Here is a 132775-nt window from a genome sequence, read left to right on the forward strand (position 1 = left end):
ACTGATCTGTAGAGAAAAGACGTTACTTCTGGAAGCGCTGTCACCTCTAATGCCAGTCAGCACATGCTGTTGTTGAAGGTGCGTGGGTAGCTTTAAATGGAAAAGGATTAAATCTTCCTGGAGAAAAGACTTTTTGCACAAAGAAGAAATGTTCTATAGACTAAAATGACTTCAAAGCGTGACATCTGGCACGTGGAACGACGTGCGTTAGCTTGGGATGAGCTATGCTGAATCACACATACAAAATACCTTTGCAAGAGGCTCCTCATGGGCCACAGCGTCACACACCAGCCTGCTCCACCGTCGCACCAACACAGGCATCCTGCAGTCTGCTCCTCCTGCTTCTCCGAGAGGACTAAGAAACGCTTAAATATGCATTTTCCAGGCACTCTTTGCAATACCAATTGTGTCTCAATAAATCTTGAAGGGCAGGGACTTCACGCTCTTCCTCAACAGTTCTGCCTCTTAGTTTTTATTGCTGGTGCACTCAGGCAATTACTGATTTCTGTTTGTCCGTGGGACTGCCAGAGGACCGCAGTGCTCTCCACTGGGGACACAGCTCCTCAGAGCCAGCCCTGCAGTGTGAAGGTGAGGGAAATAAATGGCTTTACACACAGACCAACGAGCAGTTAGTGAAGAGCAGAGGTTATAAAAGCAAGGTGCTGCTGCTTTTAAAAGCCCTTGGCCAAACTGCCTGGGATTTGCCTGCATGAAGTAACACCCACCTGGCAAAACCCACACAGATATTCCCTTGTGTTTGGAAGAGGGAAAACACCAAAAGGCTGACAGTGATCTCAGAGCTCCCAACAGTAAGCTTTTTAGGTTTAGGTTAACCTTTCTAGGCTAATATTACAAATACAAATCAAACGACAGGCTGAGGAAATCTTGCAGAACGACATTCAGGAAGCTGAAAGCACACACTGTAGGGACAGATGATAATAGCAGCAAGTAAGCAGATAAAAAGGAACATGGTTATAACAGGTAGGACTTCCTCATGTCGCTGTGAGGAGGGGATTCTGCAGGTGCTCCCTGGACTATTCCATGGGAAGCTGGAAGCAGCTGGAAAAACAGGAACCATCAGTGCCAGTGTAGGTTGGTACCGACCATCAGATTGTATTTCAGCTTTGGCTGCAAACTCTTATTCCATGCAAATGAAAAGATTTTAATTTGTTTTGCAATGCCTACTAAAAGGAAAAATCCCAGCTTTTGTCACTGTTTGCTAATTCCATGCTAAGTATCTCCAGCTCAGTCTAACACAGTGACACCTTTTTTTCTAGTCTTTTGAAGAAAAGCACATGAAGGTGTTCGTATAATTGCACTTTATTTCAGCATATTTATCCTCATGGGAACCTCAAAATTTCACAGTCTGCTAGTCCAGAACTAGCTTGCTGTGAAATAAAGTGCTTCATAGAGACATTCTTTATTAGCTATCTATCACTAACCTGATCTCATAATTCTTTGTGGGAGCTGCAGCGAAGTGAGAAACAACGTTTCATAAACCCATCAGCACTCAGGCAGCTTTAGTGCCTTTGCAGCTGTAATAGCCTGCCCATCCAAGACAGCCCTCTAATCATATTAGGGGAACCTGCACAGGCCTTTACATCTTAGTGGGAGCAGCACTGCTTTCTAAAGCTAGGACTGCAAGGTGGCTGTCACCCAGAATCTACTGTTTCAATAGAGTCATTTGAGGTTCTTGGGACAGAAACGCTGCTCTCCAAAAGCCCCGTGCTGCCAAAGCCGTCCTGGGAGGAATACACCCTCACCACTTCTTTTATTTTAATCAGAAATCAGACTATGTCCATTTTCTTTACCTTGGGACCAGTGAAGACTCTGCCCTAGTGTTTTTCACCACCCTTCCAATCTCCTCAGCGTTTTCTAGGGTGGCACAAACTGAACCTGCTAAAAGCCTTGAACTGTCACAGCTTTTGGCACATACTCCCCTGGGAAATGTTTCTGTGGCTAAGGATCATGGCACAGTCTTCCCTTAGGAGCATGCCTTGTGGTCCCCCAAGAAAAGCCTTTTCATTCCTCCACACACGCAATTTTCACACATGCTATTGCTTATTTCACTGTTTTTCACCCCATGGAGTTAAAAGGAGTGTTGGGAAGGCCACAAAAAGAAGTGCAGTGGTGACAGTGCTGAGGGCCCTAAATGAGAACATGAAGCAGGGCCATGAGCAACACCTATAAACCTACCTCATCTTGGGCTGAAAGACTGCTCTCCATGCACAAAGAACACAGAAGGGGCAGCGTGCTGTTAAAAGCTCCTCCCCTGAAGAACAAGGCATAAAATGGATCTACCAGTGGTTGATCTCAAGGCAGACACGCAGAGAGTGACAGCTTTATCCTACCCTAAGCTGGGCAATAGTGGTGTGATACTGAGTTCCCTCAAAGTGCATGAAAAGGCAGCTCAGTATAGGTTTGGGTGGCTCTAACATTTTATTCTCAAGACCATCTCCACAGCTCCCAGCTGCCAGAACCTGCCACCGCGCTCAGGTGTGAACTTGCTGGCTGCTCATGCACGAACACAGTAAATCCAGTGGTTTATACCCAGAACCTTTAAAGGGCAGCCGAGAAGGATGTTTCCCAAGGGGGCTCGAGGAGAGCAGCGCATGACGTGACGGGAAGCCTATGCTAGGGAAACACCAGCCCAGGGTAATTAAGCTTATTCTTGTAAGAAGTAGAGAGAAGGGAGATCAATCACCGCAGCAAAACAGGCAGGGACAGTCATTTCTGCATAGACTGTTTCAGAAAACACATTAAAAATTTATTTTAAATATATTATAAAAGGAAGTCCATTCAACTTTAAAAACACTAGGCATTCTATCAATGATTCCCAGTTTATGAAAGCCACTACATTAAAGTGCTACAAGTCCTTTACCACCCCCAGATATTAGGCTGTTGGTCCTAATACACACAGAAATAAATATACACTGATTCAAGAGGCACCATCCAGTTTTACAGATAAAATGCATGCAGTACAAGGAATAAACAAACTTAGACCTTATCACCAAGATCCTGGAGAATGCATTTTGCAACCAATCCTTTTCTCCACCCTAGTGGCTAAAGCTATTTGTTATTGTTATTGTAAGGGCTAACATTTCAGTCTACTAACTTGATCAGGTTTTATCTTGTTTTGTGGTGGAAGTTCACATTCGCTTGCTCACTAATTGGGATCAAGACTTTTCATCTAGAGTTGAACTTGAATCTAGAGATTTAAGACTACATAGATCCAGTGGCTTTATATAAAACTCCCAAATCCCTCACATCTGCTGGAATCACTGAAGCCTTTTGGGTCATACAGAAGCATCAAGAAAACTCAAATGCAGTGAATAAAGGAGCATACTCAGCTAGCACAGACAGAGTCAAAAAACAGACATTGGATTTTTACTAGGATTCCCATACTCTGTCATTGCCTCGTTTCATACACAGATCTCCAAGTGTGACACTACCACAGAGCAATCAGAGCAGGAAGCGATTTGCACTTTAAATTTATAATATGAATAAATCACTCTGGTTAATGAGTAATATGAAATGAAGTGACAACCGTGTGTTGAATGCTGATGGAAATTTCAGATCTTGGCTTTCCCATCCTCCACCCATTGCACCTCTCCCCACCACTCGAACCAGGTGAGGACTTGCAGCTCGTTATAAAATACAGCCTCAACACTCATTAGGTCAGCAAATAAAGCATTTAAAGCTAAACCTTACACGGGTTGGAAAAGAGCAGGACACAGCCTTTCCCTGCTTAAAATCAAGTAGACTGGGAGGCAGGACCCAGTGCTCCCGACTCCCAGGCCAGCTCCTCTTCTGCTATGTATCCCGTGAAAGACCTTTTAATCCTACCCCCCCCAGACTCTGACATTAACCTAAAGCTCCTCACCATTCTGGCAACAGTTTGCTAACTTTTTAAGAAGCTTTTCATGCCAAATGATTGTTAAAATGGAAAGCTAGATTGCTGCTTTTTACATAAGGACTGACAGGCACCACCAGACTCCTTTATTGAGAGTGGTTAGAAATACAGCAAGCGAGCAGGAACATGAACCACAGTGGCTGGATGTGGGATGCAAGGTACGCTTGAACCCCTTGTGCTAGCAGAGCCAGGCTGTTTCATGCAATTTTACCAGGGCTCTTTTGAGTGAAAGCATGACAGGCTGACTGCTAGAGGCTGTCTGTTCTCTCAAGTCAAAACCATTCAAGTGTCTGTCCATATCTTGAAAGAATTTAAAATAAAAGCTTCTCCCTTTTTACCCAGCAGTTGTGCAATTGCCCGGTATGACTTGTAGGAGATCTCTCTCCTCTCCCCTCGGTGATGTGAGCCAGCACAGCTACTCTAATGATCCTATGGTAGCTAGGAGAGCACTGTGTTCTTGCAGCGCTGGCTGCTGGTGATGCCTGTTTGGCTTTCGGTACATTGATGTCTCAGTGCAGCAGGCAGGAAGCAAGTTTGCTGACTGGAACTCCCCAGTAAAGGAAAGCAAAGCTCTCTGGGGAGACTACTGTAAAACAACCCAGGAAGAAAGTTAAGCTGAGAAATTGCTTTCTTGCTGCTTCTGTATTAGAGATTTGAGTACACCTTTCAAAGTTTCCCAATGATGGAAGGCATTGACTTTCTGAAAGACACTTCTGCTACAGATTTTCCATGTCTTTGGGACTATCTATGATTTCTCATTAGGATACTTAGAAAATAAAATGTAGGATTTTGAAATGAGGGAGCCTTCACCATGAGGTGAACATCCAACAGCTAACCAAGACATCCTCTGGTCTAAGCTTTAGTTAGCATACCAAGAGGAAGCTGCCATCCTTTCAGCTCTTCCTATTAGGAATGACACCCCCACTCCCGCCGACGAATCATTAATGATATTAACAGAGGAAACCCACAAACTTCTGAATTACTGTCCTTCACACAAATTTTGCATTTGAAGTAAGACACTTTAAAAAACACACACAAACACAAACACTGCACGAGTCAAGCTTTCTCTTACAACCTTATCTCCCAATCTCTTCCCCTCTTGTCCAGCAAGGCACTAGGAAATGGTTCAAGTTTAAGCATTTGCTGTACATTTACATTTAAAAAGGCACATCTTTATTTTAATGACGCTGTATTCCTCTTTCACTGAGGCTCACACACTTCTATTATGATGTGGAAAAGAAAGTTAATTTCTCAGGCATGAAAAACACAGCTTGCACACATAAGAGCCCCAAACCTGTTCATAAGTGTTTGAGATTAGCACCAGTATAAATCAACAACGGCTTCAAGAACAAATCAAATTTGTATTATTAGACATAACACACATCCAGGGATCCCCCTGTTGTCTGGGATTCTGATACTTAAAAGCAGCAGAGTTTATGCAGCCACCAAGAGAGGGGTGTTTCAATACATTTGGGAAAAAAATATGAAAATATTTATTTTCTATTAGATAATCACTGGTATTTAATCTCCAGTCTTGACTCGCATGCAGATGTGAAGATCTGCTTATGTATTCAGGCTTCAGCAATTTTACTTACAAATAACCAAGAGTAATTGGAATAATTAACCAGATTGCCCAGCAAAGGCTCAATTAAAGTTGTAGATGATGAAATACAGCTCCTATTTCTCAATCGGTGAATGGTTGGCTATATTAAGTCTTTTCATTAGTCAGCACAGCCTCTAGGGTATTGAAAAGTATAACTGATGTAAATAAATTAACAGCGCAAAGCCCAGTGAGCCAGTCAGAAGAGTACAGAATTTGTGGGGACCTTATCACACTCGGATCCCAAACCTTCAGAAAACAGATCCAATCAACCATGCTGAGAAGGATCCAGCAGGACCACTCACACTGAAGTTCCAGTTTCCATGTACTGGTGAGTGGTTTTGAAATGGAAACTGCCTCAAAGACCTCATCTTTTGGTGCAAACTGCTAAGAGCTGTCCTTTTTCTCCAAATTAAGATCACTAAGGGGTAAAAGACCTCTTCCTTACTGCAGTTCTCTCTGAAGCAAGCATCCTGCAAGCCAAGCAGCTAGGACTTTCTTCACAAGGTGAGCCCAAGTACAAAGCAAGCCATGCATTTTCAAAGCAGAAGCTAATCCTCCCATGAGAAAACAAAGACACACAAAGCTGCAAGCAGAATGACCTACAGTCCTTTTATATAATTGACTCATTGTTTCCCAATAAAAAAAAAAATAGCACTGTTCATGGACAAACAGCTTCTTGTTCCACAGGTATTAAAACATTCATAAAGACACGTAGTCAGGCCCCCTAGTGATCCGCAGACAGCACTACTAGACTACTAAGAGCATTAATAACTTAAGGAAAGCAATAAGGAGACACAAAGCACTTTGTCTCCCATAGAAATGAAAAAGGATCCTAATGACAGACATATCGTAGTTACCAAGAACATAAGATGTCAACTCTGCTGATGCTGGTCTTGCTTCCAGAGCGATACTGCTGCAAAATTGTCACAAGGAAAGTCTAGGGCTTGTTTTCTTTCTTCGCTTCTGAAATGCTAGACACCAACACATTTGGTAAGCCCATTCCCAGCTGCAACGCAGTGCCCGTGTCTCCCTTGCCTCTTGGCTGCATGGGCCAGGTAAGTTGGCAGGAGAGGTCAGATAAAGCCTCAGCTGTGAGGATGAGAGAGGTGGAAATGGTTTTGAGCCTCACAGTCAATACATCAGACTTGAGAGGCAGATAGTTGTGTCCTAGTTTGTTCCCAGTTACCAGACACAACACAATACGGCCTCAAAGACACCTGAAACACAGGCAATGACGCTATGATTTGCAATATTAGAAAGGGCTTCTTACTTCCAGAGCTCTGCAGAGAGAGACAGCCTGCTCGTTGTCTCCTTGCCTTCATGAGTGAAACACACCTTGGAGTAGAGTTTCCTTACCCCTCCAAGGAAGGGAAGTCCATTAACTGAGATCATCACAAGTCCCAGAGGGGTGCCCTGCTTCTACCCAGAGTGTTTCAGCCTTCCACCCCCAGAGCTGGCTGCACACTGCCTACTCTTGCAACGCTCCTGCACAGGCAGTTGGACAAACCGTGGAGCTGGGCAGTTACAGGAGAAGGGCTAGTTTGATCGATTTACCTCTTTGCAACAGCTAACTGCACCCCATTCACACCTGGTACTACAAAATGCCACTGCTGCTTTCAGCATAGGTCTACGTCAGCTGAAACACTAAATCTGTTCTCCCAACAACTTAATTTTAAACTGATGTGAGTTTTTTAAATGCTTACTTCAGATAGACCCGGAACTGATGGACCTCTGTTCATCCTTTAGTGTCAGTACTTTTTTTCCAGCTCCTGGGATGAGACAATTCTAGTTCGGTGTCTGGCAGATCCTGCAGCCAAACCAGAAGGGTAATACCGTGCACCGCTGACTGACTACAAAAGGGTTAGGGTACCTGTGAAACAGGCCCATCTATTCCACATCTCCGCTTAAGCAAACAGGTTTCCAGCCACAGTAAACCACAGTGCAGTGCTGTGGATGTTGGGAAAAGATGAGAGATTAATAGCACATTCCCACAAGCCTAGAACTCTACTGACCACAGAACTCATGACTGCAACAAGCTACAGACTGAAGAACAAATGGACAAAGACTAATGGCTAAGCTCAGCCCTGACTTAATTATCCTGAATTAACCTGCTCACACCAAATGTGAATTAAGTTAGTCTTCAAACCTCTAAAGGAAAAATGGAAGTTGCCTTCATGAAGTAGATTTAACTCTGAGAAAACTACATGTGTCCATGATAAATCAATTCTGAATAAGAGGCAAATTGGGAACCTGACATCCAGAGGCTCTTAGCAAAAATCTTCACCTGTAAGAACCGTGCTTACTTAAAAACCCTCTGCTAATCTTTCACCTTGAAGACTCAACAGCGAGTGACAAACTGACTGCAAAGTGAATGGACCGGAAACCAAGATTCCTCATCGCTAATAACTACAGCGATATTCCCAACACTTGGCTGCACTTCCACTGGAGCTCATTCCTTTATCAGATCTATGATTTGGGAAGTAATAATACTCAACCTGTTTGGAATATATTTTGGTTCAGGGCAAATTAAAAAAATAGATTTAATTTTACATTTTCCTGGTGCTTTTTTTTTTTGTCTATGACATCAAAATATGAAATTTTGTGTTCAAGACTTTACTTAGATGGACTTTGGAAGATAAAGCACCTATGTGGGAATGCTTCAGCCGGTGGTATAGCAGCTACAGAAAGTCCTGGAAGGTCCTGGATAACAAAATCATTTAACACCAGACCCAGGTGGGAAATAAAATAAGAAAAAAAAAAAAAGCAGTTTGAATCACATTCAGACTCCTCTGAAAACAGAGTGTCTGTTCCAGTCTCAGCACAGGAGTGGCTCTGGCAAAGCCTTTAAAATTCCACCATCCCCAGAAGAGAAGGATGCAGCATCTTCACAATAAAGACTGGCCTGCTAGTTAACCTTCTCCTGAGAGTCTCCCTTTTACCTTCATTAACTGTTTAAAAAAAAGTATTCTTAAAAAAATTTTTTGTAACCCTCCCCGGTAAAAACTATAATTGTAAAATATATATATATATATATATATTCTCAGTCTTTTAAAGATCAAGATTTCTGTTAAATTTTTCCAAGACAGTTGAGTTTGTATGTTCAAATATCCACTGCTGCGTTGGAGATGAAGGATTGCAGCTATTCATAAAGATCTTTCGGTCACTCTCACTGCAGTCCATACAGCTGCTGCTTACTGGGTGGTAGAGGGTCTTGTCCTGGAGAAGAGAAATTTGACATGAGGTTGCTAAGCAGAGAAGCAAAGCTTTTTGGAAACTAACAGAAAGAAGTCTTAAAAATTAAAAAACAAATTGTTTTGTCACTTGGATGTATCTGAAGAAGTTGTTCCACAATTCCCAATCCTACAACTGCACTGGGAAGCTCAAAAGTGATGTCTGAAGCCAAGTTTTCCAGCCTACATGCTCATATCCTACTGCAAGCACCCCACAGCATGGTGCACGCAGACTGCAAGGACGAGGACAGGACATTCGGTGAAGAATTCACTTACCTGTTGCCCACAAAAGCATTGCTTAGTAGGAGAATGAATAAATCCTTATCTACTTCTAGCCTATCTTCTAGTACTTAGCAAACCTCTCTGCAAACAGCTTTTGCAAGGGTGTTGTGTCACATCAGTGCCAGCTGTGGACAGGACTGCAAGGAGAGAGTCTTTTTACTTCACAAGCCCCAGAGAAGCATTTATTGCACTGGAAGAGGGGAGTCACATATTTCTAATCAAGAGTAATTAATGGCACAATGACAACAGATTGCCCTCAGATTCTCTTATCACAGCTAAATGAGCAAAGGAATAAAACATGAATGGTGACATTTTAAGGAAGCGTAAGTGCCTACAGGCGACTTGACACCCTGAATGAGCATATGTGTATTCCTGCGTGTGCACACACACACATACAGACTCACTTTTCGGTATCTCCAGAGCTGATTCCCCTTCATTCCATGACAATCATAGAGGGTCACAGGGCTGCTGTGGGAAATGGCATCAAAACAAAACTTCTTGGTATGCTGAGGATCCCCGGGACGGATGTCTTCTCTCCAGCTGAACGTGAATACCTGTCAGGACAAACAGGACCCTCAGGGTGGCTGGTACCGAGCACAGTGGTTTGACCAGCAGAATGACCTGCCCGCAGGGTGGGGATGGCTTCAGGGAAAGGACAATGCCTTCTAGAGAAAAACTACTTCCACCTCTGGGGTCAGGGACTGCTGATTCGGGGAGTCTGTTACAGCCACCCCGTGGACTGCCACACAGCATGCTAAATGAGACTGTGCTGCTGCAAACAGCCATGCTAGTTAGCCTGGGTACTAATAGCAGCCTTGAATGTCTCTGCAATGCAGACATACATCATGGATTAAGTGAGCAGCTGACCAATTACAGCACTTCACAGCTAGCAAAACATGCAGAGAGCTACAGGAGTTCTGAGTTAACGCTGGCAGTAAACAGCCAAGCCTACATGGGCAGCCTGCAATCACCTTGTACGGAGTTTGTCCCATGCATTTTGGGACAAGAGCCCAGCATCCCACAGCTCTCCGCCCCACTCCACAGGAGGGCTGGAAGGGCAAACACCAGGGCAGTGCTTCCTGATGCTCTCTTCTACTGACCCTGCAATGATCTCTCAGCACTTTGGGGTGAAATGAAAGAACGGATACCACAGAAAAGAGAAAAGGTTTTAGCTCTAGTAACCAGGTACAACCTATTCCTGGCAATGCCGTGGCCCTGAAGAAAGCTGCTGGATGTTAGCACATGTGGTCTGAAAATTCCTGAGCCACAGGGTTGGAGCATGGTTAAAGAATCTGTGGAAGTATCTCCACATGGCATCTCTGCTCTCGCCCGGACTCGCTTTTGGCCATGGCTTGAGGCAGAGTGGTCTAGTTGCACCTTCAGCCTGATGATCATGGCTTAGCTTATGACATGTTTTATGTACTGTAGGACTAAATCCTACAAAAGACACTTGTCTAAAGGCAGGCACTGGTGTCAAGCTTTTGCTTTCTGCGTTGACAAGAACAGCATCTCTGGCAAGGGTGCAAGTGTCCTCTCTGATCAGGACTAGCAAACGTGGTTCTGTAGCGCTACCAGCCAGTACCTCACCCTCTCAAACCCTAAAGGGAAAGGCTCCTATGGGAGCCATGTGGAGGAACGGTCCTGTCTTCAGAGCTGTCTCATGGGGCAGTAATGAGCAGGGTGCTTCTACTCGAAGCAGCGTACCCAAAAAATTTTGCACTAAGAAGCTACTTTGTTCCTATTTCTATTTTAAACCCTTCCTGTGAGAGAAATTATCACAATTAATTTGGCTTAACACTACAGAGAAGTTCAAAATACATTGTTCTCCAACACATTAAGTCAACACTAATTGTTCAAGATCCTCCTGACACAACAGAGGTTTAGTTTTGGCCTGTGCCTGAGTAAATTGGTTTTGTTTATAGTTTTCATGCATCAAAACCGATATGCAACAACCCTCTGTCTCCTACTACTGAAGCCATGCCCTCAAGAAGTTATGCATGGTTCTATAATAGAGGCATTGTTTTCTTGATCCTTCCTCAATTCAGCTGCTACAGTTTAGACAAACTAATATATCCCTCCCTTCTGTTACAATAAAGCTATCATTTTTGACACTTTGTATGTTGAGAGGGTGAATCTATAGCCTAGCCAGTTTCATCTCTCTCCAGCAATGGTTGGGTGTTTATAATGCATTTCCCTCTGTCAGAAGGATGATAGTAAGCGGTTATTGAATGCTCCTGCAGGTTCATTAATATGCATGATGCTCCTCTATCACTTCCTTCAGCACAGCCTTTGAAGTTAATATTCACTTTGTTACATATTACAGCTGCCTTGTTACTGGTTTATTATTCTGGCATATTGTTTTCTCCCGCGTTCTTTTGTTTGCTCCAAGAACTTCAAAGTGGAGGGAAAAGCTCTGCACAAAGTCTGCCAGGCTCCTGACCCTGCTAAAAGCCCATCGAGTGTAATTAGCACACGAGCCTTTGGGTGCACAGCACCTTCTGTTCACCTGACAGAGTTCTGCAATGGTCTTCCTTCTCAAACATTTGCTCTTGTAACTTCTCCCTCTCTAAGTTTATTTAGGGGCTGATGATTCAGAGGGATTGTTACCTGCACGTTGTTCCATGCCGCCTCTCCTCTGTCCTTCACACAGTTTTCCAGCCTCAGTGGGGATCCCAGGGCTCCATGCTTAGTATCCACACACAATCCTGTCCCTACATTGCGTATCTGAAAGAGTAAATTAGTCACTGAATCTCCTACGCTTACCAAGCGACAGAAAAGAAGTCAGTGGCAGCCACTCAAATAGTAGCAGCGTTTGTATGAAGAAAGTTTTAAGATTCCTCACTTATCTGTGTATCTGAGCTGGCAGATAACAGCTAGGAGAAAGCATAGGAACTCAAATGGGACCCATTGCCAGCTGTACAACAACCTCCAGGACACAGCAAAACCAATTAGCCACAGGACTGCAGAGCCCACGATCTTCTTGTGTGTAACGACACACAGCTTAATTCCTGAGGTGATTCTTCTCCCAGAACACAGCTGACTTACAAAACTGGGGATGGTTTTCCTGGCTTTCAGATGGGAAAGCTAAGGAGCAGAGCAGCTCAACTGTTGCGTAGCCCTTTGGAAATACAACATCCCAACTACTGCTCAGCTGCCACCCATCCCTAGTTGTGCCTGCTGGCATGTTCTGCCTTCTACTAAATACACAGCAGGCCCAACAAGCCAACTCTCTACTGTTTTTGTGGCTGTGCACTAACAGAAACGTCTGCCTGCTTTGGTCAGGCCAATGTAATGGCAGAGGAGTTCTGACCTTTGAAACATATTGAGCAGAATCTCTAAATGCTCACTTGCCACCCTACTTAAAGCAAACCGGTACTGGAGTGGAGGAGTATGGCAACTTTAATGAACCAAGCTGCAGCCTGTTTGCCCACTGCAGATTTCAGAGCAAAACTTGCCTCTCCCCAAGCAGCTGCTGGTGGCTCCACTGGTGGGTAAAACTTCGGCAAGTCCCACGCGACCTCATTCATGAACCACTTGAAACTCTTGCAGTTGAGGTTGTTGCGAAGTTCCTTCTGAGCTGCAACGTCCCCTGCAGAAAGATGCCGGTACTCTGGTCTGCGCTGGTATATGTACTCTGCATATTCATCCATCCACACCTCCGCCACCCGCTTCAAGTTCTGTGTGGGTAACAGCCACGTGTGAAAATGAGGCGGAAAATCACCCAAGAACACTCTGCACAAACTACCAACATTAGCATTTGGAATAGCTCTCATGGTTTTGCTTAGAAAGGATTTTCATTCATATCCACACTTTCTCTCCAGTTTTATGCCAAAGATTATTTTTATTATTGTCTAGTTCCAAGCGGCCTTTAGAAAGCTATTTTCAGCTGAGGTCAAAACAAAATCCTGGCACTTGGCCATTGTATCTAGCTCCTTGTGGCTAAGGAAAATAACTTTAATCAAAAGTTGGTTTTTCTTCTTTTTTTCTGGAAATAAGCTACTCAGAAAATGATGCTGGTAAACATCACTGGACATTCAAAGGTCCCTGACAAAAAGCTGCTTTTTAAAAATCCTTCCTATGGCACCTTTTATGTCCACCTTCGAATGGGATTTGGGACTTCTGAAAAACCTCAGTTCACGAAATTTCTCTTACCACTATTTTTCTGTTTTCTTGGGTAAAAAGCTGTTTAACAGAAATTCAGAGACACAGGAAAAATACAGAACTTTCAGGTGATGACCCTTCAGAACAAAAGCAAAGGGTTTATTTTGCAGCAGCAGTGTATTGCATGCACAATTGTAAAGCTTAATCCACTGTGCAGTTCCAAGGCAGCAACAAACACCATCCTCTCAAGACACTCACCCCACTGCTTGTCACAGCACACGCAAGAGACTGTTGGACCTTGGACTGTTCTCTGGTAACAACAGTCGCATTCTTGGTGCCACACAGTAACGTGCCATGTGCAGTCACAACTTCAGAGATACAGTAGCCCTTCCCACCTTGCATGAAGGTGAGTCAGTTGGGCACTGAGCATTTCCTACTGAAAAATGTACTATGTTAAATATGAGCAGTGCCCCAAAATGCAGCCTACGCACATCAAGAGCAGTTGTTCATCTCAAGGTGACTGTACGATCTGAGATGCCAAGAAACAGCCTTCCCTACACCTGTCTACCATCTCCTTCCAGCACTGTGGGAGTATGCAAGAGCTGAACATCGAATCAAAAGAAATATAGTTCCTTCCTGAAGAGGTGGCACAGACAGGAGAGCACTCTATCGCTCTGACAGGTCATTACCGGGCTGAGTAATAAATCCAAATCTATAACTAGGGCGATGCTATGAAACACTGGGAAACATTTTAACACCGTGCAAGCTATAAGACTGCAGAAGCAGGGTATCTTTTTGTGTTTTGCAGTCTTCCTGCTCCTATGATTTTTTTCTCCCACCAGAGGGCAATACAACCCCTTCTCAATTTGGAAATTAACTGGAGAAAGCTCTCGTACAACAGGCAACAGCTCTTTCCTCTTTGGGCTACACTAGATTAAGAAATAAGATCACAAAGAACGTTCCATAGTGGAAAATTACAGTTTGCCCATTCAGTGATCTGTGATACTTGAAGCTGAGAGGTCTTTCAATCACCAAAACATAATCACAACGCTGAAGCCTGCTGGTCTCGGAGAGCACAGCTATAAAATGACTGAAGTATTATACAAATAAAGCCATATCTTGTTTTTATTGGCAATTCCATAGCCAGTGCCTGATCACCAAGTCCCTTCCCAACACCCAGCAGCGGCTGGTGTCTGGAGCATGGCAGCTGTCTGTGCACAAGTCAGCAGCTCCCCTTTGTGCTGCACATCCACCGCTGCAAAACTGCTCAATTTGACCTCTGTACAAGTACAATTTGTGTACTACAAAGCCTGTATCTGCCTCCCATTATGGGGCAAGAGGAGACAATAGCATGGTCGGTGCAGTCAGACATCTGTCATGGCTTAGGAGATGGAAAGCATTCTGCAGGGCTGGCACCTGACTACATACAAGATTCAGGGGAATGCCACTGCTACTTACTCTTGCCAGGCTGACTCCTGTTGGAACCTTGTATGGAACATATTTTCTGTAGATGTGACCAACTCTAGAGCAAGGGATGTCCTCCATGCGACCTCCACACATCCATACCTGTGGAACGGCGGAGATACAGATTCACTCTTGGTTACATGGAGAAAAATGAAGAAGAAAACAAAGAAAGACTTTCCAGTAATGAAAAGGCTTAACCCAGATTCTTTACTTTAAAGCATACTTTCTCCCAAATACCCTCCCCTCCCTGCCATAGTCTCAAATCCTGTAACTATGTGCTTAGAGCCATGCAGCAAGCCTTGATTTAGCACAAGTGCTATCAAGCCCAATGGCTAAACAGTTCAATTTTGCATTCTTTAGAGAAGAGAACAGAAATAAAAAAATCCAAGTACCCAGAGAACAGCACACTTTAAATCGATGTCTGTTATTACAGCAATAGTAACCACAATAGTTAAACTGGACTGCTATGTAAGACCTGGGTGTAGGTTGTGTAACACAGCAATAAAAGGGAGGACATCTCTGTAGTACCGGTCATGCGTAATGCAAAACACACCGGGGAATTTATGAGCGTGTTCAAGTGCCAGAAACCAGAAGAAACTGCTACTTTTTCCTGTGGTTATTATTGCTCTCATATGGTTTCACTGCCGACATCCACTCCTTGCTTTTGCAGCCTTAAAATTAAGTAGAAATCCCTGCCTGGTGAAAACATGATTAGCTTAAAAAGAGCCCCCAGAAAGTCAATGGAACACACTGCTAGTTGAAGAAGACTACCCTGATGCTTCGTTACCATCTAGATTAGGCCCAGAAGTTGCTTTCCCCATCTGGGAATATTTCCCTCTGTGCCAACATTCTGTGACAACTTTCTTTTATTCCTTATTTTTAGCATGGATGTAATAACTTTCTCCAAGTGAAACCCAAGGAGATTTTTTTTCTGAACCAGCCAATCTGCTTCATTAAGTTTAAGAAATATATTCACACGGGCTTCCCAGAGATATCTAATCAATACTTAAAGAAAAAGTATCCTCCAGTACGCAAAACAACTGGCTTTCTGAATTCCTGAAGCACAACATGGTCTTGCCTTTCACTTTGTCCCCAGATCTTATGTTAAATACTGCTGTCCCCAGATCTTATGTTAAATACTGCTGTCTTTGGGGCATTAAGAAGACCCGCTGGTGCTGCAGGCTGATGCAGTGTTCTTGATCTCTCCCTTCACTGGGGCTAATTTGAGGCACCACAGTTCACTGTACAACAAGCTTAGTCAACAGCTTCACACATAGCAGGCAATTCCATTAATATTCTTCAGTGACAATATTAAATACTTAGCTCGGCAGAGAAGTATTTGGCCAAGGCTGCTGCATAATTATTAGGTCTGACACTAAAGTCCTCTGGAGTTTCAGCTCTGTCTACTGGCCTTAATAATTACAGTCATTTGCTGACTGTGTATAACTTAATGGAGGTTGGTCGCTCTCAGTTAGAGGAATATTTTTCACGGGCAACTTCTATAGCTCAAGGTACTCCACTACATGTTGTTAAGGTGAGAGGGACAAGAAGAAAGTTGACAAACATCCCTTCTACAGAATTTTCTTCCTTTTGTCCCTTCTGTGTCTCGAGTGGCTGGTACAGAAGAGATGAAGATGAAAAAAGAAACAAGCACTCGGCTTCTCTGAAGTTTCTACGGGAATTGGAAATGCTTCTTATTTTGCAGCTGCTGTAATTTTCACTGCAGAGGGCCATAGTGTGGTTTCTCTGCTAGGAAATTAACAGGTAGACTGAGAAAACAAGAATTTGGGGATTTTTTTTTTGTGTTTCTAGGACAGAAGTGGTTTGTGCAAGGCTTTAAGAACAGCAACAGATGTAAGAACTACAAAAATTGCAGGAACAGCTGAAGAAGCCTAAAGCTCAGCTGCACAGGCACACAGCCCTCAACAACCCATATTCTTACCCTGTGCACTGCATCCTGCATCATGAAAGCCCTACTGGTTCACCAGCAGCTGCAGTGCCGCACAAGCCTGAAGGAAACATCAGCTTGCTATCCTCACTGCCCGCCCACAGGATGCCTCACCTACCCCTGATCTCTAAGGAAAGGCTCTCAGTCAGGCCACCATGAATATACATGTCTGAAAACACGACTAACGTGAGAAACAGGACCCTGCAGCCAAAGTGCAGCAAGAGAGGAGAGCACTGTCCTTGTGCGGCAGATCTGGCAAAGCAATCATACAGAGTGCACTTATCTACTGAGCGGTACACTGGAGAGGCAGCGGGTATGGGAAGCCAGAGAGAACTGATGATACGCTGGGCCAAGAGCTCCAAGCTGGTACGAGATTCCAGGCACAGAAGAAGGCATTACATAAACACATGTAACGATACGTAAGAAAAGCTACTTAACTGAGTTTCTGAACAAGTAAAATCTAAGATCAGTTTTATGTACTCTTTTCCTAATCATGCTTTAAAATATTTACTCCCAAACGATGCTGCAATTACCACCACTGTGTTGAGGCAATGGAAAGCTTCCTAATTCCTGCCAGCAAAGCTCAGCGACTCTTTCAAGGTACTTTGCCAACTCAGTGCCTTTTTAATATTGTCTCATGCTGCAAGTGACAGTGTGGCACTTGCAGTACAAATCTAATTTTAAAAGCATGCTTTCCATTCATTCATTGCTGCTTTGATTTATTTTATTAGTGAGCTTTTTTGTGTGGTGACAGAACTCATTACAACCTCTATAAAGACAATTACCAGTCCCTATCTATAAAACTCTAAGAAGGGAGAGAGCAAAAGAGCGTGACGTGCATCGGTAAAAGACAGCTCACAAAAGCATTAGAAAGTTAAAGTTAAAGGTCAAGGGAATCGCATCCAAGGGTCTGTCAAGGAATAACGGTAAGTGAAGCAAACCCAAAATAGCTGCGTGCTAAATGAAAGAATGCTTCCACTCAGTTAGTGATATTTGGCTCTTTTTAAACATGGGTGCAGTTCACAGGCACGACAGGCCAGAACTTACACTGCTAGAATAAAAATAAAATGCTTTTGAACAGCTGAAACAGCGCTGTTCTGTGGGGCAGCACCTTATGCCTTCATGGTGACACCAACTGTCACTTACTATATTCTCCTTCGGCCAGGGGAGCCAGTTTCTTCTTGCTGTTGTTGTTTTATAGAAGGATGAGATGGTGCCTCACCTCCCTGGCTGACAAGACAGTAAACATTAGAGCCTGAACTTGACGCACTTAATTTCAATCAGCCTTTCGTTTTTTGGTTCTTTTTTCACTAGAATGCCTTAAGAACAAGAATTAAAGCTGGTCAGGCAGGCAGTGCTTTATGCAATGATCTAATCAGATCTCATTAGAAGAGAACAGGAAATTTCTCTTCCTTAGGCAGAATTTCGACAATCTGCATTCTGAGCTACGACTCCAGCAGCTGACAGCGCTGGTGGAATTAAGAGCAAACCTGGCTGTGCTGAGGTCAATGGACACACTGCAACAGATTTTTCTAAGGATACAGTCTCACCCTAATAATAAAATCATATAAGAGGGAAGTAAAATAACACCACTGACGATATTACATCTATCTTCTCAGCGGCATGGAGACCCGTAACTCCATATTCATAAAGCCACTCAAGAGCCTTTGACTCAGCTAGTGTGCTATAAAAGAACAAGATAATATGCCACCTATTCTCTACATTGGAATGTTACGCTGATCCAATTCCCCTACTGCTATTTCAGAAAACAATGTCATGTAAGACAGCACCTCTCCTCTCAAACACACAGTAATGCAGTTGGTGTGCAAACACAAATTATCTGGGTAGGTTTATGGTTTCCAAAGACTGCACCATGACGAGCCAGTGCTTTCCAAGGGAACAAAAAAAGACAAAGGAAAGAGGTAAGCCTTGAAAAGAAAGCCACAACAGAAAGAAAGGCTGTGGGATGGACCATGGGAGAGAAGCTGGCTGGTTGTCGGAGCATGCACTGAAAGGTGGAAGAAAAGGACACAGCGGATAAGTCAAGGGGAATCTCTGTGTAACAAGGTAGATGAGAGAATGAAAGCAAGGGCAACCAATAACTCGGGAAAACCACAATCCTCTCTATTGTAAGCATCAGCTGCTGTTGCAGATGGGACTTACTGCTCTACAAAAAGTTAAGGTAGCTCAAAAGGCATTGGAATTTTTGCACAATGCCTTCTCTCAAACAACATACACTAATGTGGCCCCTTCCTTACCATCTGGAGCATTTTAAAGTAATGATAGCACTTTCCATTAATCAGATTTCAGAGAGCAGAGGGGTCCACTTCCCCGTTGCAAGGAGAACAAGGGCCAAAAACTCAAGTCAATGTTCTGAAGCTGATCTCTGCATCACCAGATAAGAAAGGAGAAAGAAGCCACCCTGTATTGCAGCTGAGAGCCTTAGAATTACACAGCATGTGCTGGCTTAAAAAAAAAAGAAAAAAAGAAATCAACCCACAAAAAGAGCCGCAGAATGCCTGGCCTGTTTCAGTGTGGGCAAACGTGAGCTGCTGGAAAGTGGTGCGAGTATGTGCCTGGAATAAGCAGTGGAGGCTCACAATCAGCACTGACTTCAGCGACAAAACTAGAAATGCTGTCATAAGCGATCCCTTGGCAACTGCACCGCAACTACACACCCGCCAGGAGGCCAGCGGCAAAATGTGGATCAGAAATGTGCTGCTGACATGGGGCAAAGGAGATGTATGCATTAGATATGTGAACAGAAGCTATGGAGGACGTAGGTTTGTTGAAAAACACGCAACCTGTTTTATAGTGTGCTAATTAGGAGAAATAATACCTGATGTTTTGAGAAAAGGATGTGGAAAAATGCAGTGGTCTGTGGTCAACAGAATAAACTCAGCGGATGTTTCCTATTGCTGAAGAAAGGAGTGAAGGCCATAAGTACTGCCCATCTCTTTTTGCCTCCCTCTTAATTGTTCTTTGCTGGGCAACTGTCAATATGGTTTCTTTGCACCAAGCCCTTTGAACTTTGTGAAGGCTTTACAATCTTTAAAGTACAAGACAAACATTTCTAAAACTGGCAAGATCTATTACATAGTGAAGGACACTCCAGATGTTCATTCTTTGCTCTTGAAGTACAATATACAACTAAAGGATTGAGAACCACACCACTCAAGATCCAAGGTACAAAGTATATTTATGCCTATACAAGACAGACATCATTTTTTCTTCTTCTGTTTTCCCATATCCCAAAAATCAGAGACTATGTAGAGAGGTGTAAGCAGTTTAGTGAGGATCACATACACCAAATGGAATAGAAGCCACAAAAATACTGGAAAAGAGGCAACATGATCACAAATAAAATTAAGTGTAGATAAGAACTGTAGATAAGAGTAGCATTTGCAGAAAGGAACAGTTTAAATACTTCATATATACTGCTTTGAATTAAATATGTTAACCTCACAGAAAACGAAGTGGTTATGTAGGCAGCAGAATGTAGGTATTTGTTGAGGATGCAGGAGCACTCGGAAAATCAGAGCTATTAAGTTGTGTTTAGAAGAGGAAAGACACATTATCACTTTACCCAAAGTGTTCAATTTTGAACACTGAACTTTCAAGCACTGCAGAAAAATACAAAAGACTAGGAGAAAACCATAAAGAGGAGTGGGGTATGGAAGCAGCTCCCAAAATGCAAAAAAAAAAAAAAAAAAAAAAGCCCTCAAAGAAGTCAACTGAAAGGAGAAACTCAGGCTGTAGAGTTAGGGACAGCAGGAGGGAAACGGAACAAGTGCCGCACAGAAACAGCTGAACATGCTTGTTTCACTTTCTTCAGGAAAGTGAAAGTACAAGAATGTACTCAAAAGTCAGCATCTGGTAATCCAATGAGCTGGAGAAGAATGGTTCTTGCGTCACGCAGATGCACAGAAAGGTTTGCCTGGAGCATTCTGCAAACTGTGTTCACAGGAACATAAGGCTCGTCTGAATAGGTGCAACGCCTGCAACTACATTTGAGGACTGCAATCTTCCTGTTGCATCTGATGAATAGGAAAACCCCTGACCTGCAGAAGTAGGGGGTTACAGGCACTGAACTATTCTGGATACACGCAGGTCAAGAGAAGGAAGAAGCACGTTTATGCCTCTTGAATATGGAATGGATACAGGACTCCATTTCCAATCCAGTCATTTCTCTTTTAAGAGATTGAGAAGACCTAGAAAACTATAAACCAGCACAGGGTCAGAAAGTTTATTTCTAATTTAAAGTCCCCCCAGCACACTGTGTTTTCTAGTGATATCTGGAGTACTCATTTCATCCAAAAAGCAAGGCTTTCATTAACAGAGTTTGATCTATCCCCCATCTAATTGCTTTCTGAGGTGCTAAACACCGAGGATTTCTCTGTTGGCTTCAGTCTGAAAGTTTCTTCTCAGAAGGAGGCAGAACCAGCTGACGACGGAAATACATATAAATCTCTAAACAGAAAGGCAAGAGGCTCCTAAATAAACTTGTTTATTTCCAGTCTCTCAGCAACAGAGCACTGGGTGTTAAAATAAAGGCAAGAAACTGTAAAGCACAGTGCATATGTGGCCAAAAAAGAATATGCTTAAGGAAATAAAATAAATCTACTCCTGGTCAGGCTTGAGAAGGCCAGATCTGATGCAATGGATCAAAGACCAGCAGTACAAAAAAAGTACTTGCAGCCACAACTCTCAGGCACAGGAACAGATTCTTTGTTAAAGCTGGGCTGTAAATTTGGCACACTTAGAATCTGGATTCCCATTAGACAATAAATAATGTGAAGGCAGGTACCCCACATTTAAACCCAGAGCTTTAAATTATTTGACAGTACCCCTTTAACTACAAAATCTCAGTCTGCCTCTAAAGGTAAAAACATAGCTTTAAACTCGCCAGGAAATGTCATAGCTTCATAAATTCTATGAACAAACCTTCTATTCTTGCAATTCCAGCAGAATTATTAAATCTATCAGCCACAGATGAATGTATCAATTTATCTTAATTTCTGAAAATACACTGAGCTCTTTCAGTTTAAACTTCATTTTTTCTGTTGCCCGGTGAAAGAAAAAAGGGGGTCTTTGCAGAGATAAATTAAAGCAAATTTATCCTTCCATAAATTACCATCACTGGACTGAAATGAAACACAGCGTGTTTCAGAGAGGATAAGCAAACAGATGAATGAAGTAGTCTTATTTCCTGCAGATCAAGCAGCGTGACTGTCTGCTGTGGCACTGGAGACAAAGGGCTTCCCTAGCCACTGTCATCACTCTTGGAAACCAACATTTCCAAAGAGGGCCCAGGAAAAGAGACTGAATACCACCACTGCCTCTCCTGCAGATAATGACATTGTTACACTATTTCATTACAGGCAACACAAAGAATAAATAGCTCTAACCGTAATGACATCTCCAAGGAAGGTGTCCCCCCTGTTCCTTCCTTCTACTGTTACGGAGGCCAAGGCACCTCCAACTGGACTTTATTACTCAACTGTTTTTGTAAAGCAAACAATGGAAGAGAAGACATTGTCTTGAAAACAATGTATTATCTTGCATTGTTTGCTGTGCAGCAGTACATGAGATGTATGTGTGGTAACGCAGCTCGCTGAATATAGTTTGTGTTCTTGAAATGCACAGCAGCATCAACAATACGGAGTCTGTTTCGTGAGAGATCAGCCATGACTTGTTTGTTGGGGAAAACGATGAGGAATTTTAGTCGCCAAAGCTAAACTGTGCACTACGTTAGCATCGCTACCATCTTCTAGCCTCGTGCTGAGGCCAATAGCTTAGTTCAGTGGTATCCAGACAGCTGTAAGATTACACATTCAATCTCTGAAAGAGAAACCACGCCATGGCCCAAACCAAGTAAAGATTTCTGTGTTAAACTCTATTTGCTGAAGGCAACAGAAAAGATTCACAGCACTGAAGAGCAGATCAGCCACCTGACTTCAGTGGTCTGAGACATTGCAGAGGGTTTCCCAGAACAGATTTCAGAGTGCCATATTCCAAGATAACACAAGTACCAGCAGTTTTTGTGGGCCACGGTTCCTTGTTACTATGCATTTTTGGTCAGCCAGCTAATGCTTATTTTAAAGCCCTCAGCTGAACGGCTTGGTCAATCTGTAACTGAACTGTCCCCAAGCCAGGCAGATAATGATCTGAAGTCATTGCAACAGCATTATTATGCCAGTTGCTGAGGATTTCTTACAGGGTAATTAATAGCCTCACTTCCTCGCAGCCAGGCATCAGATGGATTGACTGTAGACAGTAAGTTACTCTCATCTCTGGGAACTCAAGCTGAGGACTGAGGCACTTAGCTGGGCAAACCCCGAGATGCCTGAATCCTCCTTCCTCCAAGAAGGAGAGTAATTAACCTCCTTGCCACAGTGAGTACCAAGAAGTGTAGCAGTCAGAGCAAGCTCCACAGAAGCCAACTTACCCTTGCTGGGAAGAGCACGTGCTCCTGAAGCTTGTGACCACAGAATGGGGGACACCTCAGCTAATCACGCTCCAAAACTGACCCTCACAAATGACCGGTCACATCACCACTGCTTCTTCTGCGTACTATCCTAATACTCCCAGCTCTTTCACGTTTAGTCACACGCAAAAGCAAGGACAAGATAGATCATTCACATTCTGCCTCTCAGAACATTTGTTTTGAAAACAAAAGTAATTTCCAGAGAACAAAGCTCACCTTAAAGGATATTTCATACTGCTCTCCTCCCCATATCTCCAGACCTGCATCATACCCTCCCAGCTCCCAGAACCACTTTCTATCGACTGCAAACAGTCCTCCAGCCATTACAGGAGACCTTAAGGAAAAACCAGACTCCATATTACAAACACATTCAAAGATACAGTTCTCTAGCTAAACATTTAAAACAAACAAACAAAGCAAGAGTTGACAAATATTCTTTCACCACCCAGTGTTCCCAGAGCCTTTAAAGCCCTGTCAAAGCATCAAACAGTTGGTTTTGCATTATTTACCAGTTTCCCACTTGCAAATGAGGAGGATCAGACCAGGCTCCATTCAGAACCAGTCAGCGCTCCTCCTCCAAACAGGCAAAAGAGTTCACAATTAAGTGACAGGACACAATCTCTCTCAGAGGGACCCATATGCTGCACGTGGGTGCTCTGTCTGAGAAGTACAATCAAGTTATTGAGCATGACCCCAAAAGGTGTTTTGTTGGGTCTTTTGGAACACTGCAGAAGCACAAAGGACAGCAGAACTGTCTCTGTTGGCAAGCACAGCAACAGCAGAACATAACTTGACCACAGATTTACTTTTGCAATGCGTTGCAATCATCAAAATTGCTATAATTATTCTGCTAGGCTTTCCTTCCCCCACCTGGGAATGACATATAAGCTGCCACTGGTTTGTTGTTTTTGGCAGAATATTAGGGATACTAAGTCATGTTTGAAAGATCTCAGTAATAAATGAACACATTAAACGTTACACATTACAGTTTTAAATGAAATGTTAACTTCTGTAGTAATTAAGGTGGCAAAAATAGCAATGAAAAGAAAAGTATTCACAGCTACTACACAATGCATTTCTTTTAAACTAACAAAGCAAACAGCTGCCAAAAAGCAAGTAGCTTAAACCCAGCTTCTGACTTCCACTACAGTGAGGTGTAAACCAACCCTGTAACTCAGTGTTGTTTTATTAGCCAGCTCTTAGCACGCTGCGTTTCAGTAACTTACTCAAAAGGATCACTGGGATCAAGTTTCTGTAACTCAGGAGGAATAGGGATCCTCTTGTAATACATCTCCCAGTCAAATGCACCTCGCATTGCGTCTCCAGCCTGCGTCTCATATCCAAAGTGGTCATGATCAATAACATCAATCATAGGGCAAACGATTGTCTTGCGGTTTCGGGCAATGCGATCTGAAGATTGGAGAAACATGTTAGAAAACCTGCACCATTTGGTTCCTTTGACCATGAAATTACAGAAAAGAAGATCAAAATATCAAGTTGTTCAAGAATGACAGAACTTTCTTCCTTTTTTTAGGCAGATACTCCAATTTATATAAATTTATCTGGCATTTCTGCAATAATTAAGATACTCAAGCTAGATTGAGAAAAAACACAAGGCACTCACGCTACAGCGACCATCACTCAGAAACAGAAAAGAAAGACATAGCCCCTCTACCACAGATACCCAAACAACTAGGCTAAAACCAGACAATCTTATACTTGGTGAACAGCCCTCATTTTAATGAGCGACCGGGATATGAACCTTTTCTGTGTGGATTCAAAGCCAGAGCAATAACCCATAGTACCACCTAGCTTTCACTGCTATGCCAGAATCCGGCAGGAAGCAATTCAGACTAATGGCATAACTGCTCTCAGCAGGCTCAAGAAATGCAAGCGTACCTCCTTCCCTCAACCTTTTCTTCCAACCAAATAATACAAGACAGGATTAATTCCTGTATAAACATCTGGAACTTCTTAAATACTTTATTACTGAGACGGTCTCTAGTTGGAAGTTAACTTTCTGAGCAGAAGTGACAAATGATGCTTCAGCTTCCAACGCACGTTTAACAGAAATCCTTCCTGTGCTTTAAAATTAAAGCACACTATACGTGTTCTCATTTAAATGGCATTTGAGCTAATTCTGTCCTCCCTCCCTGGGGCTCATGAAGCTGCAAATGTTTTACACCCTTACAAACTCTAGTGAAAGCAACACTATTACCATCCAACACCCCGCTGACAAATCCCACTAGTTTTTCTTAAATTTACGCCTGACTATTGTTGCCACAATTTATTCAACAGTCGCCTCAGAGAGAGCTTTGACAGGTCACTTGCAATAGGGCTGCAAAGGAGTTTGGTACTGGCCAGAGGCACACAGGTACCAGAAACAGAAGGCACTGTCCTTTCAATTACTCATCTTTGAAAAGAACTGGCATTGTAAAACTGATGCCTCAAAGATGAAGCCCTGCCTTGGAAAGGACTGCACGTGTTCTACAAATACATACTAGCAGCTGTCATTCACAAGAAGTATATTCCACAGGCTTGCAGACTATGAATTTAAATATAGTTATATAAGAGGAAAAAACCTCTAAAAGCTACTTAACTGTATATAAAGATGCTTTTTGTATCATAAAGCCAGTTGTTTCTGCAAGCTACTCAGTGACCATGCGATAGTTTACTCATCTAGAAAGCTGTAAATTATTTAAGATTTCATTTAGTGAGGAAACAGAATAATACGATCTCTGTTCTTTAAGTACGAAAAATGCATGACTGGGTTATTGTAAAGTCCAGGACTCTAGAACAGAAAAAAATTCTTGTATTAAAGGCTACAAATGCCAACAATTCACCTAAATCTTGTGGCTGATTGTTTCTGTTTGTTTGTTTTCTCTTTTAAGACATTTCATCTTCCTTTTGTCAAATTACGACATGAGGGGAAAGCAGCTGGTGGAAATAAAACAAATGCAACACCAACAGCTGTTGCCAGCTCTTTAGCAGCCCAGTCTTCAGGCAGATACAGAACCACGTGCTTACCTAACAGAGGTGGCAGCCAGTTCACATTGGCCTCACAATGGGAATCCAAGAAGGTGATGACATCCCCTATCGCCATAGAGGCTCCCAGCATTCGAGTCCTTATCAGCCCTTCTCTCTTTTTGGTTCGGAGGATTCTTACATTTGGGAACTGAGCCATATAATCTTCCAGGCGTTTCTTCAGGTGCTCTGTATGAAAACGAGACATTTAAACATTACAACAACTTCAAAATGTGGTTCCTTCTTTACCAGATGATGTCTTTGGAAATAGGTCCTGAACAGCCAACAAATGCAATAACAGGAAGAAGGAAATACAAATAATTTCGTTTAAACCCAATGTTTAAATTTAACTTCCTATCCAAGTGTTCTGAAGATGCTGCAAGACCTTGTGAGCAATAAAAAAAAAAACAGCAGAGGAAGGTGAAAAGGAATAAAAAGGCAGCTGGTGGGAGAACTTTGTCAGAGCAGACTGCAGGGATTCTCAGGCACTTCTGCAGAAAACCAGTGCAGCTCAGAAGAGAAGCAGGACAATTCACTCTCAGAATAAAACTGCACCCTGTGCATTTAAGTCATATTCGCTTTCTATAAAAGACGACCAACCACTAAGGCATAAATAAAAACCATTAAAAAGCCTGGCCAGGCATCCTCCAAGAGAACAAGGCAGGCATAGCCATTGTTATCTATTTTATAAAATGCTTATCTGAGCAGATATTTGCATGTAAAGATGCAAATATTTACACTACTAAATATGGGCTGGAGCCACATCTGAATCAGCAGAGACACTTGTGGTCACTATGATGAACAAGAATCCAAACAGGAAAGCTGAAGAAAAAGATTACTGAGTGATCAAAACAATGAATAGCTTGTTGAGATGTGGAAATAAAAAGCTTGGTCTACATAAAGAGTGAGGGCCACACAGCTGTCTTTACGTCAAAGAGCGGAGCACCAAAGAAAACCTAAAAATAGGCTAAGAGCTGATGCTGGCCTGATGGACTGGGTCAGTCTTCAGGCATCTGAAGTTCTGACTTACTTGACAGCCATTCCCATTCACGGTGTGCCAGACTCTTCATTAATGAACCAATACTATTTGCTGCCATCAGCAACCGACCAAGGAAAAAAGCCTCGCTAGGCAAGAGCTAGTTTGTCAAATCTAAGGAATTAAATAAGCTTAACAACTCACACGCAAAACCTGAATGAAGGCAATTGCTCAAATATAAATAACCTCACAGGTTCGTTTGCCTTGACTACAGGGAACAAAGCAGGAGCTTTGCCCAGATGCAGTGAGGTGTCCTATGAAACGTACTGTTCCTCCATCACCAGACTATAGCAGACCTTCCTCAGCTTCCAAAGCAGGCATGAAAAGCCAGAACTGAAAAGGCAGACAGTATGAAAGTGCTCCCAAAACAGGGCACCAGGAGAGCTGGATATTGGAACAGCTCTTTAAAAAGAGCAAAGGGGCAAAGAAACTTAACGAAGTTATAAGCTCTCCCACATCGTGCTGACCCAGCAATTGTGCTTTAGGGTTTTAGCCACCAGAGAGGAAAAAAAAAAAAAAAAAGGGTAAAATCATGATGACTAACACACCTTCTGCACCTTCTCTTTGAAGCAGCCACCTCCTGCCTTCCTTCAAAGATCACCCAAATCAACAATTTGGCTTCTGAGGTATTCCTAGCAAGCTCTTTGCCCTTTTCAAAGCTTTATTTAACATTCCCCAGGATTTTTTTCTCACAAATGCACTTTAGTGTTTTGCCTGACAAGTCTAATTGTCTCACAGTATCTACATAGGTTTCCCTGCTCAATAGTGCCTTTAGTAGTTCTTGCTGTTTAGCACGCTTTTCCTTCATCCTTTTCAAGTCCCTTCTGAATAGATCCTCTCAAGCAACCAGAAATTTCGTCCACTCAATTAGAGATTTTTTCAAATAAGGGCCTTCCATAGAGACTGGATACATTATTAGCGCAGCTGCCTTCCTCCCGAGGCAGTGGGTAGACTTAAAAAGCCAAAAAAAGAGAAAAAAGAAAAAGAACAAGAAAAGCAACCAGCACTGTTCTTTAACATCAAAGCTCATCCCTTGCCATTGTCAGCTGATCAGAAAAGATCATTTCACTAGAAAAAAGAAAAAATAATCATCATTTCAAGCATAAATCAGCAAAGCTCAAGCCAGGAGGCACACCATAGTTAGTCTACTCAAGACAAGATAAACCTAAGAGTGTCTGCTGCTGCTTATTATAATAAAGGAGGTGACCATCACAGAGAAGAATAATTGTGTCCAATTCCTCTAAGAGTAGCTACATTAGACCAAATGATATTTATATTATATTTGACCTACACCGCAGTGTAAAGTCTTAAAAAAAAATACAGAATCATTTAAGTTGGAAAAGACTTTGAAGATCATCAAGTTCAACCCTTAACCCAGCACTGTCAAGCCACCACTAACCCACGTGCTAAGCACCACATCTATACATCTCCTAAACACCTCCAGGGCTCCAAAACAATGGAAAACATACAGAGATTTCCTGCAACTCTTTATTTGCATAGAAGTGAGAAAATGAGACTGAGAAAGACCCTAGAGGTTTATCTTCCATCTGTGCACTGGTTGTTTTGTTCTAGCATCATGTATCTTTCTGAACCGTCTTAGTTTGTTGTGCATCTGCTGACACCTGAAGGCATAATAACGGATTCCTCCAGGGGTGTGCCCATGGTACAGCTGAGCCTGCTTCCAAGAAACACTAGCATGTTTTTGGATCTGGTCTCACACAGGAAGACAGACACCAGCTAGAGAATAAAAATTCCCCTAGGAGCTGGCCATAGTTGTAGTGATGATGACAATTCCTCTGCTACAGACTACTTCTCGACAAACTAATTTATAGCTAGTAATGGACAAGCAGTTAAAATCAGATCCCTGATGGCTGGAAGAAGCAAGGACTCATCAGCACCCATGTATTCTCACTGACGCAGGACATACATGTAACAAGTGCTGTCCTTGTGGCCAGGAGGGACTATGCTCAGTTAAGCCATTCCCAATTGCCGCATAAAAATCCATGTTTGATCACTGCATTTTATTAAGACGTGTATCGTGAACTGCAAGTGAGCAGACTTTATTGTATCTGCTTTCCCTTACTAAGGAGTCACAGACTTCCAAGTAGTCTCTCAACAACATACATGGTGAAACGTGCTTTTAAAAGCCAAGTTTTTCTTATTTCCTTATTCTTTTGATATTCCTGCCCTACAGCCTGGCCTCCATAAGCCTCAATGGAAAACAGTTATTTTGTTCTATTACAAATGTTGTCACAATTAAGTCAATTCTTGCTTTTAAGAGAAAATCTCAAAAAAACAAACAAGTGGCATTAACAGCTACAAAATCTTATGAGGCTTTAAAAAATATATTATGGAATCTTGTCACATTGAGTAATTTTTATTACAAGGGCAATTTTCTTTAATGAAAGTTGTTAGGTGAACTGGATGGATTCCAACGGCTGTGCCTACGCGGGGCAAAGCAATACAGCCCAAACATATAAATGAGAGTAAGATTATCTGCAGATTAAAAACTGGGCTGGTAGCTTGCTAACAGACTTTGCAATAAACTTGATAGACAGTGTATACATTAACAGTAGCAGTCAAGAACTACTGCTTTCTTCATTTTGAGCTGTAAATAAAACTGTGTGACTACAGCGGAGAAGCTTCCACAGCAGGCGTGTTTAACATAAACAGTCCCCAAACTTCCCAAATTAAGACCTTTTCTCCCCTAGGGCAAACTCCTGTGTTGGTGCACCTCTCCTTTCCGGCCTCACCACCCAAGCAGAGCTGCTTCAGATGCTCAGATGCCTGGTGACCACTTGTACCAGGGCAAGGACCTTCCAAGACAGAAATTTCTTATGTCCAGCAGAGTTCTCATTCCAGACACTGCACACCTGCCAATCAAAAAGGCACCTAAGAAATGTTACCACTTCACAAACAAACATATGTAGAAGCCGGAGGAGGACAGAAGAGCACAAGGATTTTTGGTTTTCAGTTTAAAGAAGCAAATGTATGAGAAACAAGGCAACTTCGACATGGATCTACAGGATTGGAACGGCTTAAACAGCATTGCAGTTGCAGGGTTCACGGGACTAAACTGTTAAATTCAAAGCAGAAGTTAACTCAATACCATCCCTCATGGCAAACCACACAGCCTGTCTCCATGCAGGAGTATCCAGATCCTCCTCATCTTTCTCATTGGCTTGGCTGCATTTTCAGAGAAGCTTGTGCAGAAAAGCTTGTAGGTTTGGAGCCTGTTGTGAACTGAATTGGCTCTGACCAAAGTAATTTTTCTACAAAAAATCAGTGGAAGGGATCCAGCGATTCTCAAGTTTCCAACATCTTGCCTGCATGCATTAAGTTCAACAGATATTCGCCTCAAGAGCTGCTCTGCAGTACAAAGGAACCTCAATCCCTTGAGGTCACAGAGCAGACAGCACCAGGCCACCGCAGTCACAGCTCATAGACAAAGCCTGGCCTGTTTTGTGCAGTTTTCCTTCCCCTAAATCACACACGTAACATCTTTTATATATGTCACTGTAACATCTCTGCAGTATTTGGCAGGGAAAGGAGAACCAACATTTGTCACAGAAAATTAACTCACTTTAAGTGCCAGTCAGGACTTGAAACTATGACACAGATTTATGTCTGGAGAAAGAATTATGAGGAAAACATTACTACTGTCCTGCTAGTGCAGCACTTCATGGTTCATACGTTACCTTAGACCCTATCAGCTGTGGTTTCTGAATTTCAGACTGTACAGCACACCTGCCCAGGAGTACCATCAATCCAATCCAGAAGGAGCAGCACTGCAGAAATCAAACATTCCCAGACACCTTCCCATATTGCTCAGATCACATCGATGAAATCAAAGTTCCCTCTGCCCTATAGTACCCTGTCTGTCTCCCACTGAAGCTTCAGTTTACACACAGAAGGCTGAAGATATTATGAAGATGCAAGAGTGACCACATTCTGGAAATCTGGGGATTATTCTCCCTCCTGCTGAAGGGGGCACAGGAAAAGAGGACTGAAGGATCTGAAAAATTCTCTTTTTAACAGACAGGATTAGTTTCCCTTCCCTGTAGGTCATTTTGTCTGCTTTCTAACCACCAAAACTTGAAATGCAACTGCTCAGCTGGCTTTTGTTTGCAGGTTATTCCAGCCTCCCATCCCTACCCTTCCACACGCAGACATGCTTGTTTAAGATTACAAATGAATCCATTCATCTTTACTTAGATACTTGGCCCTAACGTGCTGTTTAACAATTTAAGCACAGATTATACTTCTTCCTGAATCTATCACAATGTGCAAGCCAGGCCTCCCTGAAATAGAAAGCTCTACATCATTGAAATTAACTTCTTTCCCTGTTTTGGTGCAGATGAGTAATCTTTTTAAATAACAAAATATGCTGTTACCCAAACAGGCAGCACTTGCACACATTTTAATTTTCTTTCAATGTTTTCACCCTCTGAAGTTGGTTGGGAGGATAATAAACTGATTTAATAAATTGTACTATGAACACCAGTCCCAATAATAGCAAACTGATTAATCTGATCACAGCCTTCCAAGCCGAATCTTCTTACCAACAAAGAAGAAAAGGCCTGGGAGGGAAGAAAATTAATATCTATTGCTCCACTGATTACAGTTCTCTGTCAGACTCTTAAAGGGGATGGGGTCCCATTTCCACTGCCTATTGTGCATCAGTGTTGGCTCTCAGAACATCTTTACAAATGAAAACTGGGAGGGTGGAAAAAGGGTTTCTGTGTATGGAACAGTAGCTGAAAGTGTACCACCTCACTTGCTAGTATAGCAGTCATCACTGTTCAGCTTGTAACAAAGATTAAAAGAAATAGGTTTCTGGAAATCTTATTGACCTTGTTCTCCAAGAGTTTTAAAACTAAGCTTCCATTTAAGGTACAATAAAATGCAGAGAAGTGGAAGTGTGGGACCTAAGAAATAAGTCAGACTGCCAGCTGCTGGGGCAAAGACCACTTGTGTGAGTGTAAGCTGTGCGCTTTGATAAACTCAAGCGCATAAACATCAGCTGACTTCCCTGTACTATCAATTACTTCCTGAATTTGCAAAGGTAACAGCTCATACCTTCCTCCAACCCTACAGCAGACCTCCAAACCCAGCTCAGTAAGGGCTTCAAGAGATACTAGCACTGAACACAGAGACAAAGGCATAATCTTAAAATGAGAAAATTCACATTTACTGGCATTAGCATATAAATACACCCAGACCCTAGGGAAAGTATAGTCAGCTGCATTTACGAACAGGGAAATACACACAGAATAATTATCTTAGCTACAGCATAACCTCTTAATCTCTCAGGAAAGTTTTGTCTGAAAAGGAAGTCTGTTCCAACTGTTTCTTCCTGAGGGAATCCAGAAAAATCCATTTATTCACCCATCCTTCATGCTGTAAGGTTTAAGCACCTTTTGTTTGTTAGAAGCAGTGAAACCAACCTGCTGTGTATGCATCAGTTCTTAAGTCCGACGTACTGACTCCCTGGTCAACTCACAACATCAATGTTCCCTCCTGTGCCATAACCCATCTTTCCCAGGAGGAACAGTCATTCTCATTAGCTTACTCTTCTCCCTTCCCAATTCATTAAATATGTATCAAGATTAAAGCACCCAGTTAGGTTTGTTCCTCTTCTGTTGACTACAATAGATCTAAAGACATGATTTTGTGACTCTCAGTCACGTCTTGTTGATTGTTTTTAACATCAGAGAGAACATTTTGCTGACATATGAACTCGATAGCTGCAGGTTTTGGCCTATGTAGCCTTTGTAGCAGCTGAAACAGGAGTGAACTTCTTGCAGCACACTTAATATTCAGCTCAAGTTTGATGTAGCCATGGTGACTAGCAGGAAGGGTATTACTGTCCCAAATACTGCTTCAAACCAGGGAATCTGTGCCCTCATCTTAAGGTCAAATAAGAGTCTTTGATTAGCCAGTTGTTTCACCAAGGGAACGCCCGCGCTCCTGCTCAATGCAAACGCACTTCTACTAAACTGATAAACACTGTACGGGCAGGCGAAAAACAGAGAAAAACATTAAGACAAGCCACCATACCAATGGCATCACCTCTTCCAGCAGCCAGGAGTCAATACACCTTACCCACACACACACTGCTTATCAGGATCCTGTGAGTTTGTACTCCACTTTTCGTACTAGGGTTAAAAATCATGAGAGATCAGATTAGTCTCTAATTGCCCTTAATCTACACCAACTGCTTTCTCAGCACTGGTGAGACAAGCAAGGGTGCAAAAGCGTTTCAGAATTTTACTGATGGGACAGACCGAACCCAAATGAACACAACTTCTCTGCAACCTGAAGGCTTCAGAACACTGTGGGTGCACAGGACTGAGGCAGAACAACATGCGCTGCTAGAGGGGTTTGCTGTGTCTGCTTCTAATGAGCATGTCTGAATACATTCACTGTTGACAGCAATGTCCTGGGTAGGATATCACGACATGAACCTAAAGCACACAACCAACAGCAAGAAAAAAACTTGCTGTCAGTTGGAGAGAGGCAGAGGAAGCATTAAGATATTTTACACAAACATTTTGGAACATATCAAAGCTGCAAGATTAAAGCCTTGGAAATCACTGAGTTTTGCTGGGGGAAAAAAAAAAAAGGGGCAAAACCCACCAATCCAATACAAAATAGTCCTCAGAGATTCAGCTTTGCCTTTATCAACAGTATTCATGAGCAAAGAACTTCTTGGCCTCAAAGTATTTGCTCTGTGCAAAACAACAAAAAAAGAAAAACTCCAGAAACAGCACAAGAATTAACAGAAAATTCTACTCTGGACTTTTGTCTTGTTAGAGAACACACCGCTAGGTCCAAGATGTAACCCACTTGAAAGTTGCTTTGATTTGGTAGGCATGTATCCCTTTGGAGTCCAAGGGCTTCGATCCCAAGTGTCTAAGGGAGAAAGAACAACTATGAAGCCTACAATTAATAGCACAGACCTACAAAACCTTTGCTTTGGGGTTGCAGCCAAATGGAGTACTGGAAAACTGATAATCCTTCATTCCTACAATACTGCCCATACATTAACAACCACGAAAGGCAAAGTAATAACATGTTTGTCTTGCAGTATGTCAGAGAACAGAAAATGAAGTATTTGGCAAACGAAAAAATTAACAATACAGCTGCAGGAAAAATGCAGACACATTTGACTTTAGTAGCAAACTCTGGCATGTCAAAAGGATATTTTACAAACTTACACTTTACTCTTTTCTTCTGGACCTCTTCACCATCAATTCCTAATGTTTTTATTTACTTTATTGTCAAGAAATGAAACTATTACAGTGAATTACTGACACCTGCCAGAAAGGTCAATAAATGTATTGCATCCTGAAACACAAATCTAGGGCTGCTCACAGCTGTGTTGATACCAAAACTAAAACATCTGATGGACAACATTGTTCTCAGCCAACTCGTTCATTTCAGCTGGATGACAGAGGGGAGATGTAGTACCAATAGCTGAAAGTCCTCTGCTTTTCAGTCTTGAGCCTTGGCTTCCACCATTCAGCATGGTTAACTCTTATTCCAACAGAGACATCCCGGCTTGCTTTGCTTATGGTTAACAGGCAACAGTGGTGCTCATGACATTTACGAATAGATGCTATATTAAGAGAACGAGTGCAGCATTTCTCTACTAAGAAAATATCACTGTGATTAAAATTATATAGAAAAAGAACGTGTTCTAGATTATCCACTTTTATTTTCAAATTGCAGCAGCATTATCTTCCAATTTTCTCAAAGTGAAGAAGTTTCCACCTTTATCAAAGTCCCTATAGGAACAGCTGCTTTGTCAGTACCACCCAAAACGTATTCTTTAATAGCAGAAACTATGATTACCAATAATAGACAACACATATGAGTACTGGCAGAGGGTGTTTGAATCACATTTCTAATTAACTTCTATAAAGAAGCAGCTGTAAAGCATTAAAATGCTGATTCGCACTGCAGCTGACAGATATTTAGATTTTTGACTCCTAGCAGAGGAGGACATGTACTTCAAGGTGAGGAGAATAAAATCAAAGCTGTTTTCCTGCAAACTTCCAGTAACAGAAGCTACACACAAAAGGTTTCTTAGTAGCAAGCAATGCAGTTAAGTTTATTTAATGAGCTGTAATGGAAACTCTGCTCCTCAATTATTTATTGTTTTTAAACTTTAGTTCGCCAGACTTTACTACACAATAATTAGCTTAGAAAGAGGTCATAGCAAACTGGACCTCTTTAATCCACCTCTTCTCCTTTCTAGAAGAATCCTTCAGATGTTAAAGTAATAAATAGAGGATGATGAAAAGTAAACTGGTTAGTTAATTTAGGCTGTCACTAAAAAGCTGAAGTAAACAACTACAGTGGGGTCTCAGGTCCCTTAAACATTAGGGAATATATTTTTAACACTCTCCAGCCACTGCCTAATGAACGATGCAAGTTTTACATATCTCTTTATGAAGGGTATAAACAAGTATAGAAATAGTGTTTAAAGATACATTAAAACATACATTCCAAAAAGGGAAACATAAAAATCAGGTCCTATGCACATTTCACTAGGGACCCAAAGCAAGCTCTGTCAGCAAGAGTTGTCTAAGGTATCCCATGCCTACAAGACACTGCCAGAAATGGAGAATAACAAATTGATCTCTTTTCATTAACCAAAATCTGACATTTGCCTCAAGATTTATTTTATTCCTCCAGTCCATTTGGTGCTCACTACCGAACAGAGTACTGCTAAGTTCACAAATTCACTCCCACACCAGTACAATGCTCTGCTGCGCTCCCTGTAAGTCACACTGGAGTTTGGGTATCAAACCTCACAACTAGACTGTGGGTCACAACCACTTAAATGACTTCAAAGCTTATTTAGCTTTGCAGTATTTGTGCCACTATCAGAATCAACGATATTGAAAGCCAATTCACTTTCTACACTGAAAAATGACATCAGTGTTGCCTTCCATCAGCAGCTTTTTAACAGTGAAATTCTCAGAACTTGACCGTACCCTGAGAAATGCTCACTGTGACTTCACACACTTGATAGTATTAAACCATAAGACAAATGACCAGACCAACAACCTGAGCATCAAGAGCCTCACATTTAGTGATACATAAACACCAAGATGAGAATATTTCACGACAATTTCATTTGAATGAAAGCAAAGAGTACCTTTGTTTTCTGACTTCCAAGTCTCTCCACCCAGAACCACCAGCCTCCTCCCACTTAACCCAAGGGGAGATTTCACTGACAGTTACTTCAAAGCCATTATTTATGAGAGTGTGAACAGACCTGAGATAACGTGCAATGAATTCTAACAGCAAGGAAAAAAAAACTCCCTATTTTGCAACTTAATTTACAACAGTAATCCTTTTATCAGTTGTTTGAAACAATAGTTACCACAATTTCTACAAGAGACCTTGAAAGCAAAGGTTGTGGAGGGGCATAGTTGCCTAAGAAAAGGTTGGCTTTTTCTTTTTTAAAATGTGTTAAGGTAAAAAGCTTTAAAATAATCATATTTAAAATTCAGTAAGAAAGACTGTCACCACTTTGTCCTAAGCGCAGTCACTCCATATTCAGAGATGTACCAACCAGATGCACTTTAGCACATTTAAGAGAAAAAAAATGATTTTTACAGTGCATGTGCCTGAAGATGAAAAGATAATCTCTTTAGCTGCATAAATCCTTTACTGTTCCATTTAAAGATCAAAAAGAATTCAAGTATTAAATCCTTTTCTATTTCAGATACTAAGAACATGATGTCTTTCTATTAAGGTCTGGCAGATGTGGTTAATGGAACAGGGTTGTATTTGCTACATACCTGATGCTGCACCAAACGACACATTAATCACCCTTTGCCTTCTCCCTTCAGCACACTACTTAGTGACTTCTGCCCTTCAGCCCAAATTATGCTGCATGTGGTTCTGCCAAGTAGCCTTACCCACATTTGTTTTTCCATTCAGATTTTCCCATATGGCTACCTCCAGAATTACTGGTACTGCAATATAAAGAGCGATTTAAAAAGTCACGGGGATTTTAAAGGGGGAAAAGAAGGATTTGGCTGCTGTTCCTTCTGACACTCAGTAGCCAGATGAGCTCTGACACTCCTCTGCCAATAAATGTTCAAGCAAGGTACGGGATGGTGTGGAGACAGCACATCGGTGCAAAGCAAAGTAAGATGACTGGCCCTACACGAGGGGAGAGGGTAAACCCAGGGAAAAAAGTTGGTCAAACCAAGTGCTGAGATGACACTGCCTGGAAAAAACACTCCTCAAACTCTTTTACTAAAAAGGCTTAAAAACCTCTTACTGCCTTTCAGAGATGAGCAGTAGCCGCATGCCAGAGGTCTGGTCTCACAACGCTTCGCTGTCTCAAACGTTAGAAAGTAGCTCAAATTCCTGCTGCAAAAAGCTTTGCTGAAAAGAAATACACCTAAAGAAAAGAGTGAGTAAAAGTGGTAAAGTATAATAAAACCAAAAAAAGGCTGAAGAAATAAATATTTTCAGGTCTCCTAACAGAGACGATTTTCACAAATTAAAGAAAGATTCAAGGAGACAGAGTAGTCTTGGAAGAAAGACGAAGCTGAAATCTTGAACCTCCCTAAGGGACAATGAGATGCCAATACATACTTATAACAAAATTTTCTCCTCAAAATCAATTATAGCCAAGTACGTGTGCCTCCTGGACAACCAGGCATTAAAATACACTGTTTAACCTAAAAGCCAGAAAGTTGACTTCACAAATGTCACTGTCATATAGGGTTAAGTATATTCAAGTACTTAATCTGAAACTGTTACTGCCTCACAGTCGTGGGTGCAGATTTTAACTGGTTACCGTAAGAAGGGTGTGAAGTCTTCATGTATTGCCACTGCACGGATATACAGTGTGGTAAGGCAGACCAGCCCTGCTGGATTAATACTTCCAGAACAATCCTGATGTTTCGAGACTGCAGTATTTTCAGTGCTGCCACAGTCAACTTTATTACTGTGGCAACACAGTGCTTTGCATGTAACGCATGCTTTAGAGATGACGGACGCGGCGGTTCACAGTCTTCAACAGGGGACAACGCTTGTTCTAAAACACTGTCATTTATACAAAAGTAGTTGTAAAAATGAGTAAGAACAGGCTGTCAATCAATATGCAAATAACTGAATGCTGAAACGTGACATTTATGTGAAATTTAAGCACTTAGCCACAATGAGGGATTTCTGTCAAGCTAAGCCATAAAATGAGACGTACCAAAGTACTTCTGAACCACCTTTGTGGCACCTACATTTTCCTCTCTGCACAGACCTAGCCCCAAGTACACAGCAAGACATTTCTTTCAAATCACATTCAGCAATTAAGTCGTAGCCTTCTAGCACACAGTAAGTTTACAATGCCTTGAATAATTTAAAAGTTTTGATTGCTGAAAAGGGTGAAAAGGTAAAAACCCTACCCTGTTTTACATAAAAGGAAGGGCTGAAAAACACATGACGTTGGTTTGTTCCAGATAAACAGAGAAATGCAAACAAGTATTTCAAGGTTTAGAGGTATTGATATTCCCTGGATAGTTATTCCTTTCGGTGACTCGACAAGGGAACCAGGGATTTGGACATGCAGGATGCTTGTGTAGCCCATTTTATTAGCTCTACTCTTCTGATATGTTTGGATTCCCTCATTCTGAAGTTTTTCTTACCTATAAAAGGCATCCCTCTCATAATATCCTCACGGACAAGCTGATAAAATCTGGGCTAGATAAGCAGACAGCGAGGCGGACAGACAACTAACTGAGCTCTAAGGGTTGTAATCAGCAGTATAAAGCTGAGATGGAGGTCTGGACTCTCACTAGCTGTGCACCCCAGGGACTGATATCGTGGCTAATACCATTGCACATCTTCATTCAAGACCTGGATGACAGACCAAGCTGTCCCTCAGAAGGTTTCCCTGGGAGGCATGGCCGATAGGCCACTCAGAGGGGCTTTAAAAGGTGAGGGAAATGGACCAACAGGGATCTCATGAAGTTCAACAAAGGGAAATGCAAATTCCTGCACCCGGGGAGGAGTAACCCTATGCACCTGTATGGAGTGGGGACCCAGCAGCTCTAAAGAGACATTTAGACAGGCATCCTGCAAAGAGAAAATGTGCCATCATCTGCCCTCTGTTCCTTCAGCTTAAGGCTGTTCATTTATCTAGTGAGAAACAGAAGACAGCTTTACAATTGTTCATGCAAACACAGAGACAGCTGATACAGCAGAGATGTCCACAACCTACAAGAATTAGATGGAGATCGACAATCCATTTAGTACAAGGCAGACACTATTGATGAACAGCTTGATTTCTCACAATCATAGCCAGTTTCAGACTGTAGGTCTATGGACTGAAGCAGATCCTGAAGAATCATGAACTGTCTGTTTGTTATTCCTTGCCTACTATCAATAATAAATCACCATCAGAGCCGATACAAAAATCTGCAGTGTTACAAACTGACCTGCATTTCAACTTCTCCTCCCCTCCTTCCATTTCTATGGTATAATAGAACCCCCTTACCACTCAGCAGCATTGTAATCAAATAATCAAAAAGCAAACAAATTTCACATCTGACAGTCCCCAGGAGAAAACTGATATACATGAAAAAAAGCATTTTAGTTTACTTAGGGCTATTCTGGTAACAACAAGCTCGGAGGGATACAATTAGTACCCTGCAAGCCAGCATATGAAAAGGCTTAATTTAACTGAGATCAGAACTAAAGAATAACTACGGAAATTAAAAGTGAAGCCAGAAATCCACACAGGGCTGCCGCAACTAAGTGTTTTTATAATCATGAATTCTAAAGTTGTAATTAGCTTGTATTGCATTCTGATTTCCGCTTATCCAGAAGGGTAGGCTTTATTTTGGACCACCCTGAAATAGCTCAGGTTAATCTGGGAAGTCAGTCTGTGGGTCCTGAGCAGTTCTCAGTAGCATAAAGGAAGAGAGAGAGACAACACCAGGCAGGTTGATTCGTATTCTCCTGGTCTGCTGAATGGGTGCCTTCTTCTTCCATATAACCTAATCCCTACGATTGGTTTGAAATAGTTATGGTCAGGAGAAGAAAGTCTTTATATCACAGGTTTCTGAACTAAGTTTGTAGGGAAAAAAAGCATAATCTATCACAATTTTACTAGGAATACTAAGCTGGTTCTAGAGACTAACTATTAGAGAACGTACAAAATAGCCCCATGGTATTTACTGTGTTGTGGCCAACAGCACGTGCTGGGAAGCAGCTTGTTTTTAGGTAACTCAACCTAACAACAGAAGCCCCACAGAGAAATTAAAGTGTGAGCAAAGGCAGCTGCTGGCAGTGACAATGTGGACCTCATGGCAAACTGGGTGCTACCATGGTACTGCACTAGCCTGAGCTCATTGACAGGCAGCCTCTCCCAGAGCACTGTGGAATCCAGCACTAAATTTGTTTGAAGACTAGAATTTGATCATTTGTATTATACTAAAGGCATGTAAAAAAATTTCAGACAGCGAGTTGTTCCAGCACATTTTGATTTTTCAAATGCAGAGTATAGGAAACCCTTCAAAAACACGACTTGTAAAGCTTTTTGCTGCTCTTTGTTAAGATTTACTGTCATCAGGACAGCCTTTTTCATTTGAAAAATGTTTATTGCTAAAGGTCACAGAATTGTCTGTCTCAAACAAATAAAGAAATAAATGGCTGTTGACACTTCCAGATGATGATTCATCTGTGCAAGAGCTCCAATAACACAATGAAACACAGCTGCCTCAGGTATGCTGCAGCCCACAGCAGCCACCAGCCAACCCAGAAATCTGTCTTCACTCTCCCATCACTTTGTTGGCCAACTTCTCAACCCTCTTTGCAGCCACACCAAAATTTCCTCACTCCCAAGTATACAAACAGATGACAAAATACGAAAGTGATATCTGTCAGAAAAAACACTGATGTGTGCAGCAGCCAGGTTTCCACACTTACTATCTTTACTACTTTTACTATCAGCAAAGTCCTCTTTACTTTACGTGAAGCAAAAACTCTCTGTATGAGACACACGGATGAAAGAAGCTGATAGATGGGCACTAACACACCACCTACAGAAACCAGTGCAGTAATAGAAGAAAAAAACAACATTAACAGAACCACAAGGGCAGCTCAGCAAAGCCCAGCGTGTTTAACCCCAACACAGGTCACTACACAAGAAATTGTAGCAAGAGGATTATAATCTCTTTCCTAGGGAAAGTCAGGTTTTTGAAGCGTAGTCTTTTTAAAGGGTTAGTGAAGTACTAGGGGTCTGTCTAGAAAACCCTTGAGTGCAAGGCCATCACGAGGCACAGAGTATTTCTGATATTTTATCTTGTCAGGGTAACTTCTCAATAAAAAAAATTAATAATGGATTTTATTGAGTGATTCTCTTTTTCATCTTTCACTTTTCACTGGAGTTTAGGATGACTACTTACTGATCTCTTTGGGGAAGAAGCTGACATTTACCGTTCATACTATGCCTCTCTGATCTCAAATGCAGCCTCTGCTATCACTATGTGATTCTATAATTTAAAAAGAAAGATGCTGTTACAATTTTGTGGGACTAGCTTTTGAAACAGAAGCACAGCATCCCACCTTGCAGAGGACTATCATTTCTACATTTCAAAGAAAATCAGGAAATCTCTCCTCATTCTTTTTACTGCTCACCTTTTCTGTGGCACAGCACTGATGATCACCAGCTCAGACACAGGGCTTTTACCACACACCCAACCGAATCACAAGAAACAGATAAACAGAGCAGTGGCCTAACAGCGCAAAGCCAAGAACGTCCCCTTTTCAAACACACAATACGTCAAATGAAAGTTTTCCTGGAACCTGTGCTACTTCCTGCAGTTCAGTTTGAGGCATTCAATTATCAGTTGTGAGGTATCAGGTTGATGTATGGTGTGGTTTTGTTTGTTTGGTTGGTTTGGTTTGTAAAACATACACAATGGGCAAATTAAAACCAGAAATGCATAACCAGCAGCCTTTCAAGTCAAGATTATGTGTTTAGGACTTAACTGCCTCCTCAAGACTATTTAAACCCAGGGAGGGATGTAGAAGCCAACCCCAGTGTGGTTAAGGAATAATGCTGACTGCTGGAAAAGGAGCAGCAGTCCACAGGAAATGCTGCAGTTTCTGATACAGATAAAGAACTGACAGCAGCGAAGGAAAAAATATTTCATCCTAACCAGTAATTGTCCCAACACGCATAGATCAACTGAGCTAGGAGGAAAACACTGGTTTACTAAAAAAAAAAAAAAGGCTTTTATTAGTACTCTGTGTCATTCTCTTCCCTCCACGCTTTAGATCACTTTCCAACACCACTAGTCTTTTATATCCATCTATAAATAGATGCTGCACGCAAATTAATCTTCGCTACTCCTTGCAACCTCTGTATGAAAGATGGATGACTGATGCAGAAGAGCTTGCATCTTATCAGAGGCTGGTGGAACAGAGCAGGAGCGAGCTGGACCAACAGCACGTGCACAGACAGGAGGAGCAGGGGTGGGAGGGCCAGGAGTGGTTTCTTTCACCTGGTTGGAAGGGCACATCTAGACAACAAGGAAAATGGATCCACAGGAAATCAGATTTCAATACTTTCAGTTCTCTCAAAAGAAACTTGCTTGAACAATTCAGTTGTGGTTACAGCATGAGCTTGTCTAATTTGCTTCTACATTGAGAAGAAATAAAAAGACCTTGTGGCAGGGTGGGTTTTTTTTTTCCTTCCCAGCTTAGTCTGAAAATCCTCTAAAGAAATATTTGTTTTATATAGAAATATTTACATTTTTATATACATGATTTGTTCAAACCTGCATGCCTTGCTTTCAAACTGGAGACGTACTGTAGAACAAATACTACAGCTGTTTGGTTTTGCTTATTTGGAAGTCAGTATAGGTCAGAACCGCAAATACTCACGAGCTTGTTTCCAAACTCATCTTAGCAGCTCCGTGCGTGTCAGATTTTTGGAGGTGTATCCTTTAGTATCTGTGAAGAGAGCTCTTTTCTCTTTTCCTCCAGTTGATTAATTTCAGTGGCAGAACCTCTGAACTCTGCAGTTCATAAAGCTAAATAGTCTTAGTAATTTTAAAGGAGAAAATAGGATTGCTAGATTTGATCATAACCCCTTAAAATCCCTGCAGCCTTTTCAACACAGGAGAGCACCAGCTACTTCAAAGGACTTTCCAGGTGATATTTCTAGCTATGCAGTGCCTACATGATAGAGGCATTCATTCCTCGTTCCACTTGATCACCTTTTTTACCATAGCAAGGGTGTAAACTACAGGACATGGATTTGCTGGCTCCTCATGTACCGGAGCACGGTTCACCTGAGCTCTGCTGCTGGCAAGTAAAACAACCGCAAGTCATACACACATTTTCAAGTCCCTGGATCCCTCAGGTATGTAAGCATAGGTAGGTAAACGTAGGTGGAGGTTTGCATACAAATTACCATACCTCTGTCGCTGAAGTCATCCACCAGCACTATCTCTGCTATCAGCTCGGGAGGGGAGCGGTTTAGGACACTGTGCACTGTTCGGAGGAGAGAGGACCATCCTTCATTGTGGAACGGTATTATCACGCTAGTGTTCGGAAGCTTCTCCAGGTACAGCTTATTCTTGCAGCTGGACACAGGTAGAGTAAGGTTAAAAGGTGGTGCCGAAAAACATCAGCACTTCCATGTTAATTACCATCAAGTAAGTTAGTTCATCCTTTACTTCTCAAATTGATGCAAAGTGCCTGGAAAAAAAAACCAACCCAACTTTCAGGCCAGTATTGACCTGACCTAGTTTACCTGGCCAAAAAAAAAGAAATTCCATTCGAAGTAAGAATTGTTAATAGCCAGTGACACTTAGCAACACAAAGTCAAAAGGACCTATAAGCTGCTAAAGTTGCTTTTAAAGGAAATTCCAGTTAGAGCTTGAGATACATAAATCTATGAGATACTTGTTTTTGCTGTTCTTATACCTCAAAGATAACCAGGAAGAGGAATTTCTACAAAGTTATTTCAGAAGTTGAATGTATCTCTTTAGGCACTATCAGGAGAGAAGCAAACCACTCTACTTACATGTATAACTGTCATTAAATTTTTTTAGGCCAAACATAAGGAAGTAAGGATTTTGTCTGACTGCATTTCCTGAAAGAGTCCCAGAAATTCAAGACATTACGAACAACAGGCAGAAGAGAAAGGATAACTGCATGGTAAGAACTACTCAATAAACCCACCACTCTCAGTAACAGATCCAACCTCTACCAAAGGCTTCCTTTGTCACGTTGGACAAATGATTCAAATCCTACTTTTCCTAACCAATCAGTTTGTGTTCCTCATTTTTCAGCAGGTCTAGTTTGACAACTGGGATCAGGTCTGTGGACAGAAGTGAAGGAATCTAGGCTTTGAACACAAAGCACTGCAGAATATGGATAAGATGAGAGATAATATGGAGAGTTGGCTCTGCAGAGTCCCCGCGTGCACCCCTTGAATTTGGGGGGATTTTCCCACAGTGTTAGGGGAAATGGGAGTAATACTCTCTTGCCTCGTGGGAGTCTTTTCAAGGTAGCTTCATGCTGGAAATTCGAAGTGCAGCAATAAGCGCAGTGTTTATTTTCTTGCAGGTGTGCCCTAACAGCGGAGTTTGGACATTGTTAAACAGGTAAGATCTAAAGCTGAACAATGAACAACTGTGGTTTAAAAACACCAAGCAGCTGCTTACAAGAGGACAAAAATCTATTACATTCTCAGAACCCCACATGTCCAATGCAAAACAGAGGTGGCTACGTGCACAGAGATTCTTAGACTGTATTAAGAACGCAGACAGCACGGCGGGCTGCCCTCTTTCCACGAGCAGGGGAGGGAGGCCATACTCCATACTCCATTCCCTGCCCTGTCACAGTACCAGATCTCTCGCACAGCCGACAACAGAGCTGATTTGCCAACTTCTTCTTGCCAGGCACTTGGGTAGGCTTCCACTAAGGGCACAATGCAGTGCACGCACGCAGGGAATTCTCTCCCTGTTCCCCGGAAGGGCAGATGGGAACAAAGGCAGCTTTGGCAGTGGCAGCTTTTTCCTGGTACCTTTCCCAGGGAATGGAGAAGGATGCACCTATGTTATACAAGCTCAATAAATCTGTGAAGGAAGTGACTGTGGTGCCTGCGTGAAAGGACAGTAGCTTATTCTGGCTCTAATGAATTGTCTTGGGGTGCTGCCAAGAACTTACAGGCTATGGCTGCAATGCACAGATGCATGATGCAAAATAAAGCTGCACGGACTGCTTTCATCCAGCTCTTGGCACTGCAATCTTAACTTTCTTCTGAGAGAGCTACTTGCAATAGCTCTGTTCCATTAAGAAACAAGAGTCCCCAAATCTCTAAATCTTCTTAAACTGGAATTCTCATTTTCTGACTAACAACTGGCAAACTTTGGCTACTTAGTTTAAGCAGTAAGCATGGAGAGAAATTGTTTCTCTCCAGCTACCACATCTATAATTGCTTTACAAGACCTCCAAAATTAGTATTTGATATTAAAAAAACCCAGAAGCACCTAAAGGAAATGTTAAGAGAGGAACACAACTGTTGAAACGAACAGCTATACGTGTGCACCAGTCAGGCATGCTCCTCCAGCCCCTTGATTCCAATGATCAACAGAAAGCAGAGGTGCCACTTTTATATTTGGTATATAAAGTTCCACACAAACCATCTAAGAGGTGAGCAAACACACTGACTGCTTGTCCTTCCCCGTCCAGGCCAGCTGTGGGGGAGAATCGCCACTGTGGCTCCCAAGCTTAGGTAAACGGACAAGACAGATGCTGCATTTTCCCCAGTTCACCTTCTCCTTACACTAGCTGCTGTCTGCAGGCACATCTCCAAAGACAGTCTCTATTATTTCTTACTGTATGTAAAAGGTCAGGTAAAGCAAGTGCACTAAAAGTCAGCTTTCTCCTGTCTAGAATGCTCTTTATGGACGTGGTCTCAGCTGAAATTCATTATAAATTTCCCTCACCAAGCTCCCAAATAACACAAACCATACTATTTCAAGTATATCTTTTTTAACAGCACACAGAATTCATAACAGACCTTTTTAGTGAATTCCTTTACTGAAAATCTCCATTATATGTGACCCCAATCCCTGCCCAGCCAGTTGTAGTACCCATTGTATACATACTGTTTATCCTTTCCTTGAGACATCCACAGTTATAACTCACTACACTGGGGGAAAAGATGTGTCAAGCAACAAGCAAACCAGCTGCAGCAGCATCATTAATCACAGCTTAAGTTGTTGGTGACCCAGCTGCTACACTTATTAATTTTAACCAGCGAATGGAGTTAGAATTTTCACATTTTAGAAAAGTTTAAATAGCAGACGTAGCAATGAAGAGTCAGCAACTTTTGGAAACAACGGGCAATGTCAGGTAATGCATTAAAACCTCAGATGAGGGAACACTGGCATTGTCTGATGTTTAAATTCTCAGAGCCCGTGGCAGCCCCTGTAAATGGAGGCCAGGTATAATTTAGGTTAGCAAACTCAATTTGTATTTCCTAGAACCCAAGTATGGGCTGACCAACAAGCATCTTCAGTTACTTGATTTATCTTTATGTTTGAACATTTCAGCTGCATGCCTAAAATATTTATAGAGCTATACTCACTACTCTGGTTTATGAGTTGATTGAGAAGGAGTGTTATGCCACTGTATTTGATTAGTTTGCTGTGACAGCTGAAGAGGTAATCTCTCAAATGTGCAGCTAACAAATTATAAAACCTGACTTCTGGAAATTATGTCTTATGAATAAAGTAGATGTTGAATTCAGATTCACTAAGCTGTGATAAAAACAGCTTTACACAAAACAGCCTTTCATTCAAATGTCTAACAATGCTTTCAGATCAAAAACTGCACAAACAGTATTTAAAAACCTCTCAGCTTTGTATAAACAAGGGTCTAGTCCTAACTGAAGCACTTTTGCTAATGAAAAACTCCTGGCTTGCACAGCACCCAGTCTGACATCATCCTAAAGAATAACGTCCAGAACCAGATGAACTCAAAAAGCCAACATTCAATTGGTCCTAGTTTCTACTTGTACATCCTAATGAGGTTTTTATGAGGAAGATGTTGATTTATGTTAAAACTCTTCATACATAGTTGAGTGGAGATACTCAAGTCTTGTTCTTCTCCGGAGCACTTCATGGCCATTTCCAGCTGGTGGCCAACATAAGAACCAGAGAGCATTTAGTGACAAACTTATCACCTGACTACACTTAGGGATTTGTCAACTGAGTCATCAGTCACATCAGTTTCCACTACAGAAAGCAATAACTCCACCTTATTAGTTGCTAAAAGCTATTGACTGTGTCAGTAGGTCAGGAACTGAATGGTTACATTGCAAGAAGTGAGGAAGCCATCTCTGGGCTAAGTTCAAGATCTCTTCTGTGAAGAGTGGCGTGTTTTTGTTCATATTAAGTCTTCTGGAATAAAAAGGGGTTTTTTTTTTTTTTACTAGATTTGGTCTATTTCCCATTACAATTACCTTACATTGTCCTTTACTAAGGAGACAACAGGACCAAGCTGTGAAAGGATTGTATTTGATGAACAAAGGTACAAAACCCCATAATAATAAGAGCAAACTACTGAAGATGTGGTAATTTAGGGCTTGTAAATTTTCCCTCATAGAAATGCAAACAATATACTCACTTTGGATGTCTGATGTCTGGAAGGGAACGATTCAGAGAAATTTTATCACTCACAAAGATATTAAAGCCATTTTCCCTGTATGCCTGGTCCACTCGCTCTGCATCAGTCATTGGGTAAGGTTTTCCCTGTTCCCCATTTCCTATAGACAGAAAGTAAACATGCATCATTACTACTAATTGGTGCTTAACTGATCAGAAACTAATCCATATATCAAAAGGAAAGCAGTCATCTTAGAGCCCTTTGAAAATTCCTTCATTAGTTTTGTGCTTTTTGTCATACTTAGCACTGGGTTAACCACATCAACCTAACAATTTTATTTAATAAGCAGTTTTGCTACAAACCATTCAGCTGTGCAAATCATCGAAGTTAAAAGTCTTCTTTCCAACATCAGAAACTCATGAACAGGCTATGGCACCGCTGTGGAGGCTCTATAGAACATTTTTTGTTTCGCTGCAGGACGAATCCATATGGTTTGGACACCCTGTCACTGTTGCTTTTTTCAGCACAGATGGATATGTATATTTAACAACCTGAGCTCTTGCACAGAGCAGGTAGAGCCCTTGCAGACACACCAGAGTAAAGCTATGACATTCAAAATGGGCTCTTTTATGTGACGCGAGACAAAACTCAGAACTATGGAATAAAGATTGCATGAATGTTATAATCTAGAACATTTTTCTTCTCACTCTTCTTCCTTTATCTCCCATTTTTGGGAGAGGTACAGGCACATATTTTTTTTGCAAGCTTTTTAAAGAGATCAACACCGCACGTATCCTAAAAATACCAAGATGCTACCAACATATTTTTACCTCAAAATGGTTATTATGGAGTTGGAAGGGATTAACACACAATAATTGTTGCATCATGCCAAGAACATCATCTTGACCTTGAAGCTGAACATGCTGTTCTGCTCTCCACCTACCAAATATAATCAAACAGAACTACCATGTGTATTAAAGCAGTCTTACAGTAATCTTACATACCTACACGCTCAGAGTCTCTCCTTATAGCTTCTTTGTTATGCCAGTCCTTTTTCCTTGGTCCATCATCAAAGTAACGGTCTTTCTTTTGCCTCACGTATGATGCCTTTTAAATAAAAGATTGGATATATTAAATACAGAGCACATGAAACCTTTCCTTAACAGTCTCTCTCTCCTGTAAGAGAGATTAAACATCTTCCTAAAGGAAAGACCATCATAAGCAAGTAGTTTTTACCCTGAAAGCAGTGAGGAAGGAAGCAAGTTTTTCTTGCTTTAGAACAGGACTTTATCTATAGCTGTTAAGTGATTTTTTTTTCAGGGCACCATCATGTATGCAGATCAGTATTCTTAATCAGGGAATCTATCAAAACCTCCCATTTTAATTTTGAAAACATCTAATACATCTTACATCCTCTTTAATTAACAATAAAGCTGTAATGGGAGACCTATTGCAGGATCATTATTAATGAGCACACTACTACACCTGAATAAAAATCAAAATAAGATTTAAAAGGTCATTTATTAAGACTCTTGCCGCTGAACTTAAAAGCAAATTTTACAGAAGGCATGAGCCTGCACTGAAGCCAATTAGAGCTTCTCTTTTCATGATGTTGTTCCTGAAACTCAAAAGCAACGAGTGCTTTGGGAACAAGTTAGCAAATGAAAGATGGGGTGAATTCAGGATCAAAGAGACTATGGTGTGTGGAAAGAAAACCATGATATGCTTCAAATACTGGCATCCCCAAATTCAAGGGAAATAAACACACACACACACACATATATATATAAACATATTTAAGGGGGTTTTGAGGTCAAGAAAGGAACACCTTCTCGGAGAATGAGTTTTCAATTATGTTGTAATACGCTGGTGAAGTATATATGCAAGTCATTTGTAGCATCATTACTAATCAAGTAGCATTTTTTCTCCTTTTAGTGACCTGCAGGGAGAACTCCACAGGCTCAACTTCCTAGAAAGATAAAGCAGCTTCCATCCTTGAAGGACAAGAGTTTTAAAGTATTGCTAATGGGTCAATCAAACCAAACAACCACCAAAAAGTTAACGGTTGGCATAGTAACCTTGCAGGGCTGTCAGGCACCTTTGGCATCTGGGACACAGACATCATTTGCCCAACTAGTTAAATTACAAACTCTTCATTTTTATGCCTAGATTTGTCTTGGGAAAATGGGACGTCTGGACATTTTATTTCTTATTCCAAGGTACTTCAGCCTGATGCAGTTCACCTCACTGCAGTCTGACAGATGAGCTCTGGTCAACTTGGCTGCGAAGGGTTAGCAGATTATTCCCATCACATCACCCCTCTTCTGCAACAGTTGGCAGGAAGGGAGCCCTCTGTATTAACTCACAAAACCACCAGTTTCAGCTGAGATTTCTAAATGAACTGAGTGACTGAAGGCGGGTACGTGCTCTGCTCTACCTACTCTGTTACGGGTGTGAAAACCTTCAGTTGGTGCTGGTTGTATTACCATGCCAAAGGGTAATAAACTAGTGGTCTAAAAGTAATAGACCTCAACCTGATTAAAAGCTGGCCAGGGAACTATTACGACTTATTTCTTTTTTTTTTTCCCCCCCCTTACATAAAAGATTTTAAAATCAATCTAGATCCTTTCAATCATGGATCATAAAATGATTTACACTCAGCTTCTTGACATTTTGCAGACGGTAACACACCTGGAAGAAGTCAAGTTTCATCCATGAAACCAGACACTCGGTTATACATTTCAATTAACTAACAGCATTACTCAGAGCATTCCCCTTCGTGCTCCCTTCAATTTAACTTTATTTTCACTGAAGGAGAGCTGATGGGCACTCAGGGTGGACAAGAAGTCAGTCAGACGGCTAGTTCATGATCTGAACAAGTTATAAGGGTCTTCCACTTGTGCCACTCAGTTAACAAGGATATTCTCTGAAAAATACTTATGATGCAGGAAGATGAAGGTAAAAGAACTCTCAGAGTAGCACCGGAGTGGCAGGACCACACTACAGGATGCAAATAACACAGGTGAAAAACAGACAACTGCCAGAAAAGGCTGGTTAGCAGGGAAGGACAGTTATACCCAGAAGAAAAGCAACCCCTTTAGGAAAATCCCTGTAGAGCTACTATTAGATGGTGTGCTTGATTTCTTTCATTTACCCCATGATTCCTTAACTTTGCTCATCTTCATTACCTGTTCTTTTATTTCACATTCTGATGAAGTTATACGAATCTAAAGCAATAGCTCATTTTAAGTTAATTACTGCCGCTTTAGCACATGAACCCTACTCTTCTAAATACTTATTTCTGTTTAAATACAGAAACTGGTAGTGTACGTTCCTGAATTGCACTCTGCATCTATTAGGGCATAAAATTAAGATCCCCACCAGCAATCAAGTGTCTTCAGTTCACCTCTGACTGCATGTGTTAAAGACTTGCATTTGCTGAAGGAGAGAGGTTTCATGAGAAGCACTGCAAAAGCCTCCTTGATTCCCATCACACAGGAGAAGGTAAGTGCAGCTCCTGAGCAGCAGAGCTGTGGTGAAGAACGGCACTCTCCCCTTCTGGAAGGGCTCACCTGAACTCAGGTATGACTATCAAACTAAATTGTTCAACCTGCCTTGTGGTTTTCCAGCCATGCCATTAAACACCACTGTTCTTATGTGAATTTCTACCTGGTCATAATGAAAAAGTATTTTTAAGTGTTTTGATGAATGTGCGAGCCAGGAACCAAATGTAAGAAAGCACTACAAGGGCAAACTGAACACAGTAGATAAAAACGCTTCTGGGGCAACACGAAGCATGCACCTAGTCCTTGGGTCAATCGGAGTGGTATCAGCAAGACTGGCACAGAGCACCTTCAAAATCATACAGCGTGTATGCCAACACCAGCCAGAAACTCCACGTTTGCTCCACTGAAAGAAGTGGCTGCTGCTCTGGCACAGCAGGTGTGAGCAGAGGTGGTTTGAGATGCTTCTTGGGGGTGCAGAGACCAGGGCACCGTGTGGATAAGGGGCAGGCAAACCCAACTCCAGCATCTGCCCATGGCTCTGTCTTATTGAATGCCCACACGAATAATCCATGCAAACTTCCCCTGACTGTCACGACCTCGTGCCAGCTAATGTGAGCAGGCCTGGGTGACAGCTATGTGACAGACAGACAGTAGAAGCAGCAGCTTGGCTATTTTTCCTGTAAAATGGTTGAAATTTTCAGCATCATGAAGCAGCCACCTTGCACTACTGCAACAGTCCAGCTTGTCTCCTCTGGCCCACACCACAGTGGCTTCTAATTTTCAGACAACACGTCACCCTCCTGACCATTCCCACTAAACAACCCACAGACACAATACCATTCTGTGATTTTTTTGCCTCTGTTTTGCAACATCCCTGCCTCGCCAGGTCTGCTCACCGGCCAGTTTCCTCTCCAGGATACTTCCTTGCCAGGAAAAGTCCTGGAAAGCTCTTGCAGATCAGAGCATCCCCTTGCCAGGAGAGTTTTGCCAACTTTTTGAGAGCTAGGCTCGCATGCAAGTGTCATACTGGGCACAGGAACAACTGGCAAGTCTGAAACATCAATATTTTAAATCTCTTTTGTCTCGTTTACAGCACTCTGGACTGGAGGAGCACACCAGGAGAATCATTTACACCACTACTATTACTTCTGCCATCTGCTGTGATACAACACGTGTAAAACCCTTACTGGCAGTTACTCTAGAAACCCCCCACACCACTGAAGCATTGTAAGAGTGTCTAGGGACTAGATCAAAACGGAGATGCCCAGCGTGACTCTGAGCCTCACGACACCCCTTCTGCACACAGCACCACAGTAAATCCTATGCCAAGTCCCTGTGAAGTGACATGGGGAAGTCACTGGACAAAGAGAGGAATAAAGAGACCCACCAGCAAAAAGACATCCAGGCTGCCTAACAGGGCACTGGTGAGAGCGTTTTAAATCAGATGACTCCCTGGGGCTTAGGCAATTTAAACTGGAATTGCAGAGGCACCTCCCTTCCCTCTCAGCTCTAGTCTGAAACTGTTCCTCAGAAGATATCTGTTCACACCTGCAGTTAACCTGCATGGATTGCTCTCTTTTTGAAATATTCTAAAGGGATGGATCTTGAGCTGCACTCCACAACAGCTCTAAGGAGACAGGAGACAATACCACAAAGGATTCACAGCAACACCTCCAGCATCCTCTGGAAGGAAGCCACGCCACTGCGATATTGGCTGTTTCAGGAGAAGCATCTCATGCCATTACAGAGCTGTACCAGCCACCCCTGCTCAGGGTGAGCACACTCACGCTCTGGGCTTAAGTTGCCCTTGTGTTTGTGTGCTCAATATAAGATAACGTGAACCACAAAGTAAGTTTTCTGCACAGCTTCAAGCCATTCTTCAGAGAGGTCAACAACATGCATTTAAATACCCTCAAAGCAAGCAACAATCCAATGCAATTTAATCATTACAATACTGAGTAAAAGTTGGCAGTAGCACCCCATCCTTCAAGTGCTGTTAAACAAAGGGGAGAAAAAAAAAAGTCACAAAGATTGCCATCTATATACAGCGCCTAAATCAGGCAGGTGGACAGCAGAATGTCTGGTAGATATATGTATTCCCTCCTCTCAGTCCCAAACAAATTTACGCAGGAAAATGTCTTTAATCTGGGCTAAGCTAACCACATATGTCAAGAGAAAGACTTAAGTAATTTGTAAACTTTAAATTAAGGAAGAGGGAAACTACGGGATAGATGCACCAGTTATTCAGACCTTTCCAAACCATAGTATCGGACTTTGGACGCACACAAAACAGGAGTTACAGATCCTAAAGTCCTGTGCAGAGCTGTTCCTCAGCTCCCTGTCTTGGTGACTTACGAGGACAAGCAAAGTAAAATGAAGACAGTGTAGGGTTTAGGGTGTTATCTGCTCCTCTGCCTGCAGTCGTCACGATGTTACTGCCCTCTACAGTAACATGATTCACCCAAGATGAACATAACATTAATCTCCGTTGGTTTGACATACTTCTCTAAGTAGCTTTCAAAATCTTAAAGGCGAGACATAGCTGCAGATGGTCATGACAGACACACTGCATTCCGGAGCATTCTGGTCTTGGGCAGAGAACACACATTAGTCAATCCAATTCAGAAATGCTCCATTAAATTTAATTCAACTTAGGTAAATGTTAAGGAGTTAGAATATTTCTAACTGCATCTCTTGCAAGCAAACGTATAACACTTACATTGGTTTTGCAGGCTACCGTTAAAACACGGTATCTGAAAAGTCTGCCGTGAGTCACTGACAAGTTCTGTCAACAATGTCTGAACATTAATTTTGAAGTGACTTTGAGCGCTAGAAAATAAATATCAGTGTCTTGGTTTCAGTGATCTTGCCAGCACCTGCGATCCACGTAGTCCGGAAGGGAAGGTGTAGATGCAGCAGGCTGATTAGCATCACATTTCTTGCTAAGCATCCCACTTTCAAGATCAACTTAATTTCAGCACACTATCAAAAAAAGTCAGAGCAAATGATAACACAATGACTCCCCAACCCTCTGACTGCAATTTTTATGCTCATGTCATCACTATTAGCAGAGTGGGGTGTAAAGCTGTGGGCAGTCTGCCATCATGGGCAGAGGGAAGAGATGCATATATGCACCCAAAGTACCTCTCATTGTGAAAATGAGCAGATTCCTGACACTGCTATTATTTTGGAGGCTCTTCTGGTATTTTTTGTCTTTCTTTCTCTTTTTTTCCTCTTTGTAAAAGATGTCTGAGGTCTAGAAATTCAGACAGCACACAAGGACCAGAATGTTGCTTTTTTTAGTGGTTTCCTTCAGGGATTCTGCATAGGATTTGACTCAATTATGCAAATTCCATAACTTGATGATATCTCTTCAACAGACGCTCTAGACTGTGATATCTAAGCAATCTGCACAACACAGCAAGTTTCCAAGGACTGACTGACTGTTAAGCAAGCACTTCATTTGTGGGGAGCTGTCTTACCTGTAATGCTGTATTTCAGCTTTCACTTTAATGCTAATTTCTCAGCAATTCTAATTGCATAGCAGAAGGCGTAAATTTTTTGTCCAAACCTCACCAGCATCCCCCCTTATCTGCATTTTATCTGTGGAATGCAGTGATCATTGTTTGAAGACTGCTGTTATGGGTAGGGTAAAAGAGCATTACAGCTCTGAACTTCTGTCCCTATAGCACAGGTCAGCAAAGCTACAAACTTGGCAATTTCTGTTTTGCTCTACTTCAGCTTCTCGTTTTGCAAAAAGCTCTTCATTTTTGAAATGGTCAGTTATAAACAGGAATGCAACAAGGGGATTTCAAAGCATGAAGGGTTCATTATGATCATCTAGTCAAGCTACGTAAATGCACAAGCCACTGAATTTCATCCATTAACTCCTACAGCAAACCCATAAGTTCTATTTCAGCTCGAGCACATTTGCTTTTCCTTAAGAACTGAAAGTTACTTACCACTAAGGAGCCATTACTTCCCCAACAATATCTTAAACTAAACTCCTGCCCATTTCCATCCTTCATTTTTTTAAAACTGAAAAGGAATTAAAGTAGAAAGGCATATTAAGCAATACATTGAAAATGGATTTAGACAGATTGCTGTAAATAAGTCCCTTCTGTTGTCTACCATGCTGTTAGCTAACATGCCGCCAAAGCAATTGATCAGCGTTCAAACGCCAAATGCACAAAAATGGAATTTTAATCTTTTGTTTAATCACTATTTAGTGTGCCTGGCTCCAGGCAGAATAAAAGAAGAGTGGATGGAGACATAAGCCAAGAGTTTTCTATACACAAGGAAAAAGGAGACTTGCCGAAGCTCACACGCTAATCATAATGCTGCACAGATTTTCAACTCTGTTCAAACATTTGTTTCATTGATTTATTGATTTTTTTTTTTTTAAAATCAAGAAGCTATGATCTGTGGAGACAGTATTAAAAGGGGGAACCTGTTCCATCCCAGGTCTCTTCACTTATCCCAGGACCTTGGTAACTATATCTTGCATTTGTGCCCTACAATAAGATGCTGAATACAATGAAACGATCCAGAAAAACAACAGGAAAAAACAGAGCAAAGAGAAACCATTCCTCTACTTATTAAAGGAACTTGCGAACTGAGGCAGATGCCATGGAAGACTCTTTAGTTACAACCCAGTTGTCATGATCCACGTGTGCCAAGGCAAAGCAGAAACATCTATAGGAAACTTCTCTCCAGTCTTCCAAAACCCAGGGTACATGAGGAAGGCAGGAAACATGGGAGAAGCCAGGTTTGGCAAAGAACACGAGGAATCCTCCCTCTCACTGAAGCAGGAAGCCCAGGTTTTAATGATTGTGGGACCATCCATGCTAAATGTAGGTAGCCCTTTCATAAATTTAACAAAATCTTATTGCACCACGAAGAAATAAAAATCTTTTTTGGTTTGTCAGAGATCTATTTTAGCACATGTTGAACAACAAATCAGTGCAACGTACATGCAGCACAAACAGCATCCATCCTTCGCTCTGGTAGGAAAACAACTGGGCATTTCAGATGATCTAATGAAAAATAAAAATATCTCCATCATCAGCTGGAGGCACTTTTCCTAGGTCAGGAAGCTGCCCATAACCTTGGGTCAGTCCAAACTCTTCATTTACTGGAACGGAAGAGAACATGCTGCTAGATAAAGGAAGCTGCAAAACCCCTGTGATCTACCCAAAGGTTAATTTTTGAAGCTATTTCAGTCCATCAAAAATTTAAAAGCTACATTAACATTATCCATACCTTCAGCATTTCAGGAACTATTAAAAGGCAATGCAGGACTAAATGGCAGCATATCATGTGGCATGATTAAGTACTTCTGAAGACAAAAAAAGCTAAGCGTGCCTTCCTGGTCCTGTTGTGACTCAGATCCGAGCAACAGGTTCAAACCAGACCTAAAAGTTTCCTGGACAATGCTACTGTTTGACTATCATACTTTCCAACCTGAAGCACCAGAAACACTGAAATCCACACATTGAGAGTTGCGCTTTGCTTTGAGAAAGCCACATTTTGGGGCTGGAAATAACCTGCCTGCTTGCATTTGTGGGCACTCCTGCATCAGTCCTGACCACGTGTCAGATAATTAAGCCACAGCTGGACCAGAATCAGCTGAACAGATCAGTGCACACAGACCTGTTCTGCAAAACACCCAGGGACATTTGGTAGCTGATTGTAGAGCTATTAAAGAAATATGTTCCTTGCAGGACACCAGGCACGCAGGTCCTAGGTGGGCAGGACAGCCTACTGCTTAAGGATTACCCAATTTTAGCTGATTGTACTTTTTAATGCAGATCATTTTTTATATCAAGCGCTAGAACAGTACTTTCTTGAATTGATCCCCCTTTCCCTTTTAAATTCCTTCAGTTAAGTTTTATTCAATTGCTTAAAACCCCTTAGCACAAACAAAATTTTATCTAGCAAAAAGTCCTGGTTCATCAGCCAATGAAAGTCTAAAGACATCAGCTGAGAACAGCGATATGACATCCAGCTTAGTCATCTATCTCTACCGAACACCTTACACTTTGTTCTTCGCTCACCTCTAGAAATAATATTAAGGTCTTGCAGTGTTTGCTGTTCTAAACTTACTATTTGGCTAATTCAATCCAAGCCTCCAAATGCACGGTGCCTTTCCAAAGTCAGTGCAGAGCACTGCGCAGTGAGATCTTCCCCAGGTTTTAGCACACCTTGTGATAGCACAGCACTTTCTGTCTCAGACTTTGCTTTCAGCTGCCAAATTGCCAGCTGGCCTAATTTTAGACTTCAGAACAGAACTCATTGCTTTAATTTGCCAACAACAGCTTTCTCATCTTTTCTGTTCACTACAATGCTCACATCCCTTCCCGTCTACAGGAATGCTCAATTTCCCACACAGTATCACGTCTCGGGGATCCTACAACTGTGGAATAAGCTTCTGGAGGCGTTTAGTTGCATGAGAAACCTTATTTCTCCCCTCAAGCAATAATCACAATTCTTTGACCTTGCTTTAACATACAGCAACACATTATCAAATTCCCAAACAAGACATCCTTCCCTGGGCTACCCTCTGGCTGAGATGGGAGACACAACCTGTTACTCACCTTGCCCAAGGCACAAGGAATGAAGACATAAGCGAAAGTCATCTCTGAACTGCCACTGCAAATGACATTAAAGTCTTCCCACGTCTTCCATCCTCCCTTTCTGCTTTACATGCTGTCTGGAAACCCAGTCGGGTGAGCCATCCCAAGGAATCAAAATACACATAGTATTTTATCGCGTGTCCAAGACCTGGTTTATACCACAACTCCTAGCGGAAGCTATGGAGGTGAAATCCAGAGATGTACACTATTTTCCACAGCATTTAGTGCTATCTGAACCTGTTTTAAATACAGCAAACTGTACATTCACAGAAAGATGAGTGAACAAGCTGGTTTGGAGATCAATTTGAGAAACGGACATTTGAAGCAGAACTCTCCAGATGTCTGCATATATCCACGCTCCATTTAACAGAGGCAGACAGCAGGCAAGCTGTGGAGCTTTCCTACAAGGACATATTCCAGAGCACCATTTCTGAAATCTGGCTTACCGGTTAGACTTGCAGATTATGCTACGTATGCATAAACACTTAAATAACCTGCATTAAGATTTAATAAATGTACCTATACAAAACCTATTAATTGCATCATTTCCAGAAATTCCACAAACTCGAGCCATAAACTCCTGATCAGATTAAAGGAATGTTAAGCCAATCAAGGACTGCTCAGAGTAACACAACTTCCAAATATTTTGAATCCTAGCAGAGAATCACACTGTATATCATACTAGAAGAAACGCAGAAATGCAGAAAACTCATTAAAGACACAGCACAACAAACATCCCCTACATCCTCAACAGAGGAATTCTACACAGCAGCGAAATTCGCAGCACTCAGACAATCAAGACAAAATTACAACCAGGCTTGGTGCTGCAGAGGGCTTAACCTGGAAAAAGCGTGACTGTGAATTTGACTTTGTTCAGTTTACAAAAAGTATTACAGCATTTGTAATTATTTGAATCACAAAACAATTATGAGAGATAGCAACTTTGAAGAAACGGAATCTACCTGGATAGGCATCAGGTCCTTGGGAAACCCAGATAGAATTCCTGGTATAACTGGTATAAAAAAAGGAGATGGCTGCTAATTCTCCAACAATCTTTGAAGTGAGGGCAGGACAAAACCTACCTGGCCAGACACCCAAAATATTTTCCATAGAGACAAACAAATCAGGAGAAAACTAGTCAGTTTTGGGACTTCCCAATGAGCAAACCGTACCATCAAGATGCCTTGTACTTTGTGACAGAGAAAGGCACAATGAGGATAAGAGACTGTACCATAGCATGTTTCCTGAAGTAGGATGAGCAAAGCAGTTTGAAAGCTTGCCAACACTGATAGCTCATAACAGTAAACAGAAAAGATCTGGATTTTGCCTGGAAAGGCAGAGCACCCCGAGGTACCCATAAGCCTCACAGAGCAGCAGCAGCCTTTGCAACAGCTGACACCGTAGATCAGATATTTACCTTTCTTTGTGGAAACTGGGCCAGTGCCAAACTGATTCAAGCAAAATTCAAGGGCACATTACACAAGTTTGATGCTCTGTTGAGGGGAAAAATTTTGTCAGCACGTGGAGTACACTGGCTTCAGAAAAGTTAATACCACTACTCTAAAATGCTTCAAAAAGGTAAAAATGCAGCAAACATTTACTGCTATTGAAAACTATATACAATCCATATAAAAGGTACATGACAGACATGACTCAAAAAGTGAAATAAGAACAGCAATTCCCATGCAATTGTGTGTTAGGTATCGAGTTTTATGTCAGCAGAGTGCTTCCCATAGCAAGCTGCATGTGAAGCTTAGAAATTCCTTTTGCCCTAATTAATTTTGAAAGATATAGGAAAAAAAGTCTCTATTTTAGCTTTTTTCTTAAGCCCTTATTGATCACTACAAGTTACACATAAAACTACAGATATATCTCACACCAGAAATTCAAAGAGAAGCACAATCTGAGAACTACGTCATCTGCTGCAAAGTCAGACCCGAACCTAGAGGATGTCAAATTATCTACCAGTGGCATTCACCTGTTAGTACAGGAAGTAATCCCCAGACGTGCTGCGCCAGCTCGTCCTGCTCAGCAGATCATAGCTGTAGTTTAACAATAAACTGCCTCTGGAGATGCAGCTGAGTGACACAAGACTTCCCTGCTGAATAAAGACCCAGGCCAAAAGGATCCTAGGAAGAACTTAAAACATCAAGAGATTTACAGGTATTTTCAGAGAATACTTTTCGCCCAGTTACCTCCTGCTACCAGAAGCAATACCATGCTCATGTAATATCTAAACATCACTGAACATTGTTCCCACTAACTCAAAGCAAAGAGAATTACAAGCATTTTTCTCTTGTTTTCCACACTCTTCACTCTGTACCCTCAGTGCTGACACTGCTTGCTTGCCTTCCAGTCACTGGGCAACCAACAGAGCCCTAATAATCACTGTGACAGCTTTGGTTTATAAAAAACCAAAAACGCTGTTTCCAATTGAACATTTTCTATTACTTCAAGTGGCGTTCTGAAGGAGTCTACCTTTTGCTTTGCTTCTTGATTCACATGGGTTAGCATCAGTCTCAGCACAGCTTTTTGTTAGCAGCAATACAGCAAAACCACATTTTTCTGGTTTTCAGCAACAGAACACCACTATTTTCCTTTTAGCTATTTATAAAGATTTTAAAGTAAATTCTCTACCAAATTCTAAGCAGACTTGATGCTTCCTGACAGTGTTATGCTAAACTGAAAACATCAACACTAAAAAGCCACATTTAAGATGCTTCTTCTTCCCAAGACGTTATTTAACTGCTGCTCAGACAACTAGTACATTGCACCCGGCAACAGCAAGTGCGCAGATCTATGCCAGGATTGATCACACTCCTCTCAGAATCAGACTTAACTGCTATTACCCCAGTTACTCATAAAATCAGAGCCATGCTCCCATCCGTTACCCTCTGTTTATGCTGTCAGTTCATTTGAGGTACTTGTGCTTTGTTGTATCTCCAGATTATCCTCGTACAGAAGGCAGCACACACAATTACTGCCCTGGATGGTTAGGAGGAATCCTGCTGCACACTGCAGTGCAGAGCAGCTGAGCAATAGCTGTAGCAGACTCTTGTACTGTTATGGCATTTCCATAAGCAGTTCTTCTCTGCAGGAAGTGAAGCACAAGCTGCTCCTTGAGACCAGGCACAAGATGCAAAATTCCACTGGGAACAAAAAGCCGAGCACAAAAATCCCAACTTCAGCCTTCATCCCCTTCTACGAAATGAAGCCACCACTGATGGGTTGCAAAGATGACTTGCAGAACATGCACATCGTATTTAAGGAACAAACCGTTAAAGGATTAAGGACTAAAATCCTATGAACATCACACATCCCGATGCCATCCCAATCCTTTGAATTGTCCGTGCCTCCACATTGGGCTGAGGCTGAACCAACGCCTGGAAAGGATCAGAGTGATCAACACTGAAACGCTGAATCTAGAGACTAGATCCTGCATAGATAGGTCCATTGGTCCCTCCTAGAGAGCATCTTCGAGTAGCGATCACCACTTGACATGGACAGCTGCAAGTTGTAATATGCCAAGAAACTACCTGATTGCTCATAGCGATTGTGTAGTAAGAGGGCACACTGAGCCTGGTTAGGGTGCAATAGGAAAAAAGAAAAGTAGAAACTGGTACGATAAATTGATTTGGGCAGGGAAGAAGCCGGCTGACAGTCTCGGGGCCATTATCTCTGAGCGCCTGTAGAAGATGGATGAGATTTCCAATAACTGAAAGATGACAAACACTTCTGAGGAACGGAGGAAAGGCAGGGCTGGGGATGCAGATATCAAGACATGCTAAAAGCTGACAAATCACTTTTAGGTGTCACCTTAAGAGTGACAAAGTACTACTAACAACAGCAGTGTCAGGATTCAAAACAAAAAACAAGCAGCCGCTTTCTGGGCCAGGTAACAACTGGGCAGACAGAAGAGATGCATCACTCTGCTCAACAACACAAACCTGAGTGTACCGAGCCTCGCTACAGTTAATATCTGAATTGGAATTCACTCAAATCAAATCAAAACTTACACATTTTGAAGCAAACATTCAGGTCATCTGTCAAAACAATCTTCATCACAATCTTTCTAGACCCTGTAAAATTATCTATCGATTTCAATGCTGGATGAAAAGTGTGCTTGTTAAAACTGCTGATGTTGTCAGCTAAGTGGAGAACAGGATTAAAATTCTAAAGCGGTCCTGACAACAGTGCAACACATCAAAAAAACTGGGATGAAACTCAAAGGGTGAGTAAAGGCAGCACTAACTGTACAGACGCAAGACTTGAGTGACGATTTCTGCAGCTGTTCAGCAGCTGTTTCATCAGCATTTCTGGGTGATGACAGATCACAAACTGTATGAATCAGTGTCCTACTGTTTGAAAAAAAAGCAAGTTTCACCCTGAGATAGTTACAGAAACATCATACACTGAAAAATGCAAAATAATCAGTGCTGACTACAGTAGAGACGACTGGGCAGAAAGGAAGGGGAAGTATTGCAAATAGTCCTCATACTTTTCCACACTGTTGCAAAGAAGAAGTCAGAAGACATGAAATTAAAAGTACAACACATGAAATTATGGAAGAGGCTTTTCAACTACATGAGAAAGTAATATGTTCCATCTTGGGCCAAGAGGCAATTAGACTTTGAGGCGTCTCATTTTATCACAAGGGTCTTCAGGGAGGTCCCTCCCTTGACAGTATCCTGAAAACCCTGATTCCAGAAATCTTCACTGTCTGCTTTCTGGGAGATTAAAATAAGTGAAGGCTAAGGCAGCTGAATGGTTTCACAAGCATCCAGTAGAAATCACATTAAAATATACCACAATATCTTCTATTTTCCTAGATCTACTCTAGCTCCTATAGTACAGCAGAACTACATTCCAAATAAATTGTATTATTTGGAGAACTTACTGTCCTTCAGGGTGATTAAAAAGGATAACAGATAGCCCTATGATAAAATATAAATTCTCTTCTCTATGCTGCACAGTCTGACCTTGCTATAATGAACCTCCACGGAACTGAGAAAAAATTGCTATCTAGTAGGACATTCTCTAAAAATGGAGATTTTGAAGATTGTTGTACCAGAATCAAGTACTCAATTTGACTCAAACGGGTTATATCTAGTACTTTTGAGTCTCACTTCACACTGAAAGAATGCTGTTTAAGCATCAACAAAAAAGAAAAATCAATAAAGAAACAAAATGCATGGCTGTACATAAGATGGAGCAGAGAACGACCAATAGAAACTCCCCACGTTTGGTTTGGTGTTTGTTCTACCAAGTCTTATTAAACAGGCAAAAAAATAGTATGTTTACACTGCTAGGACTATTTCAAAGAGGAGAAGTTATTAGCAGGTCTTGTTACAGAGCAGCTCAGTAATTAATTGAAGGCATGATCCCTCTCGTGTCCTCTGAAAAATCCATGCTGTAACACCTCATGGCAAGAATACTGCTGGCAAAAGAATGCTAGTGCACAGCTTACACAAAATGTGAAGAAACCCTGAGCTCCATTGCACCTGTTTGGAGAAATGTTGAAGGTGAACCTCTGTTTGGTCCTGTATAGAAGTAGCTTAAACTATTTTAAAGCCTTCTTTCAGTGACAGCAGGGAGCGAGATATATTCTGTATTCTAGATTTTGGTTGTTCTGGGGAGTACTCAGGCAATGCCTGGACACTCATTCGAAGAGCCACAAGCACTGGCTTTCAGTACAGACGGGGATAACTACCAAAAGGTGTTACAGTTAGGGCTGTACGGCACAACACGAACAAAGCAAGAAGTCTCACTGCCCCTGAAGAATGCTGTCCTAAGGAAAAGTAATAGGAAGACCATAGGTGTAATGACATTTTTAAAAGGTTTTCAAAACAGCCTTTGTGATGTTGCTTACTTATTTTGTAATGAAAATGGAACACTCAAGTGTTGAACACCAATTACAAAGGTGGTGTGCAGAGAGGAAATGCTATTTCCACTTTGAAGTTTGACTGGATACTTACATTTAAGGTCAGACTTACTAAATACTAGGATGTGGATAATTGCAACAGAATTTCTTTTACACAAAGCTCATCTACTTCAAGCTCAGTGGTTTTTAAATGTCCTGTCAGATATGCACATCTGTTGAGTGGGGAAGTCACCTTGAGGGAGTAAGCAGACTGAGGAAACTGGTAATGAAGAGATGCAATTAATGATGATGAACTGGTCTTAGTACCATACAAGAGTGAAGTTCACGACGTGATCTCTGTCATAAGTGAAGAATCAATCTGATTAATTTCGCCAATATCCATTCTTCAGAAACAGTTTTTCATCACTGCACAAGAAAAAGTCCTGACCTGGTGAGTGAGAGCATTAACCACAGCAGCTTAGGACAGTCCACTCTATCCAAGACCTATCGGCCCTTTAAACCCATCTCATGACCACAGAAAGCTTTCACAGAGATTCCTTTCCTGGAGGTCTGTTTCACAGACACTTCCTGCAAAGTCCCTTAAAAATCCTTGCTATTGCTAGAGTACTACTAGATAATAACTCAAGACCAAGATAACGGGAAACTGGTTTCCTCCTCTTTTCCACAAGTCAAAAGTAGTTTTTCACTCAAGAATGATTTTGAAAGAACCACACCATATATACAGATACAGCAACCCAGCCTATTATGCATTTTTATCAAAAGTGACAAGCTCAAGGTGTGAATATTACAATATTTAAAAACTTCCAGCATAAATGAACAGCTAAAAAGTTCTGAATGACTTTGCTCAGGAGGTGGACATCACTATGTGCTCCATCTGACCTTACTAATAATCATTCAAGCTTCAAATCTGCTACTAAAGTCTCTGTTGTAAGCAATTATTTGCCTCTGTGTAAAAATGTTAATTTCATGCTCTGTAAACACATCTCCTTGTGAAAGACCAGCCTGCCCATAAAGATTGTTTTTGACAGCCCGGTCACCATCTCCTGCAGCAAGTGCCCAAAGCATCTTTCGTTAGGTAGGTAGCAACATCTGTTCTCCCTGCCATAAAGGAGAGGGCATACAAGGATGACACATGTACAGGTGAGCCACATATAATGACATCTATAAAAGGGAGATGGAGAGTTTTGGCACTTAAAACAGAGTAATTTGACATCGTAAAATTAAAGACGACAGCAACTGCTTTCAAGTAGCTGTAAATTGTCATAACATTTAATCAACTAACCTGTTGTGGGAAACACCTCTGCAGTGCTACTCTTAGGGAAAAGATGCATGGAGGAGAAAGGCTGGGGTAAGAAAGATGACTTTTTAAGTAAAAGTGGAACTGCAAGAGGAAGGCTGGATGTCAAGCTTCAGGGAAAAAAAACCCTCACTATGCTGTTTACCAAAACCAGCAGTAAGAAGTAGGCAGATTATATAGCTGCAAACCAAAGTCATCCACACCTAAACCTGTGAGCAATCTCTCCTCATAAGATCATGGAACATCGTGATGCTACTTGGCAAGCTGGTTTTGCCCAAGAACATTAGCCTGAATGCCAAACTAAATACATTAAATGCATACAGTTCTACTTTTGGATGTCAGCACATGGAAGACCACTGGGAGACGAGCTATGTGTTTTAAGGCAATATAAAATGCAAGTAAAATACTACATGTGAAAAGTTATCGCCTTTGCTAGAAAGGTAAGGGAATCATAAATACACCAGGCATTTAATGCTAGGAAACAACTTTGAATAATCTTATGCTATTAAGAGATGTACTCTGAATATGTACTCAGATCACTTCATAATTCATATCTTACACACACACTAAAACCCAGCACTGGTATTGCATAGCAGATGCATCTAAACTCCCTTCAATACACAGAAAGGGCAATGAAATACTTTTACCACTCCTCAAGCTTTTACTTCTCTCCCAGTATCACTGCACAAATGCCTTCAGCTAGACCTATTTTCCCATGCCTCATGTTATAAAATACTCTAGGGGTTACACGCTAAGTGAACTTTTTACTTGTAAGTCAAGTCCTTTTTACTTCTAAGAACATCTCTTGAAACTTGAAGTAACGAGCAAAGAGATTTCAGGATTTAAGTGTCCATATGATGCTCCCAGATTAGGAAATATTTATGTATTTCCATAAATTTACCAGTGTGCAAAGAGGCAAGACAAGTTCACCATCCCAAAAAGCATAAGCCAGAGCAGTTGGCTATTATGAATTATACAACTGAAAACTCAGATAAATGTCAATGTTTCAGTAATCCCATTTAGGATAGCTGCTCAGAAGCAGCCTACATAGGACCGGATTGTCACAAACTACATTAGGAGGAGGAAGGACCATAACACTTAGTGTAACGATGAGCTGTCAATCTTGCCAAAAGCAAAAAATAAGATTCTTAATACACGGAATTTAATGGAGCTACTTTTTAGCTTGCATAACAAAACAAACGAAACCAAGTCTGCTGTTTACTTTGAAGTAAAACTAATCTTAGATGGATAAATCCTGACACTTTTGTCCATGGTCTGAAGTAAATCCTTGCAAATTCTTTGAACAGGTGAGACCAACAGCCTCTCTCCTCTATACAGCTCAGCTAAAAGTTCGCTGAATTACACTACTCTTCTATACTCATTACCTTTGGGAACAAAGCTAAGTTAAAAGGCTTGTTTCTTGTTTCAAATCCAGCTCCTCCCATCGATCTAGTTTACAGTGTTCTTCCATCCAGAGCTGTACCAGCACAGTGGAGGGGAAAGTAAGCTGCAAAATCAGGACAAGATCATCAAATCACCCCTATTACTGACACAGCTTGGGTCAAAGCTCTTCTTAACACCCACTGTTTGGCTACTGGATTGGTTTTTGATGAGCAGGGGAGCATATTCAGGCAATTAATTTACTATTCTTGCTATCTCTACCACTTGCAAACTCAAATTCACACTTTTATACTCCCTCACACAGAAAACACATCTCCACCTCCACGTTTCCCCAATTTTCAGGCTTATTGAACCAAAGAGGTTAAAACCCTTTCAAAGCAGAAGGCTGCTTATGCAAAAAAAGAAGGGAGCCCTCAGTGCCAGCCTTAAAGAAATCAATAAATGCTTATTAGTAGGTGGGAAATTCAACACATTTTTGGCTGCTTAGTACACCTAGTCTTAACATCTCCAGACAGATGAATATAATTGGTTACTGAAATTTAAACCACTTTCCCTATGCAAAACTTTAACCAGGCACTTGCTTTAGTTTTCAGAACTGCATCAAGTCCACGCAAACATTTTAATCTCAATGACAGCCAAAGAAGGTCCTGATTAAACAACAGCTCTACAGCAGCACTACTCTATTCAAGTAATCTTTGCAAGTTTCGGAAAGATCACCGCATGCAAAAAAACCCCAATACTTATGTAGTTAAAAGCCTTCATCACTTAATCCCCCACCATCAGCAAGAACCAGTCTGACTGTCTGCAGCAATTTCTATCGCAGCTCTCACTACAGTAAGCTAAACATTTCATCCAAGAAGGGAAGCATGAAGAAACTATAGTACATGGTAGTGAAATGGGAAATTCAAATACTTTAACCTCCACAATTCCTCTAAATGCATTTCAAAAAGCAGCAGTTGTTTCAGACAAGCCAAGATACTCCACTTAGACCACACAGAGGAGAAACCAGCTCAAATTCCTTAAATAGAAGCCAACTTTCTGGTAGTTTCCATTAAAGGTAGGATCATTTTCTTTTTCTTACAAGATGCAAGCCAAAGTTCACAGCTACTACAGATTTCAAAGGTTATTTAGATCAATCTTTCTAGTGCTGCATAAAAATACTGCACGCTTTTGACTGATGTTTCAGAAAATGAACCGTGGCTTATCTTTTATCAGAAATGCAAGGATTCGGGGCTCCATACACAGTACAGAGGGGATCTCCGAGCGTATGCACATTAAGACGACTGCACATACTATCTTTGAGACTTTTCATATGAAGCCATGGCAAGAAAACGAACAAGCTCTAAAGGTAGTGGAAGTCATCCTGAGAGACCGGGCAAAAAAACGCTTTGGGGCTCAGGTGAGAAAAGATTCCTATTATGAACAGTATCCTTCAATGTGAACTTTCTTAATAATATGCAAGGCAAGAAAATCTGTCCAACTAAACACACACAACTAGTAATTTTACAGCAACTTAGCAGAGTTCTCCCCTCCAAATATTTGATATAGACATTTTCCAGAGTCACTACACAACTGGGAAGTATCAAAACCAAATGTCTGTCTGAATGTTTCATTTGTTATAGCCCATCGATACAAAGAACCATTTTATGCTCCTGTATAAACAGAATCAAACATGAAAACTTCTCCTCTTTGCCAAGCATCAGTGAAAGCCTTTGTTCAGTCGCACAAGAATTCAGTATAACCAGTTCATACTTAAAAATCAGTGTGCAGCAGTGAATGTTCGCCATCTCAAAGCATGGAGAGATTTGCTAGGAGGATTATATCTAAGCAGTTTTAAACTCTAATGTGAAATAGCAAAATCCAAATCATTAGACTTGCATTTGCTCGATTCAGCTCCCTGCTGCAGGGCAGTGTGCCATGTCCCTTGGAGCAAAGCATGCAGGTCCCTGCTCGAGCAGTTACCCACTGATGCTTGCCATCTCTAATCTTCCCTTGGAATTGCTCCCCAGTGCCAGGCAGACTCTAGGGATTTCAATGAGCACAAGCTGGCTTATATTTAAACTGGTGTAAAGCTGGAGAAAGGCTCTTTAGGGGTAACACAGACGGGCAAGGAGATTCCCTTTCGCTACCCTGTGCGGTGCAAATCGGATGCACTGTTAACCTTTACATATAAAAGGTAAATACCTTGTTCTGAAATAGCTTTTTATCAAAAAAGTTCTTGAATGAAAAGTTACTGATGACACTTAAGCAATCCCCATTTTCCTTTAAAACGCTCTATACAGATTTGGGCAACACAACACCCGCTTTCCCCCAGCAATTTTGTACAATTAGGATCAATTTTACTTGACGAAGGGCTAAAATACGAACAATCTTTGCCAGATGTATTGCCTGTTCGGCACATTCCTGCCTAAGGGGGTATTTCTACTACCTAGTTCTGAGCATTCAGCTCATCCTCTCAGGATGCCTCCTTTCTCTCCTCCAGAGCTGCCCAGACTGAGAACTCAGGGTGCTGCATACTGAATCGCATTTCAATGAGGTGTCTACAGCAAAGTACAGATATATCTTCTCTCTCAGGGCACGGAAAAATGAGTGAATGGAAATCAAGGACACCTGATATAATTCCCATGTCAATAATCACATAGTCCCTCTCCACCTCAAAGCCATATATTTGAATATACAAGCAACATTTTGTAATACACCCACATCTACACACACAAAAACACACACACACACACACATATATATATATATATATGAAGATGCCTCTTTGGGCAAGCGTTCAATTGAATGACAAAAAGATCTTCATTTTAAGCTCTTTAATCCTAGGCAGAGTAACTGAAACACCACAAAAGTTTCTGTAGTCGAGAGCAACTCTGTGGTCACTGATGCACAAAACGCAATGTTTCCATATGTTTAAACACACACTTCAATTTTTTTGCTGTAATGCTGAAAAGCTGCATACCTGTTATAAATTTCAGTTTAGTAGATAAGTACCCTTTCAAGAAATTGTCCGCCTTCCAGTATACAACTTACCATGCAAGACCATCCATGGCAATATTTGTTCCAGACTCTCCATGTGTCCTAACTAACATCTGTGCGTGTCTTACAGAAAGAATGTTCTCAGCTTGCAAATCCCCCAACAAGGGGAGAAAGTAAATTTTCTTGATTCAGATGCTGAATGTCTAATTCCTAACATTTTATTTTCAACATTTCCTCAGAATACGCTGCATGTAATATTTAGAGCTGCCGGCTTCCAGGACGCATTTGTCAAAGCCCATTTAGAAGCAATAATGTCTAAAACATCTGCAGCTGGTTATAATGCATCAGGAAAATAAAGTTGTCTGGACTTTGTACCATGCCAGTGTTTGACGGAAAAACAATCAAAACCATATGCCTGCTCCTAGTTTAGTCTCAAGTGATCTATATTTTATAAGGTAACTTACCATTAATTTTTAAACTCCAATGATTTGAATTCTAGTAATTTGACTTCTTGGGCTTTTTTTTTTTTTTTTAAACTCTTCTAATTCCCATAATCAAGGTGGTTTTGATTGCACCAGTCAAACAACCAAAATCTTTCTAGTAAGAAGTGTAAGCTCCAGCACTTATCATAAACATGCCATGCTCAGAATACCTCCCCTTCACTTCTCCCCTAGAAATAAGTTACCGTCTATTGCTTTTTCCAGGTTATCACTGCTACAGGCATACAAAATGACAACTCTTTGAGAAATTTACATTGTGTTTTTTTATATTTTAGCTCCATCTCGAATAACTAGTGGCTTTCTGCTTCATATGAAGCGAATGAGAGTAGGGATTTTTAATCCAGTCAGAAACTCAATTTTGATTCAGGTTGTCCGTTCCCTTTGAATGAAAGTCATTCAAACAAGGTGATAGTGTTTTCCTGCTCCAAAGGTTCTTGAGCTATATAAATCAGCACAGATATAAGGTACACAAACACTGAAGCTGGAAAAGCACAACAACGTGAATCACAGGTACAGCTGAGACTTACAGGGTTGCAGACTCATTCTCAGCAATACAACAGGGGCAAAGCTTCGCTGCTGTTCATGCAATCAGCTGCTGATAGGGCATTCTGGAAAGCGGTTCCCTTCCTTTATTGAGTGCTTCTATACAAGCCTTCAGCTGCCACCCACAAAAAATGACATGCTTTGCCTAAATTTGCATCTGCTCATGCCAAATTATGGCATTAAAAAGCCGTCCATAGCTTTGGCTTTAGAGACAACTCAAGCAAAACATTCTGGAAAACCAGCTATTTCAGCTGTTCCTACAGCCAAACATGCGTTCCTGTACGGAAAGGTTGATGCCAACTTAAACAACTTGCCCAACAGGCAGGCAAGCGTGTCCAACTCAAAACAAATAGCAAATGTTCAGCACAGCCTTATGGTCTGTGAGCACAGAAACCCACAGCCCTGAGGGCAGATCCAGAGTGAGAGAACTGGGAGAATGATATCCTGCAAGTGGGAATATCCACAATAAACACACAACCTGTGTTTAACTTCAGATTGCGGTAAGGCAACCCGAAACCTATGTAAACCTTCCACAACCACACCTTTGCAATACATGTAGTTTTGTGGGTCAGAGAGAAGCAACCATCACACAGCTATGTTATTGCCCTTGTCTTTTTAATGCATACAGCTCTGAACTTTTTACCCATGCTGCTCGGGAGGAAGCACTTCTCACAAGCAAGGCAAATCTGCTAAATTCTTTCAATCCAGAGCAGGAAGAGAGAGGACCAAAGCTTGTGCTAGAAAACTGACCTCTCTGGGTTAAATGTTTGACAAAAAAATTATCTAGCACAGTGACAAAAGAGGCCAAGTACAGCATTTTGGGTTCACATCTCCTGGGAAACTTAAGGGAGATAAATAGCCCTATCATACTTTCTTCTCTTAGGAAAAATGTTTTTCTCAGCCCCATAGATTAATGCACACACTTACTGTATTCACTGCTTACTCTCTGATCGCAGTGCAAAGCTTTTAAGAACTGTTTCCCATCCTTCTTCAAGAACACAAAAGACACTTCAAAATTTGTCTTCAGCTTTTAAGTGCTCAATAGCCGTGTAGTTTCCCAGTAATGCTTTTTGCTGCCTGACCACTCAGCAGGCTTTCCTGTTATGTAACAGTAATGGCACAGCAGATATGGAGATGGTCATCCATTCCAACTGCAGAACTTTTAATAAGGACAGGTAATTAAACAGCTTTTGATACATCAGAAGCTTGCAAAACAAAAAGAAAAGAATTAACATGTCATTTATTATAACCAATTCTGGGATGATGTACATGACAATAGTACTCCCTATAACCACTCATTCCTTTTCCAGCTCAGTTCTAGTCTGACATGCTCTTGCAATTTCCAGTCAGAATCTGAGCATCAACTTGATAAGCAGTTTCACAGCTGCTTGTGAGTCCCAGCAGAAGCAACATAAAATCAGAACCTTGTCGGTTTATTTTTTAAACTTTTTGCAGCTTTATAGAACCCCGTAGCAAAATGTCAAAGGTCAACTGCAAGCTCACAAATACACCTCTGTGCTGACTTCATCTTCGAACCAGCAGCCAAGCTTTCCTAACGCTAGGTGAGTAAGTGGAGATTAAATATCATCTTCTGCAGAAGTCAACTGCACTCACCAGGAAAAGGTGACAACTCCACTGAGGTCACTAGCTCCTCCAAACTACTTGTTAAATACAAGGAAGAACATAATATATGCATAACATGGATTTGGAAAGAGAGCAGACCCAGAGCTCTCTTACAAACACATCTTTTGAGCTTAGAATTCTGCTTTACTGTTACAGAAATTGACTTCCCTGTATCTGTAGATACACAGAATACAGCTATTTGGAGTGTGCCTTTAAAATCCTAAACACTTAATTTTAAACCCCAAACAGCAGCACATTCCAACAGAAGCATGCAATCCATGCTGGTATGTGTATCTATAAAAGTCACAACACTGTTTAGGTTTGAGGCTCTAATCACTATTTTAATGGCAGAGAACCACCTCTTCTCACAGATCTCAGTAGGGACAGACCTCAGACAGTGCAACTTGTCTTTAAAGGCACATCTCTTCAGCGCTTGTCTTAAAAATCACCTAACCAGCTTATGAAATACTCGCAGCACTACAGCTGTGTGAGCTGGCAACAATTCCACACAATGCAGTCGCTCTATAAAGTACAAAACCTATTGTGTGATTACACAGTAATTTAGAAGCAGCCACAGGTTGGGCAAAAAACCCCAAAAGTATTATAGATGGCTGTTAGTCTGCCGTCTTATGCAGCACTATCAAGTCAGACATATCCAAGGATTTTGAAAATGCCCTCCCAGGAATACTAGACATTTTTTTTCCATTACTGCTAAAGAATCACAACTACGCAATTGCAGAATCCTAAAGAGTGACTCAATGGCAGCATCAGTTCACAAAATGACGAACTGCTGCAAGAAAAAATAAATCATAAGACTTCCCTGAATTTATCTGTAACCCACAAGCAGCACAATATTACTTTGTAACCCATAACAGGCAGTAGATCAACTTTGAAAGGAATGTACAGTCAGCTTTGAAAGACTTCTAGAAAATGCCTGGAACATTTTAATAACTTAATTCTGACTTAAAGAAATCTTTAATTAAGACAGCATTTAGAAAGTATTTTCAGAATAATCTGGCATCCCGTGGAATGTGTTAAGGCCTCCAAGGAAGCTTGCTCTGGCTAAGAGCTGAGATCAGTCATGACTTAGAGAAGGAAAGCAGCAGTCAGAAGTGGCCACTGATCAAGTCTTGACATGCAATTTGCCTGTCATGTCAGTATTTGGCACCAGGATCACCCCTGACTATCCTTTATGACGTTATTTTGAAAAGTTAGCATTGTTTTTTCCAAAAAGACGGCATTACTCCAATCGCAGTCACAGATTTGACTTACAAGAATTAACTGCTGCTTACTTTTACACTAGCAAGCCACTGCTAATCTGTGCTCCAGTAAAAAACCAAGTGAATTAGGTCAAGGCAGCTTAAGTGCTACTAAAACACATTGCATAGCACCTTATATCCACAGCTCAGACAGCACTTCCTCTCCTACAAGTAAGGAGCAGACAACATCTAAGTCAAGTTCAGATGGCCAAAAGGTCTTTGTCTGGATGCCAATGAACTTTCCTTTACTCTTTAGAGAAGGCTTACGCCTTGAAATGACAATCAAATACGTGCAGTGCCCAAGAGATTACTTTGAGGGGATTATGCCCTACTGGGGTGCTGTTCTGTAACTTCTTTCAACTACAATCCTTCCGAAGTACAGCAGATCTCCTTCTAGCAATGGAAACTCAAAGATGGAGCAGCAAAAGCTAGAGCAGGGACACCTCCCACACTTTCTGAAAGCTGCCCATCCAGCTGATGCCACTTCTTTCTGGATGATACATTACACTGAAAGACACCAAAACATCTCAGCATTTACAGTCCATTATATATATATGAATGAGAAGTGTTTACATGACACACATTTTCTCTCAATCTCAAGCTGTACGCGACTAGAGAAACCAGAGCTATTCTGACTATTCTGAAGCTATTCTTCATGAAAGCAAGAAACAACATGCAATCCATCACCTCCAGGACAGCTGCTTTAGTGCCAAAAGTTCCTGCGCCAACTGCACATTAACCTGCTGTGCCAGAACGTGGTTCCCACCTCTGAGCTGGCTGGGCGCCTTGGCAGCGCATATTCAGTCCCACAGACTTGAAGCATCCACCTTGCTGACTCCACAATGAAAAATTAAGGCCACTCAAGCAATCCCATTAACACAGATTAATAGTTATGTCAAGCACTGGGTCAGATCCATGGGATGCCAGCTGTCTAGTACTACAAAATCACCAGCCTTGCTAGAATTCCTGCCAAGTGTTTTGCCCAACGGAGCCCACTCTGCCAGCTGGGTTTGGGATAGGATGTTGTCTGAGGAAAAGATGAAGAAATGGATGTCTACTTCCTCTTCTCCTTTAAGTCCACTGCTTCAGAGAAGCATGTTCAGTCCCCTTCCCACAGCAGCCTATGCAGTTACAGCCAAAACCCCGTGCGAACCCAGTACTAATGGATCCAGCCTCAATAAGCTTGAAAGCATTTTGCCAAAGACATCCTGTTACCGTGAAGGTGTGGACCCTCAAATGAGGTAAGCAAGCGCTCCGCTTAAATGTTTAGAACTTTAACAGTTGTAAGGAATTAAAGAGAGGTTAATAATAAACAAGGTTTCAAAGTCCGATACTTTCACAACTCTGACAAGCTAAGGAAGAAGAAACCTGGATCCAGAAATCTCATGCCTCAGCCAGCAGATCCAAGGATGAAGCAATTACAAAACCAAAAGACACTACACATCAGAAGACTGACAATGCCTAAGATAACACTGGATTCAGTCACCAGTGAAAATCCAGCTGTCCCTTTCAGAAAGCTGTGCAGTACTTGTGACACAGTATAAAAGCAATTTATTGCACTGCTGAGAAGCTGCTTCTCTTTTAGGTACAAGTACCAGCAAAGAAACTAATTTTTAAGGCATTTTCTATAGAGCAACTTTAGGGAAGCAAAACAAACACACTATCAGTTATGTTACTTTATGGGAAGCAGTCTTCCTTTGGGTGTTTTACTTTCTCCCTGCAGGTTTCTTACTGGGCCTCCTGCATGCTATAGATACACAAATCAAATCTCACGAAGCCATAACTTTTCCATAAGGGGCTCTAAGAATTTAATTCTGCTTTTCTAATTATCTCAAGAGTTACTCAAAAGCAAGAACCTTACAGGCTAGCAAAAAACCAGACCTAAAGTAGCTTTAAAAACTCATAAATGTGAGGAAAAATTCTACACAAAAAAAGTGTTACGACAGATAAGTCACAGCTGTTGTGAGCTCAAGAAAATTATTTAATAATTTGTATTTAATTGGAGGTAACTTAGCTTCTTGCATTATTTCTTTAAATATTAATACCCAAATTTCTACAAAAAGTAGCAGTCTAATTTTGATATTAGCAGGGTAATGCTATGCAGCAGTCTAATACATTCTTTTTTTTTAGTTTTCAGGCATTCTTTAACCTCTTGTGATTTCCCTTAATTCAAGTTGTATTGAGCTGTTCTGAGAAAAAGATTTCGGAGGGTAAAACAAGCAGCTTTCATAAACAAATACTGGCAAGTTCAAATACAGATATAAATTGCGATAAAGGGAAAAGGGCATTTTCATTTTGCTCCCATTCATACTGAATAGAAACATTTTGGTGTACTCCAACATAACTGACAAGATATGAAAAATAGGGTAAGGCAGGAGAATGTGTTTTACAGCAGTTGAGTGATGACTACATCTATGATGTCAAGGGATAAATCCACAAGAAGTTTTGATACTGCAATGCTGTCTATCTTGCTACTCAACTTCCAGCTTTGTGATTCCCGCAGTAGGGTGTTGTCCTTGAGAAAGGTCTGTGGGCACCTGCAGGATCAAATTCAAACAACCGGGTAAGAGAGGCTTTTGATTTCCAATTTTTCCATGTCTTAGGTACACGGCCCTTATGCACAAGGTGGCTTCTACGGTGTAAGAATCACTCACGCCTGTTTGCATGCTTTGATGCCTGAGCCTTTCCTTTCAGAGAACAGATGTTTCACATGGTCAAAGCAGGGCGGCAAAGTCAATTAAGTGCTACACTGCAACTCCTGAGAAAAAAGCCATCACCAGCCCTTGTGGAAGGGTAGCAGGGCACTGTCCTCCCCTTCCCTCTACCCGAGGGCTTCAAATGGATTTACCTGGAGTCCCACACAACTCATGCAGCAACTGGAACAGAGAGCTGTGCTCTGAACTCAGCATCCTTGACAAGAGGTGGTCAGTGCTAAGGATGCTGGGCTTCAGGGAGGAGGAGGTGGCAGCAAGAGCTACTCAGAACCAGAACATGAGCATGCACCCCAGGTGCTTGTCTTGCAAAAGCTCTGGATCCAGGATGTCAGGTCTGGGGAGGATCGGTTGGTTTCTGAGGATTGCTCTCTGCCTGAACCCTTAAACTCACTTGGACCTACATCCACAAAAAAAGTTGGGTACCAAACTCACTTCCTAGGACCTTCAGCTCCCTCTGGCACAAACAAAACACGCAAATACCTGCATTATATAAATAGTGATAGATACAAAGAGCAAACAGTTTCCTAAATAAGGAAGAAATGAAGGGAAACAAACAAAGAAAGGCACCAGTTGTCCTCCCAGTTAAACCTTAACTGATTTGGAAGATGGCATGTCAGTTACATACAGATAAGCCTAAAAATATCTATTATACATTCCTACTGTAAAACTAATCCATAAACCACTACATTTCTCATGTTCTGTCCATTCAGCTTTTTCTACTCACAGCCATATTTTTCCCACTTCATCCTGCAGCACTGGTCCCACTAATCACTGACATATGCTCCAGCACAGAGCATTTCCTCTGGCATGCTTTAAAAAGAAGCACTGTCACCAGAGCAATATAAGTCCTGGCAAATATGGTCTGTCAGATTTTGTTTTTAAGGACTATAAAAATAGACTTCACTGCATTAGGCTTGAAAACTCATACCCTCTAGAAATAATTTAAAAAAAAAACACGTTTTCAGATGACTTGTTATTGTTTTCAAATATCCAGAGAGAAAAATCTGTGGTTTTATATTTCATTTAACATTTTCAGGTTAAGTCAATATTTGAGTTTTTACACAACCGACAATTCCCAGCTAATTTATCAACAACGCCAGTGGTCTCTGCTCATGTGCATCAATTCACAGCTTCACAGCTCATTTCTACTATGAGCAGCCTCTTATTGTAAAAATATCAGCACTTGGAAAGTCACAAGACATCACTTGTTTCCAGAGCTTAAGCCTTTCACCGATGGTAACCAGTATTATTTTATGCTGATAGCAGCCTTGGCCAAAATGCACGGAAAAGGGTCTTGGCACAGATTGCACTTCAAAACATTTTTCCGTGAGTTTGTAATTGCTTTGCCAAGTACTCTTTTTCTGTAATCATCTGGCCCAAGTTCCTATTTGCAGAAAATATGCAACTACAGTGAAGGAAAACCTATTATCTTTCATATACAGATACTCTGCAACAATCAAAAATCAAGGACAACAGAAGCAGCACCTTCATGGGTTGCAGATAACACTTTCGCATCCCCTTTCACAGAGCACACAACATGTATCTGAAGATCAGAAACAATTTGGGGCAGAACAGAGAAAGAACCACATCTCCAAAGAGATGCAACACCAGGAAAAGGGCAACAATGATAACTGGGTTAGCCCTCTGGTCTCTGTACGTATATCCAAATACACTTCTGCCAGTTTCCGTATCAAAATCCCAGATCTTCCAATACTTTGCAGATGGTTTTGCAGCTCACCTTCCATGCCCTCAGAACCAAGCAAGCAAAATAACTTCGAGAAGCCTCATTCCAAACACTTTAATTATACCAATATAACTTCTTTACTGCTGTGAACAAGACCAGGGAACAGATGCTGGGTTTCTGAGATTTTTTTTTTTTCTCCCAGGCTAAATTAGTACCTTGAATCAGATTCAAAACAATCACCAAAAAAAAAAAAATTAGGCATCATGCAACAGCAGAACATCAACGGGAGTTATAGATATTCCCAACACAGTAAGCTGCAGTCTGAGAATCAAAGAGAAGTCGCAGTCCAGAGTGCATTTGGTGGATCAGCAAATCTAACATACGCGGGAGTAGAAAAAATGGTTATTCCTTATTACTTGGCTATCATAAGCCAAACCCTGGCAACAGGCCACCTGGGAAATAAATGAGAAGACAGAAGATAATCATAGGGTCCACTTCTTTCTGAGATCCAGAATAATCCTGTTATGTAGTGGCTAACATCAACTGACAGTGAGGCTAAATTTAAGTGACCTTCCGTAATATTACAGAAAATAACTTACTTGGCTAACTGAAGCCCTTTACAACATAGTTATGTCTGCATTCATCTAGCTTTTGGGGTTCTATTTTCTTTAGTGAGGGAATATACTTTGCTTTTACTTACCTGAGCTGAAAGTATAGTCCTTAAGGAGAGCCACTTTCAAGGAAGCAGAGTTAAGATTAAAGTCAGTCTGAGCAGAAACCAAGGAGCTGCTCACTCTTTCAGAAGTAATAATACAAAAAAAAAAATTAAAAAAAAAAAATCTTATGGGATGCCAGACCTGGTTACGTGGTTATTTATTTTCGTATCATACCCTAGATCAAAGTCACTAAGACTCTTATTTTTCAAAGGAACATCACACTTTAAGACAGCTTTGAAAACTTCGGTCTAAACATTAAGAACACTCAAATTCCATTTTACCTGTTTTATTTATTAAGCAACAGCTCATGCTTACTAGTTCTTGTGAATATTTCTTCTTTGGACTTCACATGAAGGCTGAGCAATGTTAGGTAAGCTCAAGAAAATGAAACTACTTCTTTTCCATCATGGAGAAAATTGGGGTTGTTGCCAGTGTCACAAACCAGATAAAAGTAGCTTTCCAGATGAATTTGAACACAAGTAAAGGTAATTTATGCAAAGAGAAGCTACACTATCTTCTACCAAGAAAAAACTAGACTGGCTGCTACAAGTTTTAAGCGCTAGATCTTCCAAATCATCATAAACAGAGATGGAGAAGAGGATGAGTTTCCTCTGAAAAGTCACCTTAGCTTGCACACAACTGCAAGCAAAGGATTTCAGGCTTTCGAGATCAAGCAGAGCAGAATTTTTCATAACAATTTAATCTTGTAACAACAGTTGTTCAAGAGGGCAGAAGCAAAGCAGCTCTGCGTGTAGGAGGCACAGCTGACAGTATTTCCAGATAAGATTTGATAAAGCCCTACGACATCACAAGGCTTTGACTAACAATGACAAAATGTCATTCTAATCAGATTTTTGGAAAGGGAGAGTAGTCAAACAAGGAGGAAAACTTCAGGAATCGAGAAAGTTCTTGCAGGAGACAGACTGATTTACTGTTGTTCTGCAAATCCTTTCTTTTTATTACAAAATAACTCTACAGAAGACAGAATTAATTTACAGGCATCCAAGTTTAAGACACAAGTTCAAATATTTGTACCTGGAAAACCATCCTTCAATGTCTGTTTGAAATTTAACCCTTTGGATGGTCATTATGTCAGCCGACTGCTGCGGTTTCAGTGCATTAAAAAAAATACTCCAAAGTGCCTTTTGGACGTTTGACTTCAGCAGTCACCTTGTGAACCACAACCACACAGAATGGGCCAAAAGCTATAACAGCTACACGTGACATACATGCAAGAAATGCATATTAGTGTTAGAGGGAGATACTTTTAACAGAAACTAGTTACCCCACTACAGAGGCAACGCTCAGCTTAACAGGGAAGGACGCCAGTATACACTGTTCTGAAAGACAGTTTCTAGAAGTTGCTTCCTGCTACTTGTTGTGCTAATTGGGAAGAAAAAAGAAGTATTACAGCAGAAAAATTAATAAGGATTTAAGACTGGAAGACACAGGCACCAAATAACCATTAAGAATAAACTTCAGTAGGCTGGGCAGTGCAATGCCCACAAGCCTTCACTGGCTCCAGCCTCTTCCCCTTCCTTTGCCTTCTATTGCTGGCCAGGGAGAGAATCGTAATACCCACAGGAGTTACACCAACTCGCTTAAAATAGGTTTTTCATTTAAAACCCTTAATATGTTTAAACTGCTTATCGTCACACTTTGACTCAGTAATACAGAAAAGGATATAGTAATATAAACCAAGTTTTGTAGGGGGCAAAGTTTAAGCCACCAGCTACTGTTTAGTAATTGCCTCTGCGAATGCTCTTTGTCCACTGTAGTTGTAAGACCTCCGAGAGCACCCAGACTAAGTGGGTGATTTCATCCCTGACTCACACCGGTTGGTAACGTGCTTGCATGTTTATACCATGACCTCCAAAAGAGGAAAGTCTGCTGAGCACCATCGACCACCAGTACCGTTAATGACATCTGTATTTTATTTCAGATTCCTGGACAGAGTCGCAGTAAAGCTCAAAGAAGTCAGATCTTCGAAACGAGCTGGTTGACATTTCCTCGAGCTTTCTGAATATACTCAAGGGACCCTACTCGCAGTAGCTGGCAGCCTGTGTTTTCCTGAAATCGACAGGCAGAATAAATATTTTTATTCTTGTGGGCTAAAGAAGATATGCCATTAATGGTCATCAGCCTTAGAAATACAACTTAGCAAAGTGGGGATGCATGAAGCAGTATCAGAGGAAACCTCATGACTGGGATAGCGGAGTTCAGTTATAACCACATCAACAGCTTTTCTACTGAAGCAAGTTTCTTCCCTGGGGATTGGCAACATTGGAACGCCGCTTATACTCCACTGTAACTGTGGTTAAAAAGCCTTAATTATAGATATATGCTCTAGAGAGCTCTCATTTAACCCTGGAGCTAAGATTAGAGAAAATGGAGAAACTGCAAAAGGGCAGAGAATAGAGCTAATTATTCTGAAAGAAAAGCAAACTTACGGACTAGAAATGGTAGACCTCCCTTATTTGAAGCTGCCATTTAAAGCTTTATCAAGTTTAATGAACAAGAAGGAGGCATGTCAAGTGACATTCTCCTTCTTTTTCAGGGGGTGCACAGGACTTTGGATCTGCCAGCAGATCCCAGACACAGCAGAAGTTACTCTTCTATCCAGGCATTCGAAAAGGAGGGGCTGCCTGGCAACTTATTGTGCTACATATTGATTTAACTATCTGTAGCTTTCTCCAATCCTTTGCCAGAGCCTTTAAATCTAACAAAAGAGGCACAGTCTGACAAGTCAGCCACCATTTGATATCCACTGCTACTTATATTCTTAACAAAGCTGTGTAGATAAACACTTCCATCTTTGTTACCTATCTATCATCTAACAAGGGTAACACAAAATGCAGGAAATACCACCACAAGCGTCAGCTATGCTGATAGGAAAGATATCGTTACCACTGAGAGGTTGTGCTCCATGCTGAATGAAGCAGGGCTGGTTACACTTCCAAGCTCCCTGACCTGTAAGAAGTCACGAGCAGCAAGCCAAGCCTTGAAGGTAAAACCAAAAGTAGACTCTCAAAGAGAAAACGGAGAATTTGAAAGTTTATTCATCACAAACAAGACGAAAGGATATCCAAAAGTAGAACATAAAAATACAAAAATAGAAAGGAGGGGGGCTATTATCCTTGGATTTGGAAATAAAGCATCACGCTGATATACTGAAAGTGACTCAAGCATCAGGATTTGTTCAGCAGTCTGAAATCTCATGAACAGATTCACACTTTCCGTTAACTGCTAAAATATCTCCACCAACAGCTATTGGTTTTTGCAAACAATCTGGGACCTGAAGTCAATCAGTGTCTTCTCTCTGGAAGCAGAGGAATCCCAGGCCAAGCTGTATCTGGAAGGAATAAATGGGTGGCAAGCTGCTTTAGGACTGACCAGAACTGTTCTGTCCAGGAGCATTAGCTCAGGGTAAGACGAAGCGCAGCTGTTGGGCAGAAAGGCTATTCCAAATTTGATTCCAGAATAAGAACAGATAGATACAAGGTTAAAAAAAAAGTAATTATTCAGCTTTAATCCAATCTTCCTCAGTCTGATTTAAGTAACATTTAAACAATATTAAATGAATGATTATTGAAATAATCACTAATGTCTGCTTGCCTTCGCAATATATCTGTCAGAATAGCCAGTTATTTAATCCATTCAGCTATGGAAAAATTCCTTTCTAGTTCTCCAGTAAAGGTGACCCAGAACAAACTCTATACATACACTCAGATCGCTTAACCTAGGAGTACCTACTAATATTAAAAGATTTCACACATGCAAAGTCACCGAAGCCCCTCTCCCTGTGTCTACGTGACACCATGTGTTATTGATGGCACCATCAATTTAAAGTGGTATAACTTAGAGGTTACTCTACAGAGTTAACAGAATGCAACATGAGACAGAGTCCCCTGATGGTAAATATCACAGCATCTTTGTTTACATAAGTGTTTACACCATCCTGAAGTATCACAAAACTCGGCACAGTGCATTCCAGTTAAGGCATGCTCCATAAAAGCCTACCAACAGCTCTGCTAAAGTCAACATGACATCAAGCCAGCAGCTTGAAACGCCTGCTTTCATAGCAGATCAAAACAAATTTCTGCAGCACAATCTTTTTTTTCTAGAGATATTTCAAGCACACAGCGGAATACCTCCTACAAACTCCTAATGCACCCTACCAGCTCTTTACTTTCCAAAAGGAAGCTAAAGGCTGCCTGCCTGTGTTGCCTGGTACAGGAAGAGGTTGAAAAGAAACAGGAGCTGTGTGCAGATTGCTTTTACATCTGGACAACAATTTCCTCAATGTTTACGTTAGACAGGATCTTTTCTTACCCAACGTAAATACGGTTACAGTTGGCTCCACAAGGAAGCAAATACAAGAGGGACAGGAAAGTTAACTTTAGTTCTTTATGTTTTCATATCGATGCCTGTAAGTGTATTTAAACAGGGAGTGGAAGGTGATGCAATGTAACTGAAAGTCTGGTAGGTATCATTGTTCTGTCCAATTTCACCAGTACTGCTCACTGGTGGCAATAAACTTTCTATTGGTTTATCAGTCCACTTAGTCAAAGGGCAGCAGTTATCTGCCAGGAAATTTGTAACCCTCTTAAACCTTGCTGTCTTCCATGATTTGATCCATATACATACCAGAAAAACACTCTGGAGATCACTGGTGATCAAAAAGCAGTTCAGAGCCAAAAAGTTTTCCAGTTGAAATCTTCTTTTCATAAGGAAAGGTACCCACTGCAGCTGTTAAGGACTGCATACGGAGCACGTTTGAATGGTGAACACAGAACCACCTGTCCAATAATGGGGGCATTTGCTCCACAACAGAGATAACCTCCCGTAAAGTACAGCAAGTATAATAAACCTTTTATTTTCACACAGCACAGGAGTCCTAGAATACAGGCCATTTGTTTATTCCATTCTGCGCTGCTGAAGATCACCAGAAAGAATAATGGAACCCTGAGTGAAGACCACTGAACGCCCCAGTTTCTTAATAAAGATATTTTCCAAATTTTTCTTTGCACTTCATAGCTATGAGGTGGTTTAGCCACTTCACGTTCACTTCAGCTCACTTCGCTAATCAGAAGTATGGTCCTTTAATCCAGGAGAACCTGCTCATTTCACAGACGCACCGATGTGATCAACTTTAGAGTAGCTCATACTGGGAATCAGTCACTCTTATTATACAACAGGCTTGTTCAGCTCTTGCGCTTGCATTTCAGTCCTGGAATGCCAACTGTTTTACACTACACTTACCAAAATAAGCTTTTCAAAGTTCGCTTTTATATCAGCTAATGAGGGATGAGCCAATACAACTGCCAACGTGGCAGTCTCCAACAGGTCTGGGAGGAGCCAAACCCCAGAGTTCAATGGCAGTAGAAAGATCTCAGGCATGACCAGTGTAACTGCCAACGAAAGCTGCCTAGGAAGTATGATGGGTATGTTTTTCTATTTACCTCTGGCTGGCAGAAAGCAGAAAGGTTTCCCTCTCACTTTTCCCAAGCTCTTCTCCCTCCTCAGCCTTGGCAGCACAGAGTCTGCTAAACCATCCTCTTCCTTATTAGCTTTCGCCAGCTACAACGTGAAGCTGACGATCCTTGACAGCTTCATAGCTGGCCCCAGGTCACAATGGCAAAGCCGATCATCTTCCTCTGCTGAGAAGGACACAAGCAGCACAGCATCACTCCCCGCTCGGCTTATCATCAGGGCTACATTTTCAGCAACACTGCCTGGAAACTTTTAAGTGTAATTACACTAAAGGCAAAGTTTACAACCCCAAACTTTCCAAGAGGGCCATTCTTCCAAACGGTTTTTTTTCAATCACAAGTTTGCAGTTGGTTTCTCATTCGCAGCCTACCAGCAGGCAGGTACATCCCCTTCACTCCAGCCGGCTGGCAGCAGAGGGCACCACACAATCACCCATGTGATTTATGTACTTCCATCATGTTCAGGAGTGAATTTATAGAGCACAAATTACTACTACAACAAGCTACAGGGCGACTCCATAAAGCATGCATCATATCAGATAAAAATGCTTGCAATGAAAGGCAGCTAATTTGCCACAATGCTTTTAGCCAGCAATTTAAAGAAAGACATGTTCAAAGATTAATACCTCTCCAAGTTCAAATGACACATACACATAACAGCGGGTATCAGGCAGAGGGTAGGTCTCCAGCCTGACCAGACGGGTACACAGTCGTATCTCTGCAGAGTGTTAGAAGATAGTAAATGCTTGCGTTAGCCCAAGCATAAACCAGTAGCCCACAAACTAACTCAGCTGTGTTTTATGTACTGCAGGACTACACATCAATTAAACATTTTGGCTGAGGATGTTCAGCCACCGTTGACACAGACAGCAAAGATTCTAGAGACAAAAGGAAAAGCTGCATTTCTCTTGCTTTTTCCTACCCCTACAGACGCTGTGTTTTTCCCTACTGAATACTCGTTTTAAAAAAAAAAAAAATACCTGAAAGATACAAAAGTCAATCTGCACTACACGAGCACAGCAATATACACGGTGGCGAGCAGAAAACGTACACTGATGAAGAAGCTACTAAGCTGACAGCTTTGCTGTTAGCAGAAACACTTCAGTACTTCAATACCATCATCCCCATTTAAAGCCTCCACACTAGCCAAACCTGTTACGTACACCATAAAAAAAAGGGCTTCCCAGCTCCTATCACCTGCTCAGTGACTGTACATACCCGCTGATGAAGGCCACTTCTGAGCATGCAGCTGTAGCGAAGACTAACTCAATGCATCAGCTTTTCTAAAGATATCTGCAGCACGACCTTGAGGCCAAGACCTTGATGACTTAAGGCCATCCCTCCTCTGCAGAGCAAGAAGTGCCCAACAGAGTGGCGAAAGAACAAACCGAAAGGTAGAAGGAAAGAACAGAGATCTAATCCACCTTATTAAAGCAATACGTTATTTTCAGCCACTGTAATGTTTCCTCTGAACATGTAAATACAGAAGCAATTAGCTGGCTAGGCACTTCTGCAGAAACCATTTAGCATAATCTTTCCTAGAATATATTTACATGGCTTCTGATTGCTTAATTTTCTGACACGTTTGTTTCAGGCACTAGAATGATTAAATAAGGCAAAATCACCTACACTGATATATCCATTTTGAAGGCAGCATGCAACGTGAGAGAGACAACAAGACAAACTCCCAGCAGGAATTAAACTTCAAAGTTTTAGCATTACAACTATATGTTCTAGGTAACGTTTTAATAGCTCTAATTCAGCTATTTCTTAAATTCCCTCCCCCCCCTTTTGCACTTACTCTGAAAGACAAAATTACTGAGTGAAAAAGCAGACATCATTTAAAGACTAAAGAATGAGCCCGGACAGAGATTTCATTGGAAAGCTCAGTTCTGTAGCACTTCTGAAATGTCCTCAATTCACAGATTACTCTGCACAAAAAGGCAAATTAAAGTCAAAAGCTGAAGAAAATCTTCTCTGACTGCAATGGATATTTTTTTTATGATAACACCAAAATTGTAGATGATAGGAAGCTGTAAGGAGTCAGCTCTTCCGTACGGCTTTATGAATAAACAGATAAACAGCATATTCATTTACAAGCTGGAAATTGATTACTAAGTACAAAACCCATGAGTGCTCATCAAGACCAAGGAAGAGAGGCGGAAACCACTGAATCTGAGGATGCCCAAAAAACTGTTTGCAGTCAGCTAGCAGATAACTCTATGACAACAGTCAGAAAAACAACCCAACTAACATTTGGTTTGTCTTCATTCTGCTTCATCTGAAATTATTTTTACCAAGGCAGTCTGTTGTCCTTTAGGGCATGTTTTTCCTTGCTCAGTGTAACAGGAGATATCGTTTCAGGGCCCAATCCTTCAAAAAAATGGGCATATGATACAAGGATATCTTCACTCACAGACCCACTGCAGCCCATAACTCCATGTTAATTAGACTGGAAGATGAAGCCTTCAGCCTAAAACCCAGTAACTCTGATTTACACAAGTGCAGAGAGGTTTTATTGCAAATTCTCCTGCAAGCAACACAGACATTTCCTGCCCAGCTCAATGCACCATCAAAATGAAAGCAGATCTCAAGTTAGTGACAGCTGCCATACATTAAACAGACATAAAGAAAAATGGAGTCAGCACTGTGCAGATCACCGGCAATATGGGATATCTAAATACCGAGAACACCAAAGATACACAGAAATCAGCAGTGATGTACTGCACCGTAGGAACTGCTTGCCTTAGAGCTACCCAAAGCCCTCAGTTTAGAAGCAATTCTGGAAGAGTGAAAATGAGAAGTCAGTCACTGTTTTTTTCATCCCTTACAGATTTAACCAGAATTAACTGCTACCTCCAACAAGAAGCTTAGAAGCCTCCTAAGAAATTACCAACTTTCTCCTTATAATCTCTGATCATTATAATAGACATGATTTCACAGCGGTCTTCATTCTGCCATAACACCATACCGTATGAAGCTGTGGTGCAATGGACTATACAGCTTGATTTTTATCGGTCATGCAAAACAGATTCCCTGCATAAGGCAGTAACATCAGGAACTCTAGGCACATAATGATCACTGTGCATATTAAAGGGATTTCTGTGCAGGCTGGAGGATCTGCTACAAATTTATGTGTTATGGCAGGTAACAGCTGACCTCCTTTCCCTACCAGCATGGGACATTACAAGGATATGATAATGGTTATACCAAGACTTGCAGAAAAAGCTTGAATTCAAAGAGAAAAAAACCAATCCATTTCTTCTGTGCAGGGAGTGCTCAGTCTCAGTTTCATGACACCTCTTTTTGAGAGCCTTCCCTCCCCTCAGAGAAGAAACTGCCACAGTAGGTTTCTCCACCTTTACATTTCAGTCATAGCTGCAAGTCTCCAAGGAGGGAAAGATTTAGAAAACTGAGAGTTTTAAGTGGTTTTGAACAAGCAGAGCCTTGTGGAGCGGCAGCCAAACTGATAGCTACACGCTGACATTTCAAGCTTTCAAGTCCCAATCGTTCTTAACGGTACAGAGCCAAACCCAGAAGGGGATAAAGCAATTACATAGCAAAAGTAAATGCAGCTAAACTGAGCTTCCAAACGTCTAATTTGGGTGATGCAGCCTTCCCGTCTCATGCACTACGCAAAGGGTTTGTCTGTTAAATCTACTACTATACCAATGGGACAAGAAAGGAATGCAATCATGTGCTGCAATATTGTCAGGCCAGTATCCAGCAGGCATCACCGCCTCTCTTAGGAAGAGTTCTCTTCTTTTCCCCAAGGAGGTTGAGTACACAGACAAAACCATCAAGCTCCACCTGGTTCTTCCTGCTCGCCCTTGCCTTAAGCTCTGCGAGGACCCAGAGAGGCAACGGGCGATGCTCGTTCGCCGCACCTTTCTTTTCAAGGCAGGTAAAGGGAAGGCACAGCCTTGGGAGACAGTATTACAATGCTTTACCCGCAAGGATGGGACAAGCTCCGCTTCCCTACTCCTCGGAGCAAGGAGCAAAGACCTCGTTTTATTCCCTTACCAAGCTCAGCCCAACCAGGCAAGCAGACCCCCCGCTCCCCGCACCCGCGAACTGCCCAGAAAGTGCTGCCGTTCCCCGTGCAGCCCGGGCGGACGCCACCGAGGAGCGGCTCCATCCGCGGGGCACGGAGCGCTCCCTCCTCTCCGCTCCTCGCCCAGGGGCGGCCACCGCCTCTCGCCCCCCGGGGAGAGCTCCCTCCCTCCCCCTCCCGTGACCCACCGCCACTCACCGGCGCCTCCCCGGCCGCTGCCCCCGCGGCGGCGCTCTCCCCGCCGGCCGCCCCGCCGCCCTCCGGCTGCCGCTCGCGGTACAGGGACCACAGCCCCACGTTGGGCAAGAAGACGAGGGCGACCAGCGCCAGCCCCACCGCCTGCAGCAGCCGCTTCTGCTTCCGCCGCATCGAGGAGGAGGAAGAGGAAGAAGAAGGCAGAGAGGGAAAGAGGCAGCGCGCTCCGGTCCCGCCGCCGCCGCCCTGCGGGAGCGCAACTTTCCCCGAGCGCGGCGGCAGCGCCGGGCGGCAACTCGGGCACTTCCGCTCCGCTCCGCGTGAGGGGGCGTGGCCTGAGAGGCCCCGCCCACTGTGGCGGGTGGTCACGCCCACAGACTCCCCCCCTTTCCCTTCGGCCCCTTCCCCCCAGTGGGCACCCGAGACCCCCTCGGGCCCCGCCAGTGACACCCCCTGAATGAGTCTCTAATAGCGACTGTTCAAAGGATGCTGTGGGCGCCGCGGGAGCGGGCTCCGAACCAGCCGTCGAGGGGGGAACAGAGGTGGTTCATTGCTCCGGAGCCCAGAGGAATTAACCGCGCCCGTTAAAGGGAGACCCCCGGGGCTGTAGGGGCTCCCTGAAGGCTGTGGGGGCTCCCAAAGCGGTGCAGGGGCTCCCCAGGGCTTGTAGGGGCTCCCCGAAGGCTGCCAAAGTGGTGCAGGGGCTCCCCAGGGGCTGTAGGGGCTCCCCGAAGTGGTGCAGGCGCTACCCAAGGGATTACAGGGTCTCCCCAACGTGTTGCAAGGTCTCCCAAAGTGGTGCAGGGGCTCCCCAAGGGGCTGCAAGGTCTCCCCAAAGTGGTGCAGGGCCTCCTCAAAGTGGTGCAGAGTCTTCCAAAGTGGTGCGGGGGCTCCCCAAGGGGTTACAAGGTCTCCCCAAAGTGGTGCAGGGGATCCCCAAAGTGATGCAAGGTCTCCCAAAGTGGTGCAGGGACTCCCCAAGGGGCTGCAAAGTCTCCCAAAGTGGTGCAGGGGCTCCTGAAAGTCATGCAGGTTCTCCCCAAAGTGGTTCAGGAGCTCCCCAGGGTTTCAGGGTCACCCCAAGGGGCTGCATGCGCCCCCCAAAGGGTTGCAGCTTGCCCCACAAACACACAGCAACCGGCGGACAAGGCTGCTATCCGCAGCTCTCTGTGGGTGGAGGTGCCATCAGTCTTCAGCCTTGGCCTTACCCACCAGCAGGATTGCTGCAAATCAGTTCCCCAGTGATAGCTCTCATTAAAAAGGAATGCTGTTTATTCAGGTACCAATTAAGTGGCTTCTGCTGTACTATAAACTAGATGATTTATAAGCACGGGATGGTGGGGTTTGTTAAGAAAATGACAGTGGTACAGCATTTCCACAAATAAGGAGTGGATTCGTTTCTTAAATGAAGAGCAAACAGCCCTCGTGATGAGGAAGATGCCAGTGGAACAGCCGTGCAGCTCGGCTCACATCAACAGCAAAGCTGTGACAACCAGTGCCTTGCCGGGGGACTGGTGAAATAGATGCAAGGTCTCTTCCTTTGTAAACCCCTGCAGGGAGATTTTTATTTCCTAGAACAACCACAGAATGTCCATGAAAACCATTGTACACCCCAGCATTTGCAGTTCTTGCCACCCTCGCCTCATACCAGTTTATTTAAACTTAGATAAACTTCCATAACCCACTAGATGGCATCTTCCAGCAGATTTCAATGCCTGCTGTGAGAGCCAAATTATCAAGGAAAGCGTTTAATTTGGAGAGCAGGTTACTGTCCCTAAATCTAACTATGTGCAAAGGCAGCTTGTACTTTGATTTTAATTATCAATGAGAATTTGTCACCAGCTGATTTCTTTACTAGAAATGTTAATGCTTCCATTGTTCCTCTACGGGTGGAGAAGATACCAACCCCTGAAATCCCTTTTCTCCTGCTTTTAGAGCAAAACATATTCCCTTTATCATCACTGAATCACCTCCGGCAGCGCAGAGACTTTGGCCGCTGTTGAATAATGCATAGCCACTAAAATTGTACAACAATAAAGCTACGTATACGTTACCTGGTACTGTGAGAATCCAGGCTGGAAAGCTACAATACCTCTGATTTAATACTGCAGTGCCAGCGTACTGCCATATGGACCCTTATAATAACATCCACATCCCCTTGCCTCTGCAAGAGCTCTTTGAAAAGTGGTTGTGAAATAGCAGGCGGTTTCACAGGGATGCACATAGGATTACAGTCTGCCCTTGGCAGAACATCCGTGTTTATGTAAAGAAATGACAGCCACAAAGTTTGAGAGTTAATTAAAACAAAGCTACTAGCTGTCTTGACATATGTTTAAATTTAGGATTGTGAGTCTGCTTGCTAAATTAAATGTTTGCCTCTTAAATTGGCTTCAGCAGAGCTGCAGAAGTTTTAAAAGGGAACAGAATGTGGCTGGTGCTGCAGGTAGATCAGTGTTTTGTATTTGATAACATCCTGGATGATCAAACCCTCTGAAGAGCCTCAGAGGAATTGAAATCGGGCTGTTCCTCAATGGTCATCCTGGAAATGGATGCTCCAGGTCTTTCCTTCCCACTTTAAGACAGGGTGAATCCCTTTGGAGTTACAAAGTAAAATCATTTATACCCTATGAACTGCCTTGGTCTGAAACAGATAGATGTGTTTCTTCTATTAAAGGTCCAGCATTTCTCGATCCCTTCTTTCTCCTGAAGTGTTTTGGTAGAGACAGAGCTCTGATTTTGGCCTGTTGGATGCTTTGCCTGTTGGATCCTTGGGGATTAGTTTGGTACTTGCAAAATGAACATGAATATGTGTTTCTGAGAAAGAAGAAAGCCTGCAACTGTTAAAACGCTAACTGGTAAGGGAAATGGTGTACCTTCCCAAAGCATCTTTTCAAAACAAATATAGGATAAATTAATAGTAGCTTAATCCCCATTTGAAAGCTCTCTTTGCTGGTGGGCTGTGTTACCCAGTCTGCAGCTCATGTGTTGAGATGCTGCAGGGCGGAGTGCAGCAAAAGTGAGTACTGCTGTGATGCAGCCTTGGATGAAGGTTGAGGAGCAGAGGTGACTAGAGGGACTTGGTCAGCAGATGCTGGGAGAGGGCAAGACAGCATTGCAAAATGCTAATGGGAATTGCAGCAGTAACAGGCATTCCCATGATAAAGCCCACAGATGGCATGACAGCATGAAAATGAGAAGGCAAAGACATAGGGAAACAGTGCTCTCCTGTATTCTGGTGTCCTCTGGCTGCAGTTCTTCAGGGCAAGGACTCACTCATGCGAAGGGCTGGGTTCTGACCTTGGGACTTCTGCAGGGGTGGGTAATGGAAAGCAGTGGATCCTTTGCATCTGTGCAAGAGACTTGAGCAGTTATAGGATCCTCTCTCTCCTGCTTGGTGGTCTTGTGTGAGTCAAGACCTGGCTTTTCATGCCTCTAGCTGCTGTGCCAGCCTAATGGCATGGATTAGGGGGAGAAAAATCTTCCAGAGGTTTGGCATATCTGCCTCTAATAGCAAGGGGGAAATAGGAACGAAAATACCACACAAAGCCTGTTAGGTTTTTTACTTGGGTTCATGGATGCTGCAGACAGACGTTGCCACTACGAAAGAGTGGGAAACTGGTCCAGGTCTCCATGTCTGCACTGTGCCTTATGTCAAACAGCTCCACCCACAGGGGAAGTCAACACCTCCACTAATGCTTTGGATGGGTTTTTAGATAGATGTTTGTACACTGGTGAGGCTTTCTCTTTTCTGCAAATGTCTTTTTTAACCAGGAGGAGAAAAACTATCTGTAAAAAATGAATGAATCTCAGCCACAGCTGTAACACAAAAAAAGGACAATTTTTTCCATGGCATTTCTTTATCCTTCAATTCTTATTGGTTGAAGTTCAGCTCAAATCTCATGTGAACAGAATTGATTTGTTGGGCTTTTTTTCCCCCTTCTTCTTTCCCGATAACAGGCAATGCCCGGGAACTTGTTGGCAGGATCACAGCCCTCCCGTGCCGTGCAGCGAGGGGTGTCTGCTGGCTCAGCCCCCTGCAGCCATCCTGCTGAGCTCCCCCGAAACCTGGAGCTACTTCCAGCCGGCACTCAAGATGATGGGAAACAATGCAAAAGCTTGAATAGCTTAGAGAAGTGAGGATGATTACAGGCTTTAAAAAAAAATTACAAGGCCTGGCACTATGGGAGGGCATCCAGCCCTCTCACCATCCCTCCCAGGGATGGAGAGACAGCACTGACATTCGTGAATCCTTGTTCCCTGGCTGGGAAGGAAGGTAGGGAGTTATCTGTGGCATGACTGACCTGAGGATTTATCTGCATAGGACAGACCTATGCACAGCTTTTAGCAGAGAAATGAATAAAATATTAATGCTGATATTCCCAGTAGATCCACCTGAGCAAGCAAAATCCCTGCAGTCAACAGCGAAATCTGCCTGCATTTGCTTTGGACAAACAGAACCCAGCAGTGTGGGACAGGAGAAAGTGGCTGAAGCTGGATGCTGGTGGAGGGTGCTCAGGATCTTGCTAGGAAAGCAGTGCCGTTGCCAGCCGTTGCTCCTCCAGCCTGGTACAAAGTGGAAGGAGCGGCCAGGCTCATCTGCAGCTTAGAGAGGTGCAAAAGCAACCAAGCTGCTGGAAGAGTTTCCCAGAGAATAACACTCTTTTAACTCCCCTGGCCTTAGATCAGGTGGGCAATTTCACTGGTCGCCTGTGGCAGGGGAAATTGCTGATGTTTAAGTTGAAGCACAGTCTGGAGGCATGAAGCAGCAGTGGCTCACTGGGAGGATAAATACTAGAGCAGAGCATGAAGCTAGGAGGGGTGTGAGCCTCATGCATTCCACATTGTAAACAGCTGCACCAGCATATCCAGAGACTTGCTTTGCATGGGAATGTGCTTTTCCCTAGGAGCAACCTGAATCCCTTGCCCACCCCTTGGCCAGGCTGCCCAACTGGCAGGACCATTCCTGGTTGAGGAGAAAAAGCCCTTGCTGTGCTTTGCAGGGACTGAGTGGTTCTTGCTCTCTCAATTGGGTTTTGGTGGTCAGCATGGACCCCAATTCTCCAGGCAAAGCCTTGTGCAAAACCACACACAGGCTGTTGTAGTTCTAGTGCTGTTTTCCCAAAGCAGCCCGGGTAGTTGGTGGTTAATTATCAGCAGGACTCAGTTTGGGGGTGAGGAGACAGAGGGTCTATTCCTGGCCATCTACTTAAGTAACCTTATTTTACAAAAAAGGAAACCTGCAACTGTTGTTGTGATCTCTCTGGCTGACATAGGCAATGAGCCTTGTCTGCTCCCTCTGCTCTGAATTCAGAGCTGCTGCAATGAATCGGACTCATTCCAAGTCCGGTGAAGCCAGCCAGGCAGACTGCAGTCAAGATGTCCCCAAAACTCCCTGGCTCCCGCTTCTCTGAGCACACTGTGAATTTTGAGGCCAACATTTGCTGCATTTCTCGAGGGATTTGGAATCTCAAGCTCTAATAATTAAGGCAGCTTTGAATACCTGCCTTCAGGATTTTCCATAGCAGTCATTAGTGCTTGGAACAGGTACCACCTGTCAAAAGATGCTTCGCATGGGCTTACACGTTTTTAGGAAGCACATACACCAACACATGTATGAGAGTAACATAGAGCTGATTTTGAGGGAGGTTTGCAGCTTTCTTCTGAATATGAGTAGTTTGTGCATCATTGAGTTGAAGCTGGAGGAGATGTCTGCTCTTCTGACAAGTTGCCTGATGCATTGTGGGATGAAAGAAGCATTGCTTGGGTCCAAGGTCTTCTTCGGGGTGGAACTGTAGTGGATCAAGAACACTTATGTACTCAAGCCCTCCTTTAACAGCTTATATGCTAAATGTGATAAACTCCACTTACACTATTAAAAAAATAACTTTATGGAAAGGGGAAAGAAAGATAAAGATGCTTAACCCAGCACTAAAATATCTAGAGCTGAGGATAGCCAGGAGAAAGGGAAAAATAAAGCTGGTTATGAGAAAATTTAAATGAAGTGCATAAAAACTTAAGCAGTATGGATAATCTCATCTCGAGTTACTGCACTCAGCCTCACCGAGGGGAAAGGAGCAAGGGCTATAAAAGGTATATAGAGGAGAATCAAATTCAGAACAGATGTCTGGAAGATCCTTCCCAAGTGGAGAATCAAAAACACAGGGACAGGGCTGGAGTGGACACACCGGGACTTTGCAAGGTGAGACATGTCCTCAGAGCATGAGCCTGGGCCTGAGCACAGAGTGAGATGTGCCAGATGGCCTCTGTGGGATCCTGCCCTGCCTTTTGCATCTGACATAAAATCCACTTCAGGATTTTTCATACTGAAAGAAGATGCCTGCCATCAACAGGGGGAGCCTGGACAGCCCTGCTTGTGGGAACCTCCTGCTTCTTCAGCCCCATGGACTGAAAGTGAGAGTTGTTCAGCCTCAGAGGGTGTCCAAGCCACCCAGCAGGTGCCCTTGCCCATCACCCATGGGGTGTCCACTCCTGGGAAAAGGTGGCACTGCTGCCACCTGAACAGTGAGCCAGCGCAGGGGATGTGCAGTGGGGCTTTCTTCTCAGAACATAAATCTCCCAACCTTCCCCATGATTACTGCTGGAGTTTTTCTTGCAGACGTTGATTTCTGCCACTGCTGTATGAGCATTTGGCAGCTGAAGTGGCTGCTAGCAGGTGTCTCAAGTGCCCGACTGGAGGGCACGATGCTGAGCCTGCCCTTGCTTTTCCAGTTGGAGGAAGGCTCTACTTTCTTAAATTAGGTCCTCTCCAAGAGCTCTTGTGTTCAAGAGCCAGAAGGAAATGAGGTCCTTTGTCCTTTCTTTTCTGTCTTGGAAAAGGAAGGCAGAAAAGGAAGAGTTTGAGAACCAGAAAAGCAAGGCAGGTGTGGTGTGAGATGGTATGAGAGGATGATTTGGGAGGGTAGGAGGCCACCAGCATTGTGGTGCTGACCTGTGGTGTCACGGTGGGAGAGCCGAGCCCCCTATACTGCTGGGAGCTTGCTGCTCAGGCCCATGGGATGAGTTGTTCTGTGTCAAATCAGCACTTCTGCTGTTTTTCAAGGACATGGCTCTTCACACCTTCAAGGAGCTTCGCACCTCTAGGCTGCCTTTGAGCTCCAGTGATGGAGGTGCTCAGCTGCTCTGTGTATTTTCCCAGCTTTTTTATCTTTTAGAGATGAACTCATAGCTTAAAGCCAAAGGTCTGGATACTCTCATGTTTTCTTTTTCCTGCTCAGTGTCCCCAGGGTTGCTCTCATTCTTTCTGTTGCTTCAGAGTCTGCTAACACTTCTGGCTGCTGAGACACACAAAGACATTGTGCAAAGAATTGTTCAGCTCCCCTCTCATCAGCTGAACCTTGTAGTTCAACTGAAATCCCATTATTCTTCAACTCTGATGTCTGGAAGTACACACAGAGTATCTGGTGGTCAATAAAGACACAGTCGTCTTTCTGGAATGCTCTGTCCCAACAGGCATTTCTAACAGGCAGGTGCTCCTTTGGAGGTGTTTTTTTTCCTTCTTTGACTACATAAGATGCTATAGTGGTTGACTTGGACCAGACATTTGTGCTTGGAGAGCTGAAGCTCAGCACTCAGAGTGCTGCCTTTGTCCTGAAGGTCCCAAACGTCCTTCCTTCTCCTCCCCTTGCACCCGAGAGTCCATTTTTTCCATCCTTCTCCTCCTCTTTCCTCTCCTTCTGCCCTGTGAGGCAGCTCAGTTGTTCATGAGTCTCCTGGGGCAGCAAAAGAACAATCTTAAGTAGCTGCATGCATGAGAAGTGATGATTAACCTGGAACCATCAACAATACTCACTGTGACAAGCTCTCAGTGCTGGCAATCTGCCTTCTTTTCCTGGGCTCCTTCTGCAGGGAGGAGGATGTGGAGGCACCAGCATTTGGCTGGGGTAGGAACAGCAAGGGAGGAGGGCTGATGCTGCCTTTGGAGGAAGCAAACAATACTCTGCATGTCGCATACCTGTGTTTCTGTGAAGGTGAGTCTGCAGGGCCAATACAAGACACCAAAGACAGTCCAGGGTATGGTTGTCATATTGCATTGCTGTTACTATTGCCAAGGATTCGTAATTCAGCAGCCTCATGGTTAAGACTTGAGCTTGTTGAGCAAGGCACTGCACAGGGGTTTCTGCCTTATTGCCAGGGACACAGCAGGAAGAAAGATAACTGGCAGCTTCTTCGAGTGTGCTAATAACCATCATCTTGCAGTACATAGCACTGCAAGACAAAGCACTTCCCATGGGGTTCCTCCAGACTCTCCCTGCTGGGAAACACACCTAAAAGCTTCAGAGGAGTCAGGAAAATCCATCCTCTTGCGGAGATCTGAGGCTGAGCCCTGTCTGTATCATGGAGAGGCAGCAGAGGGGAAATAACATCCACAAAAGGCCGTTGTCCTGAGCTGTGTGGTCGCTGTCACAGCAAGCCGGGGTTGGAGGGGTGGTGTAAGGGGTCCACCTGTTATCAGCATAGAGGCAAAGCAGAGGTGTTCACAGTCTGCTGCTCCCCAACATGCCCAGCTGTAAATCTGGTGTTTGCTTGCTTAATTTACTGGAAACTGGAACAAACAAAGGTCAGTTCTGGGATTCCCAGGTTTCAGCCTGAATCTGACACATGGGTTTACCCAGGAGAGTGGGCAAGGCAGTAACTGGGTGAACCAGACTTCAGAGAGCAGCATCTTGCTTTGCTGCTGCTCTGTCTGAGAGGGTAGAAGAGTTGCTGTGATTTACCAAGGTTCAAGAGCCACCCTGGCTCCCTGCCGGCTCTTGGCAGAGCCCCAGCACTTCTTGCTGCTGTCGACTCAGAGCTAGAGAGATCTGTCCTTCCTTTCTCTGGAGGCTGTTTTACCCACTTCCAACAAAGCAGGACCTTGTGAACGCACAGTAGATGTGTCCAGTGCTGGAGAAGAGATGCTCTCAGCTGGGAAATCACGTTTCCCTGCTCCTTGCACAGGGATTACAGTGGTGTGGCCTACCCTATGGACTTACACAGGGTGTTTCTCCAGCCACCATCATGTCCTGCTCCCCTTCCATCCCAGAAATAAAAAAAGACAGATCATGAAAGAGCAGTGAGATTGCAAAGGTTGCCAGAAAGCTGTGTCAGAGACACTTGCTCTCGTAACTGTGTCTGATACAGTGTGCAAAAAGTCTAATAATTTGTCATGAACCCACGTGTATATCCTGGCTGAGTACATCATCCTCCAGCACCCTGGAGGCAGCTGATAAATAATCAAATTAATATGACCCTAGAGAGCCCTCCCCACGCTCCCCAGAGATGGCTTTTGAGCTTGCTAACACCATGTACTTTTCCATCCCTCCTGCCTGCTAGAGAAATCACTTATCCTACCATAATCACTTATCCATGTCATTCCATGTTGGGTAAGATAGGACACCCCAGTCCGTGAGTAGATAGCATGAAGAGTAGCGCTTCTCCTGAAGCAGAGCCTCCAGGAGCATCTCTGGGAGCATCTGCTGTTCCAGGCACAGCGATGTAAATGATTGCTTGAGGGCTTCTCAGCCCCAGGCTGATATGTGCCAGGGCGTGGGGAGTTGGTGAACTTCTTGCCTGACTAAGAGAGTCAGCCTGGCTGTCAGTTGGGAGGGCTGGAGCTTGTTTCCCCAAACCAATGCCCTGCAGCAGTGTAGCTCTGCTAGAAGCAATGTTTCTCACCATATCATAGTACTGATCCTTTACTTCCACTTCCTAAATTTGTGCTTCTTAGCATCTGACTTTAGGTAAACACAGAAACACGTGGCTGCTGGGCTTTCTGTCCTGCCCTTGAGCTGGTCCCATCTCCTCAGAGGCAAAGGCATCCAGAGGGACAGAGGAGCCCTGGTGAGAACCTGGAGGGGAACCCAAAGGGCTCAGACAGTACGAGTGGTACTGTATCTGGGTGAGATGTGACCACATGGGGTTTTGCAAGCTAAAGAGAGCCCAGGATACAGCCTCTGCCGAAGAAGAAATTAATAGGCTAATTTACAGTACCCAAATGAGAGCTCTGCTGGGAAGACACAACTTGTAGGGCTGTCAGAGCTTTGTCAGAAGGGAACAAGGACGGACTAGGCTTTGAAGGGGAAAGCCAGACATAAATAGTCCCAACCACTCAAATCAAATAGCCCTGAGAGAAACTGAGCTATAAGAGGGAGATGGCGTTTGCTGATGTGCCGGAAAATGTTCAAAGGAGCTGTGTTGTTTTACACTCCAAGCAAGCCTTCCACTCTGCACTTAGGTGTGGTCTCCTCAGCGCAGGGTATGTTAAAAGAAATCTGTATGCTGGTGGATGGATGGATGGTGTGGCCCTCAAGCCACTTACCTGAAGGAATTCTGGTACCTGTGCTTGCTGGTGGGGTTATAAGCTGTGTGTTTAACATATGCATCCTACATGGGCTTTTCTCTTTCTTCCTTTCTTTCTTTCTTTCTTTCTTTCTTTCTTTCGACCTGAAAGAATTGTGCTAATAGTTTATTATTAATAATAATAATAATTAATAATAGTTAATAGTGCTCTCGAGGCACTTCACAGAAGGGAAATGCTAATATTTCCATTTCAGTGTGGTGTCAAGGGACTTGCAAACCCCTGCACAGCCATTCAGTGGCAGACGGACTGAGAAGGAGCCCTGGTGCCTGGGTTCTCTCACCCAGAACCCATGGGGGATGGCAACAACTGCATCTTATGACTGGTACCATACCCTGGCCCAGGGCTCCCAGGCTGCCACCGCCTCCATGTGCTCCTTGGGGATGCTCCAAGTCCCTGAAATACAGGGAAGTCACTTAAGAAGGGATGCTGAAAGGAGGTAGATGATGCTCGACAAGAAGAAAGAAATTAAAACAGTAAAAAATGAGCTGACAATGTTTCTTTGAGTTTCTGCCGACATGAACCCTCTGCTCTCTGGGTACGCAGGTGTCTCTCATCAGCTTGCATTGGTTTGTTCCTCTGTACATTTTAGTTGTGTGGATGAAGATAAAAGAAATGTCATGGCAGAGAAGAAGAAAGATAGAAGACTACAAAAAGCTGTGAGTTGCCAATATGTTTTGAGTTGCTTTATTCTGAATCAATATTGAACCAAAGAGGAATTATAAATCTAGCATATTACAGCTGAAGTAATGCCAGGGCATCTGTTTCCAGATATTCTTTCTTTTTTTTTTTTTTTTTACTGGTTGGAGCAGCTGTTTTTACAAGAATCCACAGTAAAAGAGTTATTAAAACAAAGGTGGGGAGAAAGATATAACAATAAAAGAGAGATATATAGCAGGCAAGGAATAGCAGAGACACAAAGCTGGGAAATAAATGGAGGAGAAGAGGAGGAACCCAACAACCAACAGTTTGTAACTAGCATCAGGCGCTACAAAATCTGGAAGATATTTGTTTTACAAGACAGTGATCCTCAACTCCAGGACTGTGCTTGGTGATTTATGACTCCTGGCAGCTGTTGCAGAGGTTGAACTAAGAGCAACAGAGATAAAAAATGGAAACCACCCTTAGCACTTGCCTGTTGTTTCCTAATAGAAGGAGATTTGCTAATAGGAAGCCAATGGGGGTGGCTGGAAGTCCTTGGAGGCAGATTCACAGCTCCGTTGCCCCCCATGCCTAGGATCAAATTAACCTTTAATAAAATTCAGGTAATTAAGGCAATGGGCACAGAACCAAGGGCATTGATGTGGCTTAAAGCCTTACTGTGCTTCAGCTGAGATGATGTAATTGACACAAGTGTGCTCATAGCCTGACAGAGGGTGGAATAACATGTTAGATTAAAACACCATAAGCTCATGAAGCCTTTTATTACAGTTCTTGCTGGCTGCCACAGCTTACTGGGAAGGTGCGAACCCTCTCAGCATGGCCAAGCCTATCAACAGTGGTCATGGGGCCAGGACGCTGCTGGGGTGCTCAATCTGTTCATCCATCTCCAGCGAGCCATACAGCCTTTGCATTCCCCAAACCTTTATGTAACAAAACAGATTACTATAGGAATCCTTCTACAACAAGACAAAATTCACCAAAACCTGGTATCTCTCCCATAGATTGATCTTCTCCTACACACCACCCATTTACAGACTCTACCCCTCCCAAGGGTGGCTCACAAACCCTGAAAAGCCTTTTTACAATATTTTGCAGCTTTGACCCTGGTGCCCCTCTAGTTAAACAATCACTGGTGTTTGGGAGCTCCAGTCCAGCACAGGACAGTTGGCATCTACTCCTCCCTGCCAGCATTCTGCTAGGTTAGTGCTTTACAAAGCCCTAGAAATGCCTGGAGGAGGGAAGGTGCTGTCTAACACTATATCCCACTCTATCTCAGTCTCTGCTGCATTTAGGTGCTGTACCACGCCTTGTGTTATACACTGGTCTTGAAATCAAGCGAAAACCCCTTCTCCAAGAGCAGGTTCTCTCTGCAAGGAGGGACTCATGTTCCTCTTGTTACTTTACCAGCAGCAATCACCACGGCTTGCAGAACTGAGAAGAGGATTTTGACTCATATCTGAAGTTGCTTAGAAGCCAGAAAAGAAAATGAGCTACTAATAATCCATTGTGCTTAAATTTCTGTACCAGGAAGGACCCTTGCGACTGCCAACAGCACTTACCTGAGAAACGCAGCGGGATGCGGGAGGCAGCACCTGCTGCAGCCAACACGAAGCCGCCTGCTCAGGTTGTTGAGAATTTGACCTTGTGTTTGCTTTGGGTTTATTGATTCATTTTGCAACAATGCACCATAAATAGATTTATTCTTACCGTTACAATCAAGTTGATGAGAGCTTGGGAAGTGGAGATTGAAAGAAAGATGAATAGAAATCAAGACTTAAAGAAGACCCTTGTGGAATGAATATGTCTCCTAGATGGTGAGAAAATGGAATGAATTGTTTCTCTCTCTGTACACCACACAGGACACACCATTGCATTTGTGGATCCAGCACTGCCCTCCTTTGGGGCCAGCTCTGCTTGCCCATGGGAAATGTCGCTCATACCCACAGAAACAGTTTACGCTGTGCCTGCACCGAGAGACGAAGCCAAGTGCATCCCTGGAGGGTGCTATAAGCCCCGTCCCTCACTGTCTCTGTCAATGTCCTGTCTGAAATCTGATTTTCAATGCCTTTTTTACCTCAGCCCTCTCCATTTAAGGAGGAGAAGCAGAATGCTTTTCATTTCTCTTTTTCTCTAGCTTGTGTCTTTAATTGCTTAATCTTCTATCTCTTCTAAAGCATCCAAATAGAGCAGAGTGCATTGGCCTTCCAACCACCGCAGCAGTTCCAGGATGCAACTCAGGGAGAAATTACTCATGGAAATTTGCAGTCAGCTCACAGATAGCTGCTGAGCAGGAGGGCGGCAATCTTGCCCTAATCTGCAATTTGACGCAGATTATTCATAAGGTGTTGCTGAAGAGTTAATATACTTGGCCGGGACAGGATAGAAATGATACCTTCTTAATATGACAGAAAATAAATAGAATCTGCTTTTGAAGGATGCATTGACCAAGCTTTTGTGCCTGATGCTGGGGAGACAAGTGTCTACAAGCTTCAGCTTAATGTGGCGTGGAAATGTATTGGGTTGTATTTATGCCCATATACAATACTTAACCAGCTATTGAGCTGATTAAATATTTAATTGGCTGTCTGTGAGGAGAAATGCACCATTAGTCTATAGGGAATTACACTGTTCCTTGTGCCTGCTCTTAAATAAAATGTGTAATTCGTTGTCACTTAAACATAATGTTAAGTGCCCATTAAGGAGATGTTTGCAAGGGAAATAAATACAAAACTTGCCTGCTGGCATTGCCCTGGGTGGACCTCGGTGTGCCTCAGTGTGGGCACAGCCCTTGGGGGAATCCCAGGGCTCAGAGGACAGCAGGATTGCTCTGCTTGTCCCTTGCCTATCACTGCTGGCCGGGGTGCAGACCCAGGGCAGGACCTTTGGGGTTCCTGCACTACCGAGTGGCTTTTAGAGGTTGAGGCAGATGATGATTTCATTCCCTTTTCCCCCCTCTTTTGCCATATGGCTGGTCCAGGCACTGTAAGGGGAGAGAAAATGCAGAAAGCCCAGCGGGATGCTTCTAAAACACGGGTCCCTGATGCAGCCGGTTAAAGGGAGTGAACTTGGTCAGTGACCATCACAGGGCTTTCTTTGCCTGGTTTTGTCTGGGAATCTGAATTCAATGGGGAGAAGTGGAGGAAGAAAGGCTTATGAAAACAACTGTTTCTTCCCTTCCTCAGGGCTACCCTGAGGTACAGCAAAAGCAAAGTATACAGAGCAGAGCTCGCTTACCTTGCAGACTGTGCTCTGCTGAGTATCAGCAAGAGAAAAAATGGAAATATGTGCTGAGTTTTATTCCTTAACATTATAATTTAATGAAAAACCGCAGGCCTCGTGATGTAAAAGCTAGTAGTATTTTATTGGAAAAGCTCCCCACTCTTAGAGCACAGCATCACGCTGAGAGTTGCCAGCAGCACGTACCCCGACGGCTGCACAGCCGACCGTGTGGGCAGAGTCCTCCCGCCACGGGCTGACACGGCTCTTTGATTCGTCCCAGCAATAAAGCTGCCATCTCTGTTGAATAACTGATCCTTCAGCAGCGTAACTCTTTTCCACTGACAATTTGGCAGCTTTTGCTGCCAATTGGCTCCCCCTCTTCAGCAAATTTTCATGCCCGTGCGCACGTGCTCGTTGCAAAAGCAGCTCCAGGGCAGCGTACTGACTTGCAGCAAGGTGCCCGCTCTGTTTGCTGCTTCAAAAGTGCTGACTGGCTATTGGGATTCAATAGCAAAACCTGATATTCTCAATAATGTAGTTTTATCTGCGTCCTTAGAGATGAATCCGGGCTGAACTCTCTGATAAGTAAAGGACTTTGCCGCTTTTCCACCCTCCCTGCACTCAGGAGGAGTTTACTCTATAATGTATGATCCCAAGCTCCAAAGCATCAGGGTTGACCTGAAAACAGAACTATCCTGGGACAGTTAATAAGGAAAGCCCTGTCAGGAATGATGCAGTGAAGGCACGGTGTTAATTTTAGCCAGGATTCATGTCCTCGTTAGATGTAGGCAAAGCAAATTAACATTCCCCTGGCTGACACAACAGCTCGGCTTGCCTGGCACCAAGGATGGTGGCTTCATGCCTATGATGTGCTGCGATGCCTCAAGCAGGAGCAGCTCCCATCACAACCCCTCTGCATTTTTAACACCCTGGCTGCTCGGCTGTCTTCTCTTGGCCTGTGTTGGAGCTGGGAAGTATTCAGGGTGTCCAGCCTCGAAACCTGGGCTGAAAGGAATCGTCCTGATCCTGGGAATTTCCCTGGGGACAGCAAGGGGGTGACACTACTCATGCAGGACCAAGAGTCAGAGTTGCACACAACAAGTCCATCCTTCCAGTGTTGGCTGGGAAAGATATTTGGCCACTAGGGAAGGGGAATGTTTAAGAGTCAGCAGCCAAGACTGCATTTGTCCTCTCCTCCATTCCATCCCGGTGGCAGGGGATGGTGGGACCACAGGATACAGGTGGAACTGGGCCGCCCCAGGGACACTGCCCAAATCTAGAGCAGCAATGCTACGTAGGGAAGCTGAGGCTTCCTGGGTCATTTCACTTAACACTGACCAGCAAAAAGCCAGAAAATTCAATTTGCTTTTGCTGTAAAGGGCTCCTGGGAAGAGACACATCTGAGAATGAGAGATGCTCCTGGGAGAGATGGACCCACTGCTGGGAGAGACTTTCTGATGCTACCTTTCAGCAGAAGACACATTGGGACCTTCACCATTGTGGGGTTCACCTGCACCCGCTGCCTAAGTGATGCAGGAGGAGGGCAGGCCTATTTGGGGTCATAGCTGGGTAAAATGGCACCTCCTGGTGTCTGAGTCTCTGACAGATCTGCTGGGAACTGAGGAGCAGAGGGAGAGTCGTGCTCTTCACATCACACAATGGGGTCTCCAGCTGCCAGCACCCCCATCCATGCCCCTTGGTTCCCCTCCTGGCATGCTGCAAGGTGTAACACAGGGTCAGAGCTGCCATCAGCCCTTTGGGACCAGAGCTGCCACAGCCAGGAGCATTGGAGAGATGCCAGCGTGGCTCCCTGGAGGTATCCCTCAGCTCTGAAGTACCCCAACGTGAGCGGGTCACCTCTTCCTGGGCTCGAGGACCTTGGAGGAGGTGGAAGAAGGCTCAGTTTGCCTGAGTCAGGTTGGTTGAGTTTTCTTTTTCTCCCTTTCTCCCTTTCTCCCTTTCTCCCTTTCTCCCTTTTCTTTTTTTTTTTTTTAAATGGATTTTGCACTTCCCCTCACTCTCTATTTTTGATTGGCTGAGTCAACCCTGAGATTGGTGCTCAGGGAGTGGAAAGGTGATCCTGCTCCATCAGCAGGGCACAGCCTGTGCACCTTCCCTTTGCACCACTCATCGGCTCACATCAGCTCTGCATGGGCAGCTCCCCACCATGAGCAAACCCACTAGAATATATTTTTGCCCCTGTGAAGGTGGGAGTTAAAGGACTGAGCATCTGAACTCCCTATGAGGAGCTGCATCAGCCCTTGGGAGATACAGAACCATGGGGTGGGCAACCTACTATTTGCCTTAAAAACTGGGACACGAGTGGGACATGAGCTGCTCTGGGCAGGAGGCAAGGGCTAAGGGAGATGAGTGGCTGGAGGAAGAATTTGGAGGGAGCTGACATGGAGTCAAAAGCCCCTTCCCAATCCAGGGATAAATCAGGGCAAGCAGCCCCTCAAACTCTGTGTGCCTATGTTAGCACTTCCAGGTGCCCCAGGCATGTCTGGCTTTCACGCCCTGGCTCTAGGGGGGTGCTTTGAGCTATGCAGGATGTGGACAGATCCCGCTCTGGGCTTTGCTTGGACACGGACAACAGGCTTGGCAGGATCCCATCATCCCTGTCATGGGGCTGAGCCCATCTCTTGCACCCTGGGGAGAGGGGGCGAGGAGAGCCATGGGGTTTTAGCTTTTCTTTAGAAAATTAATCACACTTTAATTACAGTGAAACCTGGAGACATGGCAAAGGATTAAGTGGATTATCTTCAAAGTAATTTGTTATCAAATATTTATCCTTCTGGGAAGGGAGATACAGCCTGAGAGATTCTGTGTTATCCATGCTGCCAGCCAAGGATGTGCTGTGTCCTTCAATTCTCCCCCTTCCCTATCCCCCCTGGCCCCCTTAATGCAGGCACGAAATGCAGAGTAGGGTCCCTCATCCTCCGGGGTCCCTCATTCCCTGGCGCTGGTGGCTTTGAAGCTGGCATAGTGTCAGCGTTTTGCCCCTGGAAGCCCATAGCACTGCAGGAGATGGAGCCTTATCGGTGGTCTTTGATCTTTGAGGTGACCCAGTGGGGACAGCCAGCACTTCTCACCAGCTCTGGCAGCGGGATGGATGCTCCTGGCCCTGCTCCCTGCCAACGCCCAGCTGCTCCCTGTGTTCTCAGCAGCGAGGAAGGGGCTGGAGGGCTGAGGCGGACGGCAGCTCTGCCGCTGCCAGAGAAGCCAGCGAGATGCGTGGTAAATCGGCTTCTGCCTGAGCTCTTTATCCATTCGGCAGACTGTGGGTTTAGTGCTTGGATGCTTCATTAACTAATAATAATGAGTCATTGTATTTTCCTCCTGGGCATTGTAAATGATCCAGTGTCAGGAGACCCACGGGGACGTGGACTCACACTGAAACAGGCTGAGCCTTGGAGTGCAGATAAAACCAAAGACATGCGTGGCTCCCAAAATCATCCTGTGCACCCCAGTGAGTGCAGGGGAAGCCTGCTTCTGGCTTCAATAAACATGCAGCCCCTTCCTCTGGGACAGGCGCCTGCAGTACTTAGTTTACTTCCAAAATCTAACCCCAAGAAGCTAGTGATTAAACCAAAAGGGAAAAAGGAAATCAAGGCAAAAACAGTGAGGGAAAAATGAAGGAAAGAAAAAGGGGCAAATGAGCTTGTGGGTTGACTGCAAAGAGCAGGAGCTGAATGGAGGTCGTTTTGGCTCACACAAGGGGAACAGCAAGCATACCTCCTGCTGGGCCAGGCAGCCACCAAAGGTCATCTTCTGCCTCAATGAACATGGGAAACTCCAGCCCTTACGGGCTTATGGGTTGGCAGTTGTCCCTATGTGTGTCATCATGCGCATGCTGCAACTGCGGGTCACCAGCAGGGCCAGGATCCTGCATGAGCCTGAGCTGGGCAGAGCGAAGGTCCCTACCATGCTGTGAGCTGCTCATGGCCCACATTTCCTCCTGGCCGTGTGCCCTTTGCTAACAGGCATCACACTGCTTTTGGGGGACCAGGACTTTGTGCAGGGCCCTGCAAGGCACGTGTTGATGCAGCGTGCGGTCACCTCTGCTAACCCACCTCATCAGCCCATCACAGAAGGTGATGTCAAACCGGCTTTGTTTGACAAGACTTTATTTCCCATAAACCACGTGGAGTGGCATTAATTAAATTTCTATCCTTTAATTCTTTATTAATTGAATCTTACCTCAGCTTCTCTTTTATTTTGCCGAGGATTAAAGCCAGGCTGAGCAGGCAGCACCGATCTGGGTCATCCCACATCCCCTCTCTGAAAGCCGACTCACCATTAGCATCCCCTTTACCTCCTGCAGCATCCCAGCTCTGGGCTACACTCCAGGACGTAGCTCAGGCAGGGCACTGTGCCAAGGCACCCCGACCTACCGCTTCTCCAGTGTTTATTCCTGGCAGATGATATTTAATAAGGCCACATCATTAATGAACTAGAAAGTGCTTCAACAGCCCGATGTGAGACAAATATAGCTGCCTGCTCATTTCCAAATACCAAACAGAAATATTTGCTGCCTGTTTCTGGCTGTTATGTATCATCATTAGCAATTTTATCATCTCTATTAAGTATTTGTCTATAATAATGCAAATATCATTTAAAAAACTGCTTTCTTATTGCCCTTACCCCTTCCAGGAATGTTTTTTTTTCCCTGGTATTTTCATTTTGCTTTTTGCATTCTTAACATTTCACTTCTTCCACACCATAATGACTGCTATCTAGTTTACCTTGGCTATATATACATTTTTCCATTGTAATTACCACTTTAATTTCACCATCAAACCACAAGAGCTTCATTCGTTTCTTTCTCTGACTCTGTAGCCAAGCTTTTTTGGTCCCTGCATTTGACTCTGAAGGCTCTCTCTTAATTTCCAACCATATATTTTTCTGTCTGAATTTCTGCCCTCACAGCCAGTCGCAGCGTGTGAGCCTTCCCAGGGATGCGATGGCTGTTTACATATGCTCTTCTCTCTCGCTCCAGGCTGGTTTATTCCCCACCATGGCAACGAGGTCTGCTGCAGGGAGGCACTCGCTGTGCCTGAGCCCCTGTTTGGAGGGGACTCCTCTGGCCACACAGCCCCAGACAAGCCACACTCGCTCGCTGCCCTCCCTTGTCCCCCTCCAGCAAACCCGGGGAACAGACCCCAACTCCCCCTCACTGTGACTCAGTTTCCCTTCCCGAGGGTGCGCGTTACACAACATCCCACCTTCACTTGGCTGTGGGAGGTAAAGTGGTGAGAAAACTCCCACTGTGCTGCTGGAGGTGGGAAAAATAAAAAAGGAGGAGAATGTGTCATCTTGATTCCACCAAGTAGTGGCGTGAAGACACTTGTGTGACTCCGGTTGTATTTTCTTCCACGTGCAGATGCTCCACAGCCTGCTTGTGACCCTGCGTGGGGTGGGATGCCACCAGCACAGATGGGCTGTGGGCTGCCGGTCCCCACAGGAGGAGATAGCAGATGTCGCAGGGAGTCAAAAGCAGGCTGAAACCTGGAGGAAACACCCCGTAGGACCTCATATCTGCTGCTGATGCTTCTCGTGCTGCACCCAGGAGATATCCATCTGGGAAAGGGCATGGGGCTGCTCTGCTGGGCTGGGGGCACATGTGTTGGAGTGTAGGAGGCTGATGGACATGGTGATGTCCCACAGGGTGCTCAAGATGCGAGCTCCATACCTACTCTTCTCCCGCAGGGATGCCCCAGCACACGCTGGATGCTTCATTGTGTTTTGTCACTCACAGCCCTGCTGTGAATTGGAATTCCTTCCCCACGGACTGCATGATGCCAAGTGAATTCTCACTCATCCCTCTCACTGCCATGATGCATCCACAGGCCTGCAAAAATCGCTCTGGGACTAGGGGGCTGCTGCTGTGCTTTAAAGCCCTTCTAAAACTCCCCAAAACAATGCAGATGTTGAGGTGAAAAATATGAGCCAGGCAGAGTAACAGGGAAATGGGAATGTTTGTGGGCTGGTAGATCCGTCTGGGTCTCTCGCCGAACCGCAGTGAGGGAGGTTCTGGGATTAAACCCTCTAAGCGCAGCCCCATGGCAGGGCAGACTTTCATCCTCTGTATGCCATACTGTCACATTGCCCCCAAAAGCCCTGCTGCAGCTGGCAGCAACAGCTGGCCCTCCTGCCTTCTCCTGACCCTGCTGTTAAAGCAGAGAAAATGAATCGCAACAGGCAGAGCATCACACACTCATCCCTCCCCACCTGTTCTCATTACCTGGGCTGATCTCCCAGCCCCACCTCCAACTGTGCTAATTAAACCACATTGCCCCAAAACTTGGGGTTTTTAATTTGCCGTGTGAACCTGAGGACGTCTGCTCATTTCAGGCAGGTGACGGGGGCTCCGGCTGCCCTGAGGCTTGGCACGGCTGGGACCAATTTACCCATCAAGATGAAAGTGAGTTTCGAGGCCATTGTAGTGCGGCAAGGGAGCAAGTCCCATGGGACTGATCCGGTGAGCCAAAGCTAATTGCTCATGAAGCCCTCGTGCCCCCAGCATTGCCTTGTGGCTGGCTTCAGGGCGTGTTGCCAGAGTCTCTGTCTTCAAAACAGTCATTTCCACCCATCTGCAGCGTGGGGGCTTCTGTCTGCCTCCCCTCGATGATGAGAGGGGAAGAAATCTCCAGGCAGTGAGTTATCACTGCTTTGAACCTCCCCCTCTGACACAGTGGGTGCTCGCAGATCTCATCAGCCCTTTCGTTCTCCCTCCCCTTACCCTTCATCATCAGCATCGGTGTCAGGGAACGGCCTTTTCTTATTAGATGGGCTGCGATCTGTGAGCCTTACGCTGAGTAATTGGCAGCAGAAGATGCCGTGTCAGGAGAATTGGAGGAATCAGCGGAGGGATGAAAGTCTAGACTGAGGAAGCAATCCCAGCAGAAGCCAGTCCTGTCTCTGACACGTTTCCTTGTGTGTGGCTTAAAAGACGAACAAAATGGAGAAAGGTTCCTGCACCTCCAGCTGGAGGCGTGTACACCAGACAGAGTGCTGATGCTGGAGCAGCCCTTAGGGGAGGTAAAGAGGGGGGACCAACGCGGGATGAAGGTCTTTGGGAAACAGAGGAGCTGATGTAGCTGGAATTTCCAAAAGCAGTAAGGCAGAGCATGTTGTTTTCTCTTGCAGACCCACACCAAGCAGCTAATGAGTTTCGATGTTTTAATCACATTTTCTGTGATCTCAGTATTTGCCTTTGGGTTTCTGAGCTTTTGGGCTTGTTTGCATTGCAATTTCCAGGCCTTTTCTGCAAGTATGAAACTTAGAAAGGTGCTCCCTTTCTGAAGAAAACACACGAGCCAAGGATCACCAATGCTGGAGGATCACCCACGGGGGTGGTGGGAATTAGCAATTTCACAAAATCTGATTTGTGAACAAATTCACTACTGGAAGCTGGCTGTAGCTCACCCTGAGTCAGCTTCCAGCTCACCCTGCCTGCTGCCCGGCACGGGCAAGCACACACACACACATACACGTACAAGCATGCTTGGGTGAAGCAGGGATAGGAGTACCATTCGGGCACTGACGCAGCTGGCTGCCAAAATATTGCAAAGTTAGCCCAGTAAGGAACCTCACTCCAGCCAAACCCTATCATTGCCTGCTCTTACTATGTTTTTTTAACCAGCAAAGCCCCATCATTAAGCTCCTGCCCCACACAAGGTATTGCAGGCATGGGTTGATGATCCATGGCAATCACAAGGAGCCTGATAAGCACACAACTGTCCCTTTATCCCATGAGACCACTTTAGCTTTGCTCACTCACAGCTGAGTGAATCAAAAGGAAAATATCAAACTGCAATGATGGAGTGTCTGGGACCTGAATTTGTGTCACTGTACCCTTTTGCAGTAAATAAGACTTTTTAAATCAGGGAAGAGCTACAGCAAGGTGCGGTATTCTGAGCAAGGGGACCCCACTTTGCCCCTAGAGCAATTGGTAGAGGATTCATTTCCCTTAGGTGCTTTTTATCCTATCCCCTAGGGCAAAGGGGGAGAGCCAGTCCCTAGGCATACAGACACTGTTGTGGTGCCAGGAAGAAGGTCCAAATCTCTGCTGGGAACATCAGATCATCCTTCCTTGGGTGGCAAAATATCATCCAGTTTCCAATTCAGGCAGCTCCACAGCAGTCACAGGGCAGGCGGATGCCCTGGGCTGGTGAGCTTGAGGCCAGGTGGGGAAAGGGGCAGAAGAGGGAATCGAGGCGCCTGAAATGAAGCAGAAATGCAGAGGAAAAAAGGTCTTCTGTCATTTAACTGGCAGAAGGTGACACTGGTCCTGTCACCCCCTTTCATTAAGTCTCCAAGGCTTTTCATGCAAATTCAGGCAAACAATTTCTCGGTTCCCTTTTAGCACTCCGGGAGGGCCGATTTCATTTCAGGAGCAGTGGGGAACAATAATCATCTTGAAGTGTCTTCCATCCTGAGAGAAGCAGATAAGAGCTGCGCAGTGGACTAACAGCACTAATTTGACGTTTTCAGCTGATAGCTTTGCAGATGACAAAAATCAGGCACCATAAAAGGCTGGTAAACTCTGTAGCAGCGGGGTTACTCCCTCCCATACATCCCCTCCCTCTCCTCTCCTCTACCCTGAGAGTGAGATGAAACCCTGGCCATGGATGCGTTGCCGCTCATTGCCATGGGGAGATGGTTTCAGTGTGGATGGGGTGGGTTTGGCTGCTCCCTGGGCCCTGGGGGAAGGAGCAGGACACAGCTCAGGGATGCAGGGAAACGCAGGCCAGCCTGGTAGATGCAGTCCGGTCCATTGGTGCACCTCCTCTTCTTGGTACAAAATATCCCATCTCTCTTCTACTGTCTTTTTGGAGAAGCCCGTGATCATGTAGCCAAAGGGAAAGAGATCACTTTAGTGCTTTGAAATACCAGTTGCAGATTCCTGATCCAGTTGATGGAGCCAAGCAAGAAAAACATCACTTCAATAAAGCTTTTTGAGGTATTTTCAAAGTCCCCTCTTCTTTTTGAGCCCATGCAAAATTTGCAAGCAGATGTCCTTGTCCTCACTCACTGTGTCCAGCCGCGCATGCTTCCAGCCCCCTCCACTCACGAGGGGATGCACAGGTTTGCTTTGCAGCTCAGTAAATCCTGTCCACTCCGTGGGGTCCCACCTGGGTGCCTTTAGCAGGTGCCTTAGGAAAGCAAGTGGGTAAGTGACAGAAGTGGCTGTAAACTGATCCCCCCGAGGGAGTCAGACAGGGTCAGACCCTGGACTGCATCAGCAGAGAATGGAGCAGCAGCAGACTCAGCAATTTGTCTAGTTCAGAGCCCTGCATCCGAGCAGGACCAGATCCACCTGCATTTTTCCAGGGAAATGTGCATCTGGTCTGTTCTTCACCGTGAAGCTGTGTCTGTCTTCTTTCCAACCAATCTGTCCCATGGTTCATTGTTGTCCTTAAAGGGTTTCTCTGACATCTAAACCCAATTTGTTTCAGTCCATCCCACCTTGTCCTAGCCAGTGGAGGATGATGAACGGACCTCTCCCTTCCTTGCCATCACTTTAGCCATTATTTCTTTACTACAACGCGCTCGTTTTTGAGCCTAAAGCCCAGTTTTCTCCTTCACAGCTGCCCATGATGGGCAATAATCCCACTTCCAGGCAGACACTGGTAGACTGGAAAGCTGTGCATCAAAGATTGGTAGAGGATTCATTTCCCTTAGGTGCTTTTTATCCTATTTTTCTACTAAGATAAAAGACAAGACTGAGCAAGTGAGGCAGGTATAAATCTGCCTGAGGCCATCTTCTGAGTTTCAACTTCTGCCAGGCATGAAGTCTTGGGGAAAAACAAGGAGAAAGGCAGTGATTTCTCCCTGATACAAGCAACAGTCCAGCTCAGCCTGCACAACGAGTTAACCTGCCTGAGGTTAAGCTGACCCTCAGGCACTGGCTAATTAAACCAGTGACACTGGGGCAGGCTGGGCAGGGCACACCACTGAGAGCACAGGTTTGCTGCAAGGTTGCTGCTGCCAGCCGGAAAATAAAATCTCATCTCATGCTCAAGAATGTGATTCTGAAGCCAATTCTTTACCTGAATTGGGGCAAAATGTAATATCAGATTCTTTTTTTTTTTTTTTTTTTTTTTTGTGTGGGAGGAGATATTCATAGCAGGTGGAAAAAACCTTAGGAGAGCTCGGTGGGGTTTCTCAGCTGAACTCGTGACTGTTCAACCGGTGCCCATTAATTTTGTTTTCTCCCAGAAGGCAGAAATGGGACCAGGCGAATGTCTTTGCTTCTGCCACTCCTTTTCCCACAGGAAATTAATAATTGTTCATCAATCTTTAAATATTCTCAAAGGAAAAATTTCATTTTTATGAAAGTGGCATTTTCAGCCAGCAAACTGGTCTCCTAGGAAATTTCTACCTGGTTTTATATTCACCTCACTCTCATGGGCTTCGATTGCTTTCTATCTTCTTCTTTTTACTATTATTTTGACCACAGGCTGCTGAGAACAGGTGTTGTTCTTCCTGGGGCTGTTATCAGTCTCCTGTGGGATGAAGGACAGAGATGTCCAGGTCAGCCTGAGTCCTCCAGCAGTTTGGGAGAGAAGAATGTGAGCTGTACCTCCACCAAGAGTGTCTTTTACCTGCAGCTCTGATTCTATCCCACATCCTTACCCCCCCCACCCTTTTTTTTTGATGGCTGATAAAAAGCACCCCGTTGAGTATCTCATCTATCTGGTAACTCCTCCTGTCGAGTACACTCTCTCTTCTAAAGCTGGAGGTGTCATTTTCCTGTAATTTCTCCCTGCTTAACAGATTGGGTGGGGTTGGATTGCACTGGCCCAGCCTGGCTGTGGTCCTACAGCAGCTGTGTCCTGCAGATGTCCAACGTGAGGAGGAGAGAGCCTTGGCCATGCTCCATCAGCATCCCTTGCTGCCACCCCACATCACCCAGTGCTGACGAAGCCCAGCCCCTCCTCACACATTTTCTGTGGCTCTGCCCTATTGTCTTTGTCCCTTACAAGGAAAGAATACAAGATTTCTCATCTTGTTCCAAAATATAATGGGATAATATCTTACTGGAGTGGCTGATTGCAGTTCCGGGGAGGGAGTTCTCTTGCTAATGTGGTGACAATGCCTTGTTGATGCAGGTTATGTGTCACTGGTGAGTCTCAGATGAGTATCGTTATTTTTATTTTCCATAGGCAGATTTCTCAGGATAGGTTCACTAGAGATCACACTTCTCAATGCCATTTCTGATCAATATTTGTTTCCTCCACTCTTAATCACTTCTATCCACCTGCCCTTGGAGCTGGGATGCATATCCCAGCATCTCCCCTCAACCACCTCTGCTCCAGGCTGAATCCTTTTATTTTTCCCTGGCCCAGAGGCTGTAGGAAAGTGTCTCCAGCCCACTGAGGCCGTGTGTGTCCAAGCAGTGGTTTCTTGCCACCAGGAAGCCCCAGAGGTTAACACATGGGCAACGCTTTGTCCTGCTGCCAGCGTGGACAGCTTTCAGTGACAAATGGCTGCAGAAGTCCATGGTGACCATCTCCAAGGACCTGGTTCTGTAACCTCTCCAGCTCTCTGGTGATGCACAGATCAAGGGTCTGAACACACCACCTTGGCTGTGACCCTGGGGTTGGCTTCGGGGCAAAATGCTGCTCAGCCATTCACCTCATCCTGGCTTGCCTTCACTTCAGTTTGTCCCAGCTTGGCCTCCGCCTCAGGCAGAGCCAAGCAATTCACAGCCAGCCTTTAGGAGCACAAAAAACCTGAACAAGTTCACCTTTTTTTTTTTCCTTCTCCTTGAAAAGTGGGAACAATTTGGCTGCATTCCCGTCAGGGCTAGGGCCTTGTTTTTCCTTCTGCACAGGACCTTGGGGAATTAGCAATGAGTCTGCGGGAGTGGACGGGGCACTTAAACATGAGAGAGACGTGGCTGAAATATTTACACTATCCAGTGAGCAATTGCTCATCTTACTGGAGGGCAGATTTAGCTGTACCATGGCCGGGCTGCAGCGGGGAGGAGGAGAGGAAAGCTCCTGCTGTGGGAAAGGCTTTTTATACTGAGGCAGTTGGACCCTCTGGAAATTCCTCCTTCCTTTATGTTTTTTTTTGACTGCAAGGATAGGGATGTTGGTATGAGAAGTGGCACTGGAGAGAGCAGAGCTCAGGGAAGCCCACAGGGATGTTGGGCAAAGCTGCCCCATCCGATATTGGTGGGCGCTGCTGCACACTGCCTGTCAGGAGGGTGTAAAAGCTCCAAGGATTCCTCCATGGTCTTTTCCAGGGAAGGATGTGCAAGATAATGATCTTGTAATCGCTAAGCTATAACACAGCTCTAGGAAATGCATCCTTGTACAGGACCACTCCTGTCTTGTGGTCATGGACCACATTGCAACTGGGATTTTTCTCTTGAGGGGAAAAAAACCCAGTATTTGGCCAAACATGTAGGGCAATAGTTGCAAACTGTATGCAGAGAGTTGAAGTGTCCCTGTCTCTGCAAACTGTCAGAGACGAGGGTGTGAAAAAGGAGCTGGCGGCCCCTGTTCTTTGAGAGTTGCTTAAGGAGCAAGGCTGTGGTACTTGCATTCCTTCTCCCTTCAGTTCCACCCTGGTTCTCTGGCTGAAGGAAAACACAAGACTCGAGTGTTAATACCACAAAATCAAGGGGGATAAGATTTTTGCTAGATCTTTATCCTCACACTCTCGCTGGATGTGTGGGTAGGAGGGCTGGCAGGGGTTTTAGTGAGTGACTCTCACCAGCCTGCTTTAGGTAAAACACGGCTAATGCTGTGTTTTAAGAATGTTGTTTCTGAGATAGTTCTATATTGAGAATCAACTTGGAAAGTCTGCTGGCTGTCCAGCAGGGGCTTTCCTGAAATCTCACCATGACCTGAGCTGGAGGACACTCTTTACTCCCTGTTCATCACAAAACCACAGGGAGAGGCATCCCCACTCACCTCTAGAGACCCCTCAGCCTTCACAGCTGCTACCCCCAAAATCACATCCCCAAAATCAAGGCTGGGCAGAGCTTTTGCTTCTTTGGCCGTGGAGCACCTCCTCCTGGTGCAACTCAGACTCATGCTGGAGCTGGTTTTCACCTTCCCCACTTCGGTCCTAATTTTGGCATCATTAAACAATAACACCCTGGTTCTTTTTCTCCCTTTGCCAGTTTATAGCTCCTGGCTTTGCCACAGCTCTCGGCTGCTTTCTCAGTCCCTGGCCGGTCGTTCAAGACTGCTGTGTTAGTTCTTCTATTTCCAATCAAGGATGCCGTTTTCCTCCATAAGCAGGGCTTTGCCCAAGCCGGTGTTAATGCAGGACAGCAGAAATATCTCAGAAGACTTTTAAAATCCTGCTGTTCTTGAAACTTTTATTTAGCTACAACAGCTTCTATGTGATCACTGCTTGGGTTGCTTGAAACAACAGCTGGAGACTAATGTGGACTGTGTCTCCTGGGGACTACCAAAACCAGAGAGAAAGGCCAGCAAGGGTAGCGACAAAAGTGATGATCTTGCTAAGAAAAGCTGTAACTGCAAATCGAAAGCTGCCCATAAATTGCACCATCTCATTATGCCACTGAGCAAAAACTGAAACCAAGATAAAAACCCATCACTAAAAACACCCTGCTGTAAAGCCTGTATATTATAAAACTCAGGACATAAAAATAACAATAAAACTGCAGGAAATTCTGGAGGTGCAAGCTCTGACCAAGCAATAATAGACCATCCACGGCACATTGTGGGCAGGAGAAGGAAGCCAGTGAGGTCTCATCACCAGTCTGCAGGGTCTGACCTGCAAAACTTGTTTTCTGTATTTTCAGCTAATTAAAATTCCTTGGAATAAAGAATAATCATGTGCATTATGAAACATTTCCCCCTTGCTAATATTTTAATTGCCAGCCTCTGCCTGATCAGGGTGGGGAAAGGGAATAGAAGTTGAGAAATTGAAGCAAATCATCCAGAGGAACAGATGGAGTGAGGAGGGGACCGGGCAGGGATTAGCACTCTGCACACTCCTGCATGCACGCATGCACACACACTTGGGCACAGCAGGGCTTCTCTTTCAGCACAGCGAGAAGAAACCAGTTCAAACAACAGGTCCTGCATTAATATCTCATTCTCTATAACAAATAAAGGGAGTGCTGTTTGGCTGCTCCTTCTCTTGAGTCGGTTAGGAGCCCCACAATGCTTTAGATCCTGTCTTGTACCTGTGCTTTCCCTCTTTGGTTGGAGGTCAGTGGGAAGGGGACATCACAGTCCCTGCTTGCATGGTCTGGCAGAGGCTCTGGGCATGTTGCAGCCCCCTCTGAGCAGCCCTGGAGCTCCGCTCGTCCCCCATGCTCTTTTTGGGGAGCAGCATCACAGCCCCAAAAAGTGCATGGGGAAGCCTGGCTTGGGACACAGTCAACTCCAAAGAAGCAAGCCTTTGTCACAGAATCACAGAATCACAAGGTTGGAAAGGACCCATTGGATCATCGAGTCCAACCGTTCCTAACACTCCCTAAACCATGTCCCTAAGTACTTCATCCACCCGTTCCTTAAACACCTCCAGGGAAGGCGACTCGACCACCTCCCTGGGCAGCTGTTCCAGTACCCAATGACTCTTACTGTGAAGAATTTTTTTCTGATATCCAACCTGAACCTCCCCTGACGGAGCTTCAGGCCATTCCCTCTAGTCCTGTCCCCTGTCACTTGGGAGAAGAGGCCAGCTCCCTCCTCTCCACAACCTCCTTTCAGGTAGTTGTAGAGAGTAATAAGGTCTCCCCTCAGCCTCCTCTTCTCAAGGCTAAACAACCCCAGCTCTCTCAGCCGCTCCTCATAAGACTTGTTCTCCAGCCCCCTCACCAGCTTTGTTGCTCTTGAGGTTGTTGCCATTTGCTTATAGAACTGGTGATGTAAAGTAATGAAGCCAAAAAGGAAGATTTTAAGCCTGCTTCTAAGTTTCTTCGAAATAAATTACTTGGAAAAAAGATTGGAGGGCGGGGGGTGGGGGGGGGAGTGCTACTGTGTATTTCCATAAAGGAAATACAGAGAACGGGAACAGTCCTGTGGGAATAGGGCAACAGCATCTGGGATGCTGAGCTCCTGCACCCAGGGTTGTCCCATATCAATGTGCAGGCTAGAAAACCAAAGAGGGTTTTGGTGAACGACAAAGGGGCTAATTAAGAGTCTCTAAAGACAAAAATGTTTTCTGACAAACTGTAGCATGGGGCTGAGAGCAATTCCCACTGCATGGCTATGAAACAGCTGGGCTTTGGATTGTTCTCCATCTGATCAGTTTGCAAATTTAATAGGACACTCAAGAGAGCATAGATGGGAAACCTGAAAGCTGCTTTAGCTTTCCTCCATATGTGCTCGCAGGGTCCCTGTAATTTTTGTGGTGTGTTCCCTCTTTTTTCCAACAGCTTATGTCTTGCTGAGGAAATATGATCTAAATCACTGACGAATTGGGGGTCTGTACAGAGAAATGCCGTGTAACACCTCCCAGGGCAGATGCTGGCAGATGAAGTACCAGAACAAGAAGTTCAGGTGGTTTGAGATAAATTGCTTGTGTTGGGTTTTAATACATATACAGAACTGCTCTGTTTTTTTGATGAAATCAAGATAGCAGCATATCTGAGGCTGCAGCTCATAAACAACATACAACAAAAAGCATTAACATAACCTACAAGAAGCTGATACATGTGGCCGTGCCGTCAGCACAGCATCCCACACAGGAGAATTTCTGCTTATTTGGAGGGTAAGCTCAAGCATCCCAAGTTGAGGAGTTGCTCAAGGCAAGAGCAGTTTTGCTGGTGATGGATCAGCCCCTGAGCCAGGTGTGAGCTCTGCCAGGAGGACCAGTGTTGCAGGGCTCTGCCTGTCTCAGAGCAAGGAGAGCCAACCTCTTTGTCCTCTCCCTCGTGCCTAAGCTTATGGCATGTCATCCAACCTCATGTGAACTCTTGTAACATGAAGAAACACATCACCCTTCTCAAGCCAGTGGTCCAATGTAGTGAACATTGCAATTTCCAATACTTTCTGGGGGCTTCGCAACAAGCCCCTTGTCTCCTTAGATGTCCCTGTTCTGGCTCTCCATGTTTGATGTCCCTTTGCTCCCTCATGCACTCAAACACGGTGTGCCCTCTCTCCTCAAATGCAGGTTTATCTTGCAATTGGCAAGGAGGTGTCAGGAAGGTGGCATCTTGACATGTTAGGAGGATCAATAATGCAATACTTTGAGGGGGAGACTTTAGGAAGAGCTCCCTCCTCTGTGCAGAAAGCCCTTCAAGGGAGGACAAGGGGTAAGAGGGAAATCCAAAGCCAAATGCGAGCTAATTCAATGGGGGGAAATGCTGCTGCTTGCTGCCTGCTTGAGCAATTTGATCTTACCTTTGTCCTGAGCCCAACCTTGACTTCTCTCCTGCCTGTCTTAGGGGAGGCCACCAGGTCTTCCTCTCTCTCCCAGGCACACAAACCTCTTTTGCAAGCTGGGGACATCCCAGTGTGCTCTCGTTGCAGTGAGGAGTCATTGTGGTTCCTCACAACAGGCTCTTGGTGCATGCTTCAGATCCCCTGGGCCTGAAGCTATGAACGTGCAGCATCACTAGCATGACCCAGACCAACTTCTCCTGTCTCATCTCTGCCGCTGTTATTAGCACTCTGTGGCCACAGCAGCTCCGTGTCCTCCTCAGGGATGCTCTAATTGCTGCTGCGGGTCACAGAAACTGTCAGCTGGGAAGAGATCAATGGTCCCTCCTTCCCTCCCAGTGCCTCCAAAGCAGCTAATGCTGCAGCCACTCTGTGCTTTAATTCACCTAATCACACTAAGTACTGCCCAGGGGCACAGTTCCTTCTGCTGCCCACCTCCTGCCCTGCAATATGAAGAGCAAACCCCCTCTGGTATTGCTCTTACCTCCAGTATTCACACAGGCTGCCCTAACAGCACGTTCCCTTGCTGCACGCACACGTGTGTGGCTCTTGTAATCACGTCTCAAGTATGAGCCGAGCCCTTAAGCATCTAATTTTTAATGTATCAAAGTACTATTTGCTTCTGGGAGACCCTCTAGCACCAAGCCTCCTCGCTCTTCCCTTGCTGCTTGCACATTTCATTAAGCAGTGAGTGCAAAGGCTGCTGAAGGTATCGAAGAGATCCCACAGGGCACTGGAGTGGGTGAGCAGGGCTCATGGCAGCTGTTCGGTGCTTGTGGGGGTCTGTGGGCTTCTCTCATGTGTCATAAGCCCCTGTTTCACTCATGGGCTAAATAAATAGTGAGTTTATCCAGATGCTCATAGTGACCAGCCTGGCACTTATTCTTTTGCTCATTACATCTCTGCCCTTTGGCCACTGCTCCCAGCAGGACCCCTGCTCCTGCCTCTGCCTGGCTGGAGCCTTCTACTGCCTTGGGGACTGCTCGGTGATTTACAGATGAAATAACTCAATCACATCCTCAGGAGGAGGTCACAGCATCAAACTACAAGGGTTTTGTGTGCTTTTTAGCCCTCTTCCAATAGAGCTCAGGATCTTCCGGCAGGCACTCCCATGGCTAGGAATACTCTGGTCTGAGAGGGTGCTGGGACACCAACGTGGGCTGAGAAACAGCTCTGACATGTGGGTCTGGATCCTATCAGTGGGAAATCCACCCCAGACAAATTGAGCAAACCACGCTGGCACTCAACTCTAACTCAGGATAAATCCTACCTACTGACCCTAAAGTCTTTAAAAATAAAAACAACTGATAGCCTCCAGTCTTCCTCTCTTCTCTGCCCCCCAAATACCTCAGGAGCGCAGAAGTGAAGGGTTGGACTTTACCTACAGCAGAATCTGCTGTAGCAATTAGCTCTGTTATTAGCACATTACGCTCTGTTAGGAGCGGGCACTTTCATTGGACACATTGGGATTTGCAGCCTAGTGGCTGCTGCGCCGGGTGGCAGCGCGCAGAGCAGGACTTTGGGGAGCCCTCTCCTTGCCATCTTCTCTCCTATCCTTTTCTCTCCTCTCCTCTCCTCCAAATATTGACAGGCTCCTAACTCATGACTGGTGAAGCGCAACACAGTCCTAGAGTGTTACAAGGTGATCAATAATGAGTAGAAATTAATGTACTGGAAATGATAGATTCAGAGTCAGTTTGGAGCACAGCTGCAGGCTCTCAGCAGGGCGGGTTGGGGGTCACAAGTGGCTCCCAGGGCATTACCTCTGCACACTCCAAGACGTGCCCATCATATTGGCCCAACCAGCTGAAGCTCAATGGCTTATGCAGCCCTTCCTGGGAGCCTGGAGGCATCTGCCTGGGATGATAAAGGTGAAATGAATCCCCCAATCAAGGCACCTCACATCGGGGTCCCAGGCAGAAAAGCAAAGCTTCTTATGGATTGGAGAGAAAACTCAGGCCCTGTAAATACCTCTTTAGGAGTGACTGGCTGCAGGCTAGCATGGGCAGAGCAGCCTTCCTCTGGCAGCAGGACATTTACTGACCTTTCCCTGGATCATAGCACAGCCTGGGCCGCGGTGACCATGCTTCTCCATTGTACTGCAGCCCTTGGGCATGGACGGATGAGTCCTGGCTCTGATCCGAGCAGGAGGAAAAGCAACAGCATTTCCTCTCCTGCAGCCGTGGGCACTAAATATTGCCCTAATAATCAAATGGCTTTTCATCCCCATAAACCATATCCTGCTAATGCTTCCTGCAGAGACAGCCCAGAAGGCATCCTCTCCCACCTCGCTTGTTTTCTACATAATCTGCCCCTTTATTGCCTAACAAACGGCACCTGATTCAATCCTGTCATCTGCCTGAGAACCCACCATGGCCACGGTCCTCCTCCAGGGAGGCATTCCCCAGATCACCTGGGCTCCTGCCCCTGAGCAGGGATGGGCTCCCGAGCTCACCCCACAGAAGTTGCATGCCTGAGGGGGACAAGAACAAGTGAAGGAGCTGAAGCCCCACCACAAATCCCATGGGTCCCTCTGCCAAGGAGCTGGGAAAGCTCTTTGATATCCAGGACCTTGTTCCCGAAGAGAAGTTTTGGAGCAAGCCATGAGAAGATGACTTCTTTCAGCCCAGTATTACTCATTTCTCAGGCCAAGTCCAGAGTGAAAAATGAAGACATATTTTGGCCGTTCAGCCACAGGCAGTGAGTGATGGGCACTGAGGGGAGCGGGGGCCATGGGCACTGTGTGACAGTTCAGGAGCCCTCAGTTCCAAACTGAGCCAGGGGTTCTCTGGGGTGATTAGTGGATTCAGAACTCCAGGAAGGGTTGAGGAGGGCACCACATGGGCTATGGTACAGGCACATACCCAGATATGGAATCTGCCTCCAACCTAGCAACTGCCATGAGCACCCTTCTGGGTGGCACCAGGCGAGGGTGTGGTACCCACAACACAAACATCTGCACGTTTCCCTGTCCAGGATTTGACAGCATTGCTGTCATCTAAATAGCAGGTTTTGTCTCTTCCTAATTCAAAGAGAGATCCCTCCAGCAGTGTATGCAGCGAGCAAAGCCAGAGGGTCATGTATTTTCAGCAGCTGCTGAGATAAGGAGTCTGCAGGATGCTCCCTCCATTGTCTGCCACGGTGAACCTGCCGGCTCCAAATGTCACCAGTGAGCCAGAGAGAGCAGCAGCTCCTTTGGCAGGCTGAGCCCATCCTCCCACCCTTTAATTGTAGTGTTATAAACACAAAATCTCAGCAGGGTTGCCAAGCAAGAGGCTCCAAATCACAAATACCTGCCATTATTGTAAGATGGCCAAGCGCAGAGCTTCTTGCATCAGCACTGCCTTTTAAATATGCTCAGCTGGGGACTGATATATCTTCTTTGAGTTTGTCTTTCAAGAGAGAAAATTAATCCATTTTTATCTTAAACAGCAAAATCTTGGTCACTGCCCAGCTTTATGCTTGCTTGCTGGCTCAAACGCCTTTGGCATAATGACTGCTTTAGCTCAGGAGCGAGAAAAGTGCTTATTTTTTGTGGGAAGGGCAGGCGGGTGTCTTGTTCCCATCCCAGCTCCCCACATAACCCTTCCCGGCATGTGCTGGTTTGCACAACGCTCTCATCAGCAGCGCAGTGGCGAGGTTCCCTGAACACTTTAGTGCATAATAGGACTGGTTCAATAATCCCATTACAGTCTGTCTTCAGGATGCCAGGACTAATTGGCAGGCGCTGGGACCTTCATCCCCAGCTGGAATTTTATTGCTCATCACAATTAACTGTGATGCTAAAGCCTCTCAGCCACACATGTGCCATTAGCTCAGTCTGGAGCTGTGTTCTTGCTGGGTACTTTCAGGGCCCCACTGCACCCTGTCCCCAGCCTCTGGCAGGGAAAGTGCATGTGTTATTGCTGCAGCTGATTTGCCTTTACTTCATGCTGTTTGCAGCTTAATAGGATTTATTTTGCACATGTCCAGTTGGAGCTGTGGAAGCTGCCGTGCTGGCGGTACCGGGGAAGCCGAGGCCAGCCCCTGCCTGGTGCGCGGCTATAGCGCCGGGACGGGCATGAGTGGCCTTAAGCTGGCACTGCTGGGTTGCTGGGCTGTCATTAGGCTGAGTCTTTGATTGTTTGTTCACATCTCTCTGTCACAGCCCCTGGCTTCACCAAAATGCCCCTTTTCAGCAGAGCGCTTGATGTGTGCTTCGCTTTGAAGGCGTGCAGAAGCTCAGCTCACTCCAATGCAATGGGCACATGTGGTTAAGTGTAGGTTTTGTTGGGTTTTTTCCTTGGTCTAAAGCTGTTAAACAGCAATTGTGGCTCATCCTGGAAGGTTTTTTTTAGCTGCTCTAGGATGTGCCATTTTTAGGGTCCTGACTAGAGCAGAGAGCTGAGAGCAGGTTCTGATAATGCAGCTGGAGATAGATTATTTCCTTTTAAGCAATTGAGCTTTCCGAGACTCTGTGCTCCTGCTGTGGCATTGATAGCGATGAGAAGCTAACTCTTTGCTTCTGTGTTTGTGTTTCCCCTCCTCATCTATGACTTAGATCCCAGCACCACAGACTGAGGCTTTGAAAGCACACAAACGTCCTCCTACAGCGTGCCCTTCAGCTGGAGACTTATTACCAGAAGACACTGCTAATGCCAATGCCAAAACTTTGCAAGGCTTCAGAAAGTGATTAGACAAATTTTAGGAAGAAAAAAAAAATCCATCAAGAGTTATTAAGCACCAAGACAAGCTGTGGGACCCACATGGGTGAACGCCGGGGAAGTTTCTCTCAAGTCAGCCCTATTCCTTCTGCTCTCTCTATCGCATCTTGTGTTGACTAGGACCAGGGCCAGGATGCTGGGCTGAAGGGGTCCATGGTCTGGCTCAGATGTCTTGATCTTGGGCTCCATCTCCTCTCCTCACTCACAAGAGGTTAGTGCAGGAGTTTTGTGCTGTGCAGGGCTCTCTTTACCATTACCTTCTGGAGGTGTTTTAATCAAGAGCTGTTATTTATCAGCATTGGAGCAGGATGGCAGGAGTATCTGGAGTGCCAAAAAGAAGCCTTTGGAATGAGGATCCATTGAGGAGCCAAAAAGGGAAAGCAAAGGGTGGCTCTTCAGACCAAAACTTGTTGAAAACTGGAGCATAGGCAGCCTGGAAGGGATTCGTCTTGTTTTTCAGAGCTGAGGCTGGCGTGTGGGAGTGACAGAGCCTGAAAGCCCACAGGATGTGGCCAGAGAGGGCTGTGCCATCAGGCTGCACCATCAGGCTGCACCAGCGGCTGGCTGGCTCTGGGCTTCAGCTGCCACGGGAGAAACCTCACCTGAGGAATGACAGCTTTTGTGTTAAATGTGAGCTATAGGATCATGTATCCCCTGAGCATCAACCTAAAGTACATTTCAGTCTTCATTGCTTTTTTTTTAGGATGGATAAAACCCTGTTTTAGTCCATTTCTGCTAGCTATAGCTTTTAGTCAAAGTAAAACCCTCCCCTGAACTCATTCTTTCTGGTTCCAGGTCGCAGTCTCTTGCTTTTGAGCCCAGCACGCTGCCCCAGCAGCCCCTCACAGGGCAGTGATATGCCTGGGAGCATGCTGTGGCCCCGGTTGAGGCAACGTGCCTAACCCCTGCCTGGTACCCAGCTCTGGTAGCTCGCCCCTGCCTGTGCCTGCCGCAGGGCTGCCTGCCAGCACACACGCCTGTATTACTTTTTTCTAATTAACCGAATCACGTTCACTTTCCCATTCCTATGTCCGTCATCTTTTGGAGGACCACATCCTTGTGTAGACGCTTGTATGGTTCAAAACCTCTTCCCTGTCCAGCTGGGAGATGCTGCTGGCTTTGAGCTGCCTGCCTCTGCCTGCATCCCGGGATGGGACCTGAGGATGGGGAGAGGTGAGCGCTTGGCTTCTGCCTCCTGAGTTGGTTTGAGGCTTTGATTCCAGCGTAGAGCTGTGTGTTGGGGCAGTATTTCATGCTTGCCGGTGTCGGCTGATAAACCTTTGATTTTCACTTCTGGGAATAATAGCACAGTAATGAATTATATTCACAAGAATAACTGTAATAGTCATAAAACTGCAAATAGAAGAAAACTGTAAATCAGTCACCCCCTTGTAATGCGCTTACTTCATCTGAATCACCCTCCCTGGGCAGATTATCAATTTTATTTGGCTTTTCCATTCTAAACTTTTATTAAGTGGGGTGGCTCATGCGGAAAGATACCGAGCACAAGCCATATGTTTCAGGGATTTATCTGTTTATTTTGCCTGCCTTCCCTCTCTCACCCCTCCTGCTCGCGGCTCAGCTCTCTGGACCTGCAGATGGCTGATGTCGGACTGTAAAAGACACACATCCCCAGTGTAACTTTACCTTTATTATGCAAAAAAATAAGCTGCTGGGTGATGAACTGTCCTTTCTCTGTGCTGTGCAGAATTACCCTGTCCCTGCAGCGTGTTTAGGCTTTCATGTAATTAAAATAGGAAGCCATTATCCTAGCTCCAGGGTAATCAAGGGACCACAGGCAGGACCCTAACATGTCCTGGGCCACAGCACAAAGATGCTGCTGCTCTCAGTCAATGGCACAATGCTCTCTGTGAGCCCTGTGAGTGAACCAGAGCAGCCCTTGGGCACAGGGAGGGGTGCGAAGGCGGTTAGGAGAGGGCAGTGACAATTTACTGCTGCACTGCTGAGACAGAGCACAGACAGAGAATGTGGTTTTGAAAGTAACGCTGTGGCACAAAGTGCTATGAGGTGTCTCTGCTGCAGCACTCACCATGTTTTTGCGTGGCCGTGGAGGGACACAGCAGCAGAGAAGCTCTTTTGGCCCCAAGGATCTTCTAACGTGGGGTACAGTATGGTAACTTTTAGCAAAATCACCATATTTTCTCTTTTTATTGGGGAACCATGCAAAAAATCGGTTTTTGTTTCTGTCCCAGCTGTTTCCTATCCATGTTTCCTATCAGAAATCCACCAGCTGCAGGTGTATTCAAGGGGTACAAGGCTGGCAAGAGAACACCATTGAATCAACACCCATGTGAAAGACCTCGAAGCAGCAAATTTGTGCTGGGGAAAAGGTGCAAACTACATTCAGCAAAACGCAGCTGTTGGGTTCGGTGACCTTTTCGAAGGCAAGCTGCAAGCTGCAGTGGAGTTTGCTTCAGCTGGACATGAATTTGCTGGGGCCTGTGCAATATTTCATGGATTTTAAAACACCAGCTGCGATTGTCCAGTGTAATGCAACAGGGGAAAAGGGAAAAACCACAAACAGTGTGATTTACAAGATGCTTCTCTTGGATATTTCCATCTGTGATCTGGAATTACCAAGTAATGTAGAAACCCCAAGTTGCTGCTCCAACTACTCCCACTGAGTGTGCTCTTGCCATGATTTTTCACGCAAGTCCAGCTTCTCCTCCCCTGTGCCCAGCAGCCTCCAGCTCTGGATCTGGCCATGGCTGCCTCCAGCCATGCCTTCAGCCCAGCAGCAGGTTGGGTTTGTGACCCCTGATGGTCAGTGCATTTGCAAGAGAATATGTAAGGATGTGTTCACTGGTTTTTGTGCCTCAAAACTCATCTTTGATTCCCAAATCCAGATTTCTTGAGTTAATGAAAATCATTTTGTCTAGTTAATGATATGTAATGAAGCTGAGCCAATCTGCACCCATTGAGGTCTCTTGGCAAGCCTATTCAGAGCTTAGCAGGACCTGAAACACATTTGCTGAGCGAAGGATGTGCTGGATCTGAACCTTTTCTGCTCCAGCAAGTAGCTCCTTGGAAGCATCAGACTGTTTTCCTGAGCAACATGGTCTTGGCAAGCGCTTCATGGCTGTGTTCATGCATTAGTGCAGGCGCCATCCTCATGGGCTTGTCCTCCTGGCACTGCACACATGGACATCACTTGGGCTTTTATTAGTGCAGGCTCAGGGGTGAACAGACAGGGGCTAAAGGGGTTTGCCCAGCTCCCCCGTTCCTCTTTGCATCACTTCTGCCAAGGCCCTGGGCCTGAGTCAATCTTGTAATGTGGTTTTCCCAGCGTCCTTGGAAGAGATCACAGTTTGAGCCTGGAGACGTCCCAGTTCGCCAGCCTTTCCCTTGCTGCTGCTGGATTCAGTCAGTTTTTTCCAGAGCTCCCGTTTGGCCTTATTGAAGGAAACCCAGTGCCCACCAGACTTCCTGCACCACTGGGAAGGCTCCAGCCCTGCTGTGCCGCTCAAACTGTTACCAGCTTAGGCAGAGTTGGAAAACAGACTGAAAAAAAGCAGAAATGCAGAGGTGGCTGAGCTGCGGCGTGGGTGGAGGACAGGCAGAGAGCACAGTTACTGCTGTGACTCATGGAGGTGCTTCACTCTGCACCCCACACACGGTGTTATCCTACACCTATGAGATCAAAGAGGCCTGTCTGGGGGAAGAAACAACTGCTGGAGCAGGGAGAAGGGATAGTTCTCAGGATGGTGTGGGAGGGCTGGAGACACTACAGCATCTACTGGAAGTTCAGCCTAAGAGATGCTCCCCAGAGACGGTCTTGGGTTGGTGCGGGCTCTCCAATCCTCTATTTCCAGAGGTCCCAGAGGCTGGGGGAGACCAGGGTGATCAGAACAGGAGCAGAATCCTGGGACTGTGGGATCCTTGCAGGTGTGTGGCCTGCCCTTGGTCCTCCAAAGAGAGCTGCAGTTCAGGTTTCTGCTTGTGCTGCTTCACAGCTCTGCAAGCTGTAGGCAGGGCAGGGGTGGGGAACCCTTGTAGAAATTGGATGTTAAAGGCAAGACCAAAGATCAAAAGTAGCTGCAATTTGAACATAAATCTGCTCTTTGCAGCCAGTTAGCAAGTCTATGAAAGCAGCGGGAGCATCTCATGTTTTGACAGCATTAAAAAGGAACGGAAACTAAACAGCTCAGATTGAACACGCCACCCATATGAGCTCTTGCTTCAGCATCAGCAAGACAGTGCCAAGCTAGTCTACTGGTGATCCCAGCATCATGGTAGGTCCCAGGGACTGGTGAGATCCCAGCTTGCTCAGCAGAGCCAGCATCCCCACCCTGCCCTGCTGCTGGGGTGGTGCCAGCAGGAGAAAACCACACATTTTTCAGTTAACTCAAGCCAGAGCAATTTTGCATGCAAGGGTCTGTGTTTATATCACGATCCTCTCTTTTTTTTCTTCTTGGGCTGGAGTTTTTCTTGGGTGGAAGGGTCTGGTTTCGGCTGTCTGTGCTGCAGAGGGGTTCCATGTAGCAGAGATGCTCTGACTGCCTGGCTCTTCTCCCTTGAACAGATGAGTTTGCAGCTGTTTTCCTCTCCCAGCAGAGCAAACTGATGGGTCTGACTCCAAATTCATTTAGCAGACTTTCTCTTTGGGGAGTCAGACAGGTCTGGCACAGCATCCAAAGCATAGCCAAGTGAGGGCAGAGGGTGAGGGAGACCCTTCCCAAGGGAGGGTGAACCCTCCCAACTGGCAAGGGGATTCCCTGTATGCAGGGCAAGGGATGCCCTGTTGTCCTGAGGATGCAAGAAGCAGATTCTCAGGTGAATCCTCCAGGGCCTGTGAAACAACGAGGCTCACAGTGAGACAGATTTTGCTTCTCTCTTGACTAATGAACAGTGAAAGACTCCGTGTTTGGTGTCTGGGGCTCACAAACAGAGTCCCTCTGGGACCTGCTCATATCCAAAGCCTCTTGGTGCAATCCCCTCATGGCTTCCTACTGGGAAGAGCCTGATCTGATGCCACTGTGCTGGTGTGTCTATTGGCACAGGGCTCTGAGGGTCCCTTGTCCTGGCTAGGGCTAGAGGAGTCTCCCCAGATATTTGTCACACGTGGCATGGACAGAAACAAGCAGGATCCAACCCCTGTTCATTTTAGCACCCAAAGAGAGTGGAGATGCCCTCCCTGGGACATTCTCAGACCCTTCCACCGATAAGACAAGTATCCCCTTCCAAGATACTTCCTGGACAGCAGTGAGCAATTGAGCCAGTGGCTTTGGGGATGGCACTGAGAACATACCTCTGGTCCCAGACAGGGCCAGCATGGAGCCCCGCAGCCTCTGCACCACCCATGTCTGGCAGACACCGCCCTTGCTCTGGCTGCTGTGATTACATCCCCACTCCCTGCTTCACGATCAGATTAATGAGGAGCAGCAGTGCAGGCAGATCGCAAATGAGCAATGAGGGGGTGGTAGGGGCAGGAGTGTGGAGAGATGCTCTCTGTGACTCACTGCCCCGCTCCCCACTCAGAGAGAGGGTTTTCTGTTTTGGGGGTGAATGCTGGAAAACAGCTCACTCTTCCCTCCTTCCTTTCCTCCCTCTCCTCTCCAAGCCAAGAAAAAAAGCTGTGACAGCTTGATTTAGGGCTGGATAATGAGGCAATTGTGAGGAGGATGGGTACAGCGGGAGCCTGCTCTTGCCAAATCGTTCGGCTTAATTGATCAAATATTTTTATGCATCGTTTATTCCTTTAAGGCGACCATAAGCCTCCTCTCCTGCTGCACTGAAATGAAAAGAGCAATGCTGGAAATCACGCAGGCTGAGCCCTTGTGTAACAAAGAGGGGCAGGTGGCTGCTGAGGACCTCCTCGGCCACCGAAGACTTGCTTGGCTGCTTGTGGTGCCCATGCTGCCTGCACCAAGTGAGGGGTGGGTGAGCAGATTTGGCCTCTTCAGGTCTCCCCAAGGCATGCAGTGGGCAGGAGCGCAAGTGCAGGCAGCATCCATCAGGCAGGGCTTGTCCCAAAGGTGCCACCCAGCCTGTGACTGCCTGCCCCTGGGTTGTCTGTGTCCCTGCGTGCCAGGGCAGCGTGCCACACAAGGGCTGTCCTCACCGTTCTTGGTGCAAAGGGAAATACCCATCGAGACAAGCTGGACACATAAATAATTACTAGGAAATGTTTCCCTCATGCAATTAAGTCACTGTAATCACTAAATCCCTCAGTCGGGGCTGGAGCTGTTCATCTACAAAGAAAAGAAAGACAAACCAAATCTTTTCTTCACCAGCTTTTGCGTCCTGCCCTCCTGCCGCAGGATGCTGGTGATGGGGTATTGCTCTCTCTGGAGCCGTGTCCGGCTGCCAGAACGGGGACAGGGGTGGCACACGGCTCTCAGACGGGCATCATTGCTGTCAGGTGCTGGTTTTGCCCCTCTGAGCCTCCCACAGCCCCTGCAGCCCCTCACTGCCCGGGTTCAGCCTGGCTGGCACAGCGCGGGGTCCCCTTGCCCAGTCAGGCTTTAACGCACTCTGTGTGCCGCCACGGAGAAAGGGCACCGCTGAAGGGGCTGCCGGAGCCCGGGTGGGTCCCGGCAAAGGGCTGTGGGTCCTCAGTGGTGGAAGGGCTGTAGCTCAGGGCAGGCAGGAGCAGCCCCATCCTTCGGTGCCTGCCTGGAGCTTTCTCCAAGCTCAACCCACGAGCTGCCTCTAGCGGTACCGGAGCCGCCTCGGGGCTTCTCCGGGCTCCCAGCACAGAGCTCCTTCCCTGCTCTGCCTCGGGGCCCGGCTGTGATGCGCCCCGACACCCCACAACCGGCTGGGCTGCACCAGAGGGACCCCACGGCTTCCCTTCCCATCCATCACCAGCATCCCCCATCCCTGTCCGTGTTGTCCTGCTCCTCGGTTGGTGCTGGCCCTGGCTCTGAGCTCACCTGCGTGGTTTTGCTGTTTAGATTCAGCCTGGCTGGTAAAATCCTAGAGCCAGGCTCCCTTTCAGCTAAACAAACCGAAAGCCTTCGGCTGCCAAGACAAGAGCAGCAAAGACAAATCCTGCAGTTTGGTGCGTCCCTTCAAGGACAGTTTGATGGGAAGCAAAGCACGGAGGTGCTCACGGACAAGGAGAGATCAGCAAGGATGGCTGCTAAAGGATAAGGCACATGGATCAGATGTGTGCTTCTTTCTAGAGGTGGCTTCACTGGTGCACAGTGAAACGTCAGGGACTGCACAAATTGGTCCGCTCCGCTGGCCCCGTGCCTGATACATCTTCACGGTCATGCTCAGCCCTCAGAATTGCGTTCCTCCCCAACCTGACTGTGTCCTGTCCTGCCTCTAAGGTCACCTTTCTAGGCCAAGAGATGATGGGACATGCTCTGGAATGAGAGCTAAGAGGTGGGGCACCTGTTGGGTACAACATATTGCAAGATGGTACTTTGGACTCTCACACTCACCAAATTCTTTTTTCTATATTCAACTCCCCTCCACAACAATTTTTCACCAACTGTCCTCTTACTTCTCCTAGAGAGCTAGTAAAGTGAAAAGCTCCCAAACCTTTCAGAGCTCTCCTCTTATTGGCCTGGGCCAGGTGATCTCCACCAGTACTCATGGGAAGAAGTCTCTTCTCCCAGATGCAGCTGGTGTTCTGCACATTCGCCTTTGTTCAGAGCAAGTTGGATGACAAAAGATTTCCTTGATCACAAACCCAGGGATGCTCCTCTATACTCCTGTGCTTCGGGGATAAGCAAGTAGATCATAAAGCTTCAGAAGAAGGCTGGAGACATCTGAAAAGAAATGCAGGGAAGAAGACAATCAGATGGAGCTGAACTGACAGCCAGGGCTGAGACTCCCATCCCTGACTCACAGGAGCAGGATGGCTGGCCTGTCCTCCTCGCTGCCAGTTGAGAAGGTCGGTGTGCTTGAGGTATGTCAGGAAGAATTGCTGTTCTTTATGACCACTAATGGTATTTGCCGCTCTGCTTTTAAAGATGATGATAAAGGTAATCAAACTGTCAGGAACAAAGACAAATGCAGAGCTTGCTGGAGCCAGCGAGGGATTCCCTGCTTTCAGTTAACAACTGTGATTTATATTTCATTTGCACCTATAGACTCAGAGCAAGGAGCCGGGCAGCAGTGCTTTACAAAAACACCGTAGGGAGGAGTACAACAGACACTGAATTTATCTGCACTTGAGCTTCTAGACCTGTTTATGCCTTCTTTAGACATCACCATGAAATATCACAGGGGTTATAAACTTTTCCCAGAAAATGATTTCATGAGCAGAATTCCCTGATGAGAGAACAACCAGTAACTTAACTTTCTGCAACCGGATGCGTCCTGGCAACCAGCAACCCCCTTTTCCCCTCCTTCTCCTCCCATGCATAGTTTTGACAAGGTCCTGACAGCAGGCACTGCAATCCCTATGATTTATCTGAGCTATAAAGTACAAGGTTCTTTCAGAAGTACGAGCGGCAACAGCAGTGTCAGGGATGAAGGAAGGGGAGAGAGGAGCAAGGACTCCCCAGCTGCACAGTCACTGACCTTGACTTGCCAGCAAGGCCCACAGCTCAGCTCTGTGGTGGCTGTGGATCCCCAGCTGTCTATCGGAGACCTCTCTTGCTGTTCTCTGAGCCCTCACTTTGTCATGATTCTGGTGTCCCTCCCTTCTTGTGTCTTAGATGTTGTCGCTTTTCTCATCTTACCTTTGTACAGTATCATGTTGACAGCAGGGACAGCTGGCAGCCTTCCTTGCTTTGTAACACAAACTCATTCAACACAGTGCTGTGTCTACGCTGATACCGTATCCATGCAACCTGTGTTTCAAGGATCGTGTTTGCTTTATTTCTGTGGATTAAAAAAAAAAACCAAAAAAACAACCAAAAACCAAAACAGTAAGAAAACAACCTTACTAAGAAGAGTTCTAGCAGTTAATTAGTTTCAACATTGAAAGGGCCACTGCCCAGCAGCTAAAAATCATCATGTTTGAATGGTGAATTAAGTCAGCCAAGCAATAAATCTAAGCAACAAAACAGTCCCTTTAGCTCAGAGGAGTTCTCTTTCCTCAAAACACTGATAAATGGCTTTTTCTGAAAGCCCACGAGGTCATCAAATTAATAAAACATTTCAAGTAATGTACGGAAGAGAAGTGACACCCTGCTGCAAGAGATTTGCTGTTAAAGCCAACTCTCTATAACAGAGTGTGATGCATATAGGATATCCAAAGCAAACCCGTCCTCTAATTTAGGACAGTTGTCCAAACTCC

The 132775-nt window shown here is 44.3% G+C and overlaps 1 protein-coding gene across 1 annotated transcript; it reads right to left on the reverse strand.

The window, feature by feature from the left end:
* Positions 1-8128: 8128 nt before the first annotated feature.
* Positions 8129-88532, reverse strand: GALNT10 (polypeptide N-acetylgalactosaminyltransferase 10). Its single transcript, XM_054079825.1, has 12 exons — positions 88232-88532; positions 48754-48856; positions 47771-47909; positions 43547-43713; positions 26056-26241; positions 24255-24438; positions 23245-23362; positions 14588-14695; positions 12484-12705; positions 11636-11752; positions 9433-9582; positions 8129-8732 (listed from the first exon to the last, which is right to left on the reverse strand). The coding sequence occupies exons 1-12, from the start codon at positions 88400-88402 to the stop codon at positions 8565-8567; spliced, it is 1833 nt and encodes a 610-aa protein (XP_053935800.1). The 5' UTR covers positions 88403-88532; the 3' UTR covers positions 8129-8564.
* Positions 88533-132775: the final 44243 nt, after the last annotated feature.

The sequence above is a fragment of the Cuculus canorus genome, chromosome 14 (assembly GCF_017976375.1).
Source record: "Cuculus canorus isolate bCucCan1 chromosome 14, bCucCan1.pri, whole genome shotgun sequence".
NCBI lineage: Eukaryota > Metazoa > Chordata > Aves > Cuculiformes > Cuculidae > Cuculus > Cuculus canorus.

Excerpts from the sequence above, each read along its gene's own strand:
- GALNT10 (XM_054079825.1), bottom strand. The coding sequence starts at position 88,402 with ATGCGGCGGAAGCAGAAGCGGCTGCTGCAGGCGGTGGGGCTGGCGCTG. Across the intron at positions 48,857-88,231 it reads CAGCGGCCGGGGAGGCGCCG|GCATCATACGTGAGGCAAAA; the intron begins GTGAGTGGCGGT and ends TTTATTTAAAAG. Across the intron at positions 11,753-12,483 it reads CAGCAGCTGCTTGGGGAGAG|ATACGCAATGTAGGGACAGG; the intron begins GCAAGTTTTGCT and ends TTACTCTTTCAG.